A 123,157-nucleotide genomic window follows, 5' to 3' on the forward strand; every position below is an offset into this window, starting at 1 on the left:
AGACAGTGGTCTTCTAATTGTTCGCACAATTTTAGAATGAATGAAAAGACGAATAAGGTAGAAAAAGAAAAGGTAGTTGACGAATAATGAGCTTTATTCAGTATTCCAAGTTAAAGTTTATTTACTGTATGTATAAAGCAATTGAATGGGTCACAATTTTATTAAAATTTTGTTTTATATAATTTATAATTTATTAATCTTGGTTAATTTATCAAAACACCATTGTCCATTGTTAATGTTAGTTTAAAATGAAATAACTAATGTTAACATATACAACTTTTAATTTAGAAAAAACATTAGTATATGTAGAAATTCACATTAATCAAGATGAATAAACACTGACAAGTATTGTTCATTGTTTCCTCATGTCAACGTCTGTGTTAACTAATGGGAACAATTATAACCTTATTGTAAAGTCTCACCTTTTTGTCTCCACTAGTTCATTAAATGGTCCTGCGGCATGACAAATATATTTTAAAAGTACAAATATTCTTTCATTATTAAAGAATGTAAAATGTTAAAGTTTAGCATTTTAAAGATAATAAAAGCTGCTTGACTTATAATTATAAAAATGCAGTTTTATATAGTTTACAATGGAGTATAGTGACACACTGCAGAACATCAACATTCCAACAGTATTTTTTTCTTCAAGTATTTCTGTCTAGATGAGCATATAAAAATAAACAAGTTTACTAAATCTTTGTTTGTTTGCATCTTGTTTTTTACTCAAAGTCCTTGGGACGATACTTAAAGGTGCTATGTAAACGTAGGATGTTTTTTAATAGTTTATTAATGGGTTTATTAATGGCTTTGTAGAGTGGAGGAGGGCTGGGCCGGGCTGGAACAACACACGCCGGCCCCGGTTTATTTCTTCAATAAACTATTATTTATATTGTCAAGCTGGTTCTCACCTCCTCCTTTCCCTTAATCCGCTTTACACTGGTGCCGAAACCCGGGAAGGAGGAGGAATAACCGTCGCGGAGTCTTCGACACTGCCGTCCACCCAGGGGAGCGCCACTACCATCCGCTGGGGGACTGAGTAGACCGACCGCCCGGACGAGGAGAACGGCCGCTGTCGAGAGGACCACTGTCCGCGAGGGGAGGAGGGAAGCGACTCCCCGACTACCTGGAGGGGTAGGGCCGCTGCCATGGGTGGATGAGAGTCCCTATGGGTCGCCGAGAACGTGCAGGGGTGTTCTGTCTGTTGGGGGTCGGTCTGACTCCGGTTCGCTCAGGGAGGAGCGGCTGCCATCTGCCTGAGAGGGTGGAGGAGTGATTGTGGACCACGTGACGGTGCATCAGAGAAACGGTGAGTGAGTTTTTTCTCTCTCTCTCTCTCTCTCTCTCTCTCTCTCTCTCTGTCGCTCCGTGTTAGCCTTTATCCCTAGCTTGTTTTGTTGTTGTTTTTACCCTCCTGCCTCCTCTCAGGTCGAGCAAGGCGGGAAGGTGGAAATCCCCGGCATGAGGCAACACCGGGAGGAGTGTAGAGCGGAGTAGGGCGAGGCTGGAACAACGCATGCCCGGTCCCCAATCAGCCTGATGGGGGCGCGTGAGAGATAAAGGCAGCCAGTGACGACGGTGAGAGAGAGAGAGAGAGAGAGAGAGAGAGAGAGAGAGAGAGAGAATTACAGGCAGCTGCTCTGTGTGTTTATGTTTGTGTGTTTTTCATTTATTTCTTCATTAAACTATTATTTATATTGTCAAGCCAGTTCTCGCCTCATCCTTTCCCTTAACCCGCTTTACAGGCTTATTAATGGCTTACTACTGCAAATAATTTGGATTAGGAATTTGAATAAACCACTAATCATACGTTTTAAACTTTGCCACGTAACTCAGTAAGCAAATACTTAAAACATCTAGAACACCCCAGCAACCACCAAGCAATGCCCTAACAACCTCTCACAACACCCCAGCATTGTGGCATTGACTTTTGAATGGACAAACACCCCATATTATTCATAAAATGTAAAAATGTTGTCCAAAATACTGCAATCTCTCTATGGTGCTGATGCTATTTTAAGCTGTCCAGCACCTCGTAAAACGAAATGTTGAATTGTGAAGTTATTATATTTAATTGAAAGGCAGATACTTTTATTTTAACATTTCCAAACTAAAAAAAACAAGGTGTGATATAACTACCACTCATGTGTGTGTGTGTGTGTGTTCTGCACAGTATGGGTGGGTCTCCAGCAGCATAGGTAGATTAAAGGATACATGCGTAAATTACAGTGTGATGGAAGAGCGGTGGGTGGGCTGAATTTTTCTGAAGTGAACTGTGCATATTTTTAGAGGAAAGGCAGACTTCAGTAGATGCTCTGCTGTGACACTCGCCACTTGTGGAAGACAAATTGTGCGCTCTTCGTAAACTATCTACAGTTAGAGGAGTTTGCATGCATAATAAACTATGCTGTTATGTATGGCAGAAACATGTATTTTGCTCTGTGAATTATGGACATTTAGACATCTTATCTCTTTGTGTAAAAAAAGACCTCAACAAGAAACATTATAGGGGAGTGTATGTGCTTACAATTGTAGCATTTACAGTATCTAAAATGTCGTGTAGCTAGACTTTTAATTGCCGACATAAAGTCTGATACATAATATATTTTGCTAAGCTATCAAGGTTATATAATATTTCAGATTTATCTGCCCCTAAATGTCACGTGAAATTGAGACCTGTGATTGGTTACTTTCCATGTTGCTCTGACAATTTATTCCCATCTAAGTTAGTAGTTCTAGAATACACTACAATATATTACCTGGCTCATGACACATATCGCGGCAGTTCTTATGTGAAATGTCCACTGAGTGGCGTTAAAAGCGAGTTAAATTTTCTCCAAAACCGTCAAAGTTTTTAACGTTAATGCTTTGTAGAGTTTTACTTTCAAAAAATCAAAACCAACCTCACTACCCTAAACCTTAACCCTAAACCCATAAAAAGCATATGTGACGTGAAAAATACAATTGCTGAAACTACTGTTTTGTGATTGTCGTTTGAATCAGAGAGCTACCATGCAATCTGATCACACCCAAACAAGCTTGTTACTGCTGTTGGTTATTTAATGCAAACAACATCATGTATCAACAAGTCATGCACTATAGTAAAAGTGTTTAGATGTAAAAAGATAGAATTGTGTGAGGAACAGAGCAAAAAATAAGTGTTTATGAACTGACAATCTGCCATTTTAGTCGGAGTTTGTGTGAAATTGAATTAAAGTAATTGTTGCTGTAGTGCCTCTAGTGTTTATTATAATGTTTATATAGATTTGTATAGCGAGGCAAGTAAAAATTATTTTTTTTAAATTACGATTCAATTTGGTGATTCAATAAGACCACCCTTCAAACTAGCCACAAATTTGCTACTCATTATCTTCATATACAAATGATATTGTGGTTCACACAAATGTTTGCAAGAACTTTGCAGCTCTTTGCCGGTAGTGCTAAAACTGCAGCAAACCTTTGGCAACAATGGACAATTTGCCACAAGTTTGCCACAAAGCTTATTTGCATGTAAAAATAATCAGTGGCAAGTTTACGGTAAATTTGCCATGAACCCTTGATTTTTGTGAGGGCTGGAAAGGTCAGCTATAAATATACACTGCACACACAAATGTTAGGTAAAAGAGTAAATTTTTAAGTAGAATTTATTTCAGTCCTGAATAAAATCGCCTTTTGTTGTTAGCTTAGCAACATGCTAACGTCTAAAACTGTTGAAATATGTTTAGCGTCTCTCGTGTGCTATTTTCTTTCCTCATCCTTACCGGAATGATTTTTAAGACTATAGAAACAGAGAGAATGATGGGGTAGGGTTTGATTTCTACTGCTAATCTCTGATAAACATTACAGTCTCTTTCATTTGTATTCTTAATGTGACAGCATCACAGCAAGCCAGGCCTTTAGCACACACATCTGTTTCTCATCACTTTTCAATTACCCTTGTAAAAGTGACCCAGTTCCAGCGCTGTCACCCCATCACCATCTCAGTTAGCTAGTATTGCAACAAAAGGTATACTCATAAAATGTTTTTAATGATTCCTTATATTAATAATCCATTTTGTGTACTGTTGTTGTTTGTTGACACATTCTAAGATGATCTATGAAGCTGAAATGTCACAGTTGTTGTTGTCCTTGCCACAAAAGGCCACAATCTTATTTCATGTGGTCCTCGAATGCAGAAAAGTGCAAGAAGACCTTTACAAATTTTACACACAAAGGATCTCACAGTATAAAGTTTAAACGTTTAAAATAGGAGATAACATAGTCCTCAGTTTAGCCTAAATACTGTAACAAAGTCTGCAATCAAATGTTATACTGTATATAAAACTGTATTATGTTAATATATTTGTATATATATAGTTTACTTAATATTACAAACATTTTTTTATAAATGTATTGAATAAATAAAAATCAAATATTAATATTTTAAATTGTTATATATTTTATATAATTTATTTGTATGTATATATACACAGTATATTAACAACTTTTGAGTTTTTATAATTTATTGTATTTGTTTATTTTTACATTTAGTTATTATATTTTTAAATGATTATAATTATAAAATATAATAAAAACATTGTTCTTTATGTCAACTTTTAACAACATCATTTGCTTTTATTTTTTATTATTTTCTAAGGAATTTTAAGAAAAACATCTGATACAAGGTTGATTCGACATGAAATACAATAGAACGGATGAAGTTTGTGAAGTCTTCTGAGCTCTAAAAAGTCTAGATGGTATTGTAACCATTAACATGACCAGGTTTATAGATTCCACTCATGCATTTGGGAGGAAGGTGTTGAAGTGCATAATAATAATGCAGGCATGCTTTATTTTACTACACATCTCTGGTTGTTTGAGAGCTGTGCGTATGGGATCTTTACTGTTCATCTGTTACAGCGCAACTATGACTCATATGCTTGCGTGAATTCCAAAGTTCCCCTGAGTACTGGGCAATGCCACATGAAAATTAAACACAGCGTGTGTGTTTATACAGTAATGAAACACAAGGAAATGAAGTATACAAGGAGGCACCAGGGATATTAAATATCAAATACATACTTGTTATATCATACTGTATGTCATTTAATTAATATATGCTGTTTAGGATTAGATCATTAAGGGCTGTTCATATGGCATAATTACATTCCATTCACTCTTTTTTTAACCCTGTGTGTCAGAGGGACAACTTTGGCCTTTGTGTTACATATTGCTATTTTTTATCATAAAAATATTCTCCATATATTCAAGATGCTGTGCCATGTTAAAAATTATGTTTTTAATTTCTGCGCTACTAGTGGCACAAATCAGAATTGCAATCAGTTTGTTTTAGCGGCCTGATAGAACAACATGTCATGAGTTTGTGGTAGTACTACCAGGTTGTTTGACCAATGGTAGGCAAGGGAAGTGTTTGAAACAAATTTTTTCAATCGTGTTTGCATAAATAGGCAAATTAACATGTTGCTATAACATATCTGGGTACCCTGACATCAACCCCATTCTGTCGATTTACTGACAAGCGCTATTGTCCATCAGACATTGACTTTTTTCCTGTGGCGCTACTGATAGCAGCACATTGTGTGTGCAACCTCCAAGTCGTGGGTTTTGTTCCCGTGGAAATCAGGAATTTATCACATAAACAATGATGAGTGCGTTTCAGAAGTTGAATATTCGCTATAAAATAACATTTTTACACTACTGATGACTTAGGGTTGGTGTTTAGGAAAAGCAGTAGAGTTAATAAAATACAGTATGTATTCCAGTTGACTATCTTACATCATTTACAACTAAAAACTTTACAATTTTCTTTTGGTGCCACTCTGTGGACATTTCTGAATGAATTGCTCACACATGCCCAAAGTTTCAACTACACTTCCAACTTCGGCCACAGGGGGCGGTGATTTGAATTTTGGTCAGCACAGACCGATTTCAGCAGAAGAACTTTCAATCTCCATTTGCCGAATTCACAGTAAGATCAGTCTGGAAATTACAACCTGCACCTTTGAAATTAGTTCAACTTTTAAAAACAATTCTAGAGAGCCCTCTGTTCCATTCTGGACTGCCCAGCTGTTTTTAACTGGAAGAACGGATTCTGTTTGAACAGTTCTTTAATGTGGTACTGTTAAACAGTGAAAGTTGGGAGGTTCTTACTCCAAATCTTGGTTAACACACAGCTCTCTTTTTTCATGGATAAAACAAACAAAGACGGCTGCCAATAGACTTGTGGAGTGACTGGACTCTGAGTAAAACAGGATGTGACCTCATAGTATTTGAAGCCTTGCCATTGCTCCTGTGTAGAGACGGGTGTTGAGTGAGAAAGACCTGATGGCCGGTTGTACACATGGCTCTGTGTTCTTCAGATCTACACTCATGCGCCTTTATTGTTCCAACGGAGACAGATAAAATGCACAAAATCAGCCTTAAGGCACACTAGAAACACTCAGACTGTTGGCTGAAGATGATGGTGATGCTGAAAGTGCATTTATCTGGTTCCATGACAGTACTCTTAACAGACAGCAGCTCGGAATATAACATTTGAGGGTAAAGATGAGCTTACATTGAGGCTGAGGGGCTAAAACACTTTAAATGACCCCATATGAAGGATATACACAGTCAGTACCACAGCTCCCTATAAGCAGACTACACAGTCTGTGTAGGGCACCAACTCCCTAGGTGGGCACCAGAAAGTCCACCGGCTGCCCTTACTCGCACGTAATACATTATTCAAGGACCCGAAAGCACTTGCGTAACACAGATGATCGCTTCGTGCTCATATCACGCAAATCATTTGGCCAATAATTGGCTGATAAATATTGGCAGCCAATATATCGTTGCATCACTAACAATAATAGAAAGACAATAGTAAAATAGCCTGAAAAAGCACCACTAGCAATGCATGTTCGTAACATTAACGAAAATGTGTTTGAGACTGGATATTTGTGTAAAATCTAAGAAAAACTAACAAAAATATGAATCTTCAGTACTGAAAGGAATGTTGTTAAACACTTTTCCAACATTGGCCCTTTCCCTTGACTACTGTAAATTCATGGTTCGAACGCCATTCCAAAAACAGTTTTCTGTGAAGTATTTTGGGTAGAGCATAACTCTGCTGTGTCATTAAAAAAACCTCTGTGTCTCTAGTTAGAGCTTTTGATTGTAGAGCAGCTTGGGTTAGGTTGGGTGGGATCTGTTCTGTGGCCGGTCCAGAAACATATGAAATTTCAGCCCTGACTCAGGACCGCTCTCGTCTAGTCTGTGCTAACGTACTGTGAAACACCTTAAATTCTCTTAAATTTAGTTTTAATATTTAGAAAACTGTGTTCTGCCTATTACAATCAGCTTTAGACCTCTTTAAAAAGGCACACATATGGTACAGAGTACACAAAATGTATACGTAAACTTCAGTCACAATTAAAGGAATAGTTCGCCCTAAAAGGAAATTTCTCTCATTATTTATTCACACTCATGCCATCCCCGATTTGTCTGATTTTCTTTCTTCATCTGAACACATAGATTTTTAGAAAAATATCTCAGCTCTGTTGATCCATTAAATGAAAGGCAACAGGGTTCCAAAAAGTTCCAAAAAGTACATAAAGGTAACATAAAACCATACAACTCCTGTCATTAAATCGATATCTTCTGTAGTGATATGATATGTGTGCGTGAGAAACAGATCAATATTTAAGTCCTTTTTTTACTATAAATCTCCCCTTTGACCAGCCCTCCTTAGCAAAACCATGAGAGGTCTTCTTCTTAAGTTTTTTGCCGATTCACATTCTTCGTACATGTCGCCACCTTCTGGGCTGTTGTGCAAATACAATTTCTGTATTAATTTCCTTTCCTTTCCTTCATCCCTCCCTTTTTAATTTCTCCTCCCTGCACAGTAGGTGGCAATATGCACGAAGGAACAAAAACCAAAGAAGAACACGGTCCTCTTGTGAACGCACATAGGAAGGCTTTTGAAAGTAGATTTTAAAGTAAAAAAAAAAAACGACTTAAAACAACTTACATTTTGTTCTGTTTCTCACCCACACCCATGATATTGCTTCTAAAGATATACATTTTACTTTTATGCTGCCTTTATGTGATTTTTGGAGCTTCAAAGTTCTGACCACCATTCACTTGAATTTAATGGACCAACAGAGCTGAGATATTCTTCTAAAAATCTTTGTTTCTGTTTGTGCAGAAGAAAGAATGTCATACATATCTGGGATGGGATGATGAGTAAATGATTTTTAGGTGAACTGCCCCTTTAAAAATCTGTAAATGCCATTGTTTAAAAACAAAAAACAGAAAATAAAACCCAGTATAAACTGTTGAATGTTGAAGACAACATTTATTTGGACACTTCCTGGTTGTCAAACGTAACTTGTCCATAGTTAATGTGGTGAATTACGCCTGGTTGCTCTGCAAGGACACCACTAAAAAACAACTGCCCCCCAAAACTAAAGTTAATTCTGAGTAAAGGTCTTGCATTATTTTTTGTTATCTATTGCAGATATTCAGCCATTTTAAATTGTGGTTTAAGTGTCCAAATGTGTAAATTCCACAATGGGCATGTACAGTTATTGAATTAAATATGTTTACATATGTACATTAGATGTTTATTTACATTATTGCACTATGGGGGGTCCTGAGGCAGTTTAATTGTTCATGAGGAAAATGGCCTGAGGGTAAAAACTGTTCTTGTGCCTGGATGCCCTGGCGCTCAGTGCTCTGTACCACCGCTCAGAGGGCAACATTTCAAAGAGGGAGTGGGCAGGGTATGTGAGGTCCAGAGCGATACTACCTGCACCCTTCTTCACTCTGCAGATGTACAGTTCTTGGAGGGTGGGCAGGGGGTCACCAATAATCCTCTTAGCAGTCCTGACTGTCCGTTGTTGTTTCCTTCTGTTTGATTTGGTTGCTGAACCAAACCAGACAGTTATAGATGTACACAGGACAGGCTCAATGACAGCAGAGTAGAACTGTGTCAGCAGCTCCTGTGGCAGGTTGAATTCCCTCAGTTGGTGAAGGAAATACAACCTCTCTTCACAATGGAGTCTATGTGGGTGTCCCACTTCAGGTCCTGAGAGATGGTAGAGCTCTGGAACCTGAATGAATGAATGAATGAATGAATGAATGAATGAATGAATGAATGAATGAATGGGGGCGGTGGGATTTCTCCTGATGTCCACTTCCATCTCAATTGTTTTGAGCATGTTCAGCTCAAGGTTGTTCAGACAGCCAGCTGATAAACCTCTCATCTGTATGCACTCGTCACTGTCACAGATAAGGCTGATGACTGTGATGTCGTCTGCAAACTTCAGGAGCTTGACAGTGGGGTCTTTTGCCATGCAGTCATTCGTGTACAGGGAGAAGAGCAGTGGAGAGAGAACGCATCCCTGAGGAGCACCAGTGCTGATAGTGAGGGTCCCGGATGTGAGTTTCCCCAGTCACACTAGCTGCTGCCTATCTGTCAGAAAGCTGGTGATCCATCGACAGATTGGGGTGGGCACAGAGAGCTGGGCCAGTTTGGCTGAGAGAAGATCAGGCATGATGGTATTGAAGGCTGAACTGAAATTTACAAATAGGATCCTTGCATAAGTTCCAGGTCTGTTGAGGTGTTGCAGGATATAATACAGTCCCATATAGACAGCATCATCCACAGACCTTACAGTCTTAGATCCAATTCCAACTGATCCCACAAAAGCTCAAAGGGGTTAAGATCCATAACACACTTGTCCAATTATCTGTTTCCAATGTCTGATTCTTTGCCCACTCTAACCTTTTCTTTTTGATTTTTGAGTTTCAAAAGTGGCTTTTTCCCATAAGGCTGCACCCCTGAGTCTTCTCTTTACTGTTGTACATGAAACTGGTGTTGAGCAGGTAGAATTCAATGAAGCTGTCAGCGGAGGACATGTGAGGAGTCTATTTCTCAAACTAGAGACTCTGATGTACTTATCCTCTTGTTTAGTTGTACATCTGACCTTCCACATCTCTTTCTGTCCTTGTTAGAGCCAGTTGTCCTTTGTCTTTGAAGACTGTAGTGTACACCTTTGTACGAAATCTTCAGTTTTTTGGCAATTTCAAGCATTGTATAGCCTTCATTCCTCAAAACAATGATTGACTGACGAGTTTCTCGAGAAAGCGGTTTCTTTTTTGCCATTTTTGTCCTATTATTGACCTTAAGACATGCTAGTCTATCGCATACTGTGGCAACTCAAAAACAAACACAAAGACAATGTTAAGCTTAATTTAACGTAACAAATATCTTTCAACTGTGTTTGGCAAGTGATTTTCTAGTATCAAATTAGCAATTTAGCATGATTACTCAAGGATAAGGTGTTGGAGTGATGACTGCTGGAAAAAGGGCCTGTCTAGATTTTTTTTACATCAGTAATGTCCTGACTATACTTTGTGATCAGTTGAATGCCACTTTAGTGAATTAAAGTACCAATTTCCTTCCGAAACAGCAAAATTATTCTAAACTTTTGGCTGCCAGTGTGTGTATTTGTATGTATATATATATATATATATATATATATATATATATATATATATATATATATATATATATATATATATATATATGATAGTAATAATGTTATAAAATTATTATAATATATATATTTTTTTATTATTATTTTTTATAAAATTGACTTCTCTATTTGATTGGTGAAATACAATACAATCTTGACAAGTGTCATGAGATTCACCTGAATACTTTTTGGGACAATTGTGTTTTGCAGCTTTAATGTGGAACATTTCAACAACTTGTAACGAATGTGCCTGAGTAGCATAATGTAAAGAAAAATACATTTTGGTTTTTTATTTTACAGTCTAACCAGATGTGATTGTTTAAAATGAGAAACCGTGAGGTGTTAATTCATCATCTACACATTAATATAGTCCAACTGTTGCGAAGGTCGGCAGTTTTGGCCATTCTCACATGCCCTTGACGACCCACGCTATTAGGGCGCTGTGTTCAGGTCTGTCCCCCTACAGGACAAATCATGCAGTGACTTCAGTTTCTTTGGTGTGACAGAACATGAATCGCACATTGCCACACATTGCCTCATATAATTGTGCATTGCCCACATTGCCTCATATGATGATGCCCATTGCTATGCACGTAAACAATAGCCTACTATCCCATAACCTTTGCATTTATATTGTATAAGAAACCTTCTTAGAAGGTGAACTTGCTTTTGTAGGCTACAATTTATCATAGTTTCATCATGTCATGTGAAGTTAATTGCATTTCAGGCTATTCATCATTGCTAGAGATGAAGGCCAGTCCAAATCCAAAAATAACATGCACTGAAGCTTTGAATGTGTGTTTCTGCCAACCAACGAGGTATACAAGAGAGCGAGAGTGAGTCTGAATCCCAAACAAACCATTCATTTGAAACGATTTTTTAAATGATTCTTTTGAACCGAATCTCGAAGCGGTCATAAATCACATAAATCACTAAATATTCTACTTTTTCAAACCGGACCACTCAATGCTTTTAATTCTATTTTAGAGAGAGAATATTTTCATTGTATTTTTATTGTTATTAACCATTTTATTATTAGGCCTACTATTCTTTTCTTGTCATTATCTGTTATGTGTATTAATGCTTTGGCAATATTGTACATAATCACAATCATGCCAATGAAGTAGAATACTTTTAAACTGAAATGGAAGTTCAATTGAGAGAATAGCGATGTCTGATTCCCGAACAAATCATTCATTTAAAAACTATTATTTACATGATTCTGTTGAACCGATTAGCGAGGGGTGTAAATCACGTGATTCTGAGAGAGAACATGAAAAAATAGCAATTAAAAAATAGAAAGATCTGACTCTTAATTCTGATTCGATTAGCCGCGTTCGAAGTCATTATAAAATGCCAATACCCCCGCCATACTCTACAGGTTAATTAACCATATTACTTGGCGGAAGAATCATTTAGCCTATTCTGATCATCACTTTTACTACAATAGGCGTAAATTTAGGTATGGATGATAGGGACATGTCCCTACCAACTTTCAGAAAATCTGAAGTTTCCCAACCAACATTTAGGCAATTTTACCTCATAAAAATACTTTAACTTTATACTATGTTTTTATTTTCATTTTAATATTAAAGTTTCTCAGTTTCATTATTCGGAAGCAGCGCATAAACGGTGTTCAGAATGCACCAGTCACAGTCATTTGTGATGACTACATATATTTTACATAGTTTTTACACATTTACATATAGTATTCTTGCCTTAATATTATGCAGCCCTATAGTGGTCAGTTCTAAACCTGTTTTTTCTTCAAGAAGGTAAGCCAGAGAAATGCTCAAATAAGATGTGTTATATGAGAAAATAATGCTCTTTTGCCTGTATTACCAGACTAACATTCTTGCATTTCCTTAAAACCAGCATTTGTAATATTATCCTCCTTGCAATGTCCCTACCAACTTTGGAACCAAACCTACGCCCTTGAAATACATGTAAAAAAAAAAAAAAAATGTGATCATCGTTGTGTTTTTTAATCACATTTACCAAAGAACGCTTCAAATAACTTCTGTGATCACTTGCGATTACCGAATCGCTTTTTGAACCATTTCATTGAAACGAATCGTTTGAGCGAACCGATTCGCTGAAAATCGCTGTGTGTGGGAGAAAGAGAGAGAGAGACGGAGAGCTGCTCTCTAATCAGTGAGTGAGAGGAGGCGGGCCAAGAAAGCTCAGTGTAATGCGATAGCTTCGCCGCTCCGAAATGCTATTACACACATACTCTCTCTCTCTCTCTCTCTCTCTCTCTCTCTCTCTCTCTCTCTCTCTCTCACACACACACACACACACACACACACACACACTCACGCTTTCGATCACATCCACACGCGCTGCCCCATCTCTGCGCGAGGACACAACCGAGACGCTCAGTGCGCTACAACACGCTTCTGTGCGCAACACCGACTCCACACCTGTCTGGCAGTTTGGACAAAACTTGGTACCTCCAGAGTATGGTTTAATGTTTTATAAAAGCAAGAAGACAACATAGCACATAAACTTGGAGGACAGCGTGTTTAAAACGTAAGATTAGGGGAGAAATCCCTGCGGAAACCCGTATCAACCCATCGGAGAGCAATAAGGCAATGGAGCGCAAAACGCACGCAAATCATTGACGGCTTTATAACGGAATACGCTCCAACCGGTTTATTAAAACCTCTTATCCAAGTTCATCTGAGAAAGACAGGCTTTTTATCACAAAGCAAGACTTTTTATGCGTATCTGAAATAGATCATATGCACAGTTGGCAAATGCTGCGCGCAATGGGCTCAGTTTCAATACAACTGAATCTGGAAATCTGTGCATTGTAAAGAGAAAAAGTGGTTATTTTGTTTGTTTTTCTCAGTCTGAATTATTCGTATTTGTACCCTGAAGGACGATCACTAGTTGAACTCGGGTCGCTGCTTCCAAGACAGCACATTTCGGCATTTCGGAAAGATGGATTTCTTACTATCTCACTGTGGAATTGCATTTATCTTGTGCTTTGTTCTTCAAGTCAGCGCAGAGGACGGTAAGTTATTCTTTTAGTTTTATAACAGTGTCTGTGGGTCTAAATTCCCATCCAGTGAGGCTATCCGCAAATGGCAAACAGATTTCTCTCCTGGCAAAGTATAGGTACCAGTGTTTCTTCTGTAACAACCAGACAAACCAGAAGCTGGTCTTTAAAAGCGGTTCTGATTATTAGTATTAGTAGTAGTAGTAGTGATAGTATTAGTATTATCATATTTTTTATTTATTAAATTTTTGGGCGAAAAGAGCAGGTTTCTATCTATTAGCGGATTGTCACAGAAGCAGATGACAAACACTTTATTTGAGCCCCGTAGGACTGCTGTAAACGGACTGTTTGCAGATATCAGTCCAATTTACAAAAAAAAAAAAAAAGAAAAAAGAGAGAGAGAGAGCTATATTGACATGCGAGTGCTTTGCTGAGACTAATAAGGCCAGTTCTGTTGTTATGTGATTGAATATGCAAAACTTGACCAAGAAAGTTAACTTGGGCTTATACTGGGGTAATATAAACCACTCTTAAAAATAAAGGTTCCAGATAGAATAAAAAACATTATGTTGCTTTTTGAGAACTTTTTTTTTTTTCTCGACAATTAATGAATCCAACAAACAATATAGCCTACTGATCGGAATAAATACAGGCTACTGTATAATGTCATTTAAACAACTTTTTAATCTCCAAAGAAACATCGGCAACTCAAGAGTCCTTAACAGCAAAAATGTGTTCTTGTGCAACATAAGTTTATTACTATCATCTTTTATTTTTTATGTTTGAGTGTGCTAGCAAGAATGAAAACAACACATAGTCTCCACTTTGCGTTTGTTCATGGGTTTATGTACAGTAACGGTACAGTATCCGTCAATATCAGAGTACACTGAAAGTAGCCGACTAAAATATTACCATATTTACACGGTTCTTCAACAAAGACCCAACTAGTTGCCCTCTTTTTTGTTTTTTTTTTGTTTTTGTTAGTCTATTCTATGAAACGTGTTTTTGACGCGCTAGCATGTCTGTTTCTACAACGAGGCACTTGTACCAACGTAAAACCTTGTGAACACGTACATATGATAATAACCATCAATCAGACACATAAACTTAACAGGCTTCCTGTAAGCAGTGAAGGACACTCTTCGGGACATATTTATCTTTAATCAGTCAGTAATTTTCTTGGACATATACAATCTTCCATTCAGTTTGGCCTCGTTCTGAATCCGGTTTGTTTTTCGGTTATTTTATTATTTTATTTTATTTTATTTTTTCGTGGAAAACTGATTCCCAGCTCGAGCATAGTTCAGAGTTCACATTATAAAAATGAAATAAATATCATAAAACACCCTAATGCAAATGAATGCATAAATGGCAAATATAAATGGAGTTCATTTGACTAATGGTGCTGAAAAGTCTGAAGTGTTCATCCAAGCCAGCTATTCCTTGCATAGCAGAAAGATCTATTTACAGTGCAGCAGCACCTGCAGTTTTAGGTCAACAGGTTGAGAAAAAAGTGATGAAGTCACTTGAATTAGTGGTGAAAGGTCTTCAAATAATGGAAAAGTGCAGCTGCAAATAAATTCAGCCATTACCTGGATAAATGAAAACCTTCACACACGTTGAAAGTTTGTATAGGTGTCAAGAGACAAAGCATAAATGCTGCAAGACAGCGACTCAGGCAAAGTCTGTTGTGAGGTTAAATTCAAGTTAAGCTCAATCGACAGCTTTTATGGGATAATGTTGATTACCACAAAAATTACGTTAAATTTGCCCCTCCTTTTCATTTAAAAAAGTAAAAATGTGGGTTTCATTGAGGCACTTACAATGAATGGGGCCAATCCGAATCTGTAAACGTTCAAATGCTCACTGTTTCAAAAGCACAGCCACAAGACATAAACAATATGAGTGTTAACATGATTTTAGTGTGACAAAATCACTTATTAACTCTATCTGTGTAACGTTCTATCCAATTTTACAATTTCGTTGCCACAACGATGTAACGCTGTAGACCATAAAACCCCAAAATGGCAATAAAAACGACGATTTAAACATCTCAAATAATATAACATGTTTAACAGAAGAATTCATGTAAGTGCTTTTATAAAATTTTGAACTTCACATATCTGCCTTCAAACCCTCCAAAAATTGGCCCCATTCATTTTATGTAACTGCTGATCTTTTGGGATTTTCATGCACAACAGTCTCTAGAGTTTACTCTGAATTGTGCCAAAAACTAAAAAAACATCCACTGAGCGGCAGTTCTGCGGACGGAAAACACCTCGTTGACAGTGCCGGGCAGATTACTTATGAATTGTAATCAGGTACTGATTACAAATTACATGACAAAAAATGCAATCGGTAATGTAATCTCACAGATTACATTTTTGGGGTTATCGGATCCAATTACCTTTGGATTACTTCCATCCTAATTCTATTTTATTTTATGTCACATGCATTTTGGTAGGATAATCCTTTTAACATTAAAGTACAAAGAGGTAGAAAATGTACTCCATTCTCTGAACTATTGTGTACCCTGCGGGCAGGACCCATAGAGATGGCATCCACTAGATCCTTTGAAGCAGTTTAGTTCAACGTGTGTTCAAGCTGCACACCATTGTTGAGGTAGTAAGAAATATATATATATATATATATATTTTTTTTTTTTTTTTTTTTTAAACATATTAAGTGCATAAAACAATACAAACATTGAACAAACAGTAATGTACCTGAAATTAACAGCAATGACATTGCTAGGCCAAAATGTCTGTAATATGATGATTTATATGAAAATGATCAATAAATTATCAAACAATTGTATTGAGCAGAATAGCATCTCAGAACGTTGAACCTTGTGGCGGATGGTCAACAATAGCAGAAGACCATGTCGGACACTTTATTAGGACCATAGAGTTCCTAATAAAGTGCTCAGTGAGTGTATATTGTCTATAGTAACACTCCCAAACACATGTTGGAAAGTTAAAAACTGCTTAAGACTCTGCATGTGGTCTGACGTTTTGCATATTTCAACTTGATAACTCACTATACTTTCCCCCATTTTTGCATTATTGCTCTTGACACATACAAACTTCCATCCAAAAACAGTTGGTTTTGAGCAGATCATAAATTGCATCGGTCTAGTCTAGAACAATCTCCATATCACAGAGTTCACAATATAAATGTTTTACAATTTTCCAAAACTACATTTTGAAAATTGTTTACATAAAATATTTTTATACTTCATATTATTCTTTTGGGAAGCAATTTATGTAAACAGATTTAACTGGCAATACTGTAGCCTATGAAGACAACCATGGCGCAGTTTCAAGGTCAAGGGTGTTCAAAAAACCATTTGGACAACAGCCTAAAATCACACGATGCAGTCTTCTCGCAGGTACTTTTGGAACGCTCTCTCGCCAAAGCGGCATCGACTGCAAAACAAATGCAACACAAACCCATTATTTAAGTTTACACACCTGATTAAATGATAACGAGACATATGAATACTTGATGTGAGCAAACATAACACTTTGTTCTCCCCTGCATTCCTGCAAATACACAATAAGACCCACACACACGTACACACATCTGCCTTTTATCTTCATCACCCCCAAATGGTTGTGTATGCCGTTTCATCCTTTTTTTTCCTGGGGTTTGTCGATAGAAGCAGCGCTAATCTATGCAGAAGCTGACAGAAAAGAAGGTCAGAAATTTGCATTTGGGGCCAGGAATCCACGACCGGCTCGGTCACAGTGGAGGTGGTGGGTGCTGAGAATCTCCTGGATTGCTTGAATTGAGGGGGAAATAAAAAGATATGTCTAGCATAAATAATTGAAATGGCCCCTCCTACTTTAAGTCATTTTGAGCTTTTACTGGAACAAGTGTGTCTGTGTGTGTTGTGCGTATGTATGTGTGTTCACATCTGAAGATAGACAGTATGAAAGATTAATGTTTATAAATTAGGGCACAATAGAACTTTAGGTGAAAGATAACTATAAAAATAATGATGAACAATTAAAGATTCATCAGGAATTGCTAAATTAAGTCCATTATACTTTAACGCTGATAGTCCCAGCTTCAAAATCGGATTGGACAAGCCACGTTCGAAGTGACAACATGTTGCATTTGTGACTACACATTGGTTGAATTCTATATTAGTGTGGCAATCATAGAATGATATTTTGGATCATTTCAGAATGAACACGATCACAAATCGACATGTTGCTTCCGAATGTTCATGTACCCTAAAGTCTACCCCATTCTCGCGAATTACTGATAAGCGCCATCCTATATAAGGTGTTTTTTCATCATTTCAGAGGCAATTACCTAGTCACCCAGAAACTAGAGCTTACATGTGCACATACATTCAACAACACTTCCAGCTTCCTCCACTGGGGGCAGTGGTTTGAATTTCAGTAAGCACAGACCGATTTCTACTGAAGAACTTTCGACCTACTGTTGCCGAATTTATAGTAAGATCAGTCTTGTCAGAATAAAGGTATTATGAAAATATTAATTATAAGTTTTTCTTCTTTATTTAGCTTGATAACCATAAATATTTATAGTTATGCTAATGAACTATAATATTTGATGGGAGATTTGTTTATTGTAATTATTATTAATGCAATTATTTATTGAACTTTGGTGTCTTATTTATGTCTACACTTTGCATTGTGCCTAATACAACCTAGTATCATAGATTCCGTTTCAATACATACATTTGTGCATAATGATATTTACATGGCATGTTGTATGCACAGCAGCAGTTTCATGGTGAAATAAACCCTAGAGGTGCTACAACAACAATTACTTTAATTTCTCATTCTCAAAAATCAAGAGTACAATGGAAGATCTTTGTGCCTTGTTCTTTGTGCCTTGTACAATGGAAACACACTTTTTGCCTTGTTCCTCACACAATGCTATCATGTGACTTTAAAACACTAGTGTTCTATAGTACTATATAGTAGTGCATGACTGTGCAAGTCTACAAACCTGTTCATGCATGATCAAAACTTGTGCAGTAGCTCAAATGATGTAAGTATATAAGCTCAATGCAATGTTAAGGACAGGGGAACGAGTCCTGAAGAGCATGCAAGTCGACATATAAGCCAAAAGTTTCGTAGAAGCACTACAAAACAACTACAAACTTTTTAACGTATCACATTTACTTTTTCTGACAATATCGGTTAGGATAAGTTTTGAGGTTTAGGGTAAGAAGGTAGGTTTGGCAATTTAAAACTCGATAGAGCAAACACTTTAAAAACCCTCAGAACTGCCACGATATTTTTGGGAACTACGTAATATCATTCTGCAAAAATGTTGCCGCGGTCACATACGTTTTATGAGATAAGGCTCACGTAACAACATCCCTCAACTGTAGTAAAATCACTGTAATGTACAGCCTCTCGTGGCTTTATGCTATATGATACTCCAACAATGCTGTTTGAGCAGTTTAGTAGCTTGAGTAGAATATAAAAAGGTTTGGTGAGGTAGAGGAAATAGGTGACAGCCACAATGAACAGAATTGGAAACTCTGGTCAGTCCAGGCTTTTATGAGAGCTTTGCTGGCCAATCTGAGAGAGTTGAGAGCTGCAAAAGAGAGAGAGAAAGAGTGAAAGAAAAAAGGGAGAGCTTTGGCTTGGTATGGATGAATGGATGAGCGCTGATTTTCTCACCACGGGTGACGGCACTTTTTAATTAAGGTGCAAATGGAAGAATAAAGAGAAACACAGGGAGAGAACGATAGAGATATATCATGGCCTCTCTACACGGGTGCAACGTATCGCCACAGTGACAGCTCAGCACAGTCATGATTCTGTTAATAGAAAATAAAACCAACAGGGTAACACAAACTGGGGTGCACATACATAAAACATATACCTGTACGTGCACACTGCAATTTGTATTTAGGGAGCTGCTCATTTATGGTCCTCTCTCGTTTTTTTACTCTTAAATGGGCTCTTTTTGTCCAATAAATACATCAAATAAAGCTTGACATTAAATAAATAGTTCCCCCAAAAATAAAAATTCTCAACAGTTTTTCAATGTCATGCAATAAGTTTTGCGCTCCCTCGCAATAGTTTCCAATACTTCACAATACGTTTTTTTCTCCCTTGCGATAGTTTCCAATACCTCACAATGAATTTTGTGCTCCCTCGCGATAGTTTCCAATACCTCACAATACGTTTTTTTCTCCCTCGCGATAGTTTCCAATACCTCACAATAAGTTTTGCCCTCCCTCGCGATAGTTTCCAATACCTCACAATGAATTTTGTGCTCCCTCGCGATAGTTTCCAATACCTCACAATAAGTTTTGCCCTCCCTCGCGATAGTTTCCAATACCTCACAATGAATTTTGTGCTCCCTCGCGATAGTTTCCAATACCTCACAATGAATTTTGTGCTCCCTCGCGATAGTTTCCAATACCTCACAATAAGTTTTGCGCTCCCTCGCGATAGTTTACAATACCTCACAATAAGTTTTGCCCTCCCTCGCGATAGTTTCCAATACCTCACAATGAATTTTGTGCTCCTTCGCGATAGTTTCCAATACCTCACAATGAATTTTGTGCTCCCTCGCGATGGTTTCCAATACCTCACAATAAGTTTTGTGCTCCCTCGCGATGGTTTCCAATACCTCACAATAAGTTTTGTGCTCCCTCGCGATAGTTTCCAATACCTCACAATGAGTTTTGTGCTCCCTCGCGATAGTTTCCAATACCACACAATACGTTTTGTCCTCCCTCGCGATGGTTTCCAATACATCACAATAAGTTTTGCACTCCCTCTTGATACTTTCCAATACCTCACAATAAGTTTTGCACTCCCTCTTGATACTTTCCAATACCTCACAATAAGTTTTGCACTCCCTCTTGATACTTTCCAATACCTCACAATAAGGTTTCGCTCCCTCTTGATACTTTCCAATACCTCACAATAAGGTTTGCGCTCCCTCGCGATAGTTTTTACTAAAGTAATCTCATTTCAATCATGATGTTGGTAGTAACATAATAATAAAACATGTAAAACAAATCTATAGTAATAAAAACCATAATAAAACTAAAAAACTAAAACATGGTTACTACAGGCATGACTACTGCAGTTTTACTAGAGTGATACTTCATAATTATTGCGTATTGCAAGGGAATGCAAAACTATTGCGAGAGAATGCAAATTATTTCAGAAATAAACCTTAGGGGCTCAGTAGGATGAGTCATTCTTCCATTGAACACAGAATTAGACATTTTGAAGAATACCAGGTGTGATGTCAATGATCTGCCAATGGCTCCCCGTTGTTTGGTGTAACATATCACACCACATCAATTTCGAATATGAGGAACCTTGAATGGGATGCAAGGGCTCCATAAGACTTGGAATATTGTGTATGAGTTGTATGGACTATTTTATTACGTTTTATTCAGTCATTTTGTGACAATTCTCATTCCCTTTCATTATGTGGGTGACCTTTAACACAACCTTATATTTGTGGTTCTTTGTTCATTCTAGCAAACATCCCATGTCTGATTTCTCTTACTGTCTGAAGCCCCTCTCCCCTCCTGTCTCCTAACATGAAAGAACAGATCTGTCTAAAAAAAAGTGCATAGCATGCAAAATCCCCCCTCATGGATTTATCCTCAAGACCCGTTTCCCTGAAACCACCCCTGCCATGAAAACACAATAGAGAGACACAGCCTGAGAACAAATGCAGACTGTAAAGAAAAGGTAAAATGATTGATATCTGTTCCTCCTTTTGTGTTCCTGTAATATATTGGGTAATAATGGGGAGATGAGGTGAGGAATTCATGGTAGGAGGAATACATCAATAATGTGTAGTAGGGGATGGGTTTGACGGTCTTTGTGAGTCTATATTAGGGACTGGGTGATATAGCTATATTTCTATATTTTGGTATATCAGCATTTATGTACCTTATTTGCTCTGAAATGGCTTAAATGGGATTCGCTTTTACGATTCACGTCATTTTTAGTTGTATAACGCTTTTCACAACACATCGTTTCAAAGCAGCTTTAAAGGAAATTATGCATTAACAGAAAATGAAACCTGTAATATCTATATTCAATTAGATTAAATATGATTGTAAATCGCATATACAAATTAAATAATGAATTGTATTTAGAACCCCTGTGAGCAAGCTGAAGAAGACTGTGGCAAGGAACACAAAACTCTGAATATAATGCCAGTATTAGTTATTTGTGTGCAGTGCAGTGCAGGTCATGGTTTAACATAAGTAAACTAAGTAAGTGTTAAAGTCCAGTGTTTAAAAAAATTACGATTTTTTTATGAACTGTAAAATTAATGACTAATGTCTTTGAAGTCCATCCTGGACTAACTGCAGAAGTTCTCAGTAAACATACTGCAAACATACAGTAGATGTTCATGTTCATGAACCCTCAAGGTTATCCAAATATTACAAACACTTACCGTGCCACCTATAAATGTAAATAAGGCTCATTATAGATTGCACCTTTTAAAACAAAACTCTACCATTTGCCCAGTGCAATAAACATAGCATTGTTACTGCCTGAAGCAGGCAGTTAACAAAATTTTATTTAAAATAATTGTTTGTGTACTTTTTGTATCAATTAAGGCAGTAGAAATTAATCAAATGATGGAGAAAAGCACTGTAACCTAGCATATGGCAATTATTTTACCGGTTGCAGTTCATTTTTAGTGAATTCCCCTTAAAGTCAAATATAGAGTCCATTAGAAGTATCACAAATAGGCCTATACTATATTGTGAAAATTCCATATATTCCCCAGACTTGTGTACAGTATGTTATTTGTTTGCTTTCCCTCTCCAGAGGATTTAGTTGAAAAGGGTTATTCGGTTGTTGCCTTAAATGCCACCATATTCTAAGTGTTCCTTTTAAAAAGACATAATAGCGGTGGAAATGTCAACACTTGAAAGAACCCCCAGTCCTCTTAACACCCTTTATTTCTCGCTCTTATGACTAGCACATCAGCATGTATGGGAGTTATAGCTTCAGGCGATACTCAGCTCCTTGTCTCAAGCTTTTTCACCTCGCCGATGCGTAGTGCTGAAGATATTTGACTGGGATTTAGGATGCCCTGAAGCTTGCTTTGTAGGGCAATTTCACAAGTTCTATGAAATTTATTTTGCCGATAGATAGATATTGAGAGTTCTAGGGATGTGCATTTGAGGTCTTTAAGACTTTTTGTGATAAAACATTAAGGTTATCACCGTGCCTCATTTTGATTGTATTCTCCCTGCTGCATCGCCATCCTTGAGTTATTCGCCATCCTTATTTCTTTCAAGACGCTTAATCTAGGGCTGGGTGTTATGACTGTGTACACTCACTGAGCACTTTTTCAGCAACACCTGTACACCTACTTGTTCATGCAGCAGTGCAGATACGGGTCAGGAGCTTCAGTTAATGTCAACCATCAGAATAGGGAATCTCAGTGATTTCAACCATGGTATGGTTGTTGTGCCAGACGGGCTGATTTCAGAATTTCTGTAACTGCGGATCTCCTGGGATTTTCATGCACAACAGTCTCTAGAATTTACTCAGAATGGTGCCAAAAACAAAAAATTCCAGTGAGCGACAGTTCTGCGGACGGAAATACCTTGTTGATGAGAGAGGTCAACAGAGAATGGCCAGACTGGTTCGAGCTGAAAGAATGGCTACGGTAACTTGGATAACCATTCTCTACAATTGTAGTGAGCAGAATAGCATCTGTGAAAGACCGTGTCAGGCACTTTATAAAGGACCATAGTGTTAAAGTGGTAAAGTCCTCAGTGAGTGTATATCATGCAATGGCAGAAATGTGTAGAAATTCTGCTATACCATTTATGCCATGGTATATCCGCTGCATTATTTATTTAATCTGACACTAAGCTGAAAATTATAGCATATTCTGCAAACTTGTCACAGATGAAAACATCTGGTGAAGACCAATGATTATAACAGGAGTGGTGTAGTTTTGCATTGCATTACTGCTCTTATGTCCGTTGTAGACTTGTTGTAGGTTGTTTAAAGTTGCCAAACGAAGTAGCAATTTGGCTCATTCAACTCGTAGAACTCAACTCAATTCAGTTCAACTCACAAATAGAGCAATGTTTTAATAGTGTCAGTGTTTACACTTTTTCTTTTTAGGAAAATCAACCACCCAGTGACTTGCTTATAGCATATTAAGCTGGGATAGGAGAAAGCAACCCTGTCTAATCGTTTGAGTTGGCTTGTACGACTTTCACTCCTGTTGAGAAAAGTAGTGAGCAATGCTATTACGGTTTTACCCAAGATCAACGCCAAAACCAAACCTAAACCTAACCAGCTTATTAGTTGTCATGTTACTATGATGGGAGAAATTATTTTACCATCCAATAATTATATACTTCAGCTTTGGAATTTAAAATAGCTTGAATAAGATCAAAGAACAGATTTGCAATTCGTTATTCACAATGAAACAGATGCTAAAACTGTTCAGATGCAAGGGGCTTTTACCAGATGTAGGCCAAGGGTGAAGTAGTTTTGATGTTTGATCATTTAAAGAGAGGAGGAGTTTTCCAAATGCTAGCTTGACAGCCGTGTTTATCTATGTATTTGTGGAAGCCAACATCAGACCCAGAACTGTCAATCAAACCCCCATTTTCCTCTGAACCCACAATTTTGGATGTGCGCTGTGATGTAGCCTGCTAAACATAGACGTGTTCCACTCACCTCAGATTTTGTTGTTGTAAACCTTTTACCTTATCGTACAGAAAATATAATCTTCAGGCTTGTCTTCTTATAAGTTTGTTTCACAAGTAGTCATGTTCTTTTGTAGGTTTGTCAATAGTACCGATGTCCTCCAATTCCTCACTGATGCTAGTTGTTAGCCTGGCAAGGAAGTGGTTAAAATTCCCCTCTCGATACAGTTGTCATGGTGAAATGCCTCAAAGTATATTTGTCTCCTAATCTTAGCTCCATTTAGAATAATAATGACCAGAATGATTGCTGCTATGTGTGATGGTGGGCTGAAAAATGTTTAGCATGAGTGTTAGCATGTGGAAGGTGTGTTTGGTAAAGATAACACAGGGAGTGGGGTGGTAGAAGAAGGGCTTTGTTATACTAGATCCCTGTGCAGCTTTGTGGATGACCCTCAAACCTCCAGAGAAGAGACCTGTGTGTCACTTCCTGTCTTAGTCTCAGAGTTATGGGTTTGGTAGAATTTATATCTTGGAGACAGTGTGATATCATATAAAAATTGTTATGTGCTTGCAGACATCTACATTAGCATTGTGGAAAAACTTGGGAGTACATGTCAGTTATTGGAAATATGGAAGTTGTGTTGTTAATTGTCCAATTTGAAAAGTTTATATACTGTACAAATACAGTATCTACACCTTAATGGCATCAGGGATATTGTTTTATAGGATTCCCGAAATCATGGAAAACCTGGAAATATTTCCAGGCCTATCAAGATGGCAGCCCATGTTGTGGAGGTGTTACTGTGGCTGCTATTCACTTTGATTACATTGCTTATCCCTAAAACAGGCAATGTGCACCACAAGATACATACACTTTAGTTTCTTATAGGGATCATGAGAAAGAGTTTCTAGGTCACATGACATGGTTCAACTTTCTGTGATTGTTAAGTCAGCCTGACCTAAAACCAACATGGCCGCCCATAATGCAGGACATGCTGACTTTGTGATAATTAATTATACTGTATTAATCTTAATTGTCTTCAGTAAAAAAACAACAAAAAAAAACAATAAAACTGCTAAATTAATTGAGAACATTATATTAAGATGTGGAAGATAAAAATTAAGTCATATGTTGTCCATACTTTTAATTAGCACATTTTGAAGTGTGCATATCCCCTGAGATACATTGCTAGATTAAGGGAAGTAAAAGCGTTAAACCACAATATTACACTTACACATTTATTACACTTACAAATGTCATACATGCAACCTTAAAGCTAAACTTTTCTCAGTTTTGTTACACACAGTGCTGGGTAGTAAAATATTACATGTAATCAAGATTACGTAATAAGATTACAAAAATCAAGTACTTGTAATTGGATTACATAAAAAAATCTTAATCAGCCTACAGTTACTTTTTATGGATTACACGATTATATATTAAGAAGGCAATTGCAGTAAATTGTTAATAACTTATTGATCACCATAATCATTCTCTTTTTTCAATCATTTGCATTTTTCATTCTAAATCAGCATACCACTGATATACCTAGCAACGTCATTGCTTTTGATTTTATGGTCATTCATTTTTGTTCATTTTATGATTTTATTTATTTTTAATGTTTCTGTTGTTTTATGCACTTACTGTTATATTAACTTGATGTCTCAATGTTTTGACTTATAAACTTTGAACATGCACTGTCATGCATGTTTATTTTATGATCATTCATGCACTGTTTAATGCACTTTTAAAAAATATCATAAGGAGCTCTTTTAGTGAGGCGCTTTTTGTTTGTAATGGAATACATTTTCTTATTGTACTTTTATGTTAAAATGATACAAGGCTGTCCTACTCAAATGTATGTGACATCAAATAAAATATAATTCGGTTGGAGGTAATCCAAAAGTAATCAGATTAGATTACCCCCAAAAATGTAATTTGTTGTCATAGAATTTGTAATCAGTATCTGATTACAATTCACAAGTATTCTGCCCAGCACTGAACACACACAAACACACACACACACACACACACACTTTGTACATTGTACAATTTGCGCATTGCATTTCTTAGAAGGTGATGGGAAAACCCTGAATTGCTGTCTGGTGATGTAAAATTGTGTTTCAGACCGTACATGGAACGTCGATTTTTTTCATGCACATTAAGGGGATTTAATAGTTTTAATAATTGTCAGTGTGGACAACCAACTTTTGGAAAATGCTTGACAACAGCAAAGTGGATGGAAAGCGTTTCAAAAACTAAAGCGCCATTTTCAAATGTATCCGGATTAATGTGGGCGTAGCCTAGGAAGACAAATAATGTTTTTCTTTGGTAAAACATGCACAGTAAGACCAGAAATGTGTAGTATTTAGGAAATACACAGGATCAATTTGGATTTCATGTTGACATAACATGAATTTAGCATTGTTTTTTCCTAGGTTCCTTTGTGTGCTTTAAAACATGTTAAGCATTCCTGTTCGCTTTTCAGTGCTTGCACTGGGATTTGGTTGGCACTTGTGATTTATGCATTTAATCTGCCTTGATTTCATGCTGTTCTGCTTGGTTAAATTAGCGTTAAGTATGTGTCTAATAACCTAAGTTATTCTCTTTCTTTCTCCCCCCGTATGTCTTAGGTGAAACATGTGGAGGCCACCTGGATGCTAGCGAAGCTGGTTACATTACTTCACCAGGTTATCCTTTGGAATACCCTCCCCATCAGAGCTGCCAATGGGTGATTAGCGCACCTGAACCCTCACAGCGTATCGTGCTAAACTTCAACCCCCACTTTGAGTTGGAAAGACTGGATTGCAGGTGAGAAGCTGGAAGTAGGAAAAAAATAGCTAAGACTAGCATTCTGGTCCAGGCTGGTTAATGCTGGTTTTATGCTGGTCTAGCTCATGCACCAGCAATAGCCATTGGTTGACCAAAGTTTTGCTGGTTATGCCAGTGCAGCCTTACATAAAAGGTATAAGGTATAAGAAATTGATTTATGGTTCATTGTAATGTAAGTCAGGCTGTGAGAAGTGAGAGCCTACGGGTGAACATAATTAATTTTACAGCTGAGGGAAAGAGTTCCACAAAAAGCCTTCTTGACGACCCCCTTTCCCAGTGACAGCTGCACGGCATCCCTGCTTAAGCCTTTTAGACTCACTCTGAACCCTGTTATATCTCTCTTAACTTCTCCCTAAACATTCTCCCACTCTTCACCTAGACCAGGGGTCGGCAACCTATGGCATGCGTGCCAGCTTTGGCATGAGAATGGGTAATCACTGGCACGCCAGCAACGGTAAGAGAGGAGTAGACTATTTTATTCATATGAAATTCCGCACCTGCATTACAATCTACATCTTGATGTAATCCTTCCTCATGATTACACGGCATGTTTTCATGAGCTGAATGGGAGGCTAAACAAAAAACTCAAATGTGACAAGACTGCAGTATAAGCCATTCGTGCATCACAAGCTGGCAACGCTTCACTTTTGGCTAATAGTGCGAGTAAACACGCCTGATTTGATTCCGACAGGCTGAGTGGATGACAGCCGACGTTCCGTGTTTCATTTGTTTCTTTTTGCTTTCAGAACAACACGTCATGTAATAAGGAAAACACCAGTATTAGTCCTTGAGATTTCTAACCCAGCATACAGGTACACCCTCCTTAAACCATGGTCACATTCAAAATGTGTCGGCCCAGTCATTGACCAGGAAAATAAAAAATGCCACTCTATGTCAAAAAGGTTGCTGACCCTAGACAGTGCCCTTCTCCTCTCTGGGTCGCCTTCTCTTGATCCCTTTTTCTGGAGCTTCTGTTTCTGCAGTTGAAGTCCAGTATGGACATTATATTCATGATGTTAGCAAGAGGGAAACTGGCCCCCACAGTGAGCCTGGTTTTCCCCAAGGTTACTTTTCTCCATTAACCAACATCTTATGGAGTTTTGTGTTCCTTGCCACAGTCGCCTTCAGCTTGCTTACTGGGGTTCTAAATACAATTATTATTTAACTAAATAATTTCATTATTTTCATACACAATTTACAATCATATTTGATCAAACTACACAATGGTGACTCAAGACTTTATAGATATTACAGTTTAATTTTCTGTTAAAGCATGATTTTCTGTAAAGCTGCTTTGAAACGATGTGTTGTGAAAAGCGCTATACAAATAAAAAATGACTAGACTTGACTTTTCTCCCTAAAACTCAATCCCTCCATTCCATGCCACATATCTGCTTCTCACACATCATCCGCTTCCTTTCCCTGTCTCACATCTTTCTTTCTGTCCCATTCTATAAATTAAGCATATTCCACGTCTACCTCTTTCACACCCTCTTCCCTTATCTTTCACTTTCGCCTCATCAACAATTCCACACACAGTATAGGGTTTGTGAATGCTCCATTGGAGCTAAATTAATTGTGCGTTTGTCATTCTGCAGAACTAGTGCCTAATTTTATGCTTTATTCCAGTTAATTTCCTTTATCCTTTCCTTTCTTTGTGAGGATAGGTCACGATGGAGTCGTCCAACAAGAGACTAGTTTATCTTGATTTCTCAAAAGTTTTTCTTATAAATGTAGATTTAGTTTTTATGTTTTTAGCATGCTGACTTTAGACAGTTTGCACTGTCGTCAAGTGGACAGGAGTGGTGGTGGCATAGTGGCTTAAGCACAGGGCTGTTAATCAGAAGGTCGCAGGTTCTAACCCCATGGCCACCACCATTGTGTCCTTGAGCAAGTCACTTAACTCCAGGTTGTTCCGGGGGATTGTCTGTGTAATAATTGCACTGTAAATCGCTTTGGATAAAAGCGTCTGCCAAATGCATAAATGTAATGTAAAATGTAAGTGAACCCAAAATGAATATACCGGGCTTCCTTAAGTTTTTCTCTAATAGAGATGGATATATGGGTGTTTCTTCAGCTTAATTAATTTCATGTCCAAGGGTTTAATTTTTATGAAAATAAACAGATTTCAAATAAAAAAAAATTTTTGTCATATGAAGGTCTCGTTAAAACTGATTTAAAAACTTTCAGCCTGATCTCATGACATTTTCCTGACAATAGCAACATTTTTGCAAATGCTTCATTGCACATTTGGCTGCAGTTTCACAGTGAAACGTCCAGCGATGGGAACCAAAATTGGGTGAAATGTTGTTGTAATCAGACAAGGTTTTTAAGGTGAACATTAAATGGATATTTTAATGGGTAAAATGTACCTGCCTAACCTAAAATTGTAACCTAAACCTAACCAATAGTGTCCTTGAAGATAAATGAGAGGTGAACAAAACAGACATACTTACCCTAAACCAACACCTAAACCTAAATGATAGCGTTCAACCACGCCATTTTGTGTTGCTTCTATGACACTTTTGCTTCACTTTCGTTTCAAGCGTTTCCACCTGGTATTAAGATGCGTCTCAGGTGGTCTGATCACATGTGATCAGGTGAGACACATCGCTGTTTACACTAGGGATGGGCACGATTACTCCAGTACTCGGGTTCTCAGACGTGGCAGCAATGATCGATCATGAAAACGATGATCATTGGTGAACACGCATGATGTGACTTTTCACATAATTTGAAATTCTGTGACAATTACCTGACAACTAAACACAAACCTGTCAAAGAGGGAGCTTATTTTAAATTTTGCAATGCTATCATAACGATAATCAAAGGAAAGTTTGCTAAACACATTTTATTATCATTTAATATAAGAACTTTGACTTGTTAACGGGTATTATTTAATAAACGTGAATGTTTGTCACTGACTGTAAACCTCCCTCCCCTAAGTGACGTAACACACACCTGCATCTCGACTAAATGGGAGTTGAAGATTTCCGCACAAGTTTCCAAGTTAGAAGTCTGACATAAAGTGTCATTCTGTTGCACTTTCCCTGTTTCAGGGGCGGCTGTGTCTCAGGTGGTAGAGTGGGTCGGCCACTAATCGCAGGGTTGTTGGTTCGAATCCCGGCCCACACGACTCCATATGCCGAAGTGTCCTTGGGCAAGACACTGAACCCCAAGTTGCTCCCAATGGCAGGCTAGCACCTTACATAGCAGCTCTGCTGCCATTGGTGTATGAATGTGTGTGAATGGGTGAATGAGTCACAGTGTGAAGCGTTTTGAATACCGTTAAGTTTAAAAAGGCGCTATATAAGTGCAGACCATTTACCATTTATGATGACATACATCAATCACTATGCCAGTGTGTTTCGGCACGATAATAAAGCAAAATAAAGTCAGAAAAGACAAGGATAGAGGGAAAAACTGCACTCTGTTTCTCCCAGATGCAGTTGAAATTTAATCTAAGCACAAACGCAACACGCCAAGCAGAATTATCTGTTATTTTAGTGGATTACCTGTATTAAAGGAGCTTCAGGTGTTCGTGCTTGTCATCTGTGTTGATATCAGACCCCCTAGAGAAGATCCTTGAAGCTCTTCAAGAAGATTGTGTACTGTATATAAATCTGCTTTTTAAAATGTTCAGATTGGATGGTTATTTCCTTTTAAAGCCACTCTTAAACTGCACATTTTAAACTCTTATTTTAGCGCAGAGGTTAATTGACATGTGAGGGGTGGAGCTTCATTACTGCGGGACGCATACAGGATGGATGAGTGTTTACACCTAAAATGTGATCTGGTCAAATGTGTCTTGGCCACATTCGTATGTGGTTTCTGTGATCCGATCACAAAACGTTTTAGACCCCTTTTAGGCCTGTATTTAAGGCTGACCACATCGGATCACCTGAAATGCATATTAATACGAGGTGGAAACAGGGCCATGTTTGTGGTGTCATTTCCATCAACCTAAACAATTTTGCCCCAAATAATGTTTTTTATCAAAAGTTAGCATACTTGCTAGCCAAAGTGACAAAAGTGTCAGTAAAGAGCCTGCTTGAGATGAAATACGAGACATTTAAAGTGATGCTTTAAAGAAAAATCAAGGTATATCACTTGTGAGCAATATAATTTGCTAAATTATGCAAAAAGTATGAAAATGTTATGTAATTGTGTGTATTTAGGATACATAAAATGTTAGCATTGATATTAGCCTTAGCAAGACAAAGGACTAAAAGTGCCTAAAGTTGAAAAAACACCCCTGTATGCAAAGCAAATATCAAATAAAAACCTAAAGTTTTTGACTTTGTATGCATTGGTCTATATTTACCCATTCACTGTCCTGGACATTATCTACAATCTCTTCTTCTTATTAAGTGGTTTACTGTCCCTGCTGGCCTGAAATGATTGTTGTTCTTGAAGCACTTTCATTTATGAGTGGTTTAAACCCACTATGGCTTCCTCATGGGCTGCTCATGTGTATGCCAGAAATTGGAGGAATGTGTATCTCCATTACATCTGTAGTTCCCTATTAAGACAGCTGGCTGTGGAGATTCTCTTCTTGTTTTTAATTTATTTAAGTATTTTAGTTTCACCTGCATTTATGCTTTATGGTCATTTTCATTGGCAACATTCTTGACTTGCTGTAAACACATGTTCAATCTCGTTTTTTTCTGATTGGGAGGCTTTATCAGGTTGGACAGCTTCACTCTGGCTGTGTTTGATGTTCAAATTGAGCCTCCCAAATGAGAAAAGTTGTCTGAGGTTTTAGAGATGTAATACCGGGAAAGACATTCCAAACTAGACTCCAAAAACACAAGAACATTATTACACCTGAACAACAATATTAAAATGAATAAATTGGTAATGATATTCACTCGTATGATTTACAGTCAAATGCTTATTAAGCCATGGCAGTTTAAGAATCTAAAAGGTCTGACTCACAAAAAATTATTGAAACCAATAAATATGGACGTCACATACATTTTATGCACAGTGAATCATGGGCAATGTGGGCATTTGCAACCATTTACAATGATAGTAGTTTGCAGCAACAAAGCAATCGGAATTCGTTCATTTTCAGAGTTGGCAGTTTGAGGCAACATGGGCAACCGCAACCATTGGTGATGCGACATAGTTGAGCTTTATGCAAATGTGATGTGGCAAGAACTTTTGAGAGTGCAGACAGTGGAGCTCATGTAATCCGCCTCCTGGTACAGTTGAGTAGGAATGCCTATTAGCAACCAAGAGTAAACTGACTATAACGATTTAATTGCTGTCTTTGTGAATGTCCCTTTAGATCTTAGTAGTCTCTAGCAGCCAAATTTTTGACTATCATCAAGATGTCTGGTTGTTCCAGCACAAGGCTCGGACACATTTACCTTTGCATGGCAACATTTCTTCAGGCAAAGAAGGCATATGTGGATGTTAATCAATTGTGGATCCCCCAAAAACTAATCACCAGACTCTTTTTTTTTTTATGCTGAACTTTATGCTCTAGGAGAGTGAAGTTATAAAGAAACTTAACACTAAAATGATTGTCTTGTCAATTGTGATCATTCATTGTAGCTGTGTATGAAGCACTGCTCACACAGATGTTTATGCCAAAGCAAGCAACTTTCTATTAGCCAATGCCATGAATTTGATTGTGAAAGTTCACCAAACTTGAACCCCATGCGTAATTCGCATAGGGAAATGGAAGTGTAAGCGGTAATTCTAGCAGCTAGACTCACAGGCTTTATGCTTTCATTCAGTTCAGGTAATTCAATCATCTCATCCAATCACAAGCCAGCCTCTGCTTTTTATGCTCACAGAGTTGCCTTCATCCCTTGTAATGGCTCATTGTTTTCACTCCCCCACCACCACATCACCAGTTTAGGTCCTGTCCTGCCATAGGGGTAAGCTCCTCTCCACTGCTGTCTTCGCCTTCTGGCAGGATCTTAAGAAGCGCCTTAAGAGTCTAAAAAAAACTTTTCTTTGTCAAAGAACCTCACAAAGTTTGGCAAATCCAGCCATTAGGTGTTCCTTTGAAGTGCTTATTGTAGCAACCATGTACATTGTAGACTTGGAAATGAGTGTTGCTGTTTATATCCCACCAGTTCACAAGAAATTGAGCTGGAAGGATTCTTTAATGGTGCTTCAGGAGAGTACGTTAGCACAAAGCACACTCCTTCCATATATCGAGGTCACTTATTCTTAACCTTCATTACCCCTTCTGTCAGTCTGGAAGAGAGAAAGGAAAGTGGCAGAAATGAATGATGGGAAAATTTAAGAGGTGTCAGATACTTTACCTTATGCAGGTCCATAAACAGGTCTCTCACTAATGGTCCACTTCAAGCCTCCATCTCTATTTTTCTATATACAGTATACAAGGAGTCATCGTCAGCACATTTAGGCAGTGTATGATTGAAAGGCCTGGCTAAGTCTTTTAGGCTGCAAACATTCTCTCACACACACTAGCCAGCACATTTAAATTCACCTTGTGCTTATGAGGGGCTGGCTCCAAGTCTCCATTGCTCGGAGGAGCTGCCTCGCTTTAGCTTAGCTTGCACAATTTACACTACACAAGGTCAAAGCAGCTTCTTGTGCCCTAAACCATACTAATACGTCCTGTGTCCATTCGACTTGTGGCTTGCATGGTGGAGTCGTGAAAGGTTTAGTAACAATTACATTTTTCATAGGGGCACTTCAGCAGGGTATTTTTATTCCAGAAGTGAAGCCAGATGGCTTTTACCTGGAGGGCTGTGAGCAGATTGATCTGAGATAGATGCAATAAAAATGGCAAATGAAATATCGGGCAATATCTTTAATGGGATACTCTTCTCCTTAAAGGGGGAAGGAAAGTGAGAAGAAATGAGAACTACTGCCCACTTTCCCTTTCTCTGTCTCACTCTTGCTGTCTTTATTTGTGTATCTATCTATCTATCTATCTATCTATCTATCTATCTATCTATCTATCTATCTATCTATCTATCTATCTATCTATCTATCTGTCTGTCTGTCTGTCTGTCTGTCTGTCTGTCTGTCTGTCTGTTCGGATGGATAGTCTGACTATCTAGCTGTGTCTGTCTGTCTGTTGAGAAGAATAGATCTGTCTGTCTCTCAGTCTGTCTGTCTGTTCAGACAGATAGAGACTCTATCAGTCTATCTATCTGTCTGTCTGTTCAGACTGATAGATAGACAGACCATCTATCTATCTATCTGTCTGTCTGTCTGTTCAGATGGATAGACAGACTATCTGCCTGCCTGTCTGTCTGTCTAACATCTTGAGCAAGTGAATAACATTGTTCCATTTGCCCATTAATGGGTGTCCTTCATTATCATTCTCCAAATATATCACCATTATATTTTCTTGCCCTAACACACTACTCTATATTCAAACAGCAATTTCCCCCTGAATGCTAAATACTGACTTTGCATAATGCATAGAGTACAGAAAAAAGTTAAAAGATGTTGAAGGGTTTAAAGTGGATTAACAATGAAAATCACAAAGAAACTGCTTCGACGCGACCCAACCCTATTCAGAAAGCACCTCTGGGACATAAAGTATTGACTGAAAGACAGTTGTTTGGGTGGAGGCGAGAATCTAGAAGAATTGCTGGTAAGAGTGAGACAGATGTTTGCAGTGGAGTCAGCATCACTCAAAGGAGTCTATGATCCACTCAAGTGTTGAAAGTTCTCGTATTTACCATGCAGTGCTATCTGCAGATTTTGAGGTGCTAAGCTGTTGAGCAGCATCAGCGATTCTAAACTGCAAGCATGATATCTCCTCTTTTCCTCTGGGAGAATGAACACAGGATCAATGCATGTTCTTTGCCCTTAATGAAGAATCAATGGACCCTGCACATTTAAGAGAGTGGGGTCATGGTCAGGAAGGTCACAAGCTCATGGGCCAAAGGCCACAGGGGTCACGTGCACAAATTGAGCATTGCATAAATAAAAATATCACAGTTATAATAAAGGCTTTCTTAACAATTATACAAAATGGATAGTTACGGCTATAAAATCTGATTGGATTATGTTCACCACATTCAAAATATTTGTATAATAACTGTCTACAAACTGCTGAAGTAAACAAGAAAATAAAATGACCCTAGTTACTTACTGAACACATGCTCTTGGTCTTACTGGGAGAGATTCGTCTGTGCACATGATTTCAAAGGGGAAAAAGCCTTTCCAAGCTTTCATCAAAACGTAAAAACTTGCTTTCTTTTTCAACTGCTTTTACTTAGTTTTCAGATCCTCCCTTCTAACCATGTGTCATGTTATGGTATATAAATGTCCACTTTATTTAATCCAATCAATTTACAATGGATAAAAAAAAAAAAGTATAATTTCAGCCTCTCTTTTGGTGAGATATTACTTACACAAAGCTACATTCTTCTTTCTCAGAAATTAAGCTGTACATTTGTCTTACTCAAGACCTGCCTTATTGGCAGTACATTTGTTATATCTTTATCCACTGAAAAGCAAAAATGAATCAACCTCTGGTGGTCAGTAGTCTTTGTATGGTATATTTACTTTACAAATCTAGTTAGCAAAAACGTCTCTTACAGTTTAGTGATGAAATTATAGGCTTGATATTCAAATAGGTCAATAATGTTTTTTTAGGACACAGTGGTTTCTGGGATGTTTTTAGGGCATTGGAAATACATCAGCGAGCCCAGAGTGTATCAAGATATTGATAGCTCAAAAAATGCCATCAATCTGGAGCAGTATAAAGTGGCACTTTTGGGAATTGAAATATAAAAAATAAAAAAAGAAGTTTTTTTTTAAGCTAGGAAGCCAATTTCCCCCCAAAATAAGTTTTAATATCGTTGATGGGAAAAAAGAGCCTAATGCATTCTTATAAGGCCTTAGGCTTTCAATTACAACATAATGGGAATTGGGAGAGAGCACTTTGCGATGGGAACGTTCTGAATCTTAAAAAGGCCAGAAAATTCACCCCATAAAAATTTACCAACAAAACGTGCTGCACATTTACCTGCTATCAGTTTGGAAAATAGCAGCATTTCCACTTTGAAATTATTCAGAAATTATCACTAGAATGTTCTTAACACAAATGTACCATTACATGCCATTTTTCCTTTATTTGATCAAAATTATGAAATTACTTTATCATTCACTATCCCAAAACCACCTGTTTTCAGACAATGCCTCAATACTTCATGGATTAAAATATATATATATATATATATATATATATATATATATATATATATATATATATATATATATATATATATATATATTTAACATAAAATATACCAAGTAATATTTAGCATTTTAATGAAATGTGCTTATATTTTCTTTCACAACCAAGATATTTAAACTTTCACGCAAATATTATATTAAGTTTTTAAGTTTTGAAATAGTTTATTTTATCAAATCTTTATTAATGTATAAAGTTTATTGTTAAAATGTAAATGTTTTTGACATTTTTTTGAAACTACCCTAATTTTTAGTAGGTTCTGATTTTAGCCAGCAACACCAGAAAAACAAATGGCAACTGTGTGAAATGCTAAATATGTTTATTTATTCGTTAGCAACAGCGCAAGATTATCTGTCCAACAGTGGAGAGTCATTTAATAGGGGCCTGGGTAGCTCAGTGAGTATTGACACTGACTACCACCCCTGGAGTCACATGTTCGAATCCAGGGCGTGCTGAGTGACTCCAACCAGGTCTCCTAAGCAGCCAAAGGCCCGGGTGGAGTCACATGGGGTAACCTCCCCACGGTCACTATAATGTGTGGTTCTCATTCTCAGTAGGGCGTGTGGTGAGTTGTGCATGGATACCGCAGAGAATAGTGTGAGCCTCCACACGCACTACGTCTCAGCGGGAACGAGCTCAAACAGCCACGTGATAAGATGCGTGTATTGGCAGTCTCAGACGTGGAGGCAACTGAGATTCATCCTTCCAGATTGAGGAAACCAGAGTGCTTTGCGTTCACTAAAATCCTTGTTTATATTTTCGCTGGGAGTTTGGAGTGAACCTCCACAGATGGCGCATGCTTCAATGCGCTTCAAGTCTGGTTCTGATGCAGTTAATCTTCAGTGAGGTGCGGTTCAGTGAGAAGGTCAGAGTCCAATTGAATGAGGCACTCAAACATGCAGTTCGTTCTCTTATTTGGACCATAAAATGTGATTGGAATTTAAAGCGCACAATAATCGCAGATATCTCAAATAATAAGATAATTAATTAATAATCATGACAGGCCTATTCATTATGACTATTTGACATAACAGTATATTATTTTTGTATCTGACGGTGTTGATGTTACATCAAAATACACACTTTGTGAAAAACTGGAAGAAGATGGACATTTATTGTTTTATGTTTTGACCCAGCACAATAATCAGTGACTTTGCTTAAAAGCCAGTTTTAGTGTAGTTTATGAAGGCCTCAATCTTTTGCGTTCTGCCCTAGTCATCTGTAAATGTCAGTTCGGTATCAGACAGCCATGCTATTTGTTTCCCGACCACACTGAGAATGGCAACCCTCCCTCGCCCTCGGGAACCCTCCCCGGCATCTATTTAATATTTCACAGGCACTCATAGCTTATTAGGCTGCCGCCTCCAGGGACTGAGAGTGCTGCTTTCCATACAGAGTCTCAGCATTATTTAATTTCAATTTTAGTGTCTTGGCCGTTTGGCCAACAGTCCTGTAGCATGTCCTGCGGCTGCTGAGCTAAAAGTATGGCAGAATTCAAATGAGTGGCCATTGTGTTATTTGATATTGAAAAAGGTTATGATTGTGTGTCAGACTGAATTATATTCTAAAAGCCATTGAGTAGGGCTTGAGACGGACAAACCTGCAGGATATCTTCATAGGACAATAATTATATGTCTCACTTCTTATATCAAAATATCTATTTTGATTTCAACAAAAAAGTCCAGCAAGAAAACTAACCTTCAGTCAGAATTTATTCTTTTAAAGACCACATGAAATGGTTTGACAGAGCACAGTTTTCTTTCCTGTGCTGACATATTTCCTATTGTAACAGGAAGTTGGGGCGGGACATGTCAAAGGGTTTGTCCATCTTTAGTTTACATCAGAGGCATGAGCTATGATTTGCTACTCGCTATTACTAGTCCAAGTCAGTGTTGTAAAATTTTTTATTTTATTTTTACTCTGCAATTCATGTTCATATTCATTTCAAAATTAGTTTTCAATATGAAACTTTTATTTTGAAAAGTGATGTCCAGAAGTGCTTGCCCTCCACATTTTTACAAACAAGCCAAGTTTGAGTTTGTATATTGGTGTCTGGTCTCATTATTATCTGCACACACAATGCAGAGTGAAAGCTCAAGGCAGCGCTGGTTACAGATACATATGGATGCACACACACCAAATGACAATCACTCGCCCAATCTATTTTCTGCTATCTGTGTTGCCTTGAACGTTACTGTATTAAAGTCATTCCATTATTGATAGCCCTTGCGATATGCATATTGCGATATGTGATATTTTGATAAATTCAATATACAGGTGAAACTCGAAAAATTTGAATATCGTGCAAAAGTTCATTAATTTCAGTAATTCAACTTAAAAGGTGAAACTAATATATTATATAGACTCATTACAAGCAAAGTAAGATATTTCAAGCCTTTATTTGATATAATTTTGATGATTATGGCTTATAGCTTATGAAAACCCCAAATTCAGAATCTCAGAAAATTAGAATATTACATGAAATCAATAAAAAAAAAGGATTTTAAATACAGAAATGTCGGCCCTCTGAAAAGTATAATCATGCATATGTACTCACTACTTGGTTTGGGCCCCTTTTGCATTAATTACTGCCTCAATGCGGCGTGGCATGGATACTATCAGCCTGTGGCACTGCTGAGGTGTTATGGAAGACCAAGATGCTTCAATAGAGGCCTTCAGCTCTTCTGCATTGTTTGGTCTCATGTCTCTCATCTTTCTCTTGGCAATGCCCCATAGATTCTCTATGGGGTTCAGGTCAGGCGAGATTGCTGGCCAATCAAGCACAGTAATACCATGGTCGTTGAACCAGGTTTTGGTACTTTTGGCAGTGTGGGCAGGTGCCAAGTCCTGCTGGAAAATGAAGTCAGCATCTCCATAAAGCTTGTCTGCTGAAGGAAGCATGAAGTGCTCTAAAATGTCCCGGTAGACGGCTGCGTTGACTCTGGACTTAATAAAGCACAGTGGACCAACACCAGTCGATGACATGGCTCCCCAAACCAACACAGACTGTGGAAACTTCACACTGGACTTCAAGCATCTTGGATTGTGTGCCTCTCCATTCTTCCTTCAGACTCTGGGACCTTGGTTTCCAAATGAGATGCAAAATTTGCTCTCATCAGAAAAGAGGACTTTGGACCACTAAGCAACAGACCAGTTCTTTTTTTCTTTAGCCCAGGTAAGACGTTTGACATTTGAAGCCCATGTCCAGGACCCGTCTGTGTGTGGTGGCTCTTGATGCAGTAACTCCAGCCTCAGTCCACTCCTTGTGAAGCTCCCCCACACATTTAAATGGCCTTTTCCTGACAATCCTCTCCAGGCTACGGTCATCCCTGCTGCTTGTATACCTTTTCTTCCACACTTTTCCCTTCCACTTAACTTTCTATTAATGTGCTTTGATACAGCACTTTAAGAACATCCAACTTCTTTTGCAATTACCTTTTGAGGCTTTCCCTCCTTGTGGAGGGTGTCAATGATGGTTTTCTGCACAACTGTCAGGTCAGCAGTCTTCCCCATGATTGTGAATTCAACTGAACCAGACTGAGAGACCATTTAAAGGCTCAGGAACCCTTTGCAGGTGTTTAGCTGATTAGAGTGTGACACTTTGAGCCTACAATACTGAACCTTTTCACAATATTCTAATTTTCTGAGATTCTGAATTTGGGGTTTTCATAAGCTGTAAGCCATAATCATCAAAATTATATCAAATAAAGGCTTGAAATATCTTACTTTGCTTGTAATGAGTCTATATAATATATTAGTTTCACCTTTTAAGTTGAATTACTGAAATTAATGAACTTTTGCACGATATTCTAATTTTTCGAGTTTCACCTGTATTGTGCAGCCCTAGCGGTACTAGAGAGCCTTTTAGAAAGTCTCCGTTTTGGTGGACAAGAACAACAGTGTATATGAAAGGCATAAATATAGCAAAATCAATGCATTTTCATCTAAAAACATAAGTGTAGACATGGCCTCAATGAGCACGTTTACATGCATTGCAATACGCTAATAACTATCAAACGTGTATATGAGATTTGAAACCATTTATTTAATCTATGCTTTTGATGTCAAAACATAAACAATCATGCACACAACACCTGTGCACATTAAGTTGGTAAGAATGGTAATGGCCAAAATCTACCTGTGTAGATCTTTTTTTGCTTACACGGTTTGTTACCTTACTCCAATGAATTTGACATGACCATGGCGTTTACATGACTACACACATTGTTTGCTTATTAAGGATAAACTATGTAAGATTGATTGTGCGGTAAATGTGCTCACTGAATGGTAATACCATGGTACTTGAAAGTGACCAGCTGACCTTTGGTTTCGTGTATACAGTACTTGGCAGCCTGAGCCAAATATAAGATAAGTCAACGATGTTTACCAGTCCAAAGTGTCTAATTAAACATACACATGTTGGAGTGTTGTTTAACGTGTAGGTGGCAGGTTTCAGACTTATGTTTCGGCCAGTGTTCGCAGAGCAGAGCTGACATACATTTCTTTTCATTTGAACATGTGCAGGAAACAATCATGCTGTCAAAACGTACTATAGCACACGGTATATACACAAAACAAACATGCAAAGCAGCATCCGTACCCCTGTGTATCTCTCTCTTTCCAGACAAATGGCTCTTTAGGGTGGCAAGTGACACCTCGAGGGAATGTGCAGGGCTGTAAAAAATCTTTGAAAAACACTGTAGGTGTGAAAAGCAATTAGCAGTGAAGAGGCTGTAAGGGAGAGGAAAGAGAAAGCGTGATTTGGAGAGGAAGACGTGTCTGAACATGAGACAGGGACCCGGGGCCTTTGCCCTCCGTGTGTCAAGTCTTTCTCCCTCGCACACGCTTAAAAACATACCAGAGTCAAGGGAGTTTTCAGCTGCGCCCACAGCACCTGAGTAACCATTGAATTGTGCATAATTAGCATGCATAATCACAGCTTTATTACACTGCGGTAAACAATTTGTGCTTCATGCCTATAAAAGAAAGTTATATTGTATAATGTACTGTGATAATGGGAAAAAGGCTTCTTGCATTCAGTTACATGCAGTGTGAAATTGATATGAGGTTACATTTCACAAAAACGTGTTCGGGTTATATTTCACTCCAAAAGAAAAAAATATGTAATTTGTTTTTTGCATAAAGAAAAAGAAGCCTAATAGGACACCGTTAAGCCTATTTTTATTACAATTTTGACATCATTTTGTATTACAATTAAGCACATTTCCTTCCAGAGTCTCATTACAGCATCTCATTAATGTGTACAGATGTTTTTATTTGTCATTCCCACTATTCTCAATGGTGATTGAGTAAGATTTTCATTACTGAAAACAGTAATGAACACTATATACAATGTATATTTATATATATATATATATATATATTTATATATATATATATATATATATATTTTATATATATATATATATATATATATATATATATATATATATATATATATATATATATTGTCTGGAAAATAATTTCAATGCAAAAGAAATAAGCTTCAAAATGATTCCTCAAAATCTAATTTCTATTTTCTTAATTGTGATTTTGAGGTGAACTATGACATATTCTTGACAGGGTTCTTGAGATTTAGCCTACACACGAACACTTAATTTAAGGCTTTATTTTTAATAGCATTGATATTAATCTGTGATATATGCATTTCTTTGGTCATTGTGTATGCTGGCTTGTTTTCTCTCTCAAGTGCATCTCGAAATATTCATCAGAGCCAAATGGAGGTGTCTAGAGGTGGTCAATATCCGCATTTGACACACTCACTTGTCACTGCTAATTCAGGAGCCAAGAGCCCTTCCAAAATCAATTACAACCTAATTACACTTGCACACAGTTTACAAGCCTTTATCCCCACTTTTCTTGTGTTTGAGGTGAGCTAGAGTCTAAAACGGAGAGAAAGTTGTTCTTACGAACATGGAAGGTTTCTGCTTTGATCACATTTGTTAGTTCAGACCAATATCTCTATTAAACATAGACAATAAAATTGTGCATGTCTCATGCACTCTGATATTTTGTTAAAATGAATAGTCAAAATGAAAATTCTGTCATTCTTAATTCACTCTCATGTCATGTTTGTGTTTACCATTTTCATGGAACACCAAAGGAGAATTTTCGAAGTATCTTTACACAGCTCTTTACCATAAAACATTCATAGAAATCACATCTTTCAAGCTCCAAAAAAAGAGACAAAAATAAATAAATAAATGCATCATAAACATAGTCCATACCACTAATGTGCTGCATTCCAAGTTGCTCAAAGCCATACCTTTATGTGAGGAACACACTGGCTTTATTTGTTATTCACTAGAAATTTTACTCTCTACCAAATCTCTGAAATTCCGTTCTCCATATACAAACTGTTGTGTCGCATCCAGTTATGATTGAATAATCACTTATCATATGAATTCAGGGGTCTTGGAAAACAGTGTAGAAGTACCTTCATGGTACTTTTTATGGTGTTTTTTTTTTGTGGGTTTTACAGACAAAGTCACCATACCTATACTGTCTTTGTAAAGAAATAGCTAAGTAAAGTTTCTGCACAAAGTTTTGCTATTGTGTTCAAAGTAAAAATAAGGTCTAGAATGACACAAGAGTTTGTATACAATTACATTTTTGAGTGAACTACTCCTTTAAGCATTTCAGATACTGTGCATTGATGTGTACGTGTGTTTGTGCATGTGTGTGTAGTAGAGACGTCTCAGGTCTAAATATACACCGCTGTACCTGAAGTCTGCAAGTGTGCGGTTGGTCAGGGGGGGGTCCAGACCAGTGGCGAGTCAGAGACACCTGCCTCTCTGTGTCATTCTGAGGGGCCCGGGCCGTGTCAGGTTTGCACACACGCTCCTTGAGTGACGTGGAGCCAGCAGTTATGCATCTCAAACATGGATAACTCAGTGCCAACAGGGTGGAAAGCTTAAAAAGCTTGTCTGTTTTTGTAGGTAAAACTTGGACACATTCATCGACGTCAGTGGTGTAAATTATAGCTAATCTTTACCTTTACCTTAACTTTTAAATTAAATATTTTACCATCAAATTTGCATACCAATTTCTAAGGCAAGCATCTAAAAATAAAAGTTTTCCATAGCACCTTAGGTTTAGCAAAGAAACTACTTATCAAGAACCATATTTCTATCTATAGGATTCTAAGGTGTCCACAAAAGCATTTGGTGTTAATTTTTGTGGTTTTCAGTTATGCGTATCAGGTCATTCCCTCAAAAATCTGTTTAAAAACTCAATTTTCAGTTTCCAATTTTGATTGTTGTCCAAAGTATGCGGTATGGAGGACGTTTTCGAAAAATTTCAAAAGCACCATTCCAGTGTAGATAAGAGGCATAAACTTATCAAAATCAGTGTGTTTTCAAACAAAATCGTTTTAGAGAGTGTGTGACCTTTCCCAGTTCATGTAGATTTTCTTCTTATAAACTAAAAGTAACAAGTAAAGTAGCATTGGGAAGTCCTATTCATTAAATGGAATCGGAACTTTGGACTCTCTAGCGACATCTGTGGTTGAAACCAAAAATACAAAACAACTTGCGGAAAAAAATTATTGTTACCCTCACAGCAGGTGGCACCCTAGGCGACCGTCTAGCTCGCCCATGCCTAGAAACGGCCCTGCTATGAATGGTATTTCGGCACTGCTCTTATGCCAGATAAATCTCATGGTTTGAGGATACCTGATTTGCCTGTGATCACTGACATTCATCTGCAGTGCCTGAGTTATGATGTGCTATTTTCACTTTGATATTATGTTATTAATTTAAACATTTATAACCAAAATATTACTTGCTTTGATCAGGATGAAATATACTTTATTAAACATGAAAATAATATGCAATATAACCATTACAATAATAAACAGTTTCCTTAATAATTTCTTTTTACGTAAAGTTATAATAGCGATATGGTTACATGCTAAACACATTAATATGTTCATTACTGTTCAATGAAATCCGTAAATTATAAACAACTTGAGATGAACATACCTACAGTCCTATATTGTACCTATAGTGGCTTTTAGATGCAGTTTTAAGTTGCCCACTCATTTTAAACACCCTATCTGCTAAAAGGGCAATGGAAAGTGATACAACAACAACTTGTGCATTTCTGCAACTGGGGTAAAAACATGTTATAGTAATCTTCCCGGAAAATTTAATATTTCAAAATTGGTAAACACAATGTCAGTTGTGTTTACCAGTCACAATAGTCCCAATACAATTTTAATATATTATTATATGTTGCCAATATTGTTAACAATATTGTTTCCCATTTTTCACTCCTGAATAAAGTTGTCCTTTAGTGTCTAGTACACTCCAAATTCTTTGTAAATCAATTTGATCAAATCAGTAAAGACAGTTGGCTCAAAAGAACGATTTATTTGCGAATCAGACATCAGTTCTTTCGCTTAAACCTACATTTCTAGTAATTTTTAGTATCTAATAGGTCTCCTACAAAAACTGTTTCTTTCTACTTTATTCTCTAAGAGAAAGTTTGATTAGCATGTTGTGCTCTGGAGCATTTTGGTTAGGAATGATTTCATGTGTTTACAAGAATCTTGGTTTCATTTGAGGGTTAAATGGGGCAACATTCCTGAGGTGCTAGAAGAAGCCTGACTCATGTTATGGCCTGGTTTATTAGAAGGAAGCACTCATGCAGACAACCGTTCAAATTTCTGGGAGTCTTTTGCCTCATTTAGACATTGTGTGTGAAGTATTTTGGCAAAAGATGGCAACACACATTAAAGGATTATTTTGGCAGGACAGGTGGCCATTGTCTTGGCTCCTTAAGTCTGCCTCTGAAGTGACATGAAACAAATGTGTGTTTGTTGTGATAAGGCAGGAGTCCGCTAAGGGTCAAAGGTGATACCAGCTCAAATTTACACAAGCTCACAATTAGCTATTTTATGCAGCATAGCGGATCGAATGTACTTGAGCCTTTGCTTTTTGTATTGCTAATGTTTGCTCAAAGGTTGCTCTTTTATAGCCAAGAATATTATAAATGGGATCTTAGTTATGTTTAAGTGTCAACTTTGTATTTTATGTTTCTCCTAAACATGACACAAATGATACAAATTGTTGGCAGTAAGCAAGAGAACAGAGCAATAAAATTAAGTTCTTGGTTATATTTAATTTAAGCATCTACTTTGTCTAAATTGCTTAGGAAAAAGAAAAATAGACAAAAGTTAGACAATTGTTTATGTATGGGTTTAGAACCATAAAATTAATGTGGATAATTTATAATTTGGTCTTGGAAGAATTTGATGAGAAATGTCTGAGGTAATATCGAAATCTCTGAATATTGATTACAGACGTTTTGCGACATTGCGACCTGATCTCATGAAATTTTTACAGCCGTTAAGGACATACTTATTAATATTATGCCCTTACCCAAAACACTTATCTAAACTCAGTAGAGTGTGTAAACATGATAGGAAGCTTTTCACATATTAGATGGAAATGATGTCCAGCAATGTCATTGGCTGTTGTGAAAGTTGTAGGACTTCAAACGAGTGCAGTCGCACGATATCATATGAATTAGCCAAATTTAGAGATGTCGTTCGAATCCTGACGATTTCGCCATGAGAGTGTGTTGGACATTGTCAAAATCTCTGAAAAATCTGAGAAGTAAGAGACTTTATCAAAAGTCTCCATTCGTTCTTCATTTTAATCTCATTGGTGTCTTTGAGAAAATACTGAGATAAGAAGAGATCTCACTTTTATTGTTTCCTGCACTGATTGAAAACCTAGTTGACTGATTTGCATTTGAAAGGGACTCATCTTTTGAGTGTTGCAACACTGATTTCTTGAAGGTTTCTTCCTTTGTTGATGTCCCAGTTTCTTAGCTCATGCGTCTGATGGAAGCATGCTGATGCCCTAAATAACCAATCAGAATACAGACTGTTTCCTGCTTTACAGGTATGACTTCATAGAGATCCGAGATGGGAATTCAGAGTCTGCTGACCTGCTGGGAAAGCACTGCAGTAACATCGCTCCCCCTGCCATCATTTCCTCTGGTCCCGTCATCCACATCAAGTTTGTGTCTGATTACGCACACCAGGGTGCCGGCTTCTCTCTGCGCTACGAAATCTACAAGACTGGTGAGTGAGCGCAATCCTAAGAAGACGGTTAACTTGAGGAGCACTTTTATTCAAGGAGGAAATCTGCTGTTAATAATTCAATGTTTAACAATGAAAAACTCAAGCATTCTCAATAACACCTTATCACAAAGCTGAGACTTTTTCCAGACTTTGTCTACATGGGACACCTGCAAAACTACATTGCTGGTCCATCAGATTTTTTTGCTACTTGTTTTTATTCGTTCTACATTTACAGCTCTTGTGTATAATTGTGTATAATAATTTGTATTTATTTATGTTAAATCCCAGGTGAATATGCAGAGTCCGCTATAAGTGAGACATTCGTCTGTTGATTTGACCTACAAGTTCCAACATTCCTATTTGTTTGAGCGGCCTGTCCAGCCTGACACCACAACATTGACTCAACCAATTATTATTAGTTGTTTTTTAGCAATTTCAGGTGAAATATGGCAATTTTCCTGCATTCCTACAATTGCTCCTTATTGTGAACTGTGAAGTAAATTATTAAAATGAACAAATGTAGTAGAAATACAATAAAATTAATATTTTGGGTTCAAAATAAGTTAGGCTCAATCAAAAGCCTTGGTGGCATAATGTTGATTACCACAAAAATTATTTTGACTCCTTCCTTCTTTCATACAAATAGAAAAAAAAAAGCAATAGTAGAGGTTACAGTGAGGCACTTCCAATGGAGGTGAATGGGGCCAATTTTTGGAGGGTTTAAAGGAGGAAATGTGAAACTTGTAATTTTATAAAAGCACTTACATTAATTCTTCTGTTACAACTCATGTAGTATTTGAGCTGTAAAGTTGTTTAAATTGTAATTTTTACACTCATTATAGGGTTTTATGGTTTGTTGACATTACATCGTCATGGCAACGAAGTTGTAAAATTGGATATAACTTTACACAGAAATGGAAAGTAGGCAATTTTAACGCTAAAATCATGTTATCACGCATGTTGTTTACGTCTTGTGGCTATACTTTTAAAACAGTATTTGAACATTTATGGATTGGCCCCATTCACCTCCATTGTCAGTGCCTTACTGTAAGGATTTTATAAAATTTTTTAAAGAGAAGGTGGGACGAGTCAAAATAAATTGTTTATGTTAGTCAACATTATACTACAAATGCTGTCGATTGAGCTTTACTTGTATTGAAACTGGAATATTCCTTTAAAATATATTGGTATTATCTATTTGCAAAAATTGCTGGTTATCAATGCACATATTGCCACAAAAACAATTCTTGTCACCAATGATTAAAACCCATTTCTAATTGGGCAGTCTCTTGGGGATACTTGACAATGTTGCTAAATTGGGACCCCAACAGGAAGTAAGCAAGACTTTTTGTCATGTGTACTTCATGTTGTAAGAAGAGGTTTTACCTCTTACTATTAATAAAATGTTAATGTCTATTTGGAATTTTTTCCATGTTCATTTATTCACAGTACCGCCTCTCCCTATACGCATATTACCCAGTCAGCATAGGGAACCAACTCCATGTTTGGCACCATCTTACTATAGGGGGCACCAGAAACTCCACTGGCTGCCCTTCCTCACATGTTATACGTTATTCGGTGACCCGATAGCAGTTGCAGAACATGGACGATCGCCTCGCAGCTCGCACAACACCTCGCACAACCCCCTGACTTTAAACTGTCGCTGTAAATGTTACCATCTGGTGTGGACAGTTTTTTTTTCTCTCTTTAATTTTATAAATATTTGAATTATGCATTTCGAAATAACACTAAATACAATTTGTACTGATGCTTTCTTTGTAAGCAATATTTTTGCTTTCAACAAAGCAATATTTCTTGTGCAATTTTTGGCACTCTTAACATAAGACATGATCTTTTGGTCATCATCTCTCCAGATGTAGAGACAAGCAACACATTTCCTTTAGCTGTTTTCTTTCGTCATTTATTGGTCTAGATGTTTGTGTGAAGTGTACACCCTGTCTCGCCCATTGATTGATAGCTGATTGGAGAAGGATTTTTGAGGGTCACAAGCAGCTTAGGTGGTTCATCGTGCTGATTTTTGAGGCACTCTGGTTACGCTGTAAATCTCGTTAGCAGAATGACCTCCTGCAACCTTTAACTTGCAGTTTCAGAAGGTCACGGCCTCTCCATCCAGCTGCAAGGCCGTCAGACACGCTTCTGAAATGTTCCCTCAAAGTTTCCGAAACACTCCCAGACCAATTAAACATCAAGGGGTAGAATAAAATAAAATAAACGGAGTTTAGAGGAAAGAAGGGAGGGGGTGATGCTTAAATCTTTTCATCCCTCCGTGTGCATGCCAGGAATGCCCTCTTAATTGGACTCTGATCTCTTGTCCTTGGGGAATTATGGAGTTTAGAGAGAACTGATTAAATGCGCTGGCAATTTGTGCCCTGTGTGGACCTTGTAGTTGTCTGTAGGGATTTTACTGTAGTAGTGATATACCGCTTGAAGTACATATTTGCTAGGGATATGCTAGTCAAAGCCTTTTGTCGCAGCACATCAGAAATTGAGATTTTTACTTTTTATGAAGAAACTATAAGCATTGTTAGTTACTAGGTTAGTTACAGGTGGTTGCAAGGGTGTTCTACATGGTTGCTAGGTGGTTGCTTAGTCATAAGAGCCCACTCCCAGGTCTCTATTATATTCTGAGCTTCATAATATGAAAAAAGAAATGAGAAAGTTGAAGATTTTTTACAAAATTTCTACATGGCTCAACGTTTCGCAAAAGCCCAAAGGGGGGGAAGTGTTGGTACTAAAAAAAAATTCCTCCAGATGAGATTGCTGGTTTTGAAGGTTAATGCTCTAACAAGTTTTAAATGAACATAACCTACCTCCCAAACCTAAACCGTAAACCTATACCTAACCGATAGTGTCATAAAAAGCGAATGTGAGATGAAAAACACAATTGCTAAAACAGCTATGTCATTTTTTTGGTGCTTCCATGACACTAGCTGTGTTTCCACCCAACTATTTTCATGCGTATTGTGAAAATGATATGATATGTGAATAAACTCTCAGAATTAGCATAACATTTTATGTGCCAAGTGGAGGTGAGTTTTCTAGAGTTTTGCATTAGTTAAAATGCTCATTAAAGTGATGGAAATGGCTTATTCGCATGAACAATGACGTGTCATGACCATCTGCATGATGGTCTTGCTGACACCGAATGTCTCACCAACAATTCTGTACTTGGCACAAGTTGTGAGCTTCTAAAGCGGGATGGCAATGTGCTCGTCGGATGGTATATGTGTGCAAGAGCTTTACATGACTGGCTCAACAAAAGGCCTGAACATAGCACACAATTCTTCATATCATGAAGAACATAACATTCTTCATAACATACCCCTGGCTAGACGAAAGTGCTTCACCCACAGATCGTCGTTAAAGTGGGTCCTCACAATTCACCAGAACTCTTTTGAGCACGGGCGCTCCCAGGTATATGGAGGCTTTCGGCCAATGGGAATAGCCAATTGAGCCCTCATTATGTGAGCTATTGCACTTATTCTGCGACTTCTCCTATTATTTAATAATATAATGTACAATTGCTTTATTACAGCAAATACAACTCTTCCCGAAGCAAAGAGGTCGTTCAGCTGTCTCCCTGAAGATAATGCCCATTTATAGTTCATAGAAACGCACAGTGTTTAGCATTTTCTTTAGTTGAATTTTCAGAAATGTGCATTAAAATGTGAAACATGATACTTTTGAATCATGTGTCGAATCGTGTGCTCTTTAGTCCTTTGCACCGCAAGTGCAACGCTCAATCAATTTAGCTACTACAAAATTAGATCGTGCCTGAACAAGCTTATAAATGTACTGTTTTTCTCATGATCTGTGTAAAAGTGAATAAAAGTAATTGTTGTTTAGTGCCTCTAGTGTTCATTTCACCAGGATACTGCTGTGATATTTAACAATGAGAAATGTCAGTGTTGGGTAAATTACAAAAAAATAAATCATCCACTACAAATTACTAACCACTTCTCTAAAATTAGAATCAGACTACTTTACTGATTACATCATTGAAAAGTATCACATTACTGATTACTTTACTTTTAAGTTACTTTCATACAATTGTCACAAACATTGTTTTTTTCACTCAACAAATTCCATATAACTTCAGCTGCCACAGATAAGAAAACAGATGTACATATGAACATATGAATTCCCATTTTATTTATGTATTACACATAAATATTTTTTGAAATATTTGTATCCCAAGTAAAGTAATTAAAAGTAATTCCTTTCTTTGAAAGTCAGTAACTATAATCTGATTACAAGAATTTCAAATGTAATGTTACACTACTTTTTTTGTTGCCTAAAAGTAATTAGATTACTGTACATAATGTCTTTGTAATCCAATTACACCCAACACTGAGAAATGTAAAAATTATTTTGCTAATATTTAAGTATATTAACGTGTTTCTGTTAGGTTAGTGACTGCATTGAATATACTTCCAATAATATGCCACTCGCCTTACACTCATGGGAGCTTAGCATTTAATGTTGTTTTGCAACAGGGACGATTAACCTGGTAACATAAGCACTCTGGCTTCATTGTAGCTGATGTGAATAACAGCAGAGTTATTTAAGCCTTCATCTCACCTCTGTAATTGCTGAAATCATCGGCGATGCCCTCAGGTAGTTACCACAGTTACAGTTTCCAACTCCAGTAGCATGACTCACGTGCTATAGCCCCACAATCTCATTTGACATGCTATACAGAAACAGCTGAAGAGCATCTTTTAATAAAGATGTGCTGTGCCTTTTCTCTTTTGGGATACTAATATAACCATGTGTGGGTGTAGAAGAGATAGAATGGAAAACATAGTGGTTACATGTGATTTTTGTGTTTTGTAGGTTGTGTTGCATAGGTACATATGTCGATTGTTGTTGTATTTACATACGAGATGAGCCAACATTAACATCTCAACAATGTTGTAGTCTCTCAGAGAGAGTTGGAGTTGGGGGCGTGTCAATTTAAAAGTCATGCTGGAAGCCAATTGGTACATAATAAGTTATCGTTAGGATAACGCGCTCATTTTTGGGGATATTTGCTGAATTAATTTCAACATGGTAAAATGTGTTAAATGGACCTGTGAGGACTACTGTACATTCTGTTTGGTCACTATGACCATTATGAGATTAGTCAAACGGGTGGAGAATGTGTAGAACAATTCTGCGTGGCATTGCCAGAAATGACTACTCACTAGAGGGTTTATGAGATGACAGGCTTGTATGGTTAAACTACATTTCACAATATTTTCTGCGGCAGCACAACTATGATAAAATACACAGAAATTGCGCAACTAGTGTACTTTTTTTTTGTACTAGCACTAAAAAACTTGAGAACTGCATGTTTTTCAGACATCTCTTTCTATAATAAACCCAAATTATTTACCTTACCCTCTTCCTGCACTCCACAAAATTATTTGTTTTTAAATGGCAGGTTTTAGGGCACAAACCAGTGTTTACAGGTTTGCATCCCGACTGCCAAAAGTGAGAAAAAAAGCAGCTCGTCTTTGAGGGAACTGTTGTTTACACGAAAGCCACAATCACTGGAATGTGGGAAAGTGTAAGCGTGGGTGAGACACAAAGTTTATGTCTCTGTATACAGAGAGGCGTCACAGAGATAATGATCTTTGGTGAACACTTTCCACAGATGTTTGTACGTTTCATTACTGAGACTGAGAAAGCCAAACTCTCGCTCGTGTTCACACAGAAAACCCACGCTGGTCTCTAAATGACCCTGGAGTAACATGCAATTGCACTGTCATGTAGAGCATCTCTTACAGCCATTACGGCTGACTAACACTCCTTGATTGTATTTTTTAGTCTTTGGCTGCTCAGTTTTTGTTTTGCTCAAAGCAATGGCATGATCCTCTAGAGTTTTAGAAGCGATCTCAGCAATGTAGAAGACTTTCAAGTCTCTGTTTGCTCTCCATGTCATCTTGCTATCAAGTAGAAAGCAATTTCTATTCTATGGGTTTGGTTGCTTTAACAAGAAGGCAGGGCAGGTAGTTAGAGCTGAAGGCTTTAAAATGGAGCATTTTATAGGAGAAGAGCAAGAGAGACAGCTATAAAGAGAGACAGACAAGAAACTGATTCAAAGCAACTGTTAAAAGTGGCAGTAAATTCCAGCGGGCGACCAGGATAGCCTCCAAACCGCTTCATCACCAGAGGTGGGGGGCAGGACAAGCGTCACCAAGAGCGACAGAGACCTCTGGCCCTAATCAGTTCTTCTAACTCTTCCTGTGAGTGCACTCAGATGGAGGCAGCAGCAGCGGTGGGCCCGAAGGCTGCTCGGCGGGAAGTCTTCCTGCAGTAACCGTGGCAACAGCGTCAGAGTCATGTGACTGGGGCAGAAGGGGTTGTTTTGTTGCACATGCCATTGGGGGCAACAATCTAGCATGACTAAACTAGGCCAAAGAAACAGGGCGGCAAAGGTGCCAGATCTTCATCTGAGGGGTCTCCATGGAGGGCTTAAGGGATAGTTCTGTCAGTTTCACAAAACTACTTTAGGACAATTAAAAATCTAAACAAGTTTAGAAAATGTATTGCTTTTATTATGGCTCAAGAGACTTGATGGAATTCTCAATTATTTTCATAGTAGTATCAACTTTTAGATGTTTCTCCTACAACTCTTTAGGATATATAAAAATAGACACAAATGAAACATAGCCAAATATTATAGAGTATTATTATAATTTCATCTTGGAAGAATTTGAGAATTCACTGCAACAGTCACTCTGCTGCACTTTTTCAATTGAAAGCATAGCTAATCTATTAATAACACCATTAAATCTAACAAAATCCTAGCAAGACAATAATAAGCCATGGCTAATCTTAAAAATGAAGAGATGTGCCATTTGTAATTTGTCGAATTTGTTAAAACTTCTGAGAGATCTAACTGCCAACATGCCATTTATTCTACACCATAGCAAAGGAATAATATTCAATTAATTCATTTAATTTTATGGTTCGATGTGTCTTATTATATTGTCACGCTTCTTGTTTTCTTATTCCTGTGGTGAATGAACATGCTGGGATGGATCTGAGACAAGTAATATTGTAGCGTCGGCTAGGCCCTGCTTGCCAGACTTCCACCGAACTCAAGGTGATTTCGACAACTGGTTGGAATGAAAGTGAGTGAGTGAACACAGACTTTTACATCCCACGAGAGGTCAGACTGAGAGAGTTGGATGAGCGACAGACTGCTGAAGGGGGAAATCCCTCATTCGTCCTGCGGCCGGATCACTCACTTGAGCGTAAGCCCTCATGGCACCTGGGTTTCTGCCCAGCAACTAACCCTTTCACTGCCACGCCTTCGTCATTACCCAATGGTCGACTGCAGTGACAGGCAGGCCGTAGACACTGTACCGCAGCGGGGGGCTCATCCCGGGAGGAAGACAACGCTGTTTTTGGTGTGCTTATAACCATGAAGTAATAGGCAGTCACAAAAAGATGGGCACTCATGCATACAACGCCCCCCACTTCTGCTTTTAAACGCACACAATGCACTCATGCAGTGGCGGTACAGTATGTATGGCAGGGTTTGAGCATGCAGGGCAGACGGCCAAATGGGGTAATAGAAGCAGACTTTGACAGGAAGACCCATTGCCAGAGGAGACTACACTTTACTGCATACAGACCCAATAAGAAGCCTTATTTAGAATGCACACACACACGCTTACTGAGAAGTACTGTGTCAGAGTCATGGTGCAGTGGGCAGCGACATGCTTGTGATAAATATTTGTTTTTGACACCCACGTTCAAGCTCAGCCTGTGTCATGGCCCATTCTAACTGCCTCTCTCCACTGTCCTATAAGAAAAAGGTTGGTGGTATCATGGTACAGTTAGGGATGCACCGAAATCTGGTCGCTGAAATGTTTGGCCGAAAAAGTTATTTTCGGTTTTCGGCCCAAATACTTGGATGTATGCAAAAGTGAAATTGAAGTGAATCTGGAGCGCTTTAAAAATGAGGCACTCAGCACAAGGAACCAAATAGATCTCATCTGTTACTCTGAGCATAAGATGGAGTTTTGGAGCACCGAACCACTCTGAATACACTGTTATAATGCTTATACACAACACAGACAGGACAGAGTAGCATGCATAGACTTTGAAGCGAACAGCTTGATTTATCTATTAATTTAATTAAATCGTCTTTGCCCTTTGCTGTTTAATAATCGCACAATGTCTTAACACTATTTTAATTAATTGTGTAGCCCTAATAGTGTCTGTGTGTGTTATATGAATATATACTGTATTAATGACAATTAAGTATGATATAGTAATAAAATAAAACATTGAAATGAGAATACACATGTGCATTAAAACATCCACTACGTCACTAAAATCCAATACTCATGGGATTAGTTCCACTATGTCATTACGCTACAGTCTGCAGGGAGGATTATTTGGCACAAATGGTTGAAGCTACTATTTTTAGCGCAGCTCAAATTTCTTCCTGGAATATCCTGCCAAAATAAAAGTCAGAATTGTTATTATTGTATAATATCACTTTTATTATTATTATTATTATTATTATCCCACCACAACAAAAATTCTCTTGTAGAGACATTTATAATAAAGGTTTTCTTAATAGTAATTATTCTCTGTCTACTCTATTTTATATTGAAGGTGTGTATATACACCGATCAGCCAGAACATTAGAACCACCTGCCTAATATTATTTAGGTTCCCCTCATGCTGACAAAAAGGCGGCACCAACAATCATGGCACGGTCCAAATCACTTAGATCACATTTTTTCCCCATTCTGATGGTTTATGTGAACATTAACTGAAGCTCCTGACCCATATTTGAATGATTTATGCACTGCACTGCTGCCACACAGTTGGCTGATCAGTTGGCTGATAAGATAATCACATGGATGATTGTTGGTGCCAGATGGGCTGGTTTGAGTATTTCTGTATCTGCCGATCTCCTGGGATTCAGTGAGTGGGAGTTCTGTGGATGGAAACTCTTTGTTGATGAGAAAGGTCAACAGAGAACATTCAGACTGGTTTGAACTGACAAAGTCTACGGTAACTCAGATAACCGCTCTGTACAATTGTGGTGAGAAGAATAGTATCTCAGTCTGCTAATCTGAGATGTGGGTTGGTGCTGTTTTGGCGGCTCGAGGCAGACCTACACAATTTAAGGCACGTGGTTTTAATGTTGTGGGTAATCGGTGCATAAAAAAGTGGTTTTAGTGCATCCCTAATAATGATATGTAGAATTAGTTCAATTATTCCAATCAAAGTCTAATTTAAAATAATCATTTTCATTTTTGGTTTTTGGCCCAATGTGTCCAGAATTTTCAGTTTTGGACAATAATTTTTATTTCGGTGCATCATTAGGTACAGTCAGATGTTAATATTGTGTTACTTTAATATATACTCTAGGTTACCACAATAAGTATGATTACCATATTCCTATATAATGTTATTTATGGTACTCTAAGCGACTGCATGGTATAATTATCAGTGTCCAAAATGCATGTTTCTTTTTACTTGGTACCATAGAAATACCATGACTTTTTGATTTGGTACCATGGTAATATCATGGCTTTTCTATTCAGTCCATGGTAATACCATGTTTTTTAATTTTACTACTGTATTACCATGTTTTTTGACTTGGTAGCATGGTAATACCATTGCATTTCTATACGGTATCATGGTAATACCATGTTTTTGACATCTTACTATGGTATTTTCAGGTTTGGGGAGTAACGGAATACATGTAACAGGAATACGTATTTAAAATACAAAATATAAGTAACTGTATTCCACTACAGTTACAATTTAAATCATTGGTATTTAGAATACAGTTACATTCAAAAAGTATTTTGATTACTGAAGAGATTACTTTGCATTTTATAATTCATCATAATTTCTTTTTTTCTAGTACGACCTTTGATATTTTAGGGCAAAAATCGTATTCTTGAAAATAATTTTTTTATTGTTGTCCAGTAAAAATATAAAAATTCCTTAAAACAATATTAATTTGATTTATCTTGTTATTAAAACAACACTGCATACGATATTTTGTTTTTTTCAGAGAATATTTTTAACATGTGTATTTTGTCTCACTGTACTGGCAGAGTTTTTATAGTCAAAACAAGTGAAAAAAATCTACCAGTGCTGAAGAAGTAATCCAATGTATTTAGAATACGTTACTGACCTTGAGTAATCTAATGGAATACGTTACAAATGACATATTACAGCATGAATTCTGTAATCTGTAGTGGAATACTTTTCAAAAGTAACCCTCCCAACCCTTGGTACAACCATGGCTTTTCACTTGGTACCATAGTAATACCGTGGCTTTGACATGGTACTATGGTAATTGCATGTTTTTGACTTGGGACCATGAGAATACCATGTTTTTGACTTGGGACAATGATAATACCATTACTTTTTTTACTTGATACCATGGTAATACCATGTTTTTTTACTTGGTACCATGGTAATACAATGACTTTCTTTACTTGATACCAAGGTAATTCCATGTGTTTTTTTGGACATGATATCATGGTAATGCCTTGGTTGTTTTACACATGATGGGAATCTTAATATCACAAAGTACTTCGAAGAAACTGTATTCAGATACAATTGTATCTAATATACAATTATAATATAAAATTTACAATATAAATAATCATACAGTACTATGGTAGCCTGTTTAGCCAAAGTACCATGATGCCACCATCTTACTGTAATAACATCATTTTTGGACATGCTACCATGGTAATACCATGTTTCTTGGACATGGTATTATGGCAATACCACAGTTTTTTGGATATGGTTCCATGGCAACACCCATGTTTTGTTTTTGTTTTTTGGACATGGTATCATATCGTGGCTTTTTGGACGTGATACTATAGTAAATACCAACGTGTTTGAACATGGTATCATGGTAATACCATTGGATGATACAGAAGCTGACATGAATGTTCGTGCCACAGAGCCATTTTCACATTAAACTGGGATAGCAGAAAGAAATTTAAAATCTAAAAAATACACACTTCACCTTTAAGTAAAAACTGGCAAATCTTACCCCACTCTCCCCTACGCTCTTCGTTTCATCATTTTCAGGCTTTGTAGAACTGTTTGAAGGGATTTTCCTGTGAATTATCTGTTTCTTTTTATATAGATTTTTTTGCTCTGTTTAATGGAGGCCTGGTGTTACCTTTTCTCCACAAACTAAAGCAGTGATATTTACATCATGTGTGTGGGAGACAGATGATAACATTTGAAAAGCAGGAAGGCTTGTGGTGTAGGTGTGCGTGTGTGTGTGTTTGTCATACACTTCATTTCAGCAAATTGTTGCTTTCCCCCTGTGTGTGTGTGTGTGTGTGTGTGTGTGTGTGTGTGTGTGTGTGTGTGTGTGTGTGTGTGTGTGTGTGTGTGTGTGGCTTCATGAGGTTTTAGTCTGTGCTCAAGTGAGCATTTATACCCAACACTACATTTACCCCAGTACCTGCCATCATTCATGTGTATATGTTGTGTTGTGATTCAGAATTAGGCTGGAACCTGCTGTTAATTTGGCCTGGAGTCACCTAGGTCTGCTGCTCCTCATTAGACACGTAGAAACACTGACCTCTTGACAGCCACCATAACTACCAATAAAACCTGTCTCTTCTTTTTATGGAATTCTGGGTAATTTGCTCCCATCCACACAGGCTGGTTAACAGAGGAACATTTTGGAGGGTGCAGTGGAGGAAACAGCATTTGGTAGATGAATCACTGGTGCGAGAAGCAAACAAGAAGCCACAAGTTATTTACACGTGGTTTTTACAGAAAAATATTGATTGTAGAAGGCATGTTTTACAATGCGAGACATTTTTTAAAGCTTTTTGAGATGTTGCCATACTTTTTTGCTCTCCACTCTTCAGTCACACTCTCTGTAATTGAGTATACTAAGGGGGGAGTTCACACCGTGTGCATTTTTGGGTCCTTCTGCTGTGTTTTTCCATGGTTTTTATGTAAATATGCACTAGACGGACATCTTTGACCGTTGCACAGCTTCTCGCTGTTTTTTAGCATCTCACGCAGATGTCTTGAGACACCTGCATTTTGTTATTTTTGTTGTGCTTCATCTAGCTTATTGAAACTCAAGCACAGTTAAAAAGAAATTAAACTTTTAAAAACATTTCTCGAGACATTTGTGTTCTGTTATTTTCATTGTGCATATTTTGCATATACACTGATGAGCCAAAATATTATGATCACTCTCAGGTGATGTGAATAACGTTGATTATCTCCTAACAAGGCCACATATCAAGGTCTGGGTAGATTAGATGGCAAGCGAAGAATTCGTTTTCGTAGTCAACGTGTTGAATGCAGGAGAAATGGGGAGGAGTAAAGACCTGAGTGACTTTGATAAGGGTCAAATTGTTATGGCCAGACAACTGGATCAGAGCACCTCTTAAACAGCAAGGCTTGTGGAGTGCTCCTGGTCAGCAGTGGTGTGTACCTACGACAGTGGCCCGAGCAGGGACAAACCACAAACCAGTGAGAGGTGTTGGGCGTCCAAGGCTCATCGATGCATGTGGACAATCAAGGATATCCCGTCTGGTCCGAACCAACAAAAGGTCTACTGTGACACAGAACATTTTAATGATGGTTAATGGAGGAATGTGTTACAACACACAACGCATCCCATCCTGCTGCCTATGGGGCTGCATAGCCACAGATCGGTCAGAGTGCCCATAATGTCCGATGTCGAAAGTGCCTACAATGGGCATGCGGTGTCAGAACTGGAACTTGGAGCAGTGGAAGAAGGTCGTCTGGTCCGATGAGTGCCATTTTCTTTTACATCACATAGACAGCAGTGTACGTGTGTGCCGTTTACCTGGGGAAGTGATGGCAACAGGATGCACTGTGGGAAGACGACAAACCGGTGGAGGGAGAGTGATGCTCTGAGCACTGTTCTGCTGGGAAACCCTAAGTCCAGGCATTCACGTGGATCTCAATTTTACATGTGCCACCTACCTAAACAGGGTTGCAGACCAGGTATACCTCTTCATGGCAATGGTATTCCTTGATGGCAGTGGCCTTTTTCAGCAGGATAATGCACCCTGGCACACTTAACACATGATGAAGTGTTCAAGGTGTTGCCCTGGCTTCCAAATTCCTCCTGATACTCCTAATCCGATTGAACATTTGTGGGATCTGCTGGACCAACAAGTCCAATCAACGGTGGCGTTTTGGCTCATTAGTGTAATCTTATTTTATTGCCAGAACACGTTTGGTCTGAACGGCCTTAACTCTGCTCCAAAACGTTAGTCGAAAAGGAAAGTCACTTTAGAGGTGAAGCAAGTTATTACATTAATATGTTTACTTTGAATAACCTGTATCATTGAATCATTCACATAAAGGCCAGGAAAGTGTATTTCAGAAAGTAAATAGGGTCAATTTTTATTTCATGTAAATTGCAGAAGCTATAAGCGATTTTTGTGACGTTTGGAATACACTAGATGCACATGTAAATGTATATTTTCATCAGATTGCTGAGTTTAGGGTACATATAAACAGTACATTCAGAGTTTAACATTTAATTTAATACAATGGAATTCTGATTGACGCAAATTTGCACATGTAAACCGCGACACTGTTATACTGTGGATTACCTTGTATACATGCTTTTAGATCGGATAATTTGTCAGACATATTGCAAAGTTTCTATAGACGGCTTATATTAATAAGGTGTGCATTATGCATAATTTATATATCTCACAAGCTATGGGCATCTACAGCCACCCACTAAGTCTTCTTTGTTTTGTTTAATCTTTCTCGCCCCCTCCCGCCTCCTCCCCACCTCGTATATACGATTGTTTTGCAGCCTCTCTCCCGTTCTGCATTCAGACAGTGTGTCAGGCACGGTGGCATTATGAGCGCAGGAGTGGAGAGGTTGAACAGCAGAATATAATGTGAATTAGAAAGAAGAGGGGCGTGTGAGAGCTCTCTGAGGCCAGAAACCAGTAACCATGCTCTCGTTTTATGACATTCTTCAGCACGAGTGTGTCTGGTAAACACATGCACAGAATACAGCACCATCACGGCCGTGAAGAAGAGAACACACATATGCCAGAAAAATGATGAAAGGTTTACGAGCAGTTTTGAGGAGCTGCTTACTTATAGAAATGTCACTTGCTGTGAATGTTTTTCTTTAACAAAGTAAATTTAGGATATAAAAGTATTCAATGATTCAAAATTGAGGATAATCGTTGATATGTGGTTGCTAAGGTGTTCTGGATGGTTACTAGGTGGCCCGTGTCAAAACAGCCAACACCCAAGTCTCTTATAAGATATTTTGGTCTCTCGATATGATTTGGCTCCCTACTTTATTGTAAATCTGTGTGATTTTTATTTTTTGGAAGTTTGCTTTAAGAAGCAAACACACCTCTGCTCAACAAGCCACACAATTTCAGGGATCATTCATGTCCATAGCGCAAATGGTACGGGGCAAGTATGAGCAATAGGAATAGTAACGATTGCCTAGGAAAGCACCACTAATTAATAGTTGCCTGGTAGAGTTTCCTAAACATATTTGTTGTAAGGCAACTTATCTCAATCCATGTATTCTTTTTTGCTGTTCTTTATTTGTTCTGCAGGTGCCGAGCACTGTTTCCGTAATTTCAGCTCTTCAACCGGGGTTATTGAATCTCCTGGTTTCCCTGACAAGTACCCTCACAACCTGGAGTGCTCCTTTATCATCATTGCTCCACCTCAGACGGAGGTCACGCTCACCTTCCAGACCTTTGACCTGGAAAATGACCCTCTGCTGATGGGGGAGGGAGAATGCAAGTACGATTGGCTGGATGTGTGGGATGGCTTACCACAAGGTGAGAATAATTATTGGAATTGAAATATGTACAGTCTATGGCTATGAGGCATGCACGTGTTGATTACATATTATGCAGGAATGGTTCATTCACTTGGTTCACCCAAAAATGACAATTGTGTCATCATTTACACAGCATCTTGCTCAAAACCTATATGGCTTTAATACTTTAGTGGAAGGAGATGTTAGGCAGAATATTCACCAGCCTTAGTCACCATTCATGTTTACTGTATGGAAAAATATGCAATGAAAGTGAATGGTGACTGATGCATATATGCTCCTTAACATCTCCTTTTGGGTTCCAAGAAAGAACGTGGTTAAATGATGAGAGAATACATTTTTAGGGTAAACTATCCTTTTAAGGTTTATAATTTTGATGTTCAAAAAGCATATAAAGGGAGCATAAAGTATTTCATAGAACTCCAATGGTTTAATCCATGTCTTCAGAAGAGATATGATAGGTGTGGGTGAGAAAAAGTTAAACATATATGTAAAAACATTTAATAAAATAAAAAATATTAAAAATCTGTTTCTGTTTCTCACACACACCTATCATAATTCTTCTGAAGACATGGATTAAACCATTGGAGTCATATGGATTACTTTTATGCTGCCTTTATGTGCTTTTTGAACATCAACGTTATAGACCCTGTTGACTTGCATTGTACGGGCCTACAGAGCTGAGATATTCTTCTAAAAATCTTCATTGGTGTACAGCAGAAGAAAGAAAGTCATGCACATCTGGGATGGCATGAGGGTGAGAGAATATGTGCTTTATGAGAGAATATGTGCTTTTTGGACTTTCAAAGTTCTGGCCACCATTAACATTCATTGTATGGATGCATTTGGAAGATGCTTTTATCCATTGTGATTGACAGTGCTTTCAAGGTTTCCATTTGATATTTAAACTATTCTGAGCACAGTCTGTGAGACATGTTGAGATCTCCTCAGAAGCTCTAGAGGAAGTAAAGCTCTTGAGATTACTTCGGTCTTTTTCTCAGGACAGGAATCAGAGAAGCAGGAGACGTAAAAGTTCCCATTTGCTCTCCAATTATTCTCAATGCTGTCTAGGAGTAACAATTGATATATTAAAAAGCTCCCCTTTGTGATATTTATATTCTATGGTTGTGGCTCATAGCCTCACAGATAGTCTTCAGAAGATGTTTGGAACATCTCAACCACTTGCACACTAAGGGACCATTTAGATCGCATGTGTTCTTGACTCTTGTCATGCTGACATCCAGGGATCATGGGGCAAAAGAGAAGGACAGTAAATCAGGAATAAGTAAAGAGGAAAACTGTGCGGATAGCTCAGAATCCAAAAAGCTGAAGGAATTTGAGGCACGCTATGCCTCAACAGATCCACTAAACACTTAGGAAGGGTAATGGCCTCTCAAACTGATATAGGGTCAGATCAAATCAGTTATACAAATTACTTTTCTACATATCTTTTTTTTCCTCGCATGTATTCAGTGGGACCCCTGATTGGACGATACTGTGGGACGAAGATTCCTCCAGAGATCCAGTCTTCAATGGGTCTTCTGTCACTTTCCTTCCACACTGATATGGCTGTGGCTAAAGATGGTTTCTCTGCCCGCTACAACATGACTCACAAGGAAGTTAGTGACAGTAAGTATACATTTAGTTTTTTGTTTGTTTTTTAAGGCATAAAACAGCATTCACAATGCATTTAACTTCCATAACATCACATATTTCTGAGTAAAGCAGAAAATTCAGTTGGAAATAATTTTGGGTGGGGATTGTTTTGTCCATTGGGATTTGATTTGATAATATATGTCATGAAATACAGTTATTGGTTAAAGGAATATTCCGGGTTCAATACAAGTAAAGCTAAATCTAAAGCATTTGTGGCATAATGTTGGTTACCACAAATAAATTATTTAGGCTCGTCCCTCCTTTTCTTAAAAAAAAGCTAAATTGAGGTTACAGTGAGGCACTACCAATGTAAGCGAATGGGGTCTGTAAAACTTGGTCTGTAAAGTTGTTTAAATCATAATTTTACAGTCCTTTTAGGGTTTTAGTGTGTGTTGACATTACATCATCATGACAAAGAAGTTGCAAAATTGGCTATAACTTTACACAGAAAATGTTGTAAGCAATTTTATCACACTAAAGTCATGTTAATGGATTGGCCCCATTCACTTTCATTGTAAGAGTAACGGTAGCCAGCTGTTAGATAGCTGTGCAGTGTGTAAACCTCACTCTCCTGACCTCAAGAGGTGCACTAGCAACTGACGCTAGAGTCCCGTTCGGAGCAGGGCGATCAGGGCCTGTTACATAATTGTCTCACTGTAATCCATATTTGTTTTTTTGGGGGGGATTTACTCCCCTTTTTCTCCCAATTTGGAATGCCCAATTCCCAATGTGCTTTTGAAGTCCTCGTGGTCGTGTAGTGATTCGCCTCAATCGGGGTGGCGGATGACGAGAAGACGCGGAGCTGCCTCGACGTCTGAGAGCATCAACCCGCACATCTTATCACGTGGTTCGTCAAGAGACGTAGCGTGTGTGGAGGCTTCACGCCAGCCACCACGGCATCCACGCTCAACTCACCACGTGCCCCACCGAGAACAAACCACATTATAGCGATCACGAGGAGGTTACCCCATGTGACTCTACCCTCCCTAGCAACCGGGCCTATTTGTTTGCATAGGAGACCTGGCTGGAATCACTCAGCATGCCATGGGATTCGAACTAGCGAACTCCAGGCCAGCATCTTTACCACTGAGCCACCCAGGCCCCACCAGATATGTGCTTTTTTAAAGAAATGGAGGGACAAATTGAAATGAATTTTTGTGGTGATCAATATTATGCCACCAAAACTGTCGATTAATCTTAACTTGGATTATATCTGGAATATTCCTTTAATATAATAGTCATTTCAGAGATTAAGAAAGTTTATGTAGCAAATAATGATGAAATATTTTGAAAACAAAGTCAATTTGATCCATTTAATGTTGTCTTTGAATGTATTTAGCTTGAATTAATATCTATTGTATTCTCTTGCAGCATTTCATTGTAGCAATGCGTTTGGAATGGAGTCTGGTAAAATCTCAGATGATCAAATTTCGGCCTCCACTTCATTTTATGATGGCCGCTGGCAGCCCCGTCAGGCACGTCTGAACAACGTGGACAACGCCTGGACACCCAGTGAGGACAGCAACAAAGAGTACATACAGGTGAGCCCCTTAAAATACACACTAGTGCATTTTACATTTGTGTTTTTCTCTATTGTTACTATCACTGTTCGATCAGTCTTGAAAGGTTGGATATATGCATGAATTTTGAATATGCTTCTTGAAAATGCTTGATTTTTTCCATAGGTTGTTGACTTTTATAAACGATCTAAAGTTATTTTGAATTTGAAATAGATATTATACAGCCTTTATGTTATATGTTTCTCGTGCACCAGTCCGCATCTTGCCGGAGTGCCGTTTCAATGACAACTGACTGGAAGAGAAGAAATAAAATATCACTATGTGGAGGATCGATCACAAAAAATAAATCATACATCTAAGTGTGCAAAAAAATAAAATAAATCATTATGTCAATGGACGTTTGCATTTATCAGCATTAAACCAAATATTCTGTTAAAACTTGAATTTACTTTGGGATAATTTGCAATCAATATGTAATAACGCATGAATACTAAAAAGTAGGGCAGAAATTCTTCGTATATTAAATAAGTCAAATGTAGGACTGAGTTAATAAATATAAAATCGGAATTACGATATGTCCTGTGCAATTTATTAAACCCCCAAAAGGCTGCAATTTCATTAAAGAAATGTACTTATAGTCTGGATTAAGATGATCTAAGCATAGCCACTGTCTCTTGCAAACAGCGAACGGCCCAAACAAACTCCATCCATCTCTGTAGTGTTCTGAGTTGGGTGTGCTATCAGTGCACGGTGCGTTTTTCTTATAACGTGCACTGAGAATGCAAAGCGCTACTTATAATATTCAAAGTATTCTTATAATAACGTGACACTGGGGCGCAGAATAAGTTGTGGCTTTTCACCACATTGTAGCCTAAATGAGGAGCTTATTTAAAAAAAACTAAGCAAGAAATACAAATGTCTTCAGTTTACCGTTAAAAAAAGACTTGAGGTGTGCTGAGTGAGTCGGGTCTACCAAGCAACCAAATTTGCCCGGTTGCTAGGGATGGTAGAGTCACATGGGGTAACTCCTTCGTGGTTGCCATTAGTGGTTCTAGCTCTCAATGGGGCATGTGGTAAATTGTGCGTGGATCACGGAGAGTAGCATGAGTCTCCACATGCTGTGAGTCTCCACGGTGTCATGCACAACTAGCCATGTGATAAGATGCGCGGATTGACGGTTTCAGAAATGGAGGCAACTGAGCCACCATGAGGACCTAGTAAGGAGTGGGAATTGGGCATTCAAATAAAAAGAGGATTCAGGGTATAATTGGACAAATGCCGTTTGTCCAATTTGACTTGCTTATTCTAAACTTGCCCTGTTTGATGAGTAGTGATACTTGTTCAAAGGCCTTGTTGAATGGGTGCCCCAGCCTGGCTGTACAAATATCCTTTACATATTTTAGCTGTCAGAACATACTCTTCCTCAAATCGTTCTGATATTTGGAGTCCAATCTTATACCGGTTTGGGGGAAAACAATCCCATCCCATTCTGTTGCAGATGTGCATGTTTAGTGGTCAGATTCCACATGCAGCTCATATCTTGTCACTGAATAGCTTGTATTTTTCAAAGCAGTCTTCATTTAGCCTTTATTCAATTAGCTGTGGACAAAATATCAGTTGTAGAATTTTTGCTTTAATTTGAAGTGAAACGAACACACACACACACACACACACGCACACACACAAAGATACACACACACACACACACTTAAAAAAAATAGCCAAATCTATTTTGAATTATGTCTTTTAATTTTCATGATAATTAATATGTAGCTACAGTATCCAGGACTGTTTTCCCCCATGGTAATTCACAGCATGTTGCCTACTGTTTTCTATGTGTTAATGCAAGACTTTGGTTGTAATCATATGAAGGATTCCAGTCTTACCCGGTTTAAAGGAATTCTTGAAAGTTTAGTTTTAATAGATTGGGCAATGTTTGAAATCACTGAGGATACTTTTTATCATTGCATTTTTGTCAATTAACATTTAGAATTGGATAATATTTAAAGCTTCGAGGTGCTTGAAAAAGATGAATAATGTACCTTGAAAATGCTTGAAAAGTGCTTGAATTTCACACTTAAAAAGATGCACGAACCCTGTACTATACAAAGTATTTAAAGGCGAAGTGTGTAATTTCTACATGCCTAAGCGGCATAAAACAGAGTTGCAAAAATAATGACTTAAAAAAATGTCAATAACAAAACTCATGTGTTTGGTTGAGCCAAAAGTTTGGACATGTTGGGCTGCTCAAATAAACTGATTTAAATTCCGTTTGTTACCAAATGTGGCACAGTAATTACACACTTCAGCTTTAATTTGCTGCAAACATGGATGTGATGGAAGTACAGTGTGATCAATGGGTTATTTATGTAACACAGAGTTTCGGTGAAAAACGAATTTCTCTGTAAATCATTCGCAGTACCGCCGCTCCCTACATGCATACTACGCAGCCTGCGTAGGGCACCAACTCCATAGGGGGGCACCATCTTACTCTATGAGGACACCAGAAAGTCCACCAGCTGCCCTTACTTGCACGTTATACTTTATTCAAGGACCTGAAGTCAGTTGCGGAACACAGACGATTGCTTCACGTTCTTATTACACTCTGCGTAGGGCATCAATTTGGCCACCGTCATTCGTAAAGCCATACTTACGTAATTTGTCACATTGACGTGAATGCAACACGTTACTTATGGATGGTCTTATGAACAAGTGTTGTATTATTATGCATGTGGGTGTCAATCGTTTAGACAACAAAACATTAAAAATAATTGTAAAAAATACAGTAAAAACTGTAGGATCTTAAGACAGCACGGCATCTCTATCCCTCACACACTCGTTTTCATTTCTCTCATATTGAACACAGCGTTTGGTCTTTGTTGTCCAGTTCCCTTTAATCCATGGGAATTCTCACACACACACAAGGTAAACACATATGGTGTGTTCTCACACACCACTACATTTCAAGAACGTTCTACACCCTCAATGGACCACTTCATCTCGCCTGTCAGCATACACCCCTCTGCCTGAGCACTGTTTTTGTTGTGTTGGTGCAGACTGATGATGTGTGGAAGTTTGCCGTGATGCTAACCGCTCTGTGATGGATGAGGACAGTCCAGAGAAATCCGTAGCTAGCAACCTTCTCCAGTACTATTGATTTCAGAGTTCATCTCCCCCACTTACCTGCCTTACAATCTCTCGATATGATAGTGTATGCACCTGGAAGCCTTTTTTGTCTTATATTTGACAGATAAGTGCCTTGCCACCTTGTGTAGAGGTCAGGCATTTTTAATTAGACCAGTGACCATTTCATTTAATTCAACACTTTACTTTTACAGTACGTGAAAGTACAAAGCTTGAATTTACACAGATCAGCCACAACATTAAAACCACCTGCCTAATATTGTGTAGATCCCCCTCGTGCCACCAAAACAGCGCCAACCTGCATCTCAGAACAGCATTCTGAGAGGCTATTCTTCTCACCACAATTGTACAGAGCGGTTATCTGATCAATAAAAAAGAAAAAACTTAAATAAATAAAAGCAAAAAGAAACATCCACTTTACCATGGTAAAATTACTGTAACACACAGTCTCAAGTTGCTTATTACTTTATATATCACTCTGTATTTCTCCGGTTACAGATATTGCATGACTAGGCAGAAGCTTATCCTCCATGTCTTTGTAATACACGTTCAAAATAGATTTATGAATTGATGTTGTAAACTGCAGAGGAACTCTACATTACTCATTTCAGAAATCCTCATTGATCCGCTGTCGTCGAAACTAAATTTAGTCCGATCAGTCTGGCATTGTTATCTCTCCCTATCCCCATCATCATCAATCATTCTTCTTTCCCAGGTGGATCTTCAGTTCCTTAAGGTTCTGACTGGGATCGCTACACAAGGAGCCATCTCCAAGGAGACTCAGAAGTCCTACTACATCACCACCTTCAAACTGGAAGTGAGCACTAATGGAGAGGACTGGATGATCTACCGCCACGGCAAAAACCATAAGGCAAGGACCCTGAAATACTTTTATATGTATCATGTACCACCCAACCATAATGAATAGCTTAAAACCTTATGAAAAGCTGTATTAAAATTATTTGTATGACAGAAAACCATTGGGAAACAATATATTAGCTCAGAGGTTGTTCTATTAGAGTTTAGAAGATGTAATTGAGATCTAATTGAGAACTTTGTCTCAGAGGTTTCTCATAAACTTACGGTAAATAAGAACATGGTTGATATACAACAACGCAAAGAGGCCTTATTCAAATCTATCCATTTGGGGGAGCGTTTTTCAAACGAAACTTAGTGTGGACGTGTCAATATATTTAGTTGGATCTCTCTGAAAACAATAATTAATAGCTTATGTAATTTACCTTCTAAATGTATCTTATTATAAGGATTTTTAGACATTTTTCTTGGAAAATAAGACAAAAATACAGATTAAGTTTTAAGTGTGGAGTCTTTTAATCAGAAGAAAATTCGTACTCTCAATTTAATCTCATTGAGGGTTCTGACGGTCATGTAAAAATCTGGAAATATCAGGAAATTTTGAAATTGTGTCATCTTTTCAATGATTTAGTCAAAATGGTTCACAAATCAGGCTACAAGTCTGTGAAGTCATTACAAATGTCTGGAAAATAAATGGAAATTCATTGGTCAAAAGGGTGGGGACCTTGCTCATTGCTGTCTAGAAGAATCTATTGAGATATCAAAGTTATCGCATTTGTGATTTTCCTTTCCTACGGAAGAGGTCACCTAAACGCATACCCGAACAATCTACTAAGAGGAACTAGTCCACCAGTTTGGTGAAACAAACCAGTTGTAGCTGCATATTAGAATAGAAACAAACCTATTTTAGCCCTCTTTCTAATCTATCTTTAGATAATAGATTCACAAAAATTGTGAATCTATTCTATCTATTTAAAACTTTATCAGTCAGTATGCACATCAATGGTGTAAGCTGCTTTAAAAGGCAGTTTAGCATCTACAGGAAAAAGTAACCCAACCAGATGAGATTTGCTGGTCTGAAATGAGAGAAAGTGACATGGGAACAAGTTGAGAGATGGTTATCTGGCAGTGAAGAACAATGAAGCCATTTTTTCTCCCTTATCTCTTCGGCCATTCATAATGCCTGCAAGCTACCTGCCGTAAACACACCTGCGTGACCGGTCACACACACCCGCACCTGGGCCAGGAAAATACTCACAGGGTGGGAGAGGCCAGTTTGTGTTTTTTGTGGATGAGCATTCGTAAATGATCAGAATATAAAATATGTATCTGAAAGAGCTGTCGAAATGTATGTATTAATGCATGTGATTAATTTAACATGTTTAATGCATGAATTTTTATTTAACGTGATTAACACATTTACCAATTTGACATTCGATTTTGACATTTTATACATCTCCGAGTGAGTTCTGCACACTGGTTGGATGACACGTTGGAGTTAAGCATCAGCATTTCCCCGGCATCGAATTGAACTTCCATTTCACAGGACAATCTGGATGAAGTGTCATAGTCCCAGCGCGAAAAGCAAAACAAGAGATTCTCAGCAAGCACTTTTCATATGGAGTTCAAAGCAGAGTGAATCATGATCGTGAAATGCAGCTTCACGATTGCTGTAGCAAAGTGGAGTGAATCATGAAAATGCAGCTTCACGATTGCTGTAGCAAAGTGGATAGACACGATTAATATTGTGGAGTAAATGGATTTAAGAAATTTAATTCCCATTGCAATAAATACGCAACCTATGGGGAGACTAGTTCTTTCAATTAGTCAACCTCCTACTTAAACTTTGGGAAAAGTTTGTTGCTTGAATTGGTGCTATTTTAGTGCATTTCTGTCTTTATACAGTTGAATGCTTAATGTTAATGAAACAATATTTTTACATAAAAAAACTAACAAAAAAAGCATTTTGACAGGAAGAAGTATGTATAGAATAACATTTCAGCACTTTCAAAATATGTGATTAATCGCGATATTATTAAATATTTTAATCAACAGACAACACTAGAATATAATAACTATATATGCCATCTAGGAGAAATAATTGAGATATTTAAAAGATTCAGATTTTCATTTCTTATTGATGCTTTCATGTCAAAATGATTTGATTTTGACCCAGTTAAGAGAGCATGTTGTCATTGACGACCAATGGAGACTGTTTTAAATTATTTATATCAAGATCAGTACAAAATGTGTTTTCGTCGAAAGTAGGAATTTCACAAATGCAATCATGGAGCTTTGGACAACCTTTAGCTACTCCATCAAAATGGGCAGTGAAGATTTTTGTGCCAAAGACAAATTATGATGAGGACACCACTGAGCAAACTCGACAGAAATGGTTTTGTTTGGCCAGCATTAATGCAGCTAGTAATTAACGCATCAATCAACCGTCAGCACTTAATATACCACATCTGCCCAATGACATCTCCATTTGTTTTGATGCCTTTTCCCAATTGAAAGTTTGTCTTTATCGTTTTGTGACAACTAATCCTACTATAACTGTGTTGGCTATAGTTTAATCATGAAAGATGCTTATGAAAATTATGCTTATGAAAATGCAAAGATGCTTATGCATTTTAACTGTACGTTACGCCAGGGATGCCGTGTAATATAAGTCCTGGATTAACCTTTTGCTTGTCTTTTTAATGGATCTGCTTTTGATTAAAAGATTAGTACACTGCCTGGGAATTACTTGGACATAAAAGCTGGATTCGTAGTATTGACCTGTCGACCAGACTGTGATTAGATCTCAGGATGTTATTCTGGTCTCAAACCGTTTTTTGGGGGGTTTCTCATAGGGAGGTTACAATTGCTAGAGGAGAAATTCAAATACTATATAAAGTCATTTAGCATGTGTGTTTGGTGCCAGTGACATTGAAGTGAAAACTGTGAGGGATGAAAAGATGGAATAAGAGACACAGAGATACAGGAAGAAATGAGAGTGAGTTGGGATTAAGAGGGGGCATCTTGTCATTTTTTCCCTCCATTGACAGAAAGCTCAAGGGATGCCAGCGGAGGTATTGTTCAGTAGTGAGCACTTGAGTGTTCATTCTCTCACACAAACACACATACACGCACAGTCTGTTTTCCTTTCTTCAAGATGATGCTCAGTGCTGGTGAACAGCCAAATGGAACCAGCTCCTCCTGTCAACATCTTCATCTAGAGAGAAGTGAGGGAGAACAGGTGGACGAAGAGAAGAATGAAAGATGGATTGTGAAAAGCACTGCTAAAACGACCCAGTTAGCTAAGCATGAATTTCTATGCTGGTTATTGCTGGTTTGGCGCGGGTCTAACTTGTAGATAAACATAGCCTTGTTTTTCATCATGAAAAAGTGCTGATGAAACCAGTTTACAATGCCTTGCTGGTTAAGCTAGTAATGAAGCCTGGTGGGTACGACAGGATACCGTACTATGGCATTACCATGGTAAAATGATTGTATCAAATAGAAATACCACAGTATTTTGATGCATAACATAATACTGATTGATTTCCATATTCACACCAAGATATTTACATGGAACGCCAAGATACTTCAAAAAATACTCTGGTATTAATGATATGTATGTATTAAAAAAACATGAGACTACCATATATATCCAGAAAACAGCGCCGACCCGCCAAGGCATGAACTCTACAAGACCTCTGAAGACGTTCTGTGGTATCTGGCATTAAGACATTAGCAGCAGATCCTTCAAGTCCTTTAAGTTGCAAGGTGGAGCCGTCATGGATCGGACTTGTTGGCCCAGTACTCATAGATGCTCAATCAGATTGAGATCTGGGGAATTTGGAGGCCAGGGCAACACCTTGATCTTCATTATGTTCCACAAACCATTCCCGAACAATATGTGCAGTGTGGCAGGGAGCATTATCCTGTTGAAATAGGTCACTGCCATCAGGGAACACCATCACATGAAGGGATGTACCTGGTCTGCAATGATGTTTAGGTAGGTGGCACGTGTCAAATTGACCCCCACATGAATGGCCGGACCCAGTGTTTCCCAGCAGAACATTTCCCAAAGCATCACACTCCCTCCACTAGCTTGTTGTCTTCCCACAGTGCATCCTGTGCCATCACTTCCTTAGGTAAATGGCACACACTTACACGGCCATCCACATGATGCAAAAGAAAACAGGACTCATCAGACTTGGCAACCTTCTTCCACTGCTCCAAGATCCGGTGTTGACGTTCGCGTTCCCATTGTAGGCACTTTCGATGGCAGAAAGGTGTCTTGTGACACATTCCTCTTTAAATCATCCTTAAAATGTTCTGACTTGTTGCACTTTAGACCTTCTTTCGGTTCAGAGCAGATGTGATAGCCTTCGTTGGCCTCACGCATCGGTGAGTCTTGGGCGCCCAACACCTTGCCGCTGGTTTGTGGTTTGTACCCTCCTCGGACCACTGTCAGTAGGTACTCACCACTGCTGGCCATAACAATTTGGCCCTTGTCAAAGTCGCTCAGGTCTTTAATTCTGCCCATTTCTCCTGCATTTAACATGTTGACTACAAGAACCTGGCTTACCATATATATATAAAATGTTGCTTGCTACAAAAATAATTAGACTCGTCCTTCATTTATTTTAAAAACATAATGCGGTTACAGTAAGGCACTCACAATGAACGGGGCCAGTCCATAAACATTAAATACACACTGTTTTAAAAGTATAGTCACAAGATCTAAACATTATACGTGTTAACATGATTTTAGTGTGATAAAATAAATTTGTTACCTTATCTATGTAAAGGTATATCCAAAATTACAATTTTGTTGTCATGGCAACATAACTGGGTAAACCCTATAATCTGTAACGCTGGTAAATCCCTGATTTTATCACAATAAAATCATGTCCATACCAGAATGTTTATGCCTTGTGGCTATACTTTTACTTTACAGTTGGATATCTTGGCCCTCAAAAGAAAGAAATTGAAGACCTACCTGCACACTAGCCATCAAGCGTTGACCGTTTGATAGCAAATGACCCATTTACTTTTTCCTCACCTTGTTTTCCCCACTCCCGTCTTGCATTAGATGTGATCTTTCATGACTTTCATCAATACTTAAACACTGCCAGACCTTTTGTCCCTTAGCAGTGTGCATGGGACGTCTGACCGGCTCAGGGGTGGAGACGGACCCATGCAGGTTTCGCAAACGCACACACCTCCTTTGAGGGGGTCTTTATAATTTCATGATCTATCACTCGTAGAGACACAACATGGCAGGTTTAATTATTTAAGGACTAGCGTTCTACTTCAGCTGGGTGGGCGGAACCACTTCGCTGCGGGTTGTCCCACCACAACTCTCTTGTTGTCAGGCAGACTTTGGTGTTGTTGATGACATTGAATAGCTTAATGCTTAAACAGTTTATAGGAAAGTTGCTTCCGTTTCCATCTATTATGTAACATATTTTCAATATGGAACACCTCTTTAAGATCGGCTTAGAAAAACAGGGTTAACACTCAAAATGTATTGGTTGATTCAATGTGGTGTACTAAAGGGGTATTTATTAAAATACAAAAACAATTAAGAGTCAGATGAATCTGGTTTGATCAACATATATAAACACACTTTTAACTTCAACATTTCAAGTTTGTACTTGTCTGCATCTAAAGGCCAGAATCACTTTATGAGCTTAATTAACCTTTGAACTGTGGAACTAGGCTTATTGGGGGGGGGGTCAAAGATAACAGTTGAAGCACTGATGGAATCTCTGATGTCATTAGGTGAAGAGAACCTGAATGCATTAACTTTAAACAAGTTGATCCCTGACTCCTTTGACCACTTTTAAACGGTACCATATTTCTTTATTTTGCTCCATCTTGTGTTTGATCTACACCTTTATGAAGTCTTCTTTTGTGTCATATAGACCTTATAGACCTTAGACACACCATATGTTGTTTTGTGCAAAAGTAAACAAGGCTGCAATAAGCGGTAATACAGTTCGTTCAATATGTTATACTTTTTTTAAGGTCTCGGAATCATGTCTCATTTTTAAAACCCATGCTTTTTATGGCAATTACATTTTGCCTGCTTAGCACGGCAATACGGCAATTGTACGACATATTGGCCACACAAGTTGAAAAATGTATAATGCGTAAATTTGTTGCATTTAGATTTATATTGCTTTTTTTATCATCTTCCAAACCTCCCAGTCCTCTTCTTTTATCTCTTTCGTTTAAAGTCTGTCTACTATTCCATCGTTATTGGTTAACTCTGTGGAGATAGGTAGATGTTTTTTGCAGAGAGTGAATGGCTGACTGCATCTTGTTGAAGCGTCTGGAAAGGGGTCATTCGTCTGCTGTCTGTCTGTCTGGCTTCACCAGCCACAACACACTCAACATAAGCATTTTAAAAGAAGGGCTTGAGAAAGCCCCCCTCCCTTCTGTCACTGCATCATTGAAGCATTATGAGTGTGACCCTTCACTATTCCCCTATTGGGAACACACACACACACACTCACACACATACACACTCAGAGTTGATAGAGCATTTGTAGCCTTCAGTGTAATTCAGCAAAAAAATGATTGTTCCATATGCATTACTCTGCCCAGAGCCCAGATAGATGGAGCAGCGTGAGCCCATTAGCAGGTATTCATACGTAAAATGTGTTTCTATCACACATACATTATTAAATGTTTGCATAGACATTGAAGCGTACAATAGCAACGTATTGACAGCATGTAAAAACGTAAATCTGTTCATGTTTAAACATTTTTAGAGACAATAATCAGACGTTTCAGAACAATTATGACAGCAATTATACATGTAAACATTACTTAAGAATATCTACAAATATTATTGAGACATATCTGTTGTTATATATTAACTTAAATATGTTAAGCAGTTTTACCAAATTCGATATTACTTTCATTTCACCCTTGTTTCTAAAGACAGATCTGAAATCATATTAATTGTACTTATTCTATTAATACACTGTCAGTTTAATACAATTTAAATATTTCCAGTTGATATTTCAATGTACAATGTTTAGGCATTAGTACAATGATGATATATTGTCAGTTATTTAATTTAGCAAAAAAACATGTCCGTATAAATGTACACTTACTATTTCTCAAACCGTGAAAATGGGTCTTTACATAAAAATATATAGCTGCTATTGTATTTTTGGAAGGGAGTCCCTCTCAAGGAGATCACCATATGGTACTGTCACGGTTCCGGCATTTGTGCCGGCTCCTACTGTTGTTTGTTTTTCTCTCTCCCTCGTGTCTCACAGGTGGAGCCGGCACGCGTGATAAGCATTTCCATGGGAGCGCTGATCGTTCCCGGGGAGGTGTTGATCATGCCAATGATTTACTTCCCTGTTCCACCTGTTTCACACTGATTGCACTCCCTACTTATGCCTTATGTTTCCCCTCTTTCTTTGCCAGTTTATTGTTTGCTGTCAAGTGTTAACCGTGCTATCTTGTCTAGTTGGAGATTGCTTGTGTGTCTGTTGGTTGCCTGTCTCTAGAGATGTGGTTGCCTTCCTGTACGCCATCGCCTTCACCTGTATTGTTGCTCAGTTCTCTTGGAGGAGGATTCCTCGGTCTCTGCCCGTGTGTCAGGGGAGTAACTCGCCTGGACTTTGCTTTGCACCACACCTGCTTCAACGGACTCTCCTCAGATTGCTCCTGACTTCGACAACGCATGCCCTCATCATACTAACACAGTCATTCCTTAGCCTGTTGATTGGCTATAGCCTTTTGTCTCTGCTCTCTGCAGCTGGTGCCAGGTGCACCTGTCCTTGTATACAGACTCTGTTGTTAATAACCTCATTGAGTGTTTCCCTCTGTGTTTGGGTCTCTTTATCTCCCCTCACCTTCTGACAGGCACTGGATGGAGAGGATTAGATAAACAATGGGGATGAAGGAGGTTTAGACCTTTTGGTAAAGGAATAGGGAGGAAATTCAACGGTATTGAAAACTTGCTCAGTAGACGCGTTGTTTGAGTCTGTCTAATCCACTGCTTTTTCTAGTGCCACTTGACTTTATCAGTCAGTTTCACTGCCTAACTGGTGTCGGTCATAGTCACGGCTTTGTAAGTGAGTCTGGATATCAGGGTGTGTGTGTGTGTGTGTGTTCCTTTTGAGGGCCCTTAAGGCTCGGCTTGGCCTCTGTTACACTTGATCTCATGTGAGGAATGTTTTCGGTTGGTTAAGAGGCATCCGACACAGCTCAAACCTCCCACATGGGCAGAAGAACCACATTTATGTGTGTATTTTATAGAGGGTCATCTTTTTTTAACCGTTTTCAACTGTTGCATGTTTAAGCCTCCTGTCTATTCAAGGCAAGGGCACAGCTTGATAGGAAGGTAGATGCACAGATGGGGTGAAATTGGTAGAGATGTCAACTGTTTATTTTCCGCTATCTCTTCGATGGTTGGGATTGTATAAACATGCTCCTTTATAAGCGAGTATCTACAAACCTTCAAAAAAGATCTGATGAACCATCTCACTCACTTTAAACTTGTTATCATACAAAATGTATTGGGTGTTTACTGTATATTATGCTATAGTGCTACTTTCAGTAACCATAGAAACAATGTTTACCCCTGTCCAGTGATAATTCTTCTCTTCCAGCTTTAGTAAGCTCGTATATCATGTTGTAATACATTTATGCAACCATGTTGTTTTTTCCTTATATGGAGGTCACATGAGTTGACAGTTGGTTATCTGACAACCATTCATCTCTACGTGGGAAGTTCCTCCCTTATCTCGTTTTCACTCTTCATTATTATCTAGTCCTTATCTATGTGGGATGTCTTGTATGTGACCAAGAGAGAAAGACAGAGTGAGAGCGAGAGGGACATAGTTATGTTTTCTCATAGCAGCCAATAATGTCCTCATCCTTAACTAGACTGACTTTGAAAGTATAGACAATAACAAAGATAAAAGAAGCTTTCTGTCATGCTAATAGGTCATTTTTAATGTACATAAAAAAAATTCAATGTGTAGTTTTGGCAATGCTAGAGCAAATCCAATCAATGATGTTTGTTTGCTTCCTTTACAGATTTTCCATGCCAATACTGACCCATCTGAGGTGGTTCTGAACCGGGTTCCTCAGCCTGTTCTTGCCCGCTTTGTTCGTATTCGACCGCAGACGTGGAATAATGGAATCGCACTACGATTCGAGCTTTATGGTTGCCAGATTACAGGTATGAGCTTGTTTGCATCATCTTCATATCTTTATTTATTTTAAAATGAATACATGTTGTGTGGAGCTAGCGTGTGGCTAGCTAACATACTGTAACATGTAGCTGTTTATTATTCAACATATAAACATTTTCCAAATGGATCAGGAGGTGGATCACATGAGCTTCACACTTTCACTGGTACTCGCCAAATTTTATAAAGTTGAACACAGCTCAACTATTTAAAATCACCAATGGTTGCTTTTGTTCATGTCAACTCAAATGGCAAACTCTCCTTGAATTTCGGTTGCTATGTGGCAACAAATAGTGTGCAATGCTACCAGTGTGAAAAGCACCTACATAAGTGACTATTTGCTTGAAATGATCATTTATTGTATATATTTTTAGCTTAACATCCCTTTTTGGGATCTCGACATTCTAAACTGAACTCATTCAGTATGTCAACATGCACTTTAAATCTGTTTCATTCAGACTACAACAATAATTGATCTTTTTAAAATGCCATTTAAACGCATTAGTCCAACTGAAATCGCACCAGTCTATTTTTATTTAAAATAGAACTAAAAGACCTAGACAATTCGATTGTAGCTTGGCTTCATTCAGAACCACAATTTAACTCTGCTTTGTTTGCATGCTCCGAAAGACAGAGGTGACATGCAACATGGATGTAACCTGGCGTATTTGTTGTCTGTCCTTCAAATATTTGATTACTCATTGTGTCTTGTATACTGAACTTGGACGGATTAAGACTGTAGCTTGACTACGCAAAAACCTGCTATAACACATATAACATATAACTGCACATTTCAATATACTGATTGTCTATTTCACTCCCTCTCTTTTCTCTCAGATGCTCCTTGTTCTGAACTCCAGGGAATGCTTTCTGGGCTCCTCCCTGATTCCCAGATCTCAGCCTCATCAGTTAGGGACCTCCACTGGGCCCCCGGAGCAGTGCGTCTGGTGGCCAGCAGATCAGGGTGGTTCCCTGGACCAGCTCAGCCTATTGCTGGGGAAGAATGGCTTCAGGTGGACCTTGGGATTCCAAAGACAGTGCGAGGAGTGATAACCCAAGGAGCACGAAGTGGAGAGGGAGGGACCAGCTCTGAGAACCGGGCTTTTGTCCGGAAGTACCGACTGGCACACAGCCTTAATGGGAAAGACTGGAACTTTGTGATGGACAGCAAGACTAGTATGCCTAAGGTGTGTCTCCAGAACATGTCTCCAGATATGTAGTAAAACTGGCATTTATATAATGTTTATCACTTTATAAAGAAACATTATGGAGAGGAACTGGCCATACAGTAAGACCCAAGAGACTTGGTCATACTAGCTTAATGTGGTAAAGCTTGTCATGAAACATGGTAAGTGGTTTGTTGCTGATCAAACTCCAACCACCGTGACCATGGTGGTCTACGTTGTTGAAACTGGTTCACCAACTGTGCTGGTTCGTTGCTGGTTCAAGATGGTCTACCAGCTCTTACCACCTTGGCTATGGTTGTCAACAAAGTTGAAATGAGGTTTACCAACTGTGTAGTCCAACTGGTTTGTTGCTGGTCCAAGATGGTCTACCACTTCTTACCAATTGAAAATAATCGTGAACAAAGTTGAAACCAGGTTTACCATCTGTGTGGTCCAGCTGGCTTTTTGCTGGTCCAAGATGGTCTACCAGCTCCAGTCACCTTTACTATGATGGTCTAACAGGTTACAACCAGGTTCACCAACTGTGTAGTCCAGTTAGTTTGTTGCTGGTTCAATATGGTCTACCAGCTCTTACCACCTTGACCACGATGATCTTCCAGCTTAAAACCAGGTTCAACAACTGTGTAGTCCAGCTGCTTTGTAGCTGGTTCAAGATGGTCTACACCTCTTACCACCTTGACTATCATTGTCCACCAGGTTGAAACCAGGTTCACCAACTGTGTAGTTGGTGTAGTCCAGCTGATTTGTTGCTGGTCCAAAATGGTGTACACCAGCTCCAATCACCTTGATTATGATTGTCAACCAGGTTTACCATCTTTGTTGTTGTAACGGTGTAGTCCAGCTGGTTTGTTGCTGGTCCAAGATGGTTTACCACCTACTACTATCTTGACCATGATGTCTACTATATTAAAACCAGGTTCACAAACTGTGTAGTCCATCTGTTTTTTGGAACATAGTAGCCAGCTTGTTGCTAGTCCAAGATGGTCTACCAGCTCTAACTAGCTTGACCAATATGGTCTGCCAAGTCAAAACCAGGTCCACCAGCAGGTAGTCCAGCTGAAATGTCATCTAAACCATCCTGGACCAGCTAATGACAATAAATGACCATATGGAGCATATAGAAGCTGTGTGAAAAAAGCAAACTAAACGTGCAATCCAAATTCTTCATCTACCAACTAACCAGACCCCATTCACATTCAGTGTGCTATTATATTAATGTGTAATATCTTTAATTTTTGTAGCTTTTTGAAGGGAACACACACTATGACACCCCAGAACTGAGACGTTTTGAGGAGGTTCCTGCCCAGTTTATCCGTATCTATCCAGAACGATGGTCTCCTGCTGGTATTGGAATGAGAATGGAAGTCTTAGGCTGCAACCTGCCAGGTAGGACACTACTAAAAAGACAATTTTAGACCAGAATGAATTTACATGCTGGTTCGTGTGGGTTTGTACTAGTTCACGATAGTTGTGTGCTGATCTAGCTTGTGTAGTAAGATTTAGCTCCAAGAAACCAAACTTCAAGTCTTGCTGGTTGAACTTGTTAAATTGCCTGGTCACCATATCAGCATACAAAACAAAAACATTTGCTGGTAAACTAGTAATTCTGGACAAAATCACATTCAGGCTCACTTACACACAGGACACATGAAGCCACACTTGATGTGAAATATTACAATTTCTAACTGTTTATTGAGAAGTTCCAGTTGTACGATGACATTTATTCACAGTCTTTAAAAACAGACTGCCACTCAGAAATGCACCATCAGCTAAAAGGCATTGCAGTCTAAACATTGTGTTTTTCATTTAAAAAGGGGAGGTATAAAAATGGATATACTGAGATGAAGACAAAATGGAAACATGGAAACAGTGATTGTCTATTAAGCAAAGTTGATGGGAGACAACAACCATGAAAGAGAGGACAGGTAGAGACTGAAATAGCTGAAGTTGTCAATCTGCCAGCTCAAAGGACAATATTGTAGCTCAGAGGTTGTTCTTTCATAGCTCAAAACACTTAATGGAATTTCAGATGTGTTTAAGGATCAACAGAAGTTTCTCCTAAAAACTAAAAAGGCAGTCATTGACATAAACTAAGAGTATCGAGCTATACAATTTATGTGGTTATCATAGCTCAGATTATTGGTTTTTGGATTCATTTGATTATCAAATCTGAGTTCATTTGAAATCTCTGATTCTGGGATCTTGGCAAATCTGAGAACAGTTTGAGACATTGTGTATATCTATGGGGCTCTGTTTTCATGAGTGTGCAAAGCACAGCGCAACGAGCTACGACCGTCCGCAACGTCTTAACCAATTCTCGTGAGAGTGCTAATTCTAAGCGCAATTTTTGTGCCAGCGCAAATGGGCATGGGTGGAAGTGTTTGCGCTACTGTGGGTGAAGGCACGCAAACTGTAGGTGTATGTAAATGAATTGGCGAAAAGCACAATTTGTTATTTTCCTAAGAATTTGGTAATTGCGCTAGACGTTTCAGTACCATCCCTTAGCTCAGCGTAAAGTCCAAATTCAATTCTTGCATTTGCAGTGTGGAGATATCACTAGCAGGTGGTAATAAAGTTCATGTCCAAATTCTGAAAGGAAAGAACATCAAATAATATCCTTGACGATTGCTGTTGAAGCTGTTTGTTGAATCAAAAAATAATGAGATTTGTGTTACATTATCTAGAGGTGATGGTTGATTTTTTCAATTATTATTATTATTATTATTATTATTATTATTTGTTATGTTTATGTCACTGCAAAAGGGGCCGGTGTTGTATGTATTGGATTTGGTAAAAAAATATTCATTTTGAAGTCCAGAGCACATGTAGACTGCATATTTATTTAATTAAATCACAGCCTTTTGTGGTTTAATCATCACACTAGGACATATGACAATTTTAATTTTATTATTTTTGCATTCATATATAAATTTTATCCCAAATATATAAAATTCCATGACATTCCACATTTTAAAATGAACTCTTTATGACTGATTTCCACGAATCACACCCTAATTAGGGCTAAGTGAAAACATAGATTTCCTGTTTAATCATGATCTTCATTTAAACGACATTGATATCTATTCTTAAAATCCTAAGATCTTTTAATACGCAACGTTCAGCACCGAGATTCTTTCACTATATGTTGAGGAAAATTTTGATTTGCCTCAACCTGTAATAAATAATGTGTGTCCAAAGACTAAATCCATGCAATCCATTTGTCACTAATAATGTCTCTTTTAATATAATTTCTGTTCTCAACAGTCAGTTGTTGATCAAAACAATACAAAAAATCAAACATTATATTATAGTAAAGAAGCCATGCATTTTCACTGTTTTCAATATGTGCTCATCCACCAAAACAAAACACTGAACAGCTGATACTCTTAAAGAGACAGCACCGTTTTAGCACTTGTTCTACACAGCAATGTAAAAACTTGTAAACATTATATGTCGCTGGTGCTTGACAGGGAATGGACTGTATAATAGGACAGAGACGTCATGGAGAAAAACCTCCATTGACCTGATTAGCGCATTGTGCGCGTGATTTCGCCAGACTTAGCGCAAACATGCCGAAAATACCAATACTTCATGGCCATGCCCATTGACTTTGCAATTATGAGTTAAGCCTTAACTCATAAGTGCAAAGTCAATGGGCATGGCAATGAAGTAAAATCGCTTAACTGTTAAGGCATTGCGCTGCGCTTAGTGCTTCTATATATATACACTCACCTAAAGGATTATTAGGAACACCATACTAATACTGTGTTTGACCCCCTTTCGCCTTCAAAACTGCCTTAATTCTACGTGGCATTGATTCAACAAGGTGCTGAAAGCATTCTTTAGAAATGTTGGCCCATATTGACAGGATAGCATCTTGCAGTTGATGGAGATTTGTGGGATGCACATCCAGGGCACGTAGCTCCCGTTCCACCACATCCCAAAGATGCTCTATTGGGTTGAGATCTGGTGACTGTGGGGGCCATTTTAGTACAGTGAACTCATTGTCATGTTCAAGAAACCAATTTGAAATGATTCGAGCTTTGTGACATGGTGCATTATCCTGCTGGAAGTAGCCATCAGAGGATGGGTACATGGTGGCCATTTAAACGATGCCCAATTGGCACTAAGGGGCCTAAAGTGTGCCAAGAAAACATCCCCCACACCATTACACCACCACCACCACCAGCCTGCACAGTGGTAACAAGGCATGATGGATCCATGTTCTCATTCTGTTTACGCCAAATTCTGACTCTACCATCTGAATGTCTCAACAGAAATCAAGACTCATCAGACCAGGCAACATTTTTCCAGTCTTCAACTGTCCAATTTTGGTGAGCTCTTGCAAATTGTAGCCTCTTTTTCCTATTTGTAGTGGAGATGAGTGGTACCCGGTGGGTCTTCTGCTGTTGTAGCCCATCCGCCTCAAGGTTGTGCATGTTGTGGCTTCACAAATGCTTTGCTGCATACCTCGGTTGTAACAAGTGGTTATTTCAGGCAAAGTTGCTCTTCTATCAGCTTGAATCAGTCGGCCCATTCTCCTCTGACCTCTAGCATCAACAAGGCATGTTCGCCCACAGGACTGCCGCATACTGGATGTTTTTCCCTTTTCACACCATTCTTTGTAAACCCTAGAAATGGTTGTGCGTGAAAATCCCAGTAACTGAGCAGATTGTGAAATACTCAGACCGGCCCGTCTGGCACCAACAACCATGCCACGCTCAAAATTGCTTAAATCACCTTTCTTTCCCATTCTGACATTCAGTTTGGAGTTCAGGAGATTGTCTTGACCAAGACCACACCCCTAAATGCATTGAATCAACTGCCATGTGATTGGTTGATTAGATAATTGCATTAATGAGAAATTGAACAGGTGTTCCTAATAATCCTTTAGGTGAGTGTGTATATATATATATATATATTATTATTTTTTTTTTTAATTATTATTATTGTCAGACCCACATGTTTATTGTATACTATCTACTAAAATTATGAAAACGAATGATAAAATAGTTTGTACCCCGTTAAATGGTCCCCTGTATAGTTAACAGTTTGTTTTTAGTTTACCTGCTTTTATTTTTGTTGTTGTTGATGAATAAACATCATTACCGGCAACTTCCTCTTTTCATTTTGTATGTCAGAGATATTACAATATAAATTATAATTTTAAATTATATTTAGTCTTTGGTACACATCTTTGGTTTTGTGTCAATGAAGGGGTACTGAGCTTTAATTTAAATTATTTGTAGATTACAGATTATTTGTCTCAAATGAATGGATTCACCAGAGCATCAACGCACATTAACACACTCCCACATCTGTATAAACATGGAAAATACAAACACACTCAAAGTTCAGTAATAATCAGAAAGCTACATTCTATGCCAATAGTTGTCTGTGTTGTATAATTTATTATAGAGCTGCCACAGACACATGAATAAGTGTGTGTGTTTATGCAAATGTATGCTCTACTTTTAGGTGCGATAATGAAATAGACCCCTCATACTTATCAAATAAAGTACTGTACTGAAATCACTGCAGTGATTATATAGTATTTTGATACTATATATATATATATAGCATGCACTTTTGTATACTATTTTGAACTTTCTATTTAACTTTTTCTCACTAATTTTCGGGAAGTGTTGTTGCCTGTATAAATGTCTCTCCTCCTCTCTCTGTTTCTCATTAGAGTCCATGTTTCACTCTTTCCTATGTTCTCTCTCCCACACACAGACACACATTCGTTCATATGTTATACATGTTCATCCCACACTACAGCTGTTGTAGAGTATGTAAATATTGTTGTAGAGTATGTAAATGTTAGTGGATAAACACATTTTTATTTCTCTCTCTCTCTGTCCTTTTAAACGTTCTGTTCTTTCTCGCTCGTGATTGTGGTATGATATATACACCGAAGAGCATATTAGTTCTGTTTGCTAATGCAAGAATCACTATTACTATGGCTCATACTTAAGGTTACATTTGTTTTAGAAAATACAATTTAGATTCACTGAAAGCATTTTGAAATCGGATAATCAATTCAGCTTTTTATGTTTTATAGTCTCTCTTAAGTGTGTGTCATACAGTATTTAACTATGTTATCATTTCTTTGGGTTTTAAAATGGTCATCCTGTCACGATCAAAACATATATGATATATAGCACATTGCACAGGTCTCAAGTGAATTATGGGGCTCTAAAGGCAGCTATTTATTTCCCCAGCATGCATTACTTTTCTCTGCAGTCTTGCCAAAGCTCTGATTGGCAGGGAATCTTTATGCATAATTGAGGGTTCTTTATTTATTTATCTATTTTTTATTATTGATTCAAAATTTCATGCTGAATCAGGTTCTTTGGAGAACAATGTGACAGCTTTCCTAAAGAGATGGTGTGAATATGACTAAAGGATACATGACAGGAGGAAAGAGAGAGAGAAAAGAGAAAGATGGGTTGAGAAAGGGGTATGGAATGGATGGAAGACATATTGCTGCTATCAATAATATCCTTTCATTTCTTTGCAGTGCTTCGCATTACTTCCAACAAGCACACACACACACAAACACACACACTCAAAGACTAACGCACACATACACACACTAGAGGCAATGATCTTCCCGCTAGTCTTAATCACATTATGGCTGCTGCCCGCGATGAGGTGTACAGTTACAGTACATGCATGGTTTAAAGAGACAGCTTTAAAGAGATAGCCAGGCATTTTGTAGCATTCAGTAATAGCCTTAGTTTGTGTTATGCAAACAATATAAAAGAGAGAATAGAGGTTAATTTTAACATTGGGATGAATTCAAACTTTTTAACGCTGCTTAATTTAACAGAGTTAATGTATGCCTAATTTGACATTAAAGACATAAGTTCACCCAAAACTGAGAAGTCTTAATTGAAACGATTGAAATCCCATTTTCTAACCATCATGGCATTCCCAACTCTAATGACTTTCTTTCTTCCGTTGAACTTAAAAGTAGATGTTTTTTAGAATGTTCAAAGACCGTAAAGTCATTGTTGAAATAGTCCATTCCATGCTTGTGCACTATACTCCGTTAGCCCAAAGTATACTTTGTTCAGATGCGAACGCTAGGTGTCTGCATACACGACGCGTAACAAAAATGTTGTCAACACAACACATGTGGCGTATGTTCATGCATCTGGAATTATTAGCTCTAATTAATGGGTCCACAAGGTGGCAACACTCACAATTAAGCCATTGCGTTCATGAAGGACTAAAAGAAGATGTAATTGGTGCTAAACATCAAAAGACAAAGGTGGAAACACAATAGTGGATATGCACATTAAGAACGAGTGAGTGAGGCGGTCAGGAGATTCCAGTCTGAAGAAATATAAAAAGATCTTTATGTGTCTAAACTCCTGGTCATAGCATGCATGCACCAACCACCTGTGTATGCGTGTGCAGTAAAATTAAGTATACTTTGAAAGACTAGTGTTCGACTGTTCGCAGACGCTAAAAGCGGCGGTTATTTGCACGCGCTCTCTGCTCTGGTTTAGCGGCCAATTCACTAAAGAAATTATGCAGATCAGGCAATTGCACAAACACGGCAATAAAATCTGTGCTGGGCGCAATTTGCACGTGCAATTCCGATATCTCGCGGGTCGATTCTAAATACTATCATTGCATCCGGATATCCATACATTTCTACGATAAAGTATGCCAAAACAGTATGCCAATGGAGTAGTATGTCCGAATCCACAGTATTCATGAAGCAGTAAGCAGATAACCTACTTTTCTGGTGATATTCTGAATTGCGGATTGGGTGGACAATAAACGGATCCCATAATCCCTCGGGACCTGTGGCGACATCACGTTCAAAACATTGGATTTAAAGGAACAGTGTTGAATTGCTAGTCGGATGCCTCTTCTCAACTGTAAATGCTATATTTACCAAGATAATTGTTCCTTGTTCTTGAATGGTGCTCGTTTAACAAAACCAAAGCAGATATATTCTTTTCATACTACTCACATGCACAACTAAAAGAACATACTGTTTTGCCGGCAGATCATTCTGCCGTTGATACTTCATCAAATACAATAAATACTGTGACAGTATGCGGTTTCAGACACGTATATAGCGGAGGATGCACCAAACCACCGTTATGTGACACACTCTGCCGGATTACAGAATTACTTCACAATAGAGATTCAGACTATTTTTTTAAATAAAGCGCATTCTATCATGAGCTTAAAGGGATAGTACACTCAAAAATGAAAATGATGAGATGTGTATGACTTGCTCTCTTCTGCAAAACAGTTTTGAAGATTTGAAGAAAAAGGTCCAGGCTCAGCAGGTCCTTAGAATTGGAGTGGATGGTGATTAGATATTTGTAGGTCCAAAAAGCACAGATAGTCAGCATAAAAATAATCCATCCTATCTCCAGTGGTGACACTGATGTCTTCGAAAGCAAATCGATCACGTTGTGTGCGAAAAAGAACGATATTTAAGCACTTTTTTATAAAAGATCACTTCCAGTCAGGCGTTGACGAATGGCCGAATTTTCCCGAATGCTCCCGTGACGTAAGCGCAATGGCACATGAACTGACGCATGACAGACAAACAATCAATTAGTCGAAGGAATGTGCCAACGCACTTACGTCACTGGAGCACTTGGGTAAATTCAGCCATTCGTCAATGTCTGACTGGAAGTGATCATTTATAGTTTGCTTAAAAACTGCTTAAATATTGTAAAATAATTTTCATTTTTGGGTGGACTATCCCTTTAATTTAAATAGAAAGGAGGAGTGTTTGCGCAGAAAGGAATGACTTCATTTACTTATTGAAGACGCAGCGCAATTTTAGCACTGATTGTGCCTGCCTAAACCAGATTGCAGGTGTTTCGTGCTGAAATACTATACCATGCGCAAAAGTGCAGCAATTGTTTCGCAAATTTGCATCTGAGTCTTCTGAAGCCATCCGTTTTGTATGATAAAAAGACCACAATTTACAAATAACTCTCAAATTTAATTTACGCTTGCACATATCAAAACGGCTATGGCAAGACATGTCTAGGCAGGTTTGGTGTCATTAACGGCCTCACAATTATTATCACTTTTATTTAAAAAATGTTATGCCCAATCTATTACAAGACACATTTTAGGTTTCAAAACCTAGTGAGTTGCCCTGTGTAAAAATATTGGAATTACCGGATTAATGTAATCCAGCAGTCAGGATGTTTCTCTCAACTCATCCACCAGATGAATATTTGCTGTGATCTTTTCACAATGTATTTTTGGTCAAAATAAGATACAGTGTCTTAGAAGGCACCGTAATTATGCTGCCTTCCTTTTGCAACAGCCTTGTTGGAGAGTGCGCTGGTAGCAGAAAGTCAGTTTGTGACAACGTTCCCGATATTTGTCTTGTCTGTTGGGCTGAGACAACTGTCATATCTCCGAAAGGTCGAAATCATTACACCGTGGCACTCGCCGACCTTTAAACTCTGACAGAGCATCTTAACGGCATGGTGAATGTTTGCACATGTATGTATGTGGCAGGATAATTTAATCAGAAGACAAAGAAAACAAATGTACGGGTACTGCAGGTGTGGATGAATATGAAAAAAATGACAGAGGGAAGGAGAGAAACAGAGAGGGAGGCAGTTAGCATAGGGCAGTAGTAGTACTGGCTGGCTAATTGCTTCAGAAAAGGCCATGGCATTACAGTGACAAATATCACCAGCTGTGGCTCACCTTTTATGAATTCAAAATATTCATGTATGCACCGATTCATTGTCCAGGCAGAAAATATTGTGAAAGTGACCGTTCCGTGCATTTCTGAGCTTTCTAAATGAATCGTTCACCCAAAAATGATTCTGCCATGATTCGCTCACCCTCATGTCAAGGATATGTCATGACAGCCTTAACAAACTTTATACTTAACCTAGTCTCGTGGAATCACGTTACTATACCTACATTTTTGCGAAATTACTTTTATGTACTTTTTCTCATTGTGCATATCACAGCACTTTCTTGGTGAAATTAAATATGTATGAAGTGTGTTTAAATTGCATGGTAGCTCAACTGATTTAGCATTGCACTTGCGATGCAAAGGACCGGGATACAAGTCCTGAAGCATATGCAAGTTGACTCGTGAGCTTAAAGTTTCAGGAAGCACCACAAAAAGATGTGGTTGCTTTATCAATGGCGTTTTTCATGTCACAATTGCTTTTTATGACCAGTTAGGTTTAAGGTTTAGGGTAGGGAGGTTGGCTTTGTTGATGAAATTGTCTGGGAGAAAATGTAACTCGCTTATAGCGCCACACAGTGGACATTTAACCTCGGAACTGCCACAATTTGAATAAGAAACCATGTAGTACCATTTTTCTAAATGTCGGCACAGTCACGTAATCATTAGTAGATCAGGCTGTTTTCACTTGATGTGAAGTTTAGTTGTTTCTTGGGCAGTTTTACAAGATTGCTGAACAATTGGGGTAAACTATTAGTTGATTACATTGACATGTATTTGCATTTGACCAGCCAAATGCAAGGCAACTTATAATGCAGTTGAGGTTAACATTTTATTGAAGTGTGTGTTCCTTGGGAATCAAACCAATTACCTTGCCCTTACTACCACCATGCTCTACCAGTTGAGCCATTTGAGATTAAATGGAGGACAAATGAGACTTATGCTACGTAGATTTCTGCTATTTCTGTATAGCTAATCACATGTAGTTAATTTGTATCATTAAGTACTCATATGTATAGACAAAAAGTACCTTAAATACTACAATATGAAGTGTGAGCTTAAGTTTCTCTATAATGTTGTGTGTAAATATCATAATGCCAAGTATCAATCCATAAAGATGGTAAACCAAAAGAACTATGTTGTTACCATGGTACAGTGGTAATATCTACTTAATGATTGCCATATTCATTTAACATGGTTTTACATGGTCCTGCAAGGGACTTCTGACATGGTACAACCATGGTACATGCCCAAACACATGTCTAAAAAACAAACATTTTTGTTGTTAGTGTAATGGAATGTGAGGATGTCCCACATTATTGTCTGTATATGAATATACAGTATGTATGTGTGTATGTATACATGTGTTGTTGTCATTCAACACCCCGTGTCTTGTCTGTTTTTTCACCCTAAAGCAATGCCATCCATCATTTTAGACAGATGCAAAGACCCTTTGGCAGTATAGTGACAAAATGTTATGCTTTTTTTAATGTGGGTGTATATATTGCATACTGTGCACATAGTTTATGTTTCCTTGGATCTCTGCCTTGACTTAAATTTAGTGATCAGAACGTTATGATTTAATTTATGACTATGTGACTCATGGCTGGCTGTATAATTAAAATGATTCATGCAATATGTTAATGATTTTCATCAAACATTTTCAATGCAAACGTTCTCAGAAGTTGGTGTGCTATGGGAAATCCATTCAGAGTGCAGAAAACAAAACAGATTGGATATTTTTAAATGAAATGCATCAGGGTTTGAGTTAAGATATGGTTATTAATTGTGTGTTTTCACCTCACAGAAACTTCCACACCAGCTATAGAGACAACCAAACCAACTCAGCCTTCCTCTGTGGAAGCCAGCACCACCCATAAACCCAGCCCAGGTTAGTTCCAATCTAATCACATAATGTTGCATGCATTTTTTGCACTCACAATACATGTCACAAAAAGGGGATACATTTGGGGGGCCGAAACCCCCCACCCCCAAAAGTCAAAATGTTTGTAAACCTTATGAAATGAAATGGAACCTCTATATAGGAAGAAACTGGCAGCAAAAGCAAATTTGCATTGCACAAGTATGTACTAGTATAATTCTGCCTTGGTCTATGTCAAATTTATGGAATTAAACTTGCTTCACAAAAATTGTATTTAGCAGTCTAGCTAAATTAAGACAGCAGTCTTAATGGAAAATATGTGTTTGAAATATTTCATTGAATTTATTTAAAATTTAATTGAAATTACTCAGTATTTGTTGAGTCTTCGTAGCTACCTGCTTTAGTAAATATATATATATATATATATATATATATATATATATATATATATATATATATATTTTCATATATACACTGCAGAAAATTATTTTCTTACAAAGTATTTTTTTCTTCCGGTAAAAATCTTTCCGGTAAAAAGTTTTGTTTTTGTTTTTTATCCTTTTTTGCGTAAAAAAAACAAAAAAAACAAGAGTAAATATTTTCCAATGGAGTAAACAAAATAAACATTTTTTTTTTTTTACCTTTTGCAAATATTTTTATTATTATTATTATTATTATTATTATTATAAGCATAAATGTTATAACATTTTGGTAGATTTCTCTAAAAACAAGACAAAATATCTTATAAATAAATGTAATTTTGCTACTCAAGTAAATGTATCTTTGTTTTTTTTTTTTTTTTTTTTTTTTTGCACTGCCAAAATAAAGCAATTTCTTGTTTTCCATCTAAACATTCTTACAAATTGAGAAGCAAAATGACATAAACAGGGCAGGACTGAGAAGAGAAATCGGCCCAGGATTTTACATAGCAACTGGCCCTTTAACTGAAAGAATATGTCCGTTCTGCATAACACGGCGGCTCATTTTAGCTTATCACAGCCCATTCGGCCCGTTTGGCCGACCCACCATCCCGCTCGGTTCTCCCGATGGCCAGTCCGCCCCTGATCAGCCCCAAAGTGCATCGGCCCACCGGGAAAATACCCGGTATGCCAGATTACCAATCCAGCCCTGGGCATATAATACTTTGTCTTGTTTTCAGAGAAATCTAACAAAATTTGTAACATTTATGCTTATAATAAGAAAAAATATATATTTGCCAATCAGGAAAGACATTAAGTTGGTTTTTCTAACTATTTCTTATTTTAGCATAAACCTCAGTACATTTTGTTAGATTTCTCTAAGAACAACTTAAAATGTATATTGTATTATACACTTTATGAACATATGACACGCCAGACTTTTACAGTGTCTTTTTTTGGCAGAATTGATTTGCTTGCTGTATTTTTGCACGTTGAAGTCAAAGTTCAGAGTTCCATTTAGCTTAAAGTGCCGTTAGCTGTCCAATGTTTTGCTGGAGTTGATGAATATTAATGTAAATGTATTGATGTATTCTTTCCATCAGTTACCAGCGCTGTTATGCCGTATCACAGAGGCCTGTGTGATTTTGAGCAAGGCTTGTGTGGTTGGACCCCTGACCTGGAGTCTGACCTCAGCTGGCTTCTACACAGCTCCAGCAAAACCATCGCCTTGGGTCAGAGTCAAGACCTCTCCATGGGCTCCAGCAGTGAGTACAAACACACACACACGCAAACACACACACAAACACACACACACACACACACACACTGAAAGGTATTCATGCCTGTAGGCTTTTGTCTGAATATTTATGCTTAAAATACACAAAAGCATTACATATACACAAACAATCTCTCACACAAATATGCATTAGTAGAATATGAATTGTTTATCTTGGGGCCCATGCCTCTTTTTATTTATTATCACTCGATTAATTTTGTTTAACATAGCTGAAATGATAGAAGCTATTATTTTGACCAATTAGACAAACAAGTCATTGAAGTTATTCATTGAAACGGGCAATAAATTGACAATCCCAAATTTTTAATGAGATTTAAATAAGAGACGCTATCAAAATATCGCTCATAAAATAATTCCTACAAACTTACGAGCCTTCACACAATGTGCCGGTCTGAACCTGGCTTATACCATTAATATAATCATGATATGCATGAAGTTTGCTCATTTAATATTTCCAGCCAAATAATATTGAATATGTTCTATGTATTCCATATCATCACCCAGCCCTGGCTCCTTAACTAGTTTAACTAACTCGACTGCCATGATCAACAAGTTTTACCATAAATAATTAATGTTGATCCAACAAGTTTTGCTGGTGGCCATTCAAACCAGCATGAACCATCCTGTCCCAGTATGGAGATTCATGCTGGTCTTTTCCGCAAGGTCTTTTGCCCTCTTCTCATAGTAATATGATGTCATTTTTTATCTTAACGTCCCATTTCCCTTTCTAACCCAGTACATGCTCTCATAAACTGTGTGACCTGATTCCCTCTCTGCACGACAGTCTGCTTTCCACATGTCAGCCGCTGCCATGAAATCTAGAAGAGGAAAACAGAACGAATGCTCGGCATGCTTTCACTCCTCCCTAACACTGCCACAGTCCCTCTATTTCTGTCCCATGACACATCGCAATTAAGAGTGCACATTAGGAAAAAGGCATAGCGGTGACCACTGAAATAATGTTGATATGCTTCAATAATTATTGTTTTATTGATAGCAGGGACTGAAAGTACATCAAGAAAGCAATAAGCCACTCTGTGTGTTATGGGCTGTTATGTATAGCCTTGAGCGTGCTACAAGAAATTATTTTCATACTCAGTATTTTGTTTTGTTTTCCAATAAAAAATCTAAACATACATAAAACAAGATACATTTACATAAGATATTAAATTGCATAAGATATTTAGACTTTTTGAGATAATGCTGTTATTCTTGAATTAAGCTTGTTTACCCCATTCACAAATTGTTTTAAGCATAAATATAATGCTTACTGGAAAACATAAAAAAAAAAAAACAATTCGGTATTTTTAAGTGTGGCATATTGCTTGTATAGAACTGCCACAATAGCAATATAAATAATAATAAATTATTATTAAGCACATGTGCAAATATCGGCTATTTTACGGCTCTTAACAGCTTTCATCTAGAAACACTATTTTACCCCTTTGGTAACATTTAACCACATTTTGGGGATCAAAAGTAACAGTCAGTATCTGGTGTGGCCACCATCTGCATTAAGTACTGCAGAATGCAATAGATTTGCCTGTTCTTTCCCCACACTTCCAACAAGGCATATGCAAGTTCCCGGACATTTCTGGGGGGAATGGCCCTAGCCCTCACCCTCTGATCCAACAGGTCCCAGACATGCTCAATGGGATTGAGATCCGTGCTCTTTGCTGGCCATGGAAGAACACTGACATTCCTGCATTGCAGGAAATCATGCACAGAACGAGCAGTATGGCTGGTGGCCTTGTCATGCTGGAGGGTCATGTCAGGATGAGCCTGCAGGAAGGGTACCACATGAGGGAGGAGGATGTCTTCCCTGTAACACACAGCGTTGAGATTGCATGCAATGACAACAAGCTCAGTCCGATGATGCTGTGACACACCGCACCAGACCATGACGGATCCTCCACCTCCATACTGATCCCTCTCCAGAGTACAGGCCTCAGTGTAACGCTCATTCCTTGTCGTCAGTGAAGAGCACTTTTGCCAGTCCTGTCTGGTCCAGCAAAGGTGGGTTTGTGCCTATAGGCGACGTTGATGCCGGTGATGTCTGGTAAGGACCAGCCTTATAACAGGCCTACAAGCTCTCAATCCAGCCTCTCTCAGCCTATTACGGACAGTCTGAGCACTGATGGACATCCTGTACCTGTCCGGCAGGTGTGATATTCGGATGTACCGATCCTGTGCAGATGTTGTTACACGTGGTCTGCCACTGCAAAGACAATCAGCTATCCTTCCTGTCTCCCTGTAGTGCTGTCTTAGGCGTCTCAAAGTACAGACATTGTAATTTATTGCCCTGGCCACATCTGCAGTCCTCATGCCTCCATGCAACATGCCAAAGGGACGTTCACGCAGATGAGCAGGGATCCTGGGCATCTTTCTTTTGGTGTTTTTCAGAGTCAGTAGAAAGGTCTCTTTAGTGTCCTAACTTTTTATAACTGTGACCTTAATTGCCGTCTGTAAGCTGTTAGTGTCTTAACGAACGTTCCACTGGTGCATGTTCATTAATTGTTTATGGTTCATTGAACAAGCATGGAAAACATTGTTTAAACCCTTTACAATAAAGATCTAAAAATGGACCTGAAAAAGGGACGTTTCTTTTTTTGTTGAGTTTATGAAAAATGTAATTAATTTAATAATCATAATTATGTTAATCATAATCAATAATTATTCCTCCCAGTGTATGTACAGCAGATATTTTATAACAATTTAATGGCTTTGAATATGGCTCATCCGATTTGAATTAAGGTCCAGAACTATCCGTTTTATACTTGCATTCATGCTGTTTATATCAGTTTATCTATCTTATTTTCAGTCATTATATATGATGATGCATCTTGCCTTTTTGTGTGTAGACAGTGCTAGAGCAATATTGTTTGATTTATTTTGTATTATTTTTTTAATTTATTTTGTTCCAAAAATAGCTGAAATAAACATGGCAAATTCCCAGGATTCCTTTCTGGGAGATCTAAATTTCATTTTTTAGGATTTCTTCCAGCTGTCATGTGGAAAAGGGTTAAATCTGAGTATCTTCAAATGACTTCAGTGGCTCGGATTCTCATGGAAAACTGTATATCTGACCATGTACTCCAGCCATCACCTGCCTTCCTGGCGCATTTTTGCATAGACATCCATGTACTTAGAGCCTCCTGTCAGAAATCATTATTCCCTTCCCCTTATATGCAGTATATACTTAAGATCAAAAGGGATTTTTTACATAAGTAAAAGATATTTGCTGTTTTACCATTTTATCTCCTTATATGCATTCACATTGAAGTTAATGGGATTGTTATCCTAAACCTGTTTTAAATTCATTGCCTTGGAATATTTTAAAAGCCCTCTCTGAAAGACTTACCAAGCCATGGCGACAGCTGCAAGGTGTTATGGGCTGTTTTTGACTATTCTTGAAATGTTTAAGACTCTTTGGAAGCCAACTGGCTAAGTGATCTGACAGAGTCAGAGGTCACAAGTGTCTCTCCTGTCCAACAGAACTTTCTTCCTTGTGGGGGTCAAGCCCCTCCTACTTTAGCGATGTCAAAACATTCTTTCACTCGCGGCTTAAAGGTACGCTATGGAGGATTTCTTGTTAGCGATAAGTTTTCATTAGCGATAATTAATCATTAAAATTGCATTCTTGCCTCACCCTGAATGACTACGGTAAACCTAAAAAAAAAAAAGGATTTTACATTCAGAGCTATCAGGTTTGATTTTGCTGGAAATTTCAAGCTTTCTTCAGTCATCCGTTGTCCAGCAGCAGATATGCTACATACTTGCTCAAAATATATTTTTTGGATATATACACTCACCTAAAGGATTATTAGGAACACCATACTAATACTGTGTTTGACCCCCTTTCGCCTTCTGAACTGCCTTAATTCTACGTGGCATTGATTCAACAAGGTGCTGAAAGCATTCTTTAGAAATGTTGGCCCATATTGATAGGATAGCATCTTGCAGTTGATGGAGATTTGTGGGATGCACATCCAGGGCACAAAGCTCCCGTTCCACCACATCCCAAAGATGCTCTATTGGGTTGAGATCTGGTGACTGTGGGGGCCATTTTAGTACAGTGAACTCATTGTCATGTTCAAGAAACCAATTTGAAATGATTCGAGATTTGTGACATGATGCATTATCCTGCTGGAAGTAGCCATCAGAGGATGGGTACATGGTGGCCATAAAGGGATGGACATGGTCAGAAACAATGCTCAGGTAGGCCGTGGTATTTAAACGATGCCCAATTGGCACTAAGGGGCCTAAAGTGTGCCAAGAAAACATCCCCCACACCATTACACCACCACCACCACCAGCCTGCACAGTGGTAACAAGGCATGATGGATCCATGTTCTCATTCTGTTTACACCAAATTCTGACTCTACCACCTGAATGTCTCAACAGAAATCAAGACTCATCAGACCAGGCAACATTTTTCCAGTCTTCAACTGTCCAATTTTGGTGAGCTCTTGCAAATTGTAGCCTCTTTTTCCAATTTGTAGTGGAGATGAGTGGTACCCGGTGGGGTCTTCTGCTGTTGTAGCCCATCCGCCTCAAGGTTGTGCGTGTTGTGGCTTCACAAATGCTTTGCTGCATACCTCGGTCTATCAGCTTGAATCAGTCGGCCCATTCTCCTCTGACCTCTAGCATCAACAAGGCATTTTCCCCACAGGACTGCCGCATACTGGATGTTTTTCCCTTTTCACACCATTCTTTGTAAACCCTAGAAATGGTTGTGCGTGAAAATCCCAGTAACTGAGTAGATTGTGAAATACTCAGACCGGCCCGTCTGGCACCAACAACCATGCCACGCTCAAAATTGCTTAAATCATCTTTCTTTCCCATTCTGACATTCAGTTTGGAGTTCAGGAGATTGTCTTGACCAGGACCACACCCCTAAATGCATTGAAGCAACTGCCATGTGATTGGTTGATTAGATAATTGCATTAATGAGAAATTGAACAGGTGTTCCTAATAATCCTTTAGGTGAGTGTATATACTGAGCACTTTATTAGGAACTCTGTGGTCCAAATAAAGTGCCCGACGGGGTTTTCTGCTGTTGTAGCCCATCCGCCATAATTGTACAGAGTGGTTATCTGAGTTACTGTAGCCATGAGTGTCCGAAATTTTGCATTGCAGTCATGCAATATGACTGCTCCCTTCTAACGAAGAACTTTTTGATGACATTTGTATGTGTTGATTTATCAAGGGTTCAAATATCTACCTTTCTAAATATGTATTTATACTGTTTGTAAAGATTAAATAAGAATTTTCCGGTAATAGCATGTAATGAATGTAAACAACAACGATCGTGATTTTTCTTCCCTACAGTGTACATACGATTTAAGCAAACAGACGCTGTAGTTACCTAAAGTGTTTAGAGAAGGGCTAAGTGCGCTATTGTCACTCACAAAAGCTTGACTTTTCCTCAAATGACACTCTTGAGTTTTCGGTATAATCTCACAGTGGCAGTAGCAAGAAATGCAAGAAATGCATGTTGCTTGGAAACACAGTTTGTTTTCAGAAAATGCTCAGTTGTCACAATCAGCCACTGTCCAAGAACCTTTTGGACAGTGAATAGCATGTCTGACTTGTCCTTGTTCTGTCTGCTATCTCACAGATTTGGGAAACTATCTGTACATTAAGGCCAGTCCTGAGACCCAGGGCCAGAAAGCTCGGCTGTTAAGTCCCAGTGTGGATCCAGACAGCGGACCTCTCTGCCTGATTTTTTCGTACCAGCTGGAGGATCAGGGAACCCTGAGGGTTCTACTGCAGAACAAACACCAGGAGGAGACCCTCCTCTGGGCCCTTCAAGGAGACCAGCAGCCCATCTGGAAGGAAGGACGTACCATCATACCTCGGTCTCCAAACGAATTTCAGGCAAGCATTTCAAGATTAGATATGATATATTGAGAACAGTAATGTATGATAAACAGATGGGTGAAGGATATTTAGGCAGTATAATTACTGCACTAAAAAAAAATATATTCCTTGCATAAGAAAGAATGAAGCAAATGGTTTAAATTTGATTTATATAAATATGCCTAACCTTGCCAAGTATAAAATTAATGTAAAGCAAATGCTACCAAATTGTATTTTTTCACTAAGTTTTAAAGTGCACCTATTATGGTTTTAAACGTGACTAATTTTGTTTTAAAGGTCTCGTACAAATTATTTATATGCGTCCAAGTTCAAAAAACTATTTAATTGCATAATTTAAATTGCAGCGCTGCCTTTTTTTTCACCAGTGTCAAAAACGACTCAATCAATGATCGTTTCTAAAGCATTCATTCTAAACTCCTCCTTTTTAGAGAGCATACTCTGCTCTGATTGGTCAGATGTCCCAGTCTGTTGTGATTGGTATACCGCTTAGTGTAGTGTTTGAGGGCGGGTCAAAGCTGTTCGCGAGCAGCCAATAAAGACCAGAGGCGGGTTTTTTGTTACCAAATTACGGTTAGTACAGGAATTTCTGGAATACATTTTTTACATTCACAAACAGCTATATAACACACTACATTTTTTTATTTTTTTTATTCTTTTGAGTCTAGGACTAGGAGTCTAGGAGTCTTATTTTTTTGAGTCTAGCATTAACTTTTGGGATTCACAAAATATGTTTAACACCATTAAATTGAGCGCAGTTAACTTACTTAATACATACAATTCTAACGTAGTTTGACATTGAAGTGTACGTGAAATGCCATTTAGCATCCCATTTTACCTCTGTAATCCTACGAGTTTCCAAGTTTAACAGGATATTTGCCATAAAAATGTAGGGTGAGACTTCATCCATTAGGAATTAATTGGATTGTGAAAAAGCATGAAAAAGTCTATGGGAGCCCATAGAACCATACATAGGAACGTTATTAAATTTGGCACACTTATAGAGGCAACTCTGAAATGTAACTGACCCAAATTTGGGGTCTTTTACTCAAACCCTCTAGCGCCACCAACAGTTCAAATTTGCACTCATGTTTTGGCCTATAACTTTTTAACCATAAGTCCTAGAAACTCTGATTTCCTATGATTTCTTGGGGTCATGCCCCATAAAGAAATATCAACGCATTGTTTTTCAGCTCCGCCCACTCGATTTTCCGCCATTTCAAAATTTGTGAAAAAACTCCTCGACCGTATGTCTGATTCGTTTCAAATTTTGCACAGAACATTTAGAGACACTAATGACAAAAGGTTATGAAATGTATTATGATAAACAAAACCATTCTCGTATGCTTCGATGAATTTGATTGCAAACATGCCAAAAAGGATGTGAGGCTGTATCTTCGCAACCCTTTAGCATATGTACATGAAACTTGGTATATGTCATCACAATTACCAGTGTTTCGACACAGTGCTTCCTAGTGGTAAGGAGATGTGACACTTCTATATATAGAGGAAAAAAATAGACGAAATGTCTATTTTTGCTTATAACTTCTGAATAGTTTGCTGGCTGGTCTCTTTAGATTCTTTGGGGCATACAAAGTCATATGACACCCAGTTTTCATATGTTTGCCATATTGGGCATCGTCCATTTAGAATTTTGTATTAAATTGCTATAGATTACAAACAGCATTGGAGTAATTCAATTCAAAATGGCTTAATCGGCATGACTGTGAATAATACAATATTGCCAAAGTATCATGGAGTATCATTACGAAATTTGGTATGTGTCATTTGGGCCATGTCCTAGGTACTTTTTGGTGACAGTGGCATGTAGTGGTCAAAAGATACAAATAAATGCATATAACTTTTGATTAAATGGGCCCATTATCATGAGACTTGCGTCATTAGCTTTCTTGGGTCATGCCGAGCACGTTAATACCAAATTTGACATGGTCGGCCATACTTCCTGTTTGGCATTTTTATTTAATTTAAACCCAACTTTTTTCAAACTCATCCTAGAACTGAAGTCCAATTTTCCCAATGGCATAAGACACTCAATGAAAAGCTCTTTGATAGACCAAACCGTTCTCGTTTAACGCATCAATGAATTTAATGGCAAGATGCCAGTATGGATCTGAGGTTATATCTCTGCAAAAATGTGCAATATTGACATGAAACTTTGTATGTATTATTGTGACCACACCCTGTCAGCATCACATACATTTGGTGATAGCGCCTTCTATTGGTCAAAAGTTATAATTAACCGTATTTTAGTACTAACAATTGCACCTACTGTATGTTTTTATGCTGCTTTTCTTAGTCATAAAATGAACGTTTCCATACATACAGAAGCTCACAGAAGTCAGGCATTATTATTATTTTTCTGACTTGTTTTCTAAAAATGACTTGATTTAATTATTTAAGATTTGCGATTAATCATCTTAATGTAAAATAATAATAATAATAATAATTGAATAATTCTTGTTAATCCATTAACAGCCCTAATAATCACCTATTTGAATGATTACCTATTCATGGACATTATTTGCTTACATAATGCACTTTTTAGTCTTTGGGAAAATCACTTTCATTTGACATTTTCAGTTTTCTCTGTACTTATATGATCTTTTTCATCGCACAGGTTGTAATCGAAGGGTATTTTGAGGGTACCAAAGGCCACATCTGGATAGATAACATCCATATGAGTGTTAACACACCACTGGAGGAATGTACTCGTAAGTGTACATTTTGTGATTTTCTTTATACTCTTAAGTTATCCTTTTTATAAAATCATGTTCATTTGTAGCTACAATTTAGACCAAAGCCTTGCATTATCTCTACCTGATGTCAGGCCACTCTCTCTCTTTTCCTGTGAAGTCAACTTTATCTCTTAATTGCAGATGGCATGCATTCCAGTTCTACCCTTTTACTTCTGATATGTCAAGATCCTCACTCCATAGAACCTCTTCTTTTACTGTGATCAAACCTAGCCATCACAACCACAATCTCAAAAGAGCTTCTCAAAATAGAATTTATTCATAAGAAAAGATGACACACACATACAAATATTGTGGCTCACTGCTTGCCATCAAACGCAAAATGTAAAATCAAATCTAGGCCATAAATGCTCCTGGGCCCCGATGCTAATCTATGTTTCATTATTTCTCTTGTGCGGCTCTTTCTGTGTTTGTAAACAGAGCTTTTTAACAGAATTACTTGACAGACTGAGCTTTTTGTGGATGGATCTGTATTGCACAGAAGCTTTGCGGGTTATGGTCTTAAAGAGTTTTGGATGTGACCATGTGGTCGCTGGTGCTACGATTCCCAGTTTATAATGGAAACACTGATTTAGTCATTTTTGGCTCCAAGCGTCAACAGTTGGCTCACAACAAGGAAACAGGACTTAGTGGTTCATTTTGAATCCAAAAGTTGGAAGCCTCCTGAGCCTGTCTATGCATGCTGGGAGCACTCTTATCAACCAACGCAGTTGGTCTAGCGGAGAAATCTGCGGAGTTCCCACCAAAAAGATATCCCCAAGCCCCTGTTCCCACACAATGGTTTTTTTTTTTGTAATTGTTTTGCAATTCAAAAATTCAAACGGTCTTATTCGTCCCTTTCCCAAAACAATATCTTCAAAACATTAAACAATGCAAAACTTTAAAAGAGGCTCCCGCACCAACAGAAGGTTTAAAACAAGAATTACGCCTTAATCAAACCCTGAATGGAGGATTGGATGGAGAAATCATTGTTTATTTTAAGGAAATACAGTATAATAGTTTTTTGAATTGAGAAACAACACCTGGATGAATCTCATGGAACCTTTTGGGAACATGTCCGGGTCATATTTCACCCCAAAGTCAAAAGAAAGATGTAAGAAAAGATATATATAATTTACTAATGCATATTTCTATGACCATTAAGAGTTTTTGCATTGTAACACTACTCTACCACTGGTTCTGAACCCTGTTTCTGGAGGCCCCCCCAACACTACACATTTTGGATATCTTTCTAATCAAACACACCTGATTCAACTCATCAGCTCGTTAGTGGAGACTCAGACACCTGAATTGGGTGTCAGAAAAAGGAAATATACAAAACGTGCAGTGTTGCGGGGCCTCCAGGAACAGGGTTGAGAACCACTGCTCAAGACGATGTTTCCGGATGTATGAACACTGTGTCACTTGGCTGCCGCTTCAAATCCTGACCATCTGTTTTTTTAATTATAATTTTTTTATTAGCTTGTTAGCAATCAGAATCTTTATGATCATAATTATTATTATTAGGGCTGGTGTATATTGATAGGTCCTTAGAAAAGCCCTTATAAATAATCTCGGACTGATTGACGTATTGAATTGCTAAATGGATTGCTGTGAACTTTAGGCCAATGATTGTTCAGTGTATGTTCAATAATATGGAAATTAATAATATATTGGATTCTAAAGCACTTTTTGTATGGTCTTATCAATGCTTTACGTGTCTGCCTCAATAATGTTATATATTCTAATTATCTGAATTATTATTTTAAGTATTATTTTTATTATATATTATTTTTAAGTGTTATATTTTTTTATTTGAGGGGCTTTCACTGCAAATATTTATATATGCGATTAATTGCAATGTAATTAATGTAATTAATTAGCTAAAAAAATTAACCGATTGACAGCCCTAATTATTATTATTACCTTTAAGGCAATTGAGACAGTTTAACCCCCCAATCTCTGTAATGCAAATAAAAAAAAATCTGATTATTGTAATGCAAAAAAATAACTAAATATAAGTTGATTTGTGGATAAAATATATGACCCGGACGTTTCACCCACTTATCTCTCAAGCAGTGTTGCTGACTGAGCCTACAAAGCCAATAAAGCCATTTTTTTTTTTTTAAATAATGAATACAGAATTTTGAAACCATCATAGAATTTGCAAGACTCTTTGATTTCCTCTGAGGTCTCCAGTGTTGTTTTTTTCATCATGTTTTTTATTTTTTATTATTTATTTAGAGTAATCGCCGTTTGATAGAGCACGCCAAGGAACATACCCCAGAGTTCACCTCAGAATGTGAATTAATATTTTGCTCTGTTTGTGTCTCTTATCTCTTTCTCTTGTCTAGAGCCTTTTGCGGCATTTCCCCCGGACATGACCGGTGAGTTGAAACTCTCTGCCTCGGGTGTGAATGTTTGCACTTCCTGCTCTCTGCTCTGCTCAGCACTTATTGTTTACAGTGAAGTTCTAGAGTTCGTTTTGCCTCCTAGCATGTGGTATTTATGCAGTGATTCAGGGAGCCTGGGGTTGGGTGTTGGGCTATTTGAGGTGACCATTCCCTTTCTTGACATATTTACGCACCTTTAAGGTCCCTTTAAGCATCCAGTGGCGGTGAAAAAGTTAATGTCGTTCCAAACCCGTATGACTTTCTTCCGTCTTATTTTGCAAAATGTTTGCTTTTCTGCTGCTCATATTTCATTTAATGAAACTGAATGCATACTGGTGCCGTCAAGCTCCAAAAAGGACAAAAAAGCTCCGGACCCACTTTATATTTGGCATCTTTAACTACTATGTACATATGCATTTGCTACAATGTATATATTATGCACATACAGTACGTGTTGTTGCATTGTACTTACATTTAAAGTACCTGCATTTAATTACATCTGTAGTTACACTGTTAACCTAATCCTAAAGCTAACCCTACCCCAACCCTAAACCTACCCATACCTCAACCTCAGTATCAGCAAATGTGAATCTTGTGAGAATTTGGCAGAACAATGTGTAGTTACACAATAAGTACATTGTATTTAATGTATTTTAAAGTTAGTACATAGTAGTTAAAGACACCTAATATAAAGTGGGACCCAAGCACCCTAAAAGTACAGTAGTTGTTGTCAAGCATGTGCTATATTGCAAGTCTTCTGAAGCCATACGATAGCTCTGTGTGAGGATCATTATTCGCATCGTAGCTCTCAAATCTCATTTATGTTTGCATAAACCATCACAAGAACCAATGGCATTTTAAGTCATTGACCTCAAACCAGGTGCGACTCATTGTGAGGTGCCACGTTTTAATTTGTGTTAGCATGAGTGAGATTTGGCAGCTAGTTTTTTTTAAATCATTTGTAAAAATCCTTATCTTTTAATAAAAAATGACTGGAAATGAAATGGAAATTCAGGTGTGTAAACATTGGAGTATTTGAGCATGAGGTCAGTAGATGGGACATTGTGACTCATTATTAGTATTATATTTTGACTCGAAGGGCTACATTGTTGGAGGGTTTTACTTTTGAAAAACTTCCAAACAACCTACAGGCATATTAGCATCCACAAACTAGTACCTGCACTTTCCTCTATGAAATGAGAGTGCACAAAAAAATCAGGCAGAACATTGTCGCTCTCCCTAATGAGTAGCTCTGTCACGCTCCGCAGCTGAATATAGCATAACAAGATGTCTGCCTGTGCCGGGTTCTGCTCAGATGGCAGGATTGCATCAGAGACTCGCGGTGTGACTCGTTGGAGTCCCTGGAGAACAGTTTTTTGCTGTCATTCTATTCTCGAATGTTATCTTCTCACTCGGTGCTTGCTAATCCTTGAGAGCTGACAAGAAATTCTGCTTTCACTTGTTGTGTGATCAGAACATTTGTTACTATTTTGATTGGTTGCATAAGAAGGTATGTAGGGTTGTATTTATTTTCAATGTGTCATGAATTTGTGAAAGCATTTCAAATTTAAAGGCCAACACAAATCACTATTGATCCCATTTGCTTTCTTAATGCAAAAACCTGTGTCAGATTTAATTGTGCACATTATTCCATATTAAAAATTGTTACATTCACAATACATTTGAATAAAATTGAATATCATATGCCGCCTCTGAAATGACATTCCTTTTCTACTGACGTCACAAATCCATATTTATTTCCAATAGCTTGGCACGTTTCTTATGGAGGGCCAAATAACTCAAAATGAATGTATTCATTAATTGTTGAAATATTTAAATAAATTATTAAATGCATAATGAAATTGTTAAAAACTATAAAATGATTACATGAATCATTAAATCACTAAATTAATAAATGTCCCTTGTATTCCATTTTAGCACTAGTTTGCATCCATGTTCATTTAAGCACAAGCTTCGTATTTTCCTTTTCAGGGTTATAGTTATCCACATGTCACTCAACGTCAGTGGGCGTCACCTTTCAGAGTAGGACGTCCTCTTCCAATGACCTTCTCTCACAGACACAATCAACACCTAAGTAAATGTCATGTATAGCCTTTATTTTGAGCAGAATATAGCTGCAGGAATTGCTCCAAAAAGGGGCAGGTGCTCCAACCTGTCATTAAAGATATAAGGATCCCCTTACCTAACCTTAACCGTGACTGGGAAGTGACACCCCGTTTTGGAGTTGGCATAACCCCCTTTTGGAGTAACCACGCCCCTTCTGGAGTAACCCTACCCTCTTTTGGAGATTCCGCTCTCCCCATTTTGAGGTCTCCGGCCTGCAGCTATACCTACTTGTTTATTTCCCTTACATTCTCTATAGGGGTTGAAATTAAGTGATTGTCAATGTTTTGGTGGACAGCTTCATCTGATCTGTTATTTAACTAAGCTTAGCCATAGTTTTAGTATGAACAAACGTGCATAACCTCACTAACCAGAATGTCCAGAGAAATCTATTTTAAAAGGTGATACCCACTGTCATTGAGTGGCATGCTGGCAGCAGTTACCCTGAAAATGAAAAGGCATGAAGCTTAAATGAAAAATCAACCCAAATAAAAATGGAAGCAAACTAGTGCCAAAATAAAAAACAAGGGACATCTATTGATTTATTTACTGATGAAACGATTCATTTAAATATTTCTAAATTTCTTTCTGTATTTAATTATTTAATTTTGAGTAATTTGGCCTTTGTACGTTTCTTGTGCGTAATGCCCAGTTTTCACAATCCGATTAATTCCAGATATAAGTGAAGAGTTTTTTCTCATTCAATGTCTTATTTCACTCGGAAATATGGAAGCAAAATGGGTTGCATATTTATTAATTCATGTGTACATTAATAGCATTTCCTATGGTTAAATAAATGAAAAAGCAGGGGCCAGATTCACAAAACACTCTTAAGAATAAAACTTTTCTTAAGTACTTTTTAACTTTTTAAGAAAAAAGTTACAAATATTTTGTGTTCTCGAAAAGACTTCTTAAGAATTAATTGTACTTGTGGAGCGGAGGAGGGCGGGGCCGGGCTGAAACAACGCGTGCCCGGAGCCCCAATTAGCCTGATGGGGCGCGAGAGGGATAAAGGCAGCTGATGACGACAGTTCGAGAAAGAGAGTGAGAGAGAGAGAATTACGAGCAGCTGCCCTGCCCGCTCTCTCTCGAACTGTCGTCACCGGCCACCTTTATCCCTTGCGTGCCCCATCAGGCTAATTTGGGACTGGTCGCACGTCGTTCCAGCCCAGCCCCACCCTCCTCCACTCCACAGTACTAAGGAACATTTTTACAAACTTAATTTGCTTTCTTAAGTTTTTATTCTTAAGAATATGTTTAGGAATCCGGCTCCAGGTTGTATAAATAAAGCATATACACATACTTGAGTGGATTAAACTATATAAGAGTTATGTAACTGATTCACTATTGCACACTCAGGTCTATCTCGCAAAATTTCAGACACATTCAATTGCAGTCTTTTGTAATTGTGAATGTGATGCATCACAATGTATTGAAGTAGTTGGCGATACCCAGCCCTAGTATGGTCTACTGCAATAATCAATTACCTGTAGACATTCTGTGAGAACTGAAAGACCAAATCGAGGGAGAACAGAATGCATGTGCCTCTGCTTGGCAATACAGCCTCTTGTTCTGAATGCAGCCCCAATGTACCCCTAAAAAAAACAAAGTTTTATCGAGAACTACCAGCACTTGCTATGTAGCCCACTGCCCTTTGAATAGTCCTGGAGAGCCATTCTTCCCAAAGTTCAGCATGCAACCAATCACTGAAGCAGTCTGCTGTACATTATGATGTATCGTAAGGTATTCTCACTCCCCAGGACTAGAGCAGGGCAGTCTTTATTTACAACATGCTTGGACTCTGACTCAGGTGTCTATTTGTAAGCACGTTACATAACTACACTGCATTCACACCCATTGTTTCACTGTATACAGCGCTATGCAGCTGAACCAATTGCTGAACTGACATAATCTGGTAGGGGGTTTAGGGTTAGATTTTAATATTTTGTCATATTGCTTACTCTTACTTAAATTATAAATCATTTTAGTTGACGATAATGTCCTAAACTACTAAAATATGCAGTATGTATTACAGACCAAACGTTATTCAAATATTTAAACATGTGAATAAACATTTATTCATTTAAATGCGTATTAAGCATATTAAAATATCGATCAACATAATATGCAAAATGTGACAATGCTCCTGTGGCTGGGTAGAGGGCGGGCCCACAACCCGGCCCCTCCCTCCGCCCTGCCACAGCTCCTTGTTGTGAAAACCTTAAATATCAGTATATTATGAGTATATTAAAGTATAAGCTACTTTCTAGAAGTTACTGTTTTGTGAAATCCTCAAACTTTAGAGATAAATGTAGAGTAGAGACTAATTTAATTATAGAAATGTAAAAAAATGTAGAGAAACTAATTTACCATGTTTTGGATACAGTTTAGGATATTGCATTATGTGTTTGTTTTTTGACGGAAACAATATGTTCACAACGCTAGTAATGCTTTCTGACTAACGCATAACTAAGTTCAAGTTTACTGTGTATTTGCTTCATTGTCTGTGCTGATGTAAATTGTAACATTATGTTTATGTTGTGGATATAGCTGTATAAGCTCATATATTTAACTGTGACTAGTGTGTAACTTTAGTACAAGTTCACTTGTATTCACTGAAAATGTATGTTCTAATATTACTAGGGCTATTTAATGCATTAATCTAGTGTGATAAATTAAATATAAATATGTATTATATTTATAAATTATTATCTTTATTTAATCATTCAAAATAACATTTCTCAGCAAATATTCATTATATACGATTAATCGCAATTAATTAATCGTCATGTCATGTAATTAACTCGATTAAACATTTTAATCAATTGACAGTCCTAAATATTCCATTTGTGTTCGGATGTAGCTGATTAACCTCATATATATATTTGTCTCTTTTTTGTCTCGTCCTTATTATCGTTGACAAAATAAAAAAAAAGAGCCTTCAAGTCAAGTCGTAATTTTTATTTGTATAGCGGTAACAACTGTTTCAAAGCAGCTTTACAGAAAACTGTGCTGTAATGTCTGTTAATGTGATTGAAAATCATGCTTAAAAAATTATTTGTCTTTAGAACCACAGTGAGCAAGCCAAAGGGGACTGTGGCAAGAACCCTAAAACTCCATAGAATGGAGAAAATAAAATACTTTGGGGAAAAACCAGGCTCAGTTGGGGGAGCCAGTTCCCCTCTGGCTATACAGCATGAATATAATGTCAATATTATTATATTCGTCAACAAATATTTTCGTAAGTTATTTGCATTGACGAGATTAACACCGGTCCTTGCAATGCCAAAGTCATGGGTTCTATTCCCAGGAAACACAACACTGATTAAAAACCTATTTTAGACCTTGTAAGTTGCTTTAGATAAAAACGTCTGCCAAAATGTATAAATGTAAACATATTTCGCTCAATAACTGTTTCTCCACTTGCAAGCAAGTATTTTGATGTTGATTCCCAACAGTGAAACATTTATGGGTTGTTTCCAGTTTAAAGCATGGAGCTTCTCATTTTGAATGCCGAAACAGTCAATACAGTACAGCTTTATGCACTTTGATGGCATTACCATGCTTGCATTTGACCGCATCGGTAGTGTGGCCTATTATCACAGCTTGTATATATCTCTCCACCAGGGGGAGCCCTACCTGGCAAGAGTGAGCCAACGGTAGATACGCTGTCAGTACCATCCACTTTGCCCAACTGGTATTACATAATGGCCGGTGGAGGTGCCATCTTGTTCCTGGTCATTGTCATTCTTATGGCCGTTTGCTGTCGCCGTCTTACGGCCAGGAGGAACCAACCCACAATGGCCTACTACAGTCCCCACAATGCACATTACCCAAATGGTGGTATGCATAGGGCTGGGGTGACGCCCAAGTTAACTGTATGGGTTGAGAAAGGTGATGGAAACTCCTACTGGTGAGAGGTCTGGACTTGTTAGATATTTGCCTGCCATGTTGACTTCATGAAAGAAGCCAAACAGACAACACTCAGACTGAAGAGTTGGTTTTCTTAGAGAAAAAATACAAAGAATTACTCCAAGAGGATTGTGGTATCATCCTGTACCATTGGAGGCTGTATTTGGATGCATCCAAGCGATACCAAAATTTTCAGTTCCTCGTTTTCTTGTTCTTTTTTGTCGATGTCTTTTTCTTTCCTGAATACTGACTATTGGGCTCAAGGAAGCCCTTGTCTTACTGGTGTGCTTGTTTACTACAAATCATCTAGCCAGCTCATACTTATTTGCTGTCTGGAGGGACCTTCTCTAAGAACAGTTTGGAATCCAGCCTGATGATGTACGCCAAGCCAAGAGGATGTTACAAATGACCTTAATCACCAATCCAGAACTAATTTGAGTCAATTTTCTGTACTTACGTTAAATCAGTGGGATTGTAAAGTGTCAGAACATTGGTGAACACAAGAGTTAAGAGCTGTCTGATGCAATCTTTGCACTTACTACCCCTACATTGATTGCGAATAGCTCTTTACCTTATTATAGTAGAACATGGTAACAGACCATTAATGAAAGAGTTAATGCTTGAGACATCAGGAAGCTTTCAGAAAAATTACAGCATATGGAGGGAACTCCAATAATGAGAATGTGCTTTGAGGATGTCTTAGCACTTTTTTTTTTATTACAATGCAAGCATGATATAATTAGTAATAAGGGCAGAGAAGGTATTGCAAATACGCTAAAAAGGTCAAACTGATTTGTGCATGTAAACAACCTAAGTCTGATAAATGGAGAGTCCACCTAAGATATTATGAACAAAGTAGTACCACTATGTTCTTGTCATGATGAACATTGTTTTAAAGTCAACATGAAATCAAAATTGACCCTATTTATTTTCTTAATACACGTTCCTAGTCTAATCAGTCTAACAATACCACTTTTCACAATATAATACATTCTCAATTGATAAAATCAAGGTCCCGTCCTACCTTTTTTCTTTACTGAATATTTCGTTTTATTCGGAAATTCATCACATAATGGAAGTAAAATGGATTGTGAATATTTCATGTTGACAGTAAACAGTGTTTCAGGTATGGTTGCATTTCAATGAAGTGCTACACTCAAACGAAGGGATGTCATTACATTGAGATAAAAGAGACTTATGGGTATGGGAAGTGTTGGATATGAAAGTCTTCATGTTTTTTTTTTTCATTTCTGTCTTCGTATCTAGTTCTGGCAGTATCTAGGTTCTTCCTTTGTATCTCACATTTCTTACATTTTTGTCAGAGAACCCCACAAAACTGCGTAGGCGTGTGTTATTCTGACCAAACGCTTGCTGGTGTTATGGCTCCAAAAACAAGTCCCATAAAAGACAGCTTTTCCTTCTCCGTCTCTTAGCAATGAGGAAGTGATGTGAGAACTGGGCTGGGAGAGAACTTTGTGCAGATATCAAAACCTGGAAGCAATTTTGGTTCACTGAAGCGTCATGAAACTTCAAGAATGATTAGCAATGAAAGGTGTCCAAGGCTACCATATGCTGATATGTTGATTCAATGATTACATTGAGTTGTCATTCAATTTAATAGGTAATAAATAATCAGTTCTCTGTTAGGACATGCATCGATTCGCTACACTTGCAAAAAAGTACTGTGGTGAGTACTATGATACCATGGTACTGTTTGATTACCATATTCAAATATAAGTACTATAAAGTACTTTAAATAAGAATATGGTATTACTATCATTGTAGTGTCCAAACACCATGGTATTACAATGGCACCATGTTAAAAAATAAAACACAAAAATAACTTTTAGGAGTAATATCTCACAATTAGAACTTTCCTTTCTTTAAAGAAAAAGTTCACCCAAAAATTTTAAATTACTTTTACTTTCATTATCTGGAAAACAATGATGTTAACCTTCTGCCTAACATCTCATTTTGTGTTCCATATGGTTTTGGAATATGAGGGAATAGAGTAAATTAAGACAAAACGTTTTCATTTTTGGGTGAACTATCACTTTAAGACTGTTCGAAGGAAATACTGCAGATCTAGAATCAGCAGTTAAGGGTCTGTGATATAGAAAGGTGGATAAGAAGAAGAGAAATATAGATGCTCTTGGCTCCTTGGGGACTTTTTTAGTGCTAATTCCTGCCGTGAGGTCGTAAGAGATTTTTTGGCACTGTCATGCAATGTGCTTTTAAAGCAGATACTTTCTCACTCTTTTTTTTTCATAAACTGTAAACCCCCCTCATTTCATCACACGTTTTTTTTTCTTCACTCTTGAATATTTTTTAATTAGCTAATGGACCAGATTTTATTTATTGAAGCTGCTAATGGCGTTCCAGTCCACGCCTCTTGTCTTGCAACTTGTCAAACTGCTCATACGCTCTCTCGAGATCTCAAACGTCACCCAGTGAGGTTTAATGCCAAACAGCCATTCTTCTCTCCTTTCAATTGTATCATATTCACCACTTTGATAAATGTCTAATAAAGCAAAACAGTTTTGGGTGAATTTATTTAACTGCTGCACTACTTTTGTTGACAGCATTTTGGCTCAAAAACTTGCGTCTTATTCACTAAACAGTTAACTTGGCGCTAAATGTGCTAAACAGTGTTGGGTAAGTTACTCAGAATATCCTCTACAAATTACTAATTACTTCTTTAATAATTTAAACAGATTAGTGTACTGATGACTTCATCTATAAATTCATCACATTACGAATTGTTTTACTTTTAAGTTATTTTTTAAATCACTTTTCCTAGAAAAGTGTTTGGATTTCCACTCATTCAAAATGTCTATATTTTCTCCTCATTTATTGTCCCACAAACATGCTACAAACAATACCCCATAATGACAATGTGAAGTTTGTTTGAAAAAAAAATAACATGTACATAAGTATTCACAGCCTTTGCTCAATACTTTCTTGAAGCACCTTTGGCACCAATTACAGCCTCAAGTCTTTTTGTGTATGATGCTACAAACTTGGCACCCTATTTTTGGGCAGTTTCTCCCATTCTTCTTTGCAGGACATCTCAAGATCCATCAGGTTGGATGGGGAGCGTCAGTGCACAGCCATTTTCAGATCTCTCCAGAGATGTTCAATCGAGTTCAAGTCTGGGCTCTGGCTGGGCCACTCAAGGACATTCACGGAGTTGTCCCGTAGCCACTCCTTTGTTATCTTGGCTGTGTGCTTAGGGTCGTTGTCCTGTTGGAAGATGAACCTTCGCCCCAGTCTGAGGTCCAGAGCGCTCTGGAGCAGGTTTTCATCAAGGATGTCTCTGTTCATTGCTGCATTCATCTTTCCCTCGATCCTGACTAGTCTCCCAGTTCTTGCCGCTGAAAAACATCCCCACAGCATGATGCTGCCACCACCATGCTTCACTGTAGGGATGGTATTGGCCAGGTGATGAGTGGTGCCTGGTTTTCTCCAGGCATGACACTTGCCATACAAGTCAAAGAGTTCAATCTTTGTTTCATCAAACCAGAGAATTTTGTTTCTCATGGTCAGAGTCCTTCAGGTGCCTTTTGGCAAACTCCAGGTGGGTTGTAATGTGCCTTTTACTGAGGAGCGGCTTCCGTCTGGCCACTCTACCATACAGGCCTGATTGGTGGAGTGCTGCAGAGATGGTTGTACTTCTGGAAGGTTCTCCTCTCTCCACAGAGAAAAGCTGGAGCTCTGTCAGAGTGACCATCAGGTTATTGGTCACCTCCCTGACTGAGGCCCTTCTCCCCCGATTGCTCAGTTTGGCCAGGCAGCCAGCTCTAGGAAGAGTCTTGTTGGTTCCAAACTTCTTTCATTTACGGATGATGGAGGCCACTGTGCTCATTGGGCAGACAATTTTCTGTACCTTTCCCTGGATCTGTGCCTTGATACAATCCTGTCTCAGAGGTCTACAGACAATTCCTTGGACTTCATGGTTTGGTTTGTGCTCTGACATGGACTGTTATCTGTGGACCTTATATAGACAGGTGTGTGCCTTTCCAAATCATGTCCAATCAACTGAATTTACCACAGGTGGACTCCAATCAAGTTGTAGAAACATCTCAAGGATGATCAGTGGAAACAGGATGCACCTGAGCTCAATTTTGTGTGTCATGGCAAAGGCTGTGATTACTTATGTACATGTGATTTTTGTTTTTTTTTGTTTTTTATTTTTAATACATTTGCAAAGATTTCAAACAAACTTCTTTCACATTGTCATTATGGGGTATTGTTTGTAGAATTTTTAGGAAAATAATGAATTTAATCCATTTTGGAATAAGGCTGTAACATAACAAAATGTGGAAAAAGTGAAGCGCTGTGAATACTTTCTGGATGCACTGTATGCCTTGGACTGTAATCTGATTACAAGAATTTAAGATGTAACGCAGTCCAATACTATTATTTACTTCAAAATAAATAGATGAGAGTTACTAATTACTTTGTAATCGAATACACCCAACACTGGTAAAATAGTGCTTTGCCATACGTTTTTTTAATTACATCATTGTCATTCTTTTCGGCGCCAACAAACCTCCATTCTATGTAAATTTCACTCATTATAGATTGCACTTTATTTTATCAATATATTTTTGAGCTTTTGATAATTTGTGTGCTTTCCCATTCACTTAGTTGGCCATCTGTTTAACTGTCTGGTGTAATAGTGCTGGGAGACCACAAGAGGGTGATATACCATTAACTGTAGTCGGTTGCGGTCACGATCACACACAGGACGAGTTGATGCGGCACAGGAGATTGCAGTAAAAAGTTGTACTTCTTCAAGAATGAACAAAGTGACGTTGATTTTGCAGGTTAATGCGCAAACTGAACGATTAGAAATGGCAAGGTTTATTAAGCAATTTCTGTCTGTATGTAGCCGGTCTTTCATTCAAGCTGTCAAACCACAAAACAACATACTTGTAACTGAAAATACGTTGTGTAGGCTCTATGAAAGATACATGTTCATACTAGATCTACTAGTGATGGCTTAGAGTAAATAATCTTTGTCCTTTGATAATGATTTGGGTCGAAGTTAATGGAGTTGGCTATGTGAGTTGAGCTCCGCGGCAGCGCAGAATGTTAACGCTGAGTGTTGACAGTGTGTTCGTACCTTTGTAGAAAAGAAACAGAAAATATTTTTAAAATGCGCCATGTCGTCTGCCAGATGTATTTAATTTACTCTGGGTAGCTTAGCAAGTATTGACACTGACTACCACCCCTGGAGTAGCGAGTTCAAAAAAAGTGTTTTCCAGTGTTTCCAGGAGTCTGCATCCTCCACAATCTAGCACTCAGAACCAACTCGCAAACTGGGACATGTGTACCTTATTTGCATTAGTGATTTAGTAAACGGGGCGGTAAAACAATGCAGTCAGTACGTGCAAATGACGCTATCAGTGAGCACGAATAATTCTTAGTGTATTCCCCCTTTTCAGGATTGCATTTGATATTCACTTTCCTACAGATGTCTCCATGGACCCAAATAATGCTACTTTTAGTCACAAGCATCTCGGTTTGTTGAAGATTCAACAACATTCTCATTGGCGATTGTGAGTTTTGTAGAATAAATCGCTCACAATAAATCCCGTCAAACTACCGTTTCATATCAAGTTCTCACATTGATTTCTCTACTTTCAGATGCAGCAGGCTCCAGTTAAGACATTTTTGGAACAAAGTGACAATGTTCCATAAAGCCATTTGAAATTAATTGGCCTTTATTTTATCGCAAATCTTACTTAGGTGGTGGAGATGATTATGCTACAGATTATGACTTTAATCGTGTTTAAAATGATGATGACGAGGATGATAATGCACTTTGCTTTATGAAAGTACCTTCTAACTGTGGTCAGCCTATACCTCACAAACTTTGAAATTAGTAAATTGTTTAAAATACGAATGTGAACAGAATATTTTTGCTTGATGAATTTGTGGCTTGAAATTCTGCTTTTAAAATGTGACAATAAAATCATATTTTTCTAATCAGCAATTCTTTGTATCCCTATTTATACCATCAGTGCAGTAACAATAGACATTGCCCTATTTTCACTGCTAAGTTTGAGTGTGCTCTAATGTGTAATTGTGTAATGTGTAACAATGTGTAATGTGTGCTTTGTTTAGTAATTATGTAGAACACATAAACATGTTTTTATCTGTACTCTGTAATTATGTAACATTTCATACGATTCCTTAATAATTTCTTGTTAAGCCTTGAGTCTCAAATTACACTTATTTAGATCTTCATCTGTCCAAGGCCACATCCACACTAATCCGTTTTCAGTTTCCTAACATCATCATTTTCCAAAGTATGCAGGAATGGAAAGCATGTTTCGAAACAAGTCGTTTTTGGTAGAGGAAAACGGCATTTTAGTGTGTATGTGGGCCATAAACATAGCTAAATTAATGTGTTTTTAAATGAAAACGTATTAGTGTCAACGTGGCCTAAGGTCTGAAACATTCTCTGCACAAGTACGGGAATGCAAAAGCCATTCATAATGCAGCGCACATCTATGGTTAGTTTTCTATATTCATGACAGAGCAACTGTTGAAGTTATCAACATGTTTGTAGCCAGCTATATGAAATACAATTAAAAATAGTTCTCCAAGCACTCACAGCTGCATTTGCGTACTTGCGTACAGTATGTTTCTGTCAACTATTACATTTTCATTTGAGCACAAACCACATTAGAACATATTGCATTCAATGTCTCAATTAATTTCTCTGTTTTTATTCACAGTTAAAGAAACCGAGGTCGGAAATGGGCGCCTCTTCAACAGTAGGGACCACATAAATGCTGGTGAGTTCCTACATCTGCATGTGGCATTTATTTAAAAGAGAGCATAGGCACACTTTTCAAACAAAATATTTCACAATCACGGTTTGAATTAAGACAAAAGTATATTTGGCTACTATTCTAGGAAAGCATGTGAACATTAAAGGAACTCACTATTAATACACTAAAAATTATCTTGGGCCCAGTTGGTTGAAAGTCAGTTCTGAGAAAAACATGATTTGTTTGAAGATGCCACTTGATTTGAGTTTCTGTTATCTAATTAAATAAAATATATTTGGGGCTGAAGTGTGACCAACTACTTCTTAAAGGCAACTGTATTGATTCATCCATTGTGTTTTGAGATTATGAAATGATGTGAAAACATTTAAAGTAATATTCTAGGTGTAATCCAAATTAAGCTCAGGCCACATCCACACTAATACGTTTTCGTTTGAAAACGCATCTTTTTCTCTAGGTTTTGGTCTTCCGTCCACACTGAGACAGTGTTTCTGACTGCAAAAACTGAGCTTTTCGAAAACTGTCTTCCAAGTGGATACATTTTAAAATGCTGTATTAGCGTGTGGTTGAAATCGGTGAAAAACGAAGATATCTGAAAATGATGAAGTATTTGTTGTCATGTGACGCAGTCATGTGATCCATTCAACCAAAAACAATCAAAATGGCGACCATGTTGTAGCAGTGTTGCTGTGCCTGTTATTCACTTTGAGAGTATTGTTAAAGATAACTTTGTTACTTTGTACAACCTTCACACTGAATTCCTTCATGGAGAAGCAAAGTTTACTAAGAATTGCTGTCCAGTGACGTAACACGAGGACAATTGCATTTCAGCTTTAAACCCTACAAAAATTGACTTCGATTGTAAGTGCCACACTGTAACCTCAATTTTTGCTTTTTTTTTTTAAGAAAATTAATTACAAGTCTAAATAAATTTTTGTGGTAATCAACATTATGCAACAAATGCTGTTGATTGAGCCTAACTTGTATTGAACCTGGAATATTCCATATCATAACAATTATTTTAGTTCCCATTTTATAATTTTTGTCAAACATCTTAGAACTCCATAGCGTGTGTATATTTCTATGGGTAAAGCCAACATGTCAAAGTGTACGTGTGGGTGAGTGTACATACGTGTTTGTTCACATTTGCAAAGCCCTTACCCCGCATTCTGCACAAAAACAAAAATGTTTCCTGTTACCACCCCACCTCCATTCTTCCTGCTATCGCACTGTTAGAATCTATCTTTCTCATAAAGAAGTCTTTGTTTGGCTCTTAAATAAATAAGAAAAAAGACAAGGGCAAGTTAATTACCACACCGAAATCTGTTCATCTTTGTAGACAGTCAACCCCCCATCTGTTTTTCTGTCTTCCTCCTGCTTCCTTTATCAAACTCTTCCATCTTTCTCTCATTTTCTCTTAGTCTAATAGAACATAATGAAGTCTCTGCTCAGCTCACACTCTACACAAGCTGTCAATCACCCCAAACCATTTGTCAAAACTAACAGGCCAAAAAGGAAATCTGCTTTAACAAAATGCAACAGATATTGGTCAAAAGTGCAAAAGCGTCTCGACTGGGGCAAGTTTTGACACTGGCTCAGAGTCAAAGACAGCCTAATTAAGCTTAACGCAACTTCTAGTAAGTCGCAGGGTGCCACAGAAGAGTTTACGGCTTAGTTTTGTCAGCTGAAAACAGCCATGCTGCTACAGACTCCGTCAGAACAGGCCATTAGTTGGTTGTGTCTTTTTCCATAGAACACAATGCTAAGACAAAGGTAAACAAAGACACAAGCTTCTAGTTAGCTTCCAAAGGTTGCAATATGAAACAACAGACCCTTACCAAATATACAGTTGAGGTACCGTGGTACACTAAGGAACAACTACAAAAAAGTACCATGGTATTACACTTTTTTTTAACAAGGTACCATGGTCCAAGTACCGTCAAAGTACCAAAATACCATGGTAATCACAAAAGAGTGCAGTGATGATACCATGATATATTAATACAAAAAAGTACCTGCAGAGTTCCACACTACCATGATGGTACATGTCCTCAAAAGTTATGGTACTAGTGCCATACTATATGTGATAAATCAATGGCACTACCTTGGTACATGTATAAAAGTATCTTTGAGATAAAAGCATGGTTTTAAAAAAGTTTTTGTAAGAACCAGTAATATGGTACATCCCTTACAAAAAGTACCTTCACAGTACAAAAATACCACGGTATTATCATGATTTTTGGACATGTAACATGCACCATTGTTTTTTGGATATACACTGTGGTAGTTCTGTTGTATTTTTTGGTACTTTGTTGAGGTTACTTTTTTGTAAGAATCAAAGTATCATGGTATTAGCATCTGATACATCACTGTACCATAATACCACTTCAGATGTTATACCATTCACCATATGCATATATTGTGCACATGTATTTTCTGCACAAGATACTTCAAGGTACTTCTAAAAATAACTTGGTATATCCATCATTGTTGTGTCTAAAAATTGTGGTATTACCATAATACCATGTAAAAACAAAATAGTAATACCAAGATACTTTGATATATATTATACCATGGTACTGTATGATTTCCATATTCATACACCAAGGTTTTGTAAATGGCACTCCAAATTTCTTCAAAGAATACCATGATATTGGAAGAGAAACCATATGTAAATAAATGAGATGTAACTAAACTTTTACAAAGCCCATATTCCAGTGTTAGCTAGTTAATAGTTAACATTGCAGTGAACCTCCTCTATATTGACCCTCTCTTCCTCTCGCTGTAGACTTCCAATTTCCAGAGTGGAGCACAACCGAAACACCATCGGACCCTCCCGTTACACGTGTGGTCGACAAAGACAACACATGGCTCTACTCACTGGACCCCATTCTCCTGACCATCATCGTCATGAGTTCTCTGGGCGTTCTACTAGGTGCTGTTTGCGCTGGTCTCCTTCTCTACTGCACCTGCTCGTATGGCGGCTTGACATCACGTTCGACCACTACACTGGAGAACTACAACTTCGAGCTCTACGACGGCATCAAGCACAAAGTCAAACTCAACCAACAGCGTTGCTGCTCAGAAGCTTGAGGAGAACATTGGCAGATCTCAAGTATCCTACAATGACCTCAAAGTAACCCAACTTGACTCTTTGAAGAGAAACCAGCCTCATCTCTTATTATTCTTGGATTGCATGTCCATCTCAGCTGTAGAGCTTCAAGACTAAGCTTCTTCTGGAGCTTGTTTTCCAACCAGTCATGCTTACTCAGCTCGAAGCACTGCTGCCAAGAACTTCCTCGTCTTTTACTGGATTACATCAAAAGTGGAACGTTTGGTGCCACAAAGACTTACAGACTTTATTTCAAAATAAATGTCAATACATATCAATGTTCTGCTATTCCAAAAAGATGAAAATATGTCTGCTTAGATTTCTAAGAGATCTAGTTTTTAAAATGGGTGAGATTTGGCTGTGGTGGAAGCCAATGGCTGGACATTCAAGCCAAGAACTTTAGACCATCATCTTTCCCAAAATAAATTTGTGGCCTAGGATGTGGTGCATTGTCTTTGAAGGATTTGATAAGTTGGTTTAATTTTATTAGCCCAGGGCATTTATACTTCATTGTTATTGTGTGTTTACAACCTATTGCTTTTGTCCAACCATCTAGTGTTCCTCTTTTCAGTCTTGAGAGTTTAAACTATGGAAGGCTAAGAAGATTAAGGGGAACCTTTGGGTTTTAGATTTAGTTTTAGGCACAGCGTGTTTGGTGGGTTGTATTCTGAAAATAGGCACCACACTTGTTTGAAAAGACTGAGGATTTCGTCAGTGCAACCTATGGATTGCTGTAACTGGGAGACAATGACTGCCAGGCTAAAGGGCTGTAAAGTGTGAGAGCTTTGAGCTTATAAGCAGGCATCAAATAATGTGAAACAAGAGTTGAGAGACTGACACAAATTAGAAAAAATGTGTTTAAATGGAAATAGCCCTTATTTTTACTCTGGACCTTAAATAATACTTAATAAACCGCAGTTATTTGACTTAGATAGGTTTAGGTCCAGTGCTTGTGCTTTGTAAAAGCAAGGTTCAATGTTTCATAATATATTTAAATCTACTCAGCAAGACATATATTACTGCTAGTAACAGTAATATATGTCTTGTAAGATGTCTACATTTAGATTGGGATTGGTTTGAAGTTTTAAAAAGAGAATTATTTATCCTTTTTGAAACCATGGTGAAAAAATTATGAATTAACCTAAAAACAGTAACAATTGTTCTCTGAGCTTAGATCCACTTTATAGGACCTAACACATGTCTTAATGGAACACCAATACTTTTGTCCACATTGGCCTTGAATGATGGGGTCAAATGTATGCTAACAGTTCTGTCCTCGGTTTCATTTCCAATTATAATTTTTTTCTCTTTTACCTAGTTTTATGTTTCCATAGTGAGGCTTTAGGTTAACAGGAGACCGGTTTGGTTGTAATTCATGGATGTGTTTTACATTGGCTCCCCTGTGGTCTTCAAAGCCTGGAAAAAAAAAGAGCGAGACAGATGTTGTAAATATTTACCTACTTGCTCAAACAGGATCCCTTACCCTCATACATGTGCTAAAAACACATTGTTGGAGTTAACATGTAAGCAAATGTATCCGAAGCACACCACTATTCTGCAGAATAAGACACATTATATAGATTTGGGATCGTTAGATAGGATGGCACTGATAGGGATCCCTAGTGTGATGTTTCTACTGCTGTTGGGACGTTTTTGATTCATAAAATAACTTATTCTCTTCTTGAAGACTCTTGCCACTGGACCCCTGGACTTTTGCAAGTGCCTTGGAGCTATACTTTGTTCCAGCCTCTGCTCTGGACCTAAAAGAGACTGTCTTAACCACTCAAAATATTTCAGAATCACAACACTGGGTAGAATTCCAGTCACTCTTTGGACACTTTGTACAGAAAATGTGCTTTTTATGAAAATTATTATTGTTATTATAATTATTTAATAAAGGATTGATAACATATTGAGTTTTGGTTCAATGTGGTGCAGAACATTCCAAGACAGTTCCAAGACGAACATTCCAAGAAGATTGTGTTTGATGTTTTACAGTGGGTCTTGGGTTTCGGGGTTACAAGGGCAAGGTTTCTGGATTGTTAAGTGTTCTTTGATATTGCTCAACATGCTCACATACTAGGGATGTGCAAAACGATTTTTTAAGATCAACTGGTTGGTGGGTTGCCTGAATTTACTAATCAGTCTTAAGGAAGCCCTGTAGAGTTACGCTGACTTCGGGTTAACCTGGACCCAATCAAATCCATTAATTGGAGGTGTTCTTTGGTTTAGATAAATGGAGCACAATAGAATGGAGCAGAATACAAGTGGTCTTGTGATGTCTCTTAAACATGAAATACTGAAGGTGGGACATGCAACACAGTGGCCAAAAATGACCATCTGAATGTGTATAACTGTAGGGATGGTGCTTAAAAGGGAACTTTTCCGAGAGAGTTTTGTCATGCAAACTTTAAAAAAGTTAAAGCAAAACACAATAATCAGTGCATCTATTAAAGCACTGCCGCCAAGTTTGCTACTAGTATGTAATCTTTGTAGGGGAATTGTTATCTTTTGGTGGGCAGCGTATTGACCATTTCACTGTCAACTCGAGTGTCAGAAGTATCTCGTGGGGTTGGAGGGTTGGGGCATGGTGGCACAAGGTAGATTTCCCCTTAAACCCAGCTATAACTGGCGCAACAATTAAAAGAGAAAAATCTAGATAGAATAGTCAACCTCACTCACTGAATATTTCGTCATTGGACGACTAGTCGACCATCATGACCAATCTCTATCACACATTTCTGGTTCCTGTCTGTATTGTACTGTTTCCTCTAGTACCAGGAAAACCTGGAAATATCACATAATTATAAAATTCTCGTGCAAATTAATAACACCTCCAAAGTTATGGAAAAGACGAGAATATTTCAATAGTGCATACTGTATTGTTGTAGTTTTGCTCTGCTTTAACATATTTCATCACCTAGTTTTTGCTCTTGTGTAGAGCTTCTGTAGAGTAAAACTTGCCCTTCACCTGTAGTCATGTCCTATTTGTGAGCGAATCATTCTTTTGTGTCCATTCTTTTCAATGAATTGGTTGAATGTTCACAAATGATCTAAATTATTTAATTCGAAAATTGGTCTGAATCATTCCATATCCGGTAATCTCAAACGTCTGGAAAAGTCATGGAAATTCAGTAGTCAAAAATGGAGGGGACCCTTAATTACATATCATACCTCCACTGACAACAACTGCGTCTTCGCATCTCTCAATCGAAACTTTTACTCCATTAAATATCAACACATTCAGTCCTAAAACACACAAACGCTCTCTCTCTCACACACTGTATCTTTTTCTCCAGCTATGTCTGCTACAGTTTCTCTCATCTCCCCATGGGCTCCTATTAGCACGGACCTTCAGTCGCCTTCATTTAGAGGCTCACAGCATCAAAGCTTTGAAGTTCCACCCCCTAAAGTCTCCTTCATCCCTCTACCTCACCCAACCATCCAGTCATCATCCATTTAACTATTTCTCTACTTGAGCTTCCTTTCTGTTCTGTACAATGAGAGTTGTACAGAGGATTTCTACCACTGTTGCTATTTCATTTATTAATGACAGGTATGCCAACATCCAATACAGTCAAAGCAGACTTGCACAATGAGATCACACTGGAAATCGACATATTGCTTCCAAAAGTTCTTGTACCCTGAAATCAACCCTATACTTCTGAATTACTGACAAGCCCAATCCCTCATCACCCAACATTTTTGCATAATTTCAGCTGTGGAACAACCTCAAGACATTTTCACCTCACTGATGGTTAGGTTAAGGGTTGGGGTTAGAGGTTAGACTTAATAAAATGTGCATTCCTGTTGACTGTGCTACATAATTTAAAACAAAAAAACACAACTAGTTTTTGGTGGCACCCTGTGGACATTTCAACCTGAAATTGGAGCTCATGTGCCAATACGTTCAACAACGCTTCACTGCTTTCTTGACTAGAATGAGAGTAGTTTCCAAAAGTTTTTAAACTTTTCATTGGTTGATTCTTGATTAATAAAGTTCTGTCTGTAAACTCATCACAAATCATCTGGATATGTGGCTTTGATCGGCAAACAGGACTGGGCCATGGAGAGCCCGAAAATTACTCTGAGGAGCCCAGCCGTCGGTCTCTTTTTCCACCCAAATTATTCTAAGTTTTTGT

General features: G+C 38.0%; 1 protein-coding gene across 2 annotated transcripts; it reads left to right on the forward strand.

Moving 5' to 3' along the window:
• The first annotated feature begins 12,844 nt into the window (after positions 1–12,844).
• On the forward strand, positions 12,845–120,916 carry nrp2a (neuropilin 2a). 2 transcript variants are annotated; one of them, XM_052126537.1, is made up of 17 exons: positions 12,845–13,539; positions 26,825–27,002; positions 46,161–46,342; positions 60,961–61,191; positions 62,664–62,819; positions 64,218–64,387; positions 68,226–68,381; positions 77,390–77,534; positions 78,382–78,731; positions 79,973–80,117; positions 90,248–90,331; positions 91,845–92,006; positions 97,659–97,918; positions 100,557–100,650; positions 103,026–103,058; positions 115,850–115,909; positions 118,692–120,916. In XM_052126537.1, exons 1-17 carry the CDS (start codon positions 13,467–13,469, stop codon positions 118,994–118,996), a joined length of 2,784 nt encoding a protein of 927 aa, XP_051982497.1. In that variant the 5' UTR covers positions 12,845–13,466; the 3' UTR covers positions 118,997–120,916. The 2 variants fall into 2 exon arrangements, with proteins under 2 accessions (XP_051982497.1, XP_051982498.1); XM_052126538.1 differs by lacking the exons at positions 115,850–115,909; positions 118,692–120,916 and adding an exon at positions 108,816–115,787.
• Positions 120,917–123,157: the final 2,241 nt, after the last annotated feature.

This window comes from Xyrauchen texanus, chromosome 5, assembly GCF_025860055.1.
Source record: "Xyrauchen texanus isolate HMW12.3.18 chromosome 5, RBS_HiC_50CHRs, whole genome shotgun sequence".
NCBI classification, from domain to species: Eukaryota; Metazoa; Chordata; class Actinopteri; order Cypriniformes; family Catostomidae; genus Xyrauchen; species Xyrauchen texanus.

Coding starts and splice junctions, on each gene's coding strand:
- nrp2a (XM_052126537.1), top strand. CDS start 13,467: ATGGATTTCTTACTATCTCACTGTGGAATTGCATTTATCTTGTGCTTT. Junction 100,651..103,025: donor ACCACTGGAGGAATGTACTC/GTAAGTGTACAT, acceptor TCTCTTGTCTAG/AGCCTTTTGCGGCATTTCCC. Junction 115,910..118,691: donor TAGGGACCACATAAATGCTG/GTGAGTTCCTAC, acceptor CTCTCGCTGTAG/ACTTCCAATTTCCAGAGTGG.